This window comes from Hetaerina americana, unplaced genomic scaffold (genome assembly GCF_022747635.1).
Source record: "Hetaerina americana unplaced genomic scaffold, ioHetAmer1.1.p SCAF_2, whole genome shotgun sequence".
Classification (NCBI taxonomy): domain Eukaryota; kingdom Metazoa; phylum Arthropoda; class Insecta; order Odonata; family Calopterygidae; genus Hetaerina; species Hetaerina americana.
In genome coordinates, this window is record NW_027286763.1 from 13,540,027 (window position 1) to 13,684,205 (window position 144,179).

Here is a 144,179-nt window from a genome sequence, read left to right on the forward strand (position 1 = left end):
AGACGAGGAGAGGATTAAACAGACAAATGGCAACACATGAGGGTTGATTGCTCACTGGAGATAGAAGCTATTTATACTGGGCGCCCGCAGGGCCAGCTGGATGCTGGAAGCATTCTGGCTTACTGTGGCCCAGCAGTACAGGGTAGCGGGAGATCCCCAGGGTAGGGACATGGTGTGGTGGGGATAGGTGGCTAGTGAGGGGTAAAGAAAATGAACACACTGGTGAAGGAGGGAGGTATAGGATGGAAGAGATGCAATGCCATTTCAATGGCAAGGCCATCTTCATATCGCAAACAATGATTATCAAAATGTAGCAGTTTTATGGGAGGCAACCAACATCTGAGGTCATTTGCGCCATTAGGGATGGTGGAGGAAGGGTGGAGAGAAACCTGGCAGCGGCATTTGCCTACTCTTATTGAAAGGCGCCAAGGGGTATGCAATATTAACGTCTCCATCAGCCACTCACCTTAAGTGCTCTCCACAAAGAATAGTACCTCAAGTAGGGATCAGGATACCACTGAAAAATATGTCACATTCAGGATTTGAACCCGGGCCCTCAGGCTGGGAAGCCAGTACGCTAGCCTCTGCACCAACCCGATCCCTGATTACCAAATGACTACACTACTAATTGTGGGGGAGTAAGGTGGAATGAGAAGAGGAAAAGGGGGAGATTGGGGAGGGGGCGGGGAAACAAAGGGGTGTGTGAGGACAATCAAAAGAGGGGAGACACAACAGGGCCCAGGGCTGAAGTAATGTTGGATTTGGAGATGAAGATGTACTAGTGCGATTCAAGGAGACAAATGGAGGGGAGGGGTTTTTAACAATATGTAAATCTGCGGAAGATCAGAAGTGCATGGTTTCTATAAGATGTGGGCTACGTAAAATTGAAATAAATAAAATCCAAATTCATTTTTTCTTCTACTGTTTCCATCTATTATCGACAATATAACAATAATTCTCCAAAATTCTGTATTGCATTGATTATTTCCAGACTTTCACATTCCCAGTTTTCAAGGATACAAGGCTAGATACCTTGGTACATATATATTTAAATGCACATTATTTATAATTATGAAGAAATATCCCGTATATTTTTCAATCAATGGCGTCAAGGAACAGTATATATTTGTATTGCTATGCTCTTTCCTTGTGTCAACGAAGTCCTTTGTATTTACCTCAATAATTTATTACCATCCACTTCAGTGCCTCAAGGATGACTAAGTACATTGTTTTCAGCATAACCTTTTCGCACACTTTTGTTCACTAAAGCTTATTATGATTCAAGTGAACTCCAATATGAGGAAATATATCCATTGAATATTTCTTGAAAAACCTTTAATTACATTAGGCTTTATGGCAAAAGGTTTTTACGAGGGATACACAAGAGGCAGGAAAGATTGATACTGAGCGTTTTGATTGGTGATGGTATGCTGAAGAGACCAAGGGCGGGGAGGACGATAGCCATGCGAGGAGGGCGTAGGCAAAGATCAGGCATGTAGGACCAAATAAAGGGAGAAATTATGCGGAATTGAAGGGTTTAGTGAAGTGCCAGAGGTCAGGTTATGCTTTGTTAGTAAAGGCAAGGAACTGAATCGCCCATTGGAGACGTACATTGACCGGTAGAAACGAAAACATTTAATGTTTGATAGACGATGGCTAATTCAATATTTGTTTGTCCAACGTTTAAAGAGAAATATTATGGTACAAAATCGCAAAACGCACGAAAAGAATATCAGGGAGCTGCCCAAAATGTAGTTTGTGATTGGTTGCGGAGGGGAAATGGCAACGTTAGGATGATCACAATGATTACTTTACAGATTTAAATTCTCTGAAAATATCCAGGGTATGGCTGCTACATACTGGAATGTTATTACATACACAAAACCATAAAAAAATAAACGTACCTTCTTAAGCTAGAACTCCAGTCGACACGCGCACTGTGAAAAGATCCGCACAAAACTCCTACAGTTGCAAGAAACCTCCAAACCAACATGACGACTTCAGGATGAATTAATTTTGATGACCACAATAGTTAACCTACTTCTCTGTGGATTACGATCATACAGTATACCTTACATCTCCAGGATAAAACGTTAAAATGGAAAATTCAGCTTCTGTTGTAGTTGGTTTGCATGTGTTTGGAAGCTTGAACCCATTTATACATCGAGTGTTTCTTTCGTATTTTGGTTTCATTTCCAAAGGTATCCGCAAGAGAGCGTTGAACTTTTTGTTTGGTTGAAAACGTTGTCGTAGAATTATCCCAGTAGTAGAAAAGTAATTAATGTATATTGGAGGAGTTCAATTGCCAATGTTCAAAAGAAAAAGTTATTAAAGAAATTGTTAAAACTTAAATTTTTCAAAATTTTATTCTCATGAACTGCATTATTTACAAGTGGTCAAGGTGTATGAAATATTTCGTTGAACTATGCTATTAAAATTGAAGAGAGTAATTAACGAATGGTCAGAAGAGATTGAATAAGCGATAAAAATGCCTACCCTTCCACTTGCCGAATGAAACGACCAATACATGAGATTATCCAATCAGGATATATAGTATATCACTACCAACCATTGTACTAAAACATACCTTTGTTGAATTTGATCTACTCGTCATGCCAACACACACAGCTTCGTGTTCCTTAGGGGATCCCTTACAATTTTACAGTAATGTCTATAAAATGAAATTTCCAACGACGGAAAGCTCACTACGGCTCATTACTTTTCCCTTATGATTTATTAGTGGTATAGGGAGCTCCTCTTTGTACCTAAGGTTCGTACAGACCGCTGGATCATGCCTCGAAAGAGATTGCGACAACGGAGAACATTGGAATACACCAAGGCGTAACTTTTTCTCAATCTCAACCATGAAATAGTATTTTTTACAATATATGAACCACTTGCGGCCTGTCAAATTTCGATCAATGCCATTTACAATCTCTAGGGTAACAAAATTAGTAAATAAAATTGAGGAAGTTGGTTACATCTTTTTCTCCTGCTAATTAGGCTATACCGTACACGGCGTGTTCTGATGTTACTGGACGCAGTTCTGGTAAAAATCGTCATCCTAGTACGCCGCATGTCTTAAATCATCAGTATAAAATATGGTATGTGATGATGAAGTACTGCTTGAATACTAAGGTTAATGTGTTAGCCAATCCAATTTAATAATCACGCGTAGTTCGGTGCTTTAATGTTTCGTAGCTGATGTCACATATTTTAGTTCTTTCCTTATCTCCGCACACTTCCTTTACTACGGAAATAATTTCGGAGAGAAAATATGCTCGTTCTAGGGTTGGAGAATTCACGGTACCGGCGTCATTTCTATGTATTTTTTCTTCGAACTGTTAACAGCGGAATTGAATGTTTTGCATTTTAGTTTGGCATCAAATTCCTCCAGAGATCTTGGCGTGTAACTACTGTATTGAGCCGCTCATCTGCGGCTCCGAATACATTCTTTCGTCAACCTTGTATTGTCATCTATAACGATGGGGTGAGTTTAAGGTTATAGTTTTCTCTTGGTCTATAATTTGTTGATCCGGTTTTATCTTACTGGAAACTATTGCGTGCTTGACCTTAAACAATAAACACGGCCTTGGATTGAATATTTATTGTTTGTAGCGTGTTTATTATTTTGTTAATCATTTAAAAATTGATGCCTTTTGTTGCCCCTCAAAGAGTCCTGTGACTAGTGGAGACGACTACTGCTGTGTTTTTATTTCAGTGCCGGTCGTACTCATCTCCGGCTCGGAGGCCCAGCTTTTTCTCTCAGTTTGTGGACAATATTCGGCAGGAAATTGCCAAGAATAAGGAAATGAAAGAGAGTCTTAAAAAATTCAGAGAGGAAGCCGATAAACTTGAGAAGTCAGAAGCTCTACAAAAAGCAAGGTACTCACTGTACAAAGATTCTCGTCATTAATAGGGCGAAAATGTTTTATTGCACACACTTAAATAATGGCTAGTTTAATTCGATGACGACCTTTTGCTAATGGGGTTTATGGTCATGTTATGACCTACACATTTGTTAAGATATAACGTAGTGATGGATTCAATTACTTGAATGCTAAATTTAGACTAAGGCGCAAATTTTATCCAAAACAGTTAAATCGTGCTGTACGTAATAGCTTGTAGTGGATAATTCTTTAGAATTTCTACTTAGTAGAATGCAGTTTTATGAAGTTGTTATTAGCTGATTAATGAACCTTATAATGTTCAATCTACAAAAGAACACAGTAGTTAAGATCGTCAAAGATGAACCGATGAAGTCGGCAATTTTTAAGTGATTATGAATAAACTATCATTTGCTTGGTCTCCCAAAAGTACTGCTGTTTTGTTGTTTCAAATGATTGCATCATGCCAATGGTGATTGCACACGATCTATAAATATCGGACCCACGAGAAAACATGTAAAAAGTAAATAAATGACGAATATGCTTAATGAATGGTATTAATAGAGAAAATCCTTCAGACTAATTCGTCCAAGCATGTCATCAGTGTGAAAGTGAGATTGTTAAATAATGGTTGTTGTTGCAGAAACCTGAATTCAGACACAATACCTATAAGAGCCCTATAAAAGAAGTTTCCACTGAGGTACAGTATTTTGCTGACGCTCCTGGAAAAATAATTTGGTTGAATTGATCATATTGTACAAAAAACCCAGGCCGAACTATCATTTCAGACACCTATTTACTCTCAGAACACATTTTTGCTTATATCAATTTCCATCTGAAACCCATGATCTCTGCACTTCCTTCATTCACGACACGCATCACTTTTTAGAGAGCCTGATGTCTCCAACACCCTCTGTAGAGCAATGTAATAATGGCCACAATAGATGTAACCTCATTGTTATTCCCACATTGAAGGCCTTGCTGCACTTTGGCCCTACCTTTTTCAACATCTGACTCCCCAAATCCCCTCCATGGATGTGCTCCTCAACTTGACCCAGATTTGTTTAGGAAGAAATGTTCTCCTTCAGAGACAGTTATTCCTACAGTTAAAGAGGCATTATCATGGATAAGAGAATGGCTCCCTTGAATGCAAACCTGTTTATAGGCCTTATTGGGGAACATTTCCTCTCTTCACAGTCACTGACACCATATTTTTGGATCGGCTTCATTGATTATATATTTTTCATCTTGATCTAAGGCCCCCATTTCCCTCTCCAAATTCATTTGCCTACTCAATTCCTCTTTCTCCATCTCATTTAGCACCTCAACCTCCAGCGCCAACATCACCATCTTAGATATGGAAATCTCCCTTGCCCTCCTGTTCCTCACCTCAGTCTATATTAAAACCACCAACAGTGCCTCCATGCCTATAGGAGACATGCACACACTAAATGCGCAACCTCCTATTCACTCTCGATCTGTGACCATCGAAATTACAATAACCATTCATCGCTCATCCTTCATTAACAAAACCTCAAAGGCTCCTTCCTTGAACCTGGCTGTCCACTTTTCTTTCCTTCCTAATCATTCCTTCCTCTAGCCATGCATGCCACGCCCCAAATCCAAAACTGATAACCCTTTGAATCTAAGTTTCACCTTCTTTCCTGGAATGCATAAGGTAACTAAATTACTCAACGACCTCTTCCCCATCCTTCAGGAGGGCCACCATCTCCTCAAACATTTGTCTCACTATCTTCTATGGTCAACCCGCCCAACTTCACAACATTCTGTGCCACCTCCACCCACTACTCCCTCCTCCAAAACCCCAGGGCCTTATTCTTGACTTTGGCCATGCTGTGAAACATGCCCCTTCATCCGCTCCCTTTCCATTCTTACCAGTCCAAACAAGTTTCCGGTCCCATAACTTGCGCTCACCAAAAATATGTCATGTTATATTTGTTTTTCCTATGAAGGATGTTAAGGTACCATGAGTTCAACCAGAAATTTTAAAAAAATTTTGAAAAATGCAGCTCAATTATAAACCTCTATCAACAGTTTGGATGATATCCCCTTCTATGAAGATGGGTAGTATAAGTAGTTTTTATGGGAGGTGACCAACAGCTAAGGTCATTTGTACGATTAGGGATGGTTGGGAAAGGATGGGTGGAGAGAAACTAGACGTCAGCCTTAGCCTACTCTTGCCAAGGAGTCCCCATTTTAACTTCCGATCCGATGAACATTGTACTCACTCAAAGTGCTCTCCATAAAGCACCTCAAGTAGGGATCGGGGTACCACTGAAATATATTTGTTTTCTCCAGGATTTGACCCGGGTCCTCTAGGTGGGAAGATTGTACGTTAGCTACCTCACCATCCCGATCACCTATGAAGATGGGTTATTAGGGAAATACAACCTAGAAATTGAATCAGTGAATCACTTTAAACATATACACTGTGCTGATGAAAATGTTTTTCTTGACAGGCAAAAATACCAAACTGTTGAGTCAGAGGCATCCAGGAGTTCTGAAGTAATTAAAGAGAAACTCGGGACAATTAAGGGAAAAGTGCAAGAAGTGTTGGAAGAGGCTAGCAAATCAGATATAGCCAAAAAGGCAGGTAAGACACCTCTGATTAAGAGTCAGATGGATTTGCTGAAGCCTGCTTTGTCCAAATAAAATAATTGTGTTAACTCTGAAATGATTTCTGCAATACAAGATATAAGTCTAGGTGACTAGACTTGGGTGGTACTCGCAGAAATTTCTTTGCTTCTATCCTCATGAAACAAAACCAAACTTCATCTGTTCTGTTTTTATGTCCATTGTTAAACAAAACTAGTTAGATTGTTACATGAAAGCATTCAGTGTTTGTGTTCCAGATCAAATGATTTTGCGTTACTTTAAATTGAACTTGGAAAGCTAATGGTGCCTGTGTCACTGAATGCTGGTTAAAATTCAATGAGATAAATTCTATCAGGATTGAGGGAGTTAATCTTGTTTACTCTTTCTGTGGAACATGGCTAAAGAATCGTGACGTTTTGTGTTAAAATGGATGTAAATATACACAATTTTTTGTTCACAAACCTCAGTAAGGAGCCAGACTTTAAATTCTTAAGTTTTCAACTGTGTTTTGTAAATATTTGCGCATCTCTGTTGGTGTTTATCATTCCCCAATTGGCATTTTTTTATTAAATATGCATCTTAATGTTGTTCCAAAGTTGAGGAATAATGCATCGAATACAATTATTTGAGGTGACTTCAGCGCATACTTTAAATCCAATTTAATTCAGAAGAATCTGTTTCTTGACATGATAAGGATTTATGATTCCGCACTGGGAGAACGCAAGTCTATCAGAGTAACACATCATCTTCGACAAACATTGATAACATTTCTCTGACATCTCCCCCTCTGTTAGTTGTATTTTGGAGATGCACTTCTTGAATCACAACGCTCAGCTGATAAAATAATCATTCTAAGCCTAACCCTTTGTCAATTGTGATTAGTCAGATAGATGCTCTTTTTCTCCTTCTGAACACTCATATTCCCATAGTAAATCTGGCACCAATCCTGGAACTATGCTCTTTTTACTGTTGCATTTATTGTTAAATTTGATAACTTCGTCACATTTTTTTATTACTTTGTTATTGTCTTTCCTCTTAAATTATCGAAATCATACTTCAATGATAAGAACCTGTGAGTTACTCAAGAAATTAGGGTTTCATCTGTCAAGCTAAACCAGTTATTCTGTGAACTAAAATTCAATGGTTCCCAGTCTCTAAAAACATAGTGTAAAACTTTTAAACAAGAGCTCAAAATTTTGGTTGATGAGACAAAAAAAAGTTCAAAATGCCCATATGTCCATGATTAATACCTCCATTAACTGTAGCAAAACTGCCTGGAGTGCTGTATTCAATATGCCCTGTTCTGTACATGTAACCACATGTCCTGGAATTAATAAAAACTTATTGTTATTTATTCCCTAGAATCTAGCAATGAGTGTTCAAATTTTGAATTTGGCAAAACTAGCTGGCAAAACAATTTGGAAGGTGATAGAAAAATATAATACCAATATTAACAATGGTTATTGCGTGTTTCTGTTAATCTACATTTGTTAACCCCGTCCACTTTGATTTATTTTCTGAATATCATGCTCCTAACCTCTCTTTATTTTTTCTGTGGTTAGAATGGTTTGAGGCATCACTTTGTGGAAGTGATTCATTTCAGAAAATAAATACTTGGTTATTCCACTTATATTTTTTATTAATCATGACCTGGGTTTCAACTTACAAAGTCATCATCAGGTAAGGCACAGAAAGACACAGAGCTTTATATAGTAGACAGATAAGAGGAGGGGGAACGGTGATTGAGAGGGGGAAAGAGAAGGGAAACTGTTGTGCATGTTTGGGGGGAGGTGGAGAAGGCGGTTGGGTATGGCGTCTGGGTGGGAGAGGGCATTAAGGTAGGGCATCAGGGGGGGAGAAGGGCTGTGGAACAGAGGGAGGTCCAGAAGGGGGGAATGGGAGGAATAAGTTAGGTCATTAACTAACATACCCTTATGATGACTGTTCTTTGAAATTTCCAACCGTTCCAAGGCATCTAATCTTAAGCCTTTTTCTCTATGTATAAAATTTTAGGGACAGAGTCAATGGAGTGGTTGTTTTCTAAAAGGTGCTGGGCAAAATTGGAAGAAATATTTCTGTTTTTAAAACAGGCGTAATGTTCCTTTACACGATCACTGAATTTCCTCCCGGTTTGCCCAATGTAGAAGGCAGAGCACTCCCAGCACAATTGATAAACACAACTCCTTTCCTTTATGGGAATTTGGTCTTTGCAGTTTGATAAAAGGTTCCCTAAGTTGGCTCTATTATAGAAGGCTGGTTTAATATTGTTTTCTGCTATGCATCTGGTGACTTTACCGGATAAATTCCCCAGAAAGAGAATTCTTTTCCACTTCAAGACGTCTTTTTTGGGAGTTGATTTTAAAATTGATTTGACCACTATTTTCTCTAATTTTTTTCGACTAAGTGGGTGCAAAAGCCATTGTTTTCAGCTATCATTTTTATTATTTTAAGTTCTTTTTGGGTAATTTGTGGAGATAAAGGAATGCTAGTCAAACGGTGGACCATGGAGTTGAATGCCGCTAATTTTTATGGGAAATGATGTCTAGAAGTGGAGTGAATGATGTGATCCGTACAAGTATCTCTCCGAAAAATGGAGAAGTGCAGTTGCCAATTATTTTTAGTTATAGTTATATCTAAATATCTATATATAGGTATATCTTTTCTGTGGTTCTTTTAAAATGAAATGGTAGGTAATGAAATGATATTTTGTAGTTGGTAATCCAACGTAGAATGGTGAAATAAAAAGTAATGATTATTTCATATTGTAAGGTATCTAGTTAAATGTTTTTTTTGCCAAGGCATTTTTCTTATTTACTACAACTGTAATAATAATAATATTAAATATTAACAAAAAAGAAAATTATATGCCTGTCATTGAAAAATTTATACATAAAGTTAAAAATTGGGAAATATCCATATCTAAAGTAAGACAAAATTATTATACAATTGGATTGAATTGGAACATAGTATTATATACATATGTATAATTAATATCCTGAGAATGTATGATACTTCTCAAAACACTCTGTCAAAGGTAAATGTACCTGGCAGTGCTTACACTGCCAGGTTGTCTCACTTCTGGCATTATTTTTGGAGCATACATGGCATATTTTTGTTGGATATTGTTTCTTTGCTTTTAATGGGATATGTTCAGGAAAAGGAGCCCAATTTTTAGCTTGCAATTGGACAGGTATGTCACCATGTGAAGGTCATCCACGGACATTGTAATTTGGCAGAGTGACTTTTGCCAATAATGCCTCTGCAACATCCAAATGAAAACTAGTTATACTTTTCTTCTTTTTTTGTTTACTTTCAAGTATAATGTGTAAGAATTAAACAGTGCAATATCAAACATTTTAAAGAATATTTTTTATATCCTTTCATGAACTTTCTCATCAACGGCAAGCATGCCAGCTGCTGGTCTTGTTTGCCCACACCTCCCATTCCTCGATTATAATCAATCACACAAGCTGGTTTTGAAACACTTTCTTTGCTGCCATCTTTCCTTCTTCTCTTCTTTTCAATGCTCTTGTCGTCACTTTCACGTGCAAAACTTATAATTCTGTTATACATTGAAGAGTAGTTTTCACCACACTATATGTATAACAAACGTGGACAAAAACCAAAATGACCACCTGTAACACGCTCCGTCTAACCACATGAATGATCGCATTCAAACTAAGCTTATCGTGAAGGAACGTCGTTGGCACCACAAGAAATACTGAGATGGTGACTAATCATGCAATAGGAACACCCTTTTCGAGAAGGCGAACTGCACTAACTGTAGTAGAAACTTGATGGTCAAAACTTGCATCTCTGTAGTAGTAACTTGATACTTTTAGGTGGACACCCAATAGGAAAATGAAAGAAATAGTTCTACGGAAGGATGGCTAAACTAATAGTTTGTCAAAGATTGAAAATTGTAACTTAATTTCACAAATAATGTTACCAATAGTGAGTGTACTGATGAAAAACTATTTTTAAATTTCTGTGTTAAAATGGCATATATCCTTTGAATTCTTAATATGTATGGAAGAGAACTCAATATATTTCATGGCAATCAAGGCAGTAGTTCCTGACCAAGTGCAATTTAAAATCTGCTGCCCAAAAGTAGGATTTGAAAAAGTTGTCAAAAGAACCCTCTTCCCATAAGAATATTGAGAACACAGCTATCGTTACTTGTAGAAAATCATTTTATTACTTCCAATGCATCATATTTCATGAAATAGGAGTTCTTTATGAATATATTTATTGATATTTTAATATTATTGAATTTTCAAAATAATTATATTGTTCCCAAAAATGGTGCTAAAATTATGAAAATCTGATGACGAGTTTCACTTGTCATCAGATTTGGCGTTGGAAGTTCATGATGAGCTAGACTTGTCATTTCAGTGCAAGGGGTTAATACATGGACAAACATTTTTTCCTTGTCTTGTATTCATGATTTTCAAGCCTTGTATGTAATAAAATGAAATTATATTTTACATATATTTTGTAAACATAAATACTCCATCAGTCAAAATTTTAGATCTAATAAACAGAGATCTACAGTGGCCATGAGGTAGGTGATGACTGGTTTAATATCCTGATAGCCTTGTTTTTTTACGATAAGCAATTATTTCATGTCAGGAACATGACCCAAGGTGTCCAGGTCATAATCAAGGTGGCTATTAAAAAGAGAGCATGGTGTATGTATCTTGGATGTTCGAAAAGTATTTTGAAGGGTTTTTTTGAGATGGCCCCCAGCAATTACAGTCCTTTGTGTGGCTCTTGCATTTTAGCCATCAATCTTAAGGAAATAATAATTGAATGATTTTTGCTCTCATAATTGTCATGCTAAATGCTCAGATCTGAATGAGCTTTCTTTGAAGGCACTAATTGAGTGCTGAAAAAATATTTTGGAAATGCTTTTCCTGCCGAGCCCCATCTTTCAAGCTATCCAATATGGTGGATGACGTTGAGTTCATTAAGAGAGAAATAATGAAACCAAGGTCAGTCCAGAGTTCCAACCTACCAAAACAGGAAAAATTTGTCTCTTTTGTGGACTCAGTTGCTAAACCATAATAAGATGAACAGCATACTAATCTTCCTGCTGTGAAATCTTCACTTGTGGCAGCTGCATATGAGAAACTGTTGACTTGTAATTCAAAACACCAAGGCATGACTATATGTAGTTCAGTCTACGACTGAAAACTCGGTTACCCCCATCTTGGCCTATGCTCATAGTGCTTCCGATACCCTTTCTATAGCTGCTGGCAAGTAAGCAGTGAATAGGGATACTGGTATTGAAAGTGATGGCTTCGTCTTCGTCAGATGCAAACATAGACATCCTCATCAAACTATGGGCTTCACTGGTTAGAAGTGCTGGTTTTCTGGAGTACCACGACATTCAAATCTCCGTAATGTGCAGATCAAAGGTAAATGTTAAGTTTCAGAGCTCAGCATGGTTGATCATGGGACTACATTGCCATATCAAAAAATTATTATAGTCTGCTCTCTTAGCTGGAATCAGGTGGCAATGGTATAGTAAATGCTAAACTATTTTATTACTGTATTATTACTTTACTACTGTATTATTACTGTTTATGTATTATTACTTAATATCACCTTCTAAATGTATTATCACTAAAAAAATTAGTTTTGGTACACTCCAACACAAAAAAAGAGGAGTTGACAATAGTCAACAGAGAAAGACTGTTGTTGTAATGCTTGTGGTGATTTAATTTGGTATTTAATAATGTGCATGCATGCAGTAAATATACTGTGGTGCGTTTTTATGATTGGGAAAACCAACTGTAAGGTACCCTTCTATGGAAAGGTGAGTGCATTCTTTTTGCCAGATAGTTCATTGAAATCCATATTTCTTTTCAGGTCAAATTTCAGAAGAACTTGGGAAATCAGCCAGAGAAGCAGCTGAGTCAATATCGGAGCAAAGCCAAAAATTGGGGAGGTCTGGAGCATTTCAGACCCTGAGTCAAACTGCAGAATCTTTAAAGAAAGAGTTGGATGACAGTGGAATTAAGGCTCGGGTTTACCAGGCACCAACAAAGCTGAGGAAAAGGGTGGAGATTTTGCCAGATGCCGATGACAGGAATATATCCCCCAACACAGAAGCTATGGGTGTGGAGCTCCATAAAGACTCAAAGTAAGTCAGTTACATCCAATGTAGTTATAGATTGTTGGGTTAGGGCCAAATTTTGGGTGGCGATGGCCGCATTGCCATCATTTGGGGCATTTGAGCTAAGAAAGGGCTGATTGGCCTGAAGAGCAACCATGAAGAGCTACCTGTATTACCAGTTTTTTTAAAAATTTCAATTCCACCAAAGTCAAACAATTTTGTGTAAAGCATCATGTCTAGTCTGTTTCAATTTTCTTTTGTTCTGGTGCAGATTGGTCATCTTTTCTAGTTCTCAGTTATGATCAACTGATGGGTTTCATGCTATCAACAGTTATAATTGCTTTAAAAGCTCAATCGCCTGCAAAATAATTGTCACCTTTAAAGAAGTTAGATCAACTGTCTCTAGTGTGACCATTTTGCATTAATGAAGAACACACTTTGTACTGGATTGTACTAAGTGTTATTCATTAATATTGTAAGACCTATATGCATGTATGCTTTTGAGAAGTTTCATGCAAAACAAAAAGTTTCACATGAATGTTTGAAATTGTTTTTATTTATAAGTAAAAGATGATTGAACAAGATTTAAAAAGACATATAGTACATTGGATAATAGGGTCATGGTAGTCCAGGGGGTAGAGCTTTGGACTGCTGACCGGAGGGGCCCTGTTTAGATTACCGGACAATGCACTCTGGGCACCTGCAGCTCCACCCAAGCTATGTGATTTTTCGGATACCAGATCTTCCTTGGAAACCATAACCAGCACAGGGAAAGGAACTGGACCCCCTACCATGATGTGTGAATTTCACATGCCGTCGGGCTTGGTACTGGGTGAACTCTACAGTCACCTACCAAACGACCTTCGGGTTGATTACTGTGTTTGTGGTTTATTTGACAGTAATTTTTCATAGCATATTTTATGGAAGTGGTTATATGTATAACTACATTTATAAGGCACCGTTGCCATGAGAAGGCAAGCAAATAGATGAAAAGTAATTTCTGATAGTTTTAAATGCACAATACCTAGTCTGTTTCAAGATACGCTAAACTCTCAATTATCCGTTGCTAATGGATGCGCAATGGAGCCTAGATAATCAAACATGGATAAACAAAATGCTTCGACAATGTGGTGCTGATATAAATGGATGTGTATAGGAACTCTCCTTTTCCATCCCTTGTGCTGATTACGAGTTTTTTAGCAATGGTATGTACAATTTTTGTTTTACAACCATTTTATTGGAGTGTAATTATAGATGTAGATGAGCACAATACTATGTGAATAGCAGAATGCATTTTCCTCAGAAAGCTAAACCAATCATGTAGCCAAGAAAAGGCAAATGACTGGCAAAGGAAGAATTTTAAAAAAATATTGCTAATTCAGATTCATATTTGTTGTACGGTACAGATTAAAATAATGCAGTGAGGATAGTTAATGACTCCTTTGTTGGATAGTAACTCTTAGTAGTATTTGCTCGCCTTAAAGAAGAATATGGAATCCTCAGGACTGGTGAATGTGAGGGAAACAATAAAAAAGAAAAGTATGGATAATACAAAAACGTTAGCATTAAAACATTTATATACTATGGAAAAGGTTACTACGGTATTCCACCGGGTCAGTTCCTCCATTGATGTCATCTATTGGCATCATCAAAGGAGGAACTGATCAGGTGAAAGACCTGAGTAGGCTTTTCTACAGAGATTTGCCGGGTAAGCACAAGATCACACTTCATTTATATACCAGTGACAACTCTTGATTTGTGAAAGGATAAACTTTTTAAAAGCCAAGGTATTTCAATTTATCATTTTTGAAAAAGTATGTGTAAGTGCTGGGAAGAGAGTAACATGGAAAATCTTTATGTTCCCAAGAATAAAAAGGAGCAACCATTTTGGAATGCTGGATAACGTCAAAGAGGCCACATAGAGGTGGCTGAACAATTTTCTTGTCGATGCCTTCCAGGAAGTATACCGAGACTGGCAGAAGCACTGTCATCCGTGTGTCTGTGCACAATGGTGCTATATTGAAGAATTTTAATATTTAATGCATTGATCTGCAATGAATTTTTTCCCGACGTCTACTTATTTTAGGGACAGGCCATGTATTTGGCATGGGGTAATTTTATTTGGAACCTAGGAAATACATGACTTTGAAAACTGATAAAGGTATCTGTATCAAACTTGGGGAATGAAAAATGTTGGAGGAGTTATACCAAGTCACACCTTTGATCCAGAGCAGAGAGCGATGGAGGTGGAAATACGGCTGAAAATGAAGTTGGGACGAAATAACTGGAGAAGGATGAGTTGGGAGGTGTGCTACAGAAAAGTCTACTGTAAGATGAAAAAATACTAATCTTTGGTGAAACTTGTGGTTCTCAATTATTAATTACGCCTGTTTTACAATCCCAGGGTAGTTAGGTGAATGCCACTGTGATGTAAATGATGAGTTGGATGTGTGCTGTCACACGGAGGGACAAGATAAAGAATGACAACATTCTAGGAACATCAATGAGGTGGGATATATTTCTAAAAAGGTAGAGGGCTCAGATTGCTTGGACATGTGGTGCAGAAGAGTGGAGAATATGTTTGAGAAAGAGTGGGAAGTCAGAAGCTGTTTGGAAGAGGAAAAGTGTTAGCTAAAATGGAAGAGCAGAAGAGGGAGTGTAAAGGGAGCTCTAGATGGGGAGAAATTGAAGGGAAGGATTGAAGGTGGAAACACCATGGGATAAGGCTTGGAGAAAGTAGAAACTGTTGAAGTACAATTGGCTCTTCCCCATCATTTTTCAGTGGTAACTTTGGTACAAAATTACATTGCATTTTTTGAGAAGTTTTTTTGCGTGATAACTGAAAAATCAGTGTGTATCTTCATCAACCTGCAAGGTGATGTAACTGTGTATGTACCTGTGGCTTCAATGAATAATTCCCCCTAGGAGTTGCCTTATTTGATTCCAAATAATTTTGTTGTTTTGCAAAGTAAGATTGGTTGGGGTGTCTTGGTGAATCCTTACACTTTTTTAATCAAGAATCTACTGTATGTATGAAGGACAACATAATGTTGTACTACTTATGTCTAAGAATGGGTCTTGGATACTATGCATTGGATATTATATTGTTATACAAATGTTCAGCTTGTGAAACCAATTATAGGAGTTAAAGTTGAATATCAGTTCCGGAAACAATGTTTTCCATTTCAATTCTGGTTCTAGTCTCAAGAACCAATGGAACTAAAGAACTGAACCAACCCATCACTAGTAATGGCTCTTGAAATTATGACTTGGTTTGGAGAAAAACCACCCATTGTATTGTACAAGTTTCTATGAATGCAATGTTTATTTTAACATCTTGGTTACTGAGTTCTTTCAACTATCAGGTAACTGATTATATACCATCAAATTTTCCATTGATTTCTGTGGCATGATTAGATAGACTACTTATTTGATTATTGATTTTGAAAGTATTAATGAAGTAAAATGTTTGTTGTAGGTTTTTTCAGAGCTGGCAGAATCTCAAGGACAACAATCCATATGTAAATAAAGTGCTTGACTGGAAGATAAAATATGATGAAAGTGAGCATCCAGTGATTCGCGCATCTCGCCTGCTAACTGACAAAGTCTCTGACATCATGGGAGGGCTTTTCCAGAAAACAGAACTGTCTGAGACACTCACGGAAATATGCAAAGCAGACCCAAGTTTTGACAAAGGACAATTTGTTAAGATGTGTGAGACAGACATAATTCCTAACATTCTTGAAGCAATGGTGCAGGGCGAACTGGATATTCTCAAGGACTGGTGCCATGAAGCTCCTTATAGGGTGTTGGAAACACCAATCAAAGCTGCTAAATCACAAGGCCTGATTTTTGATTCTAAAGTATTGGATGTGGATAGTGTTGATCTTGTTATGGGGAAAATGATGGAGCAAGGGCCAGTTCTAATTATCAGTTTTGTATCACAGCAGATTATGTGTATCAGGGACAAAGTAGGGAAAATAGTTGAAGGAGACCCAGAAAAAGTACTTAGAGTAAATTACGTTTGGGTGTTGTGCAGAGACCAGTCAGAGCTCAACCCTAGGGCTGCGTGGCGTCTAATGGACTTGTCAGCTAACAGTACCGAACAGCTTCTGTGAATGCCTCTCTTGGCAGTGCATTTGTTACCAGGGAAGCTTTACAATAAGTGGAGTTTTGTAAATTATTTGTAGAAATTGTTATTACCACCAATTCTGCTAAATATTGTCTAGCTCTGAGAGTTTGAGAAAGTTATACTCATTCCCTTCAAATGTGTGATCTCATCCTTTTAGTTTTTCCAAATTATAAATTGTTTTAACAGCTGACAACAGTTCGTTTCTTGGTTTGGAGAAAATTGAGTATTTGCTCTTACTTTTTTTCATGTTATGAAGTGTACAAATATTTATATTGGATTATTGATATTATACACTAACTTCTGTTCAACTGAAGTGAGAAAGTGTTTTAATATTATGTTAAACTTTTATCCAATCAACACACCGAATTAGAATGGAAAAACACATTTGTCTGTGGATCTAATAGCTTGTTTTAAAGCTGGTTTAAATGGTTTAATAAAATTAACAGTTGATACAATCTTGATAATAGTTATTTGTCACTGAATTAGTTTATTGTGTCCCTAGAATTTTGTTCTAATTAGTTTTACATTGGGATTATGCCCGAGTATTGCTGTTGGAATGTGATGCCAACAACCCTATGAGATTAACGTATTTTCCCATCAATAACGCACACCTTATGTATAATGCGCATCCAGAACTTTGTAGTTACAATGAATTTGTATAGATACCGCACACCCAGGCTTTCATAGTTATCTTGAAATGTATCGATGCCGCACATCTGTAAATACATATATATATATATATATATGTATGTATATATGCATGTATGTATATATAATATATATGTATGTATATATGCATGTATGTATAATATATATGTATTTATATATATGTATGTATATATATTTATATAGAGATGCGCGTAAAAATAAAAAATAGTGTGTAAAACTACGTCCATATTGGATGTGTGCGTGTAAAAAATACGTCTGTTTGGATTTTTTCAATTTTCATTGCATAAGGCGCATCGCCATTTTTTCAATCATCTGAACATTTTGGTATAGTTAACGTGTGCGTTGTTGATAGGAAAATATGGTAATTTGATATTTTCTGCCTGGAATATGTTTACATGAATAGAAAAGTATGAAGAAAATGGAATTGTTAACATTAAAACATTAGCAGCTACACGTATATTGTTTATTCGTTATAGAATTCCAGAAATTCATAATTACTGGGCCAAAACACCTTTCAGCTGCATTTTTTGCTGTTCTGAAGCATAATTCACGAATTCCAGCTTTATCATAATAATGTATGACAACCTTCTCTCTTTGGTTCTCATTTAAAAATTTTATGAAACACTTTAGAATATTATCGCCGAAATTTGTATTAAAAGCAACCATTTTATCTGCCCTAACATCACCCTCATATTTCTTAAGATTAAATGCCTGTAGATTCCAAGTTTATCGTGAGAGAGAAAATGTATTTATGTACTAGCAGAGGGACAACATCCCCATTAGCACAGTGCATATGAAGCCTTGCAGCAGCACCACAAGTGAGATTAAACTAAATGCACTACCATATATACATTTAAGATTTGTGTGAGAATTATTTTAGGAAGTAGTTTCAATGAAACATTTTGTGTTGCTTACTACAGGCTCAGAGCAGTGATATGATGGAAATTTGTTATTAAAGCAATCATTTGCAATGCCGGATGTGGGGAAAAATACTTTATAGTAAGCATTTTGCCAACAAATAGGCTTATGCTTGGAGTGCCAGTGAACTCCTGGCCCATAAGATGCAGGCTGATTTGTGAGCACATTTAGGAACAAAAAAAAGTACAACTTATGCATCAAGAAATAAGGTACATTTTCAAATTGTATAGTGCAGCACCTTTGAGAGCTCTTATAGTAAATACCTAGATATTGAGCTGAGCCTCAAGTTTCTTTTTTTTAAGGATAGTGTTAATTATTTTCAGATCATTCATTCATATTTAACTTATAGTGTGTACATTACAAATTTGTATGGTCCTGCTTTCTTATTTTCTAGTCTTCGAACTTTGCCTCTTCTCCTTTCAGATAAGAACATTGATATGAAGATTATTATTAATTGACAATACAATTTTAGTAAAAAATTTTATTACTCATATTTACATAAATACAAAAGCCAATCATTAGAGATGGTGGAAAGAATAACTTTAGCAATTCTGAACAGTATAATGGTGATTTACTTAGGTCCTAACATTTGCTCAGGTTTCACCCAATTATTGAAGTCTTCCTCTGTCAAATATTTCAAATTGAGAGCAGCTTGCTTCAGCGTGGTACCTTCCTTATGGGCAGTCTTGGCAATTTTAGCAGCCTACCATGTAAAAATAATAAAGATTAATTTATGAATTGCACTTGAATTCTGTGCAAAAATATCAATTACACACCATCAGGTAGATGCGGTTCAAGCACGGGCACATACCTTATCATAGCCAATATGGGGATTCAGTGCTGTAACCAGCATAAGAGATTCATGAAGAAGTTTATTAATCCTTTCTTTGTTAGCAACAATTCCAACAACACAGTTACTGGCAAAAGCATTGCAACTGTCACCAATCAGACGGATGGACCTACAAGTGTATGAGACTTCATTAGATTTGATTTAATTTACATGTTTTCTGAGAAGCGCAAAATAAGAGGAGTCAAATTAACAGGCATTACTGTGTGGGTCATTCAATAACACCTTAAAAAATACAAGAAATGGTGCTTATTGGAAAAGGTTTGCTTTTGGCAAACCTTTCTCTTAACTAGACAGTTGTTAAAGTTTCAGCTAAATCCATCGCGTGGTTTCATTTTCATAGTCGAGTGAAGCAACAAATGTTTATTCAGAAATATGGACAAAGTGGCGGGCTGGGATTAAAGAAATTCTATTGAAAAGCTATAAAAAAAACATTTCACAAATCGTGAACATAGTTAAGGACATCCAATGGAAGTGACTTCCTCCAAAATGATTAACAAAATCACAATATGGTTTTGAATGATTAATATTCATATCACAAGGTACAAAAAATTTCATTCAAAAGAAATCTTGGCAAGATGGGGGCCACATTTGCTTTGAGTTAAGAATAAATGCAATCGTGAGGTCTTCAATAAATGCAATTCTGAGGCTGGTTTGGTGCTTTACCATCTTGATACAGAACTACACTCCATAGCCAAAGGAACAGTCTAAACACTGAGTTTATAAAGGTAATCCAGCTCCGAAAATGGTAAAAATCATCTGACAAGGTGAAGAGGACCAAGGTATTTTGGGATGAACACAGAATCATCTACATTTGATTACTTTGGAAAAAAATAAATAGCCAGTTATACTACCTTGATCAAAAATTTCCCGGAATTTATTCAGAAAATTAAAAATACAAGTTTATTCATCTAAATCTATATTGTCCCCTTCAAAGTAATCCCCATCGACTGCAACACACTTATGCCAGCGCTTGATCCAATCCTCGAAACATTTTTTATATTCGGTTTTCGGTATGTCCATCAGTGCTTCCTGCGATTTTTCCATTACTTCCTCTCGGCTGCTAAAACGCGTTCCCCGTAATGGTTTTTTAACTCGATTGAACAGAAAGAAGTCACAGGGAGCCAAATCAGGTGAATTCGGTGGCTGTTGGATGGTATTTGTTGCATTTTTCGTCAAAAAATTACGAATAATGATAGCACTGTGCGACGGTGCGTTATCATGGTGCAAAATCCACGAGTTTTCTGCCCACATTTCTGGTCTCTTTCGGCGAATTGCTTCACGCAAACGTCTCATAACGCCCAAATAATACTCTTTGTTTACTGTCTGGCCTTCTGGCAAAAATTCATGATGCACTACACCGTTGTAATCCATGAAAACCGTCAGCATTGCCTTCTTTTTTGACTGAAAACGACGTGGTTTTTTTGGTCTCGGCTCATTTGGTGAACGCCATTCACTTGCCTGATGTCTGGATTGCGTGTCGTACTCATAAACCCACGTCTCGTCTCCAGTAATGATCCTTTTGATGAATGTGGGATCGGATTCAGCCTCGCAAATCATGTCTTTTGCGACGTCAACACGGTCTCTTTTTTGCATGAAATTGAGGTCTTTTGGCATGCTACACGACGGAAACCCAAATCATTAACCACAATGTCTTGGGCGGATCCATAGGCAATGTTCAAGTCCTCCGCTATTTCTCTGATGGTTAATTTGCGGTTATTGACCAACATTTCTTTTACTTTATCAATTTTTTCACCGACTTTCGATGTCGATGGTCTGCCACTGCGTTCATCATCTTCGATTGACTCACGACCACTTCTGAACCGCTCGTGCCACTGGTAAACGACCGTTTTTTTTAGAGAATCGTTGCCGAAACACTTTTCCAACATTTCCAACGTCCGTGCGCCACTAAATCCGTTTTTTACGCAAAATTTAATACAAGTTCGTTGTTGCAGATTTAAATCCATTTCTGAAATTGTAAAAAATCGCCAACACACACAGAGATAGATGTACTCTTGGCTACGTAACTTTTGCAAATGTCAAGTTATGACACTAAGATTTAAAGGGAATATCAACAACAGATGTACCAATTTAACAAAAAAAACAGAACTCAAATCGGAACGATGGGAGCGCCACACGGTGGTTATTCCGGGAACTTTTTGATCAAGGTAGTATGTGTAGTTTTGCACAGGTTAGGCAAAGAAATCAAGAAAAACTCCTCATTCGACAAAGAAAAAAATTACCTTCCATCAAGACTACATTGGTTCACACCTGAACAGTTCTGGTGATGAAAATTATGGAATTAGTCTAAATTATTACTACATCCATTGTATGCAACAGATTTGGCCCCCAGTGACTTCTTTCTATTCACAGACTTGAAAGGATGTCTCAGTGGAAAATGAATACCTCAGAGCAAGATCATTGCCAACACATGCCTACTTTTTGGACAAGTTAAAAAGGTTGGGAGAAAAAGTGTACCCAAAAACGGTTTTCTCTACTTTTTCTAAGGACTTATTGAATGACCCACATACCATTCAAATATGACAGATACGAACCTAAGAACATTTGCAACCATCATTGGCTTGAAGACATTGAGTTCAAAGTGTCCATTACTCCCTCCAATGGTGCAGGCAACATGGTTGCCCATGACCTGTGCAGCAGCCATTGTAATTGCCTCACACTGAGTAGGATTTACTTTACCTGAAAAAAATGTTTAAAATACACATATTAGAGAAGACTTAGAGAGACATAATACTATTCTTAGAGAAAGACATAATACCCAATAAATATAATAATTAAATTCATGATAAGGTATGAAGAAATACAATCCAGTAATCTATATCAATAAAATAACAAGATCAGAACTTAATGCTTCTGTTTTTATACATAATAAAATCTATAAAAGAATAAAAATCTGTAGATATGAGCCAAGAGTTCAGTGCATATTTAAACCTAGGCAAAGTGGCTCATAGGATAAGAGAATGAAAGAGTGTCCATAGCCAATCTTGCATTCAGCTTGCTATGCTGTGCAACTGCTAATTTGCTAGAACAGCAAGTATTTCTTGCCAAACTGTTGATGGTTTCTGGCATAACTTTATGGAATCAATTCATATTGGGAGTGAAAAAATAGTAACTTAGTGATTCCACTGAAAATCTCTAAAGAAACGACCTGGGTTTCAATGTTCAGAGTAATCTTCAGGTCCTGAAGATGACGTTGAATGTCGAAACCCAGGTCGTTTTGTAATAAATTTTCAGTGGAATCACTAAGTTACTATGTTTTCATTCTTGCCATACTGCCAAGAAAAGCTGTGAAGACTCCACTGCATTGTTGACAGTGTCTACCTACTTCAGGACTCTCAACAAATGGTTAATGCCACAGATAAAGGGGGTATTACAGAACCAGGGGATTACGGGAACTATCAACAAGAATGCTGCTTTACATTTTCATCATGAAGTAGTCATACTTGAATTTTCCCTGGCTTTGGTTAGGGGTAGAAGCCTCATGAAATGGCCTCTCAGAGGTCCCCTGGTCTGTTAATTGATTTCTTTTAGTGGATGTGACAATATTCTCCCACTGCAAGAGCTGCAGGCAGAAATTGAAGCCTGAGGTAATATTTATAACTAAGTGAAGTATGGTGAGGCAGGAGATTGAATGCCACTATTATATTGAGTTACTCGAGATGTCCATATGGAACTTCAGTGACCTTTTTGGGCTAAATAAAACTTATTGCATTGATCTTTTAGATGATATGGGTTTCAAGGATTTTCATTGAAATGGCACCAAATTACTGGGCACAAAACCATAAAAAATTTACAAATACCCTGCATTTCCTTTTTTCTTGGTTTGCAGTAGCCCTAGTTTAAAAGAATAAAAGCCCTCCTTGCTTTACAAAAAATGAGTGAAGTAAGCTAAAACACAATTTTACACCTTTACCCTTTCTCTAAAATTCTAAGGGTAAGGTTTCGGAAGGAACATGATAGGAACACATGAAATAAATGCATTAATATACTCTCCAGATTCAATAAACTCCTACTAAGTCGCAATTAGTGTAATCTAGTCAGGTTGGCATAATGATAACATTATCAAGTGGCAGTTTGGTGGTACAGGTCCCAGTTATTGCAAGTATTTCATCTCATTTTCATTTGTGCTCCTTTCCTAACCACCTGCCCCTTGCATCGTCCATGTTTCTATCCCATTCCTTTTCTTTCTCTTATTATATGAGAATTCTCCAGTTCTGGCAATACATTTTTTTTAATCGACTCAGTCCTACTACTTTTGGGACAGACCTTTTATGCATATGTGGTCGAAGGGCCAAGCAGGTACATGGCCCAAAGGGTTTACTTTATGCCTCAACACCTAAACATTAAGAATAAATCAATTGAAGACATAAAGAATGCCTCTCTGATAGTATGACCTGACTCTTGTTGCAGCCAAAATAAAAACGTGTTTTATTTCAACATCATCTTGTACATAAAAAAAAACATTTGATTCCATGGAGCACAAATTGCCTATTCCAGGGCATACCTTCCTTAGGTGCAACTAGAGATTTTGGCACCAGAGGATAGGAGACCCATGGATGTAGTCAACCAAGATTCATTGTACAAACTTGTAGAATCAGAAAAACTGAAAAGGCGATAAGGACATTTGAATGACACAGGCAAGTCATTTCATTTCAATAAACAAAGTAAGGAATAACTTACTTCCAGAGCCACTGATGCAGAAGGAAGATAACCCCTTTACAGAAAGCTGCCAGAGTATTATTCCCTTGAGAACACCCCAATAAAATATTTATAGGATCCATAATAATAATCACAGGATCACAATTCTACTGAAACACCTGAAGTACTCAATTTTGAAAGAGGACTGAAACTTACTATAAAGCACGAAATTATTAATAAGAATATTAACAGAGAAAGTATAGGATGGTTGTCATATTTACACAGTGAAGTGACATCAATAGCACAAGGGGACTCTTTTTGTCTCACCTGGCATGATGCTGCTTCCTGGTTCATTTTCAGGTAAACTAAGTTCACCAAGTCCGCACCGTGGTCCAGAGCCAAGGAAACGAATGTCATTTGCAATTTTCATCAAACTGCAAGCAATGACATTTAGGGCCCCCGACACCTCCACCATTGCATCATGGCAAGCCAAGGCTTCAAATTTGTTTGGAGCTGTTGCAAAAGGCAATCCTATGGAAAACAATCACCAGCAAATTTATCAGCAACCCCAAACATTGTGCGGGTCAATCAAAGAATTTAAAAGTGATCTGAATTTTACCACATTATACAAGTAGGCCACAGTAAATTCAGGAACTGATTATCTGCTCCAGTTATTTGTAATTTTCAGGTAAGTTGGGAATTTGAAGGTAGGTACGATTTCATGGTATGGCACAAGGGTGACAATGAAGACTCGGACTACTAGCCTACTCCAAATGGAAGGCACCACAAAAAGGGAGCAATATTCCAGAATTTTGCATGTCCTCCACATTACATTCTAGTGGCAGCATTGACTATTGCTACAACTACAACTTACGGAAAGCCTGTGAGATAGCTTCTATATCACCTATCTATTAATGGATCCAAAAAATGTTATATGGACATAGGAAACATATCTGTATTGTGCATTAATTCAGAGACCCATCGACACAAGCACAAAAACATGGATAATTAATCTGAGAGATTCAAATCACAAAAAATTTGTAGATGTTAAAGAAATTAAAATAAACATGTTAAATGGACTTTAAGTGCCAAATCAAATGATTAACTTTTGAAAAATCTAACCTCATTTATTTGTACAAAATAACACCAACTAGAGAATCTTTAAATATTAGTTAGGGATGAAAATTTGGTTAATTCAGCCAATGGAATGACCGTTGAACCAACAGGTGCATGTATTATCTCAAAGTAAATTACACTGAACTCGCCAGAACAAAACCATTTGGACAAATATGTACTACTAATCCTCAATAATCAAAAGGCAAAGATATTAAGCTATGCAATAAGATGTACTTGTATGCACTGCAAAGCAGTAATTGCGGAAGCATTTCATGGTAAAACCAGATTGCAACAAACAAATATCTTAGAAAAATTATCTAATTCCTTTCCTCAATTGAAAGCAGTTTCCTAATAAGATCTTGGGCCCAAAAAATTATAGTCCTTATATTAACTGGCATAGCTGTCCAAGGGCCACGCTAGCACGTAGGTGGGATCTTTTATCCAGGCTGGGGGGTCCTGAGCAGCCTTGCCAATATTTAGCAGAGGCATTTCATTTGGATGCAAAAACCTGATAGCCCCATGGGGAGTTAATAACAAGAAATCCTGAGTACATATCCAGGAGATACCTTTGGACAACATCATTTTCACTAGATGGGTGCTTTTTCTGGTTGCAGATTATCCTAGGAAACCACAAATCGCACTGGGAATAAGGAACCTGTCTCCCATATTGCCTTGATGCACGAATTTCACATGCTATTGGCTTCAGTAGTAAGTGAGCTATATCTCTACCCATTAAATCAATCTTCATGTTGATTTTTGCATTGACAATGTAAATTACAATGAATTTATGTTGTTTTTGAATGAATTATAACTGGAGGAATTTATTGTGCAGATGTGATAAGATTCATTCGACATGAACCGTGTCTGGGCATCAGTAACTAAAATGCATACATACACAGAAGTTAATAGTATATATATTTATTATTTTTATACATTACAAATATATAATAATATATAAGACAGCTGCAGGACAGAAGATGGAGAAGAAGACCGAATTAGTTAAAATAGGAAATAAGAATGTTAGGACAATGTTGACGATAGGAAAATTAAGAGAACATAAAGCGAGAGGTGGAAAGAGGAGATAAAGATATTTTAGGTTTATGCAAGGTGAGATGGAAGGATAGCTGGGATTACTGGAGTGACAGTTATGGAAAAATATAAAGCGGAGGGGACGAGAGCCAACAAGGGGTTGCCATTATATTGAATGAAGAGGTAGGAAGAAGCATAGTCAACATAGAATATGCAATGGTTAGAATATTGCAGACTGTGGGTGGCTTAAACTCCCAGCAGCTCGTTCATGCAGAATTGGCAGCCAAAGTGGGTTATTGCACCCCTATCCAACCCGGGCATCTGAAACCCAGCTTGGAACCAGTGAGCTTACCCTTTAAAGAGACCCTTTTTCTTCCTTTAACGCATAGCATATTATGGGTATTTCAGGGGACAAGGATGGGTAGAAAATCTGTACACATGGTATTATTTAAATTAATTGACCAATAAAATGACTGAGATACTTTCATTGACTATTTGAGTAATGAATCCACAGATATTGTATATTCAACATTCCAAAGGTAGCTTATGTGGTATTTGATCATCAGAATTTAATTCTTGAAATTACGTATTGAATATTTCTTTTGTTTGTGACTTTTGAAACACTTATTGCATTCACGAACCTTTTTACAGTTTCAAATTAAATCAAAGCAACTCATACTTAAATATGCACTACATTCACAAATGCATATTGTATAATACTAAAATATTCCAAAGTAATTGTAAGTAGCATTGAAATTATACTATGTCCTAATGAATGTGGGTGATATTTTTATTCAATGAACTGACCTTGTGAACTTTTACTCGAAACACTTAATGATTTTATTTACAAATTATACCTTGCAACTCTACACGTCCCATGCCTGAATTGGACTTTTGACACTGGATACAAACACACCTGTGATTTTTGATACTTCAGCAGCAACCTTTTCTGCAAAACCAATCCTTGTATTCAAACCAGTCCCTACAGCAGTTCCTCCGGCAGCTAATAAATAAAGACGAGGCAGGGTGTCCTTCACACGATGAATCCCAAAGCTAACTTGTTGAGCATATCCACTGAACTCTTGACCTAATGTCAATGGTGTTGCATCCTGAAAAAGTTACAGCTATTATTCACTGACTGCAATGGCAGTTTATTCAAAAGTCAAGCGTTTTGCAATCCAATAATAAGCACCTGAGTGTGGGTCCGTCCAATTTTGATTATATTGGCAAATTCCTTGGCTTTGTCATCAAGTGCTTTGTGAAGACTTTGGAGGCCAGGAAGTAATGTTTTATGGATTTCAACTGCGACAGAAATGTGCATGGCAGTGGGAAATGTATCATTGGAGCTCTGAAAAAAAATATTACCAATGTCTCAATTTAATCATTCCTGTACACTTATGACGTGCCTCATGACTATTAAAAAATTGTTACTCACCTGACTTTTATTGACATGATCATTCGGATGGACAGGATCCTTACTGCCCAAAGTTCCACCAAGAATCTCAATAGCTCGATTGCTTATCACTTCATTTGTGTTCATATTGGTTTGTGTTCCAGAGCCTGTTTGCCATATGACTAATGGAAAATGTTCAGTGTACAGTTTTCCACTGATAACCTTAAAGTAAACAACAAGGCTTCTATAATTACACCTCCGTATCCACTATAATTCATATTAAATCTTTTAAACACTTCTTTGTTATACATCTCTATAAATATAATATATATATGTAGGTATATATATATATGTATATATATGTGTGTGTGTATATGAAAATATATACATACATATATGTATATATACATATATATCTACATTTATATAAATAAATATATATATATATATATATATTTATATATATATATATATATATATATATATATATATATATATATTTTTTTTTTTTGTTGTACATCTCTATACATGATATTTAAGATAATAAAGAAAAATTTCATAAAATATCTGATATACCTGAGACCAAATAGTCATTTTATCCGTTCCATGTGTATATAATATGGTGGAGAGAAAAAATTGGTTTTAGCCACACCAGTATTGGCCAATGCACATAAGTTGCCAATTTGTGTACCATGGATACAAATTACTATTATTACAACAACCACTTCTCCATTATTACGAATGAAGAAACATTTACAAATACTTTGAGGACATTAACTTACAGGGAGGCTATTGCAGGCAAAAATTCTAATCGAAAATAAAAAAAGAAATTCCATAAAGGCACTGATACTGAAAGGCATTTGACACACTAAATTACATTCAGAATAAATGCAATCTGTGTATCCTTGCATCAAACTGTAGAAACTTCAAAAATAAGCCAACAAACCTTGTGAATTAAATCCAGAGTTATTTTACTGATATTGCTATAGGCATGGAAAGTTATCTGATATGGCTATAATACAAATGATCATGATATTTCCACAGTTTTCCAATGAGATAGATGTAATAGAACCGGAGGTGGAGTTTTTGTGGCAGTAAATATGTTTCTGACATAACAGTTTCAGGTTCAACTTTGTGGAATTCCTACATGATGAGGATAAAAAAAGAAACTTTGCACTTCCACATAAAGATTTAATATTTCACGACCTGATGATGACGTGCAGAATCAAAACCATGGCTGTGAAATATTAAATCTTTACATGGAAGTGCAAAGTTTCTTTTTTTACCCTAAATATTTTTAACAGCAGATCATGCATTTTTGATTTTAACAACATTGGCAGTGTTTGGTGCACCTTATTGCCATCAAATCAAATGTTAATCGATGCTCCTTTTACAGACCTTCAGACAATTACTTTCTAAAACTTCATGCACTTGACCAACATTTACATCAATATACCCTTCAAAATAACAAAAACATCATCATAATTGGCAGTGACTTTAACCTTCCTGGTATAGTTGGGACAACAGTAGCGTTAAAACTTGAGACTGCAATTCTTTAAAAGCATTAATAAAACGAATTCAGAGAAAATCACTTCATCAAACAGTGCACATACCAGCCCATGGAAAGAATATACAGGGTTTGTCCCAAAAATAAGCAGAAAAAATCACAGTCACATGAGCAACTTTCTAATATTGCAACCGAATCTTTGGGACCACCTTGGCACACACTTTACTCATGATCAAATATTTCTTAAAAATGTGATGCACTGTGGTTTCCAGAATGCTGCACTTTCCTGCTAACATTCTTAAACTTAGGCACAGGTCAGAATGTGCACGTCTCTCAGTTTTTGGACATTTTTGTCGCACTGTTGCTGACGAATATCCAGGTCGTTCTCATCAAACTCCTCTCTATTCTTCCAAAATATCTTATGCCTGCAGGAAACCATTCCTCGGGACATTGCCTCATTTCCGTAAGTATCCTTAACCATGGTCATAGTCATCGAACCCAATTTTCAAAGCTTAACACAAAATTTTATTACGAAACATTGTTCCATGGTGCGTGGCATCGTAAATTTGTGACATGACCCTCAAATTGGTGTCCAGCATAGCAGTGATCCGCACACTGTAATGGCCTGCAGACAGTTGACGTGGGTCTCGTTGCTTTCCAAAGGTCTTGGGAAAGCAACAAGAATCCTTGGGAAAGGTTTCAAAAGACAGTATTTCTCATGATCATAAGATACTACCAAGAAATGGCACACCAGGTTTGAAAGTGTAGCACCATTATATGCGAGATACTAGTTTGTTACAAGCATTTATTCAGTACAAGCCATTGTTAACGAATAACTGAGCACCATTATTTTTCACCCGCATAACAAAAGCATCTGAGGTAAAGTGGATTCAGGCCAAATAACTTTCTGATGGAGCAATGGAATTTTGGTTTGACTCCAAAACCTCTATCTTCAAATTATCATGAAGTACAATAGATATATGTATCTCTACCTTTGCATCGATTAAGCATTGCAGCCTTAACCAACTACCTTCCATTTTTTATTTTTGAACTACCTCATATCCAATGCTGCACTATAACCTCTTACGAGACAACCCTGCTGGAACAATTTTATAGCTTCTATCCACTTCAACCTTACAAAAAACTATCCCTGGAAACTAATTCGATAAATAGGAATGTAAATTACAAGACAGTAAAAAAGCTAAATAGAGTTTGTGTGCACGAATGCTTATTAGACACAAGTGGGCAAATAGGGATTGTCCTAATAAATGCTAGTAGAATGCCACTATATCAGACAATTTCCATGACAGCTAACACGCTGGACATCCCATTTACACAACAATGATCTATCAAGTAATATTTTCTGTTCTCAAAATATGATTACAAAAAATGCCTTAAGAAGAAAGACACATTCCCTATCAGTGTACTCTTAGGTACCTCGTCAGCTGCAGTGCAGATGGCATCTGCAAGTTTAGGGTCCAGGCCAAACTCCTTGTTCACAATAGCCGAGGCCTTCTTCAAAACACCCATAGCCTTGATGACTGGAAGCTACAAGATAAAGGGTTAGCTTGATAAGATACATTATTCCATACTCCACTCATCCAGTAGCATGATATTTGTAAGGTAATTACAATTACAAATTTTAATTAATGTCAGCTGGAGTCATACAATGAATTTGAAATTTTAACGATGAGTTTCCCAATATTTAACAAATTTAGGTACACAATCTGGAAGAAGCTCTATTTGATTAGGTAGTCACAACACAAGTAACATATTGCATGAGTCTCAAATGTTTTAAGCCAACTTAACAGTTTACATTCAACATAAAGATAACAGAAAAGAAAGAGAATGCCTACTATAGGGCTCATTTTGAGATCAACTTACAGGAAGTTCATCAAGACACAAAATATAAAAAACAATCCCGCGGTTAAGAACTGCTGAAAGTATCCTTCAAACTTTCAACAATTATAATCTAAAATAAAATCAATAAACACAAAATTTTTTTTGAAAAGCATAAGTAGATTTAAAAGAAAATAAAGCAGCCCTTTGTTATTATAAAACAAATTTCCTCAGGGAAAAACTGGTTCAAATACCAGAAATTATCAGATTTATAAAATTTGAGAACCAAATTTCAATGCAACAATTTCAGCGTAAAAATCATTCACCTAGACTGGGAATCGAACCCAGATCCCTCAATATCCGGTCGAGTGCTTTAGCCAGTATCGAGGTATCTTCTTACACTCTGAAATTTTGGGGCTTTTAAAGGAACAAGATGTTGTGATGAAAAACCGTACATATAATGTCGCAGGCATTCGTAGTCGTGCGTGACGCGCCACAGTCCACGAGGTTAAAGCCAACTTTTAAACACTTAGGCTGTTTATACCTTGACAAATTCTAAAGAAACTGCGGGAGATGCCGCAGCAGTAACTTTGAACGGAGGCATCCGCTAATGTGAATTTCAATGCAAAATTTCAGAGTGTAAAAATCATTCGCCTTGTATGTACGGTATTTCGTCACAAAATCTTGTTCCTATAAAAAGCCCCCACATTTCAGAGTACGAGGACGCCTCGATAGCTTAACTGGCTAAAGCACTCGATCGGATATTGAGGGATCTGGGTCGGAACTTCGAACTTTTTGGTTTGCATTCCCCGTGGAAAACTAATTTCTCACTCGATGCACTCTGGATGACAAATTGAGTACATGATATTGCCGGTGTTCACACTGAGTAGAAAGTGTTCATCAGTGATAGATGCAATAGCAAATGTCAGTAGTTTACACCAGAAACTTATAAATAATGCCACAAAATTATATTGTTTACTCCTAGCCCAAGATAAATTTATACATGTATGAGTGTAACTACAAGGTTTTTTTACTGCTTCCACTGGGCTGTGTTAGTCTGGGTTAAGTTTCGTATCTCTTGACGCCCAACTCAAAGTTTGATGGTTTGAGTTCTGCCTTGGGCATTGGCATTTAGTGATATGACTTCAGAGGTTTGTCCCCTGGACACGATTTTTCAATACCTCAGGAGTTCCCCTACTTTATTACGGGAGCTACACATTCCTGATATTTTATCGGACACATGAGGCGCAGAGAGCATTCAAGCCATTAACGGTCAAATAAATAATTATTCGATATTAAGCTTCTGACCTTTATTTCATACTTCTACTCACTCACTACTAGGGATCAATATCGTTTCCCGAGCTTTCTTTAATTTTATTTGAAGAGGTTTTCATACATAAAAATTATAGCAGCAGTATACGTATTACTACAAATATTTCTACGGGGAGAACTAGAATTGAGGATGCATTGCTCCCTTTACCCTCTGTAATTGTGCGGGTTTACTGGATATTTTGAATGGACACTGGTCACTACTAGTTCGCAGGGACTACATAATTACTAAACACATATGGAGACAAGCAGTACTTTAAGACATAACCGGTGTTAAGAGAATCACTTACTGGCATTCTTTCTGGATCACCTCCAATTGGAAAATTCATAACAGATCGGACAGTTTGAGCACCATAGTACTTTTCATTGGGAACCTTTAATTCTCCGAACGTATCCCTCTCTGTTCTATGCCCTTCCTATCGATAAAAATGAAGTGGAGAGAAGAAAAGACATGTCTCAAAATTTTAAAATTACGGGCAATTAAGCATTTTACTCTGGAACCATAGCGAATAATATTTTGAAACAATTAAATTACTTCCACCGTCATGAATAAAAATACTTAGTTTTTTCGACCGGACATACAACTTCTTAAAATTATCCAACTAGTCGATAAAATAAAGCTAGGCAAATTACTATTATACATACTAATAACATATACGATCCAAGAGAGAGAATAAGACCCGAAAATAACATCCCTGGTACGTACCATTTTCACAGCAGTAGTACTGATAGACGCCCTTAGAATTCTACGCCGTAATTCCGTATTCTTAAGCAATTCAGTCACGCCGCTCCCGGTGCGGGGCAACCGAAGTAACAATGGCATCGCTGCTTGATTGACCTCGAATGAGTATTAAAGCAGAAACTAACAGGCTCAGCCCGTTAACCCGATACCCTCGGACTTGCGATAACCTCTCCTGAAATATCGAATTCCGCAGGGTTGAGCGATAGTCGACTTGTCAACCTATCGAGTAATTACTGAAAGATCGATCTGCTTTGTCGATTGCGGAAATTGAATCTGGAATCGGCACATTCATTGTGAAGATGGCAGCACTTACAGGATAGCAGAACAAACACAGGAAAAACAATCATTGCCTCCAAAATTGTTTGTGTCATTCTTGTTGTATTACTAAATGAGGGGGTGTGAAACAGGAATCGAGATTTCTGCAGTTCTTCAATGATTTACTTGATCCTGTAATGATGACTGTGCGTATGTTTTCTTATCTTCATGTTAATGCATACTTTTGCGTTGCATAACGACAACACATGTTATAATTAGGGTGGTGAACTTTTAATGTTCTACCGAGCAGATCGTCATATTATCATATAAACCTTTATTAGCCATGATTAAATGATTGCGAGTAAGCTATGAATGCTCTGTGAACAAGCCTCGAGCAATGTCTTGACCTAGTTGAAAATAAAAGTCATTAGAAGCAGAAGTTATCTTGGATAGCCCCGGCGATAAGAGTATTAACTCACCGTCCAGTTCTGCCAGTTCATTGAGATGAATCGGAAGGGTGAACGTTAGCTATTTGACGCGAAGGCATTTCTTTTGGCGGAACATAAATTGTAAATTCTATTGGTGCAGTAGTTATTTGTTCAAATTTTTATTAGATAATTTCATAAAAATGTGTTTCATTGTAATGCTCTAATCTAAGTTCTCTTTTTTGTGGAGGTCCTGGATGCATCATGATTATTATTCCTCTTTCATTAAATGGGGGAGAAGAAGATAGTAAGTGAAACTTTTTAAAGTAGGCACCATTTTTGGTTTTCTTCCCGTCAATAAGCGGAAAGTCCTTGAAGATGGATCCATTTGGGTAATTCCATATCGTTTTAGCGTACTTTTTTCAATGAAGTTAGGGAAATTTAATGTGATTGTCATTTTTTGTGACACTTCCAGGGTTGCGTTCATGTGCAGATGTGCGTTACGGGTACTCTTTGTCATTGTAAACAACATATACTGTATTCCTACTTACGTTGTTTGGATGATGATGTTCTTTCCTATCAAAAAGTGCCATCCTGATTTATACTGGCGAATCGAGGGTTATTTTTTTCACTGGCTCTTGGCAATGGTCAGCATGTGGAGTTGGTCCGCCGGCTACGATAGTAAGTCTTACGTTGTCCAAAAATTTACTGGATGTATATTTGTTTCTTGCTCTTTTCAAAGTATCTTATGCTTAGTCTAATTTGGTTGTTAGTTGTGATTTTCACTGTATTTTGGCAGTTGTCGAGATTGGGGATGACATTACAATTTGTCTTGAAGACAGAACTCTAGTCATTGCTAACCATCAATCTACTGCGGATGTACCTCTTTTGATGGCATCATTTAATGCCAAAAAGAACATATTGCCCAACTTGATGTGGATAATGGATAGGATATTCAAGTATACAAACTTCGGAATTGTATCAATTTTGCATCAAGATTTTTTCATTGTGTCCGTAAGTAAAAGGAAAATATTGGAAATAAAAGATTTGGCCAAGATTTTTTATGAGTTTATTGGGAAACTTGTCTTTTAAGCTTAATCATAAAGTGAAATTTGAACTTATTACTAGAAGCATGTAATATAAAAGTATGTTGATTTTTAGGGAAAAGACAAAAGGGATGCCTCCCTTAAAGCCCTAGTAAGTCATTTACAAGAAGCATACATCCCAAGATGTCGAAAATGGATGGTTCTCTTTCCTGAAGGAGGATTTCTTAGAAAGAGGAGAGAAACGAGCCAAAGGTAAATTGGAAGCGAGCATTGATAAATGCTTTTTAATTAATGAAATCTTACTTTCTTCACTTCTTTAAAATATGATAATATGATGTTTTATAATATCACCTGGTTGTGAGCACTAAATAACCAATATCCTCCTATACTTGGTCCTAGCAGTCTTTTCTCCTGGATTGTGACCATTACTCCTAATATTAGCCACTGGTTGAATAATTTTCACCTGTTCAAATATTTTACCTGGGTTGGTGTCTCTGAAAGGCATCAGTTCAGTCACAATGGTTGTGAAATGAAGAGTATCTGTATTAAAGGTGTACAGAGAATAATAATCTGCTGTAAATAAGGGAATATAAAATTTAAAGAAATAGTTTTAATATTCTAAAATATTCTTAAAGAGTATTCTCACCAATCCTTAAGAAGCAGCTGTCATTTAGTTGTGAAATATTATTCAAAGCTTACGGATGTTTCAACTAGCATCGTTTTTTGTTACTTGTATGTAGATTTTATGCCAGTTTCTTAGATTAATTTCATGATAAAATCTGAGTTGCCATGCTATGACTAGGGTTTTTATATCACTAAAAATGCTGCATGGTTGGTTTGTTAAATTAAGTGAAGAAGAACCATTAAGGTTGATTGTAATCCTTATCAGGTTATCAATTGATGACATAATATAACTAATTATGCAATTTCATGTTGAATATTCCTGATAGTTGGCAGATTTCATGTCAACATTTACATTGTCAGGTTGTGCTGCAACATATGAAAAATGTAAAAGTTTGTGGTTGTATTTTGGTTTACAAAAATATTTCTTAAACATACCAGTATTATGAAGACATTTTTGTTCATTAAGTATGTATGAATGCACACAGTCTTTTAATACACTTGCTCTTGATTTTGGGCTAATGTAATTATGTAGGCATATCCACAAGTAAAAATAAGGCATTTGAGTCGATGAAGAGCCAAGTTTTTCTCTTTTATTTAAGTGAATTGAATGCATCACTTTAAACAATGCTCACTTCTCTCGTCATATTATCTCATCTTCTGCCAGATACTCAATCTCAATAAATGAACATGTCTTCATGTTTTATGAATCTTTAATTTGTGTGCGAACAGTGTTTTGTCTGATTAGATTATTTGTCTGGGGTACTGGTTAGATTCTTGTAGGGAAGGCATGGACTGAGCATAGAAACGCTAAAGTTACAGAATACTTAATTATTATCAGCTCTGAATTTTTATAATTGAGAAGAATTTAGTCACAATTTTAAGGGTTGGTGAATTGTGAAATAGTTATCCAAGGTCACTCTACTCCTAGCCTCATGCAAAAAATGCGAGTCTGTAAAAATGTAAGAATTAGATGAAATATCATCCAAAGCTGGATGTGGTGGAAGAAATCCAGATTGTGGAATCTGAACAGCAAATGACAAACCCACTTTTCTGCTGCATAGCATGTTTTAATAAATTTGTTTGGGCCCATATAGCCTCAGTTAGAATCTCCCAATCTCAATGAACATTTATAAATGGTTCATGCTCACTGGAAAAGGATGATAGTTATTTGATTCTTCAATTTGCATTTAATTCTTATCTTCTGCATACAATTGAAGTGCAAATTATGTTGCAACCATGGATCAAAGTATGATACAGTTTCTTATTTTTACAGTCTCTTTATGCTGATGCTAGTGCACCAATTAAAATTTTAATGAAGATAAAACTAGGAAAATGGTGACCCTGTGCATCAGACCATAGTTCAAGCTTGATGAAGCCGATAGGTACATTTTTCCAAGCTGCCTTGGAAAATTCCTTTAATTTTTCATCGTCACCATCTCTCTTGCATCCCTCATCTGTGTGCTTTATTTTCTCTTTATTTTCTGATACACACATTGTGTCCCATTGTGAGTGGCACCCTACCTAGCCTACCAGTGGAGGGGTGTATAATTTAGAGAAAGGGATGAATGGTTCCCTGACTGGATACCTGACCACCATAATTTCCTCCATTTTTGTGAGCATTCACACTTGTTTCATTTGCTGTGATTGATAATATTTCCTTACCTTAGGTTTGCTCTCAAAAACAACCTGCCAGTACTACAGCATGTATCTTTGCCACGGGTGGGAGCATTAAAAACTATTATGAATATTGTTGGGCCCCTGCCAGTGGGAAGCAGTAATCCAATGAACAAAATTTATGGTAAGCCAAAGCTGTTTTTTTGTTTTTTTTTAATTATAAAGTTAAAAATATCTACATAGGTATTCCCTGTTACCTGAATTGGTTAACACTGATAGACTGCTTTTGGAAATATAACAATTATAATGTTTTGTTTGAGTTTAACATTCTAGTTGCAACTAAATGGCCATTTCTTACATTTATCTCATTTTATATCAAAGAAAAAACTGTGCAGTGCCAAATTTTATTGTGATTTTGAAGATTTAATGATAATTGCATAGTTGGTTTTTGTTATATTTCTCCAAAAATTGAGAACCTCTCTTGAATGTGTGAAAATTTGAGATGTGTAATGATTTTATTGAAGCCTCATTTAAGGAAAAACTGTAAGCGGGACAATTAGAAAATGACATTCTGAAAAATGGTTATGGGTTCCAGATGAAGAAATTAGACATCAAAACAATGACAGAATTCAATGAAGCCCGCAAGGAGTAAAAGTATTGCAGTCAGGCAGTTACTTTATTATTGTTTCTAACAAGTTTTGCGAGTTATTTATTGACTTACCCTCATGTATTATTTTGAAAAAATCACGTACAATCAATGATCTTGGTTATAATGTTACATCAGGTAATTATTTACTTACATTCAATATTAATTTTAATTAATCATTCATCATATCCATAGGTATTGTTAGGTACCTATAGTATTCGCCCCATGGGATTACAGTAAACAAGTTGCCTTTTCCTAAAGTATGCATTATTATCATCACATCTTGAATGCCAATGCTAATAAGTTAAAATAACTTATTATTGCAAAAAATGTGAAAATAATAGAATTGGCTCCTAATGATGGTGCACTGAACAATAAACACATATAAATGCTTATGCGTATGAATAAAGCATCCAATCCTAAAAAAGTGCATGTGTAATTGTTTTCACTTGGCAGACCAGAAGCAATGTTACCTTGGTCTGCAGTCAGAATGCACTTCATTCAGTGCCTGGCCGTGTTATTAAAATGCCAGTAGGTTTTCTACTTTTCTAATCATGTAGTTCGTGTGTATAAGGAAAATAAAATACCCAGGTTAAGCTCCTAAATATGATACCTAAATTTACCTCTATATTTGTGTTATGTATGTAATATGGCATGTCATTGAATCAACATTGAAGAAATTTATTTACCTGATGGTCAACACATTCCTATGTTATTCATAAATCAGTATTCTAGCTTGGTCATTGAGTTAAAGCATTGCAAATTTTTTGTTCAGCATTAGAATTGGATCCTTGGAGTGTGTTACTCAACTTAAATATATACATTCAAAGTGAATCATGGAGAGACAAAAATCCCATTCCAAGATTTGAATGAATAAGGACACATTGGCTTTTTTGTGATAGTGAGGAAATGGGCAACTCTTTTGGTATGCTCTTCAAATTTTAACAAGGGTTGGATTATTTCCTAATAAGTTCAGACCTCAATGCAAAGTAAAGTATCAGTTGTACATGGATGAGAGCATAATGGGGAAGACAGCTAAGATTTTAAGCATGCACTCCAGTAAAATTAGTGAAATAAGGACTCTAGACAAGAAGTTTGCATGAAAGTGACACTGGTTGCATCTGCAATGCGGACAAGGGATAAAAATTAAAGGAAACTATTCTCTCCATATTTTGTTCCAATCTTGGTTTGTGGCATTGTAATTGGGGGCATGCACTACAATGGCATTACCACTTTAGAAGGGAGAAGCTTAATTGAAATAAGTTAGCTTGAAACAAGAGTGTGCAGAATATTATACATCAGTGAAAGAGCCTGAAAGCAAAATCATTGGGAATGAAAAAATGGCACAGTTCCTGAAGAGGAGGTGAGATCTGCATTTTCACTGCTACTACTACACTTACTACTTCAACAAGTTTTGGTTCACTGTTTCTGTCATGGAGAGAGAAATGGAAAGCAGTTTTAGGTGTAACTTTGTGGAACTGCTTCATGATTTTAGAGAACTGGAAAACTTCTTTAAATCCACTTATAAAATTTTGGGGGTGCGGAGGTAGACCAGAGGAAGCATGTCTGCCTGTGGACCCAAAGGTTGCTGGTTTGCATTCCGTGACTGGAAAAACATTTTTCAGCTTATAAAAAATTTTTCAGTGGTTTTTCGGAACGAGGCAACCACACTTTAACAGAAAAAAAACGCAGTAATGGTATTTTGGAACCGGGCAATGAGATGAATAGACTCCGAGTAAAAAGCTACCCTGAACCCAAGGTGAAAGGCAGCAGTTTCACCATTAGGCAGTGGTGGCAGAGACCAAGTGGTAGCTGCAGTAGACTAATCCTAGGATTGAAAAAAATTTTTAATACCAGACTTTCATTATATTTTGCTTTTTTTCATTTTGTTTCATTTCATTCTGGACAACAACTTCAGGTAAGTTACGGAAAATTATCCACAAGCATATATACTCAAGTATTTGTAGGCGAGGAGGAGTGTTTAGTCGGATGAGAGGGGAGAGAAGGCCGTGGGTTACAATGATAATGTTGGGGAAAGCGTGGTGAGGGATGTTATAATGAAGGAGTAAAGGTACATTGGCAAGGATCAGTGAGGGGCTGCCTATAATTGGGGAGGGAGGAGGAGGTTTAGAGTCGCTTTAGGGTCTTAGGGAGGTTGTCTTACATACTGGGGGTAGGTGGGACAGTATACAGTTTGTGGGATAGGTATCAGGGGGGTTAGGGAGGAAAGAATGGAAACTTCATTCAATAAGTATCCTGTTAAATGCATTTCTATGAAGTTTTTGCTTTTACGGTTATTAATTTTGTCTTGCTTTCGTGCAATATAATAATTCCATAACTTACCATTTTATGTTCCGATAAAGAAGGAGAAAGTAATTTACTTTTTCATAATTTATGCACCCTAGTTATTTCATGTATTTTTGTTATTTTCATTCATCACTTATAAATAAATGAGGAAAGGTGTATTTTAAGAGATAAATAATAATCCTGCTCTTTTTCAGTTTATGTCTGTTTTTGATTTTTACCTTTACTCCAGTAAGTAAGGGTGTCAAATTTATCATTCTTTTTCTCCTGTGATTTAAATTTTTTTTGGATCCCTAGAAAAATGTAAATAAGGGGATTTATTTTTTGTGTTTAACTCAATGCATATGTCAGTGTATGACTTGATTAGTTTTTCTTTTTGTAATGTTCTTATTTGTTCAATGGGAATTCCTGATGCCTTTCCTTTCTTCGGTTTTTTCTGTCAGTGTTTCTATCTCTCTATCCAGTATTCAGTATCCTGTCTTCTTTTGCTGCTGTATTTTCCTCCTCCATTTCTCTCTTCTCCAGGTTTCTGTCCCCGTTTATACAGCTATTCTAAATATTCTTTCCATTTTCTAAATCTTCCTGTGTCTCATTTTCCATTTGTTTATCTGCTGTTTCTAGTTGACAGCTGCAGCCCATCCCCTATTCCTTAAGTGCTAATTCCCTGGCTTCCTTTCAAATTAGGCCATGTCTCCCTTCTCTTTCTAATTTCTCTATTTCATTCCAACTTTCCCTAATGCATTTGCCTTTGGCTTTTTCAGTTTCTCTTTGTCATTTTTCATACGTTTATATTCATCTACTTCTTTTTTTATCCCTTTTCACCCAGCTTTGACTTTCCAGCTCTTATTCATTCTCCTGTACTCTTTGATTCCTAAGGTCTAATCTGCTGCTTCTATTATACTATCTATCATTCATTTACTTCTGTTCTCATTAACACAATTAGTTACATCCTTGTCTTTAGTACAGTGCAACCTTGCATAAAGAGCACCTTGCATTATGAATAATTTGCATACAAGCAAAAATTCCTAAAAAATGACTTTCTAAAGGAGTGGAATTTTACATAACAAGTAATGAGGAGAGGGGAAGTCTTCAATGAGCACTCATTCTGCTAGCATCTTAGTGTTGTTAGTGATCACACATTTTTCTTAACTTGTGTTCAGGCATATTATTTATAATATTTTGTGAAAAATTTAATTACCTTAAGAAAAAGCCACAAGATGACAGCAATAAGAACATATAAATAACAGGAGAAATGAAAAGTCATATCATTGGAAAGTGAAAACAAGTTGTAGGCATGGCTGATCTATCACACGCATACAAATGGTTGGCATCAATGATTTGCACCTCAAGCACAAGATTAAGGGGATAGATGCAACAAAGGGATTGACAATAATATCATGTAATGGTTACATATTCTCAATTATGTTGAAAGGTTGCTTCTCATATGGATAAATGGGGAGAAACTGCAGTGCAACTCTATTAGCAAGAATATCGTTTGTTAGAAGGTGAAAGTTAATTTGCCAACTTTGTTATGAAGACATTACGATCATCAATGGCTAAAGAGGAAATATTTGGGGGAAGAAGTGAGGGGTTCAGGAGTATTAAATGAAGTACTGGCATTCACAGCATTGTGAGGCACATTGAAGCAGCAAGTTCTGGCACAAAGGCAGAAGTGAACTTGATCGGCAATTTCAAGAAGCTCATAGATTCTGAGAGTTAACTGCGGCAGCAGGTTTTTAATTGTAATGAAATGCCATTCTATTGTAAAGAAGCACCTAAGCAAACCTTTATAAAAGCAGAGAAGAATGCACTGCCTGGCCAGGAGCTAATAAAAGGCCATCTCACACTACTATTTAGTGCCAATGCAAGCAGTGATTTGATAGCTAAGCAACTGTTTGTTTACCATTCAGAAACTCAACTAGCCTGATGTGTGTTAAGTTCAGAAGAGCAGGCTAAATGCTGTGTTTTTCTCCAAATTGACTTCAAATTCCAGGCTAATACATTCCACGATAGAAGAACAGATGACAATGATTCATCATCCTAAACAATGTGTGTATCATTGTCTCTAAATAAACCTTATACATACACAATTTATTTTTTGGCATGGAACACATTATTGTATTTTACATTAACATATGTGGGAAAAATTTTTTAACTTAATATTTCGCATTATGAATGAGAAATAACAAAATATGCTCCTTAGACAAGGTTCCACTGTGTTTTATTGAAGGAATTTCCTGGTTCTCCTATTTTATCTCTTCCCTTAGTTTTATGTGTCACCTTCTTTCATTTTGTCATCCTCTTAAGCCTCAGATACATCTTCTTTCCTATGTCATTGTCATATTAAGTATAATCCTCCCACTGTATATCTTTCTTTTATAATTTTCAAACAGTATTACCTACTGTCATATGATTGTCTTAACAGAGTAGTAGTAGTATTTAGGGGAGGTGACCAACAGATGAGGTCATTTGCACCATTAGGGATGGACGGGAAAGAATGAAGGGTGGAGAGAACCCGGTGTCGGCATTAGCCTACTCTTTACGAAAGGCCCTAAGGGGTACGCAGCTTTACATCCCATCTGATGGATGACGTACTCATTCAAAGTACCCTCTATGAAGCACCTCAAGTAGGGATCAAGATACCACTGAAAAATATTCAACACCACCGGGATTTGAACCAACTGGGTGGGAAGACAGTATAGCTACTGCACCATCTCGATCCCCTTGTCTTAGCAGCAGTTTACCAATCTTTGCTCTCTGTCATTTCTGTCTTCTAAACCACATTTTTTAACTTGTCTTTCCATCTTCTTGTATGGCAACATTCCATTGCTCCATTATTTCTATGCAGCCATTCCTCTGCTTCTTTTTGGAGTTCTTTTCAGCAGGCATAGATAAACTTAACACCAATTTAAATAATCATCATGTCCTTATCTTTCCTGTTGAATGATATCATAATTATTCTTGTATTGATATGTTCAGTCGTTGGATATTATCCTTCAACCTCCTTCCTTTCTTTATTCCAGCTCCTTGTTCTCCATCTCTCTCCCCATCAAAGTAGTAAATCCTGTTATCCTCTCTCTTTTTTCCCATAATCACACCATATCACATCCCTTATTCCAAGTACATATAATGTTTATTTCAGTTTCTTGTTTTGCTTTTTCTAATTTTACCAATTTTTTTGTTTGATTTTTCCTTAGCATTATTCTCAATGTTTGTTTTTCTTTCTTTGTCTTTTTGTTTTAATCCTACATTCTCATCTTGAGTCCACTATCTTCTAAGCCTTATTGTATTCCCTGCTCAGGGTTCCAGTTGTGAGGGGATGTTGTACTACCGGATACTTAAAAATCAATTTGTTCAATAAGTCCTTAGATTAAAATAAGAACACATTATTTTGGGCAATTTTTTTTAGTCTTAGCCATAGTCTTCTCTTAGCTCGGTACACTTTTCCACGAATTCCTACAACTTTTGAAATCTGTTCAGAAAAAGGGATTTTGAAATCTTCTAAATAGGCATTTATGTTGATGGATCTCCTCGTTCGACATGAATCATTTTTCACCAAGCCATTTTTTTCGAGTGTGGTAATAAAAAAAAGGGTCACTTGGGGCCAAACCTGGTGAATAGAGTGGATGATGTAAAGATTTTAACTTAAAGTCCATAATCCACACCATCGAAACTGCCCAGGTGTACTGTCTTGATGGAAGAGAATTTTTTTTGCCAAATGAAGAGAATTTTTTTGTTTTTCTTTATTTCTTCACTCAATCAATGCCACAGCATCACAATAATTACCAAAAAAAACCATGGCCATCTAGTTAAATTCACCATATTTGCCCTCTTAGGAGCCAGATGGCCTTCAGAAACCCACTGTTTTTAACTCTTCCTTTGTCTCTGGAGTGTAATAATGTATCCATTCTTTGTCCACAGTTAGTTATTATTGCAGAAACTCATCAGGATTGCAATGGTAAAGCTCCAAACCATCCTCCAAATTGACTGCATAATTGGGTTTATTCTTTATTGAGAGTAAATACAGAGCTCATCTTGTCGAGATATCTTTCAAACCCATTGTTACATGCTAAACTGATTACACTGTACCTTGTGATATGCCTGTGGCCTCAGCTATTTCGTGAACTTAGATTCGTCGATCAATGAAAACCATACCATTGATTTTGTAAATCATTTTGTAGGAAGTCACGCTGGACATCCCAAACCATGTTCATCATTTACGGATGTCTGGCTACATTGACAATCATTAATACAATTGTAAAAACTCACAAACACAGGACCAGTGTGCCATAAACTTCATTCAGCTCAGATTTGATCTCTTTTGGTATTAAGCCTTTTAAATAGAAGTGTTTGATAAACATACAAAACCCATTTTTTTTTTCATTTTTCTAAATTAAAAAAAGTTTGTTGCTTCGATTGACTTTGAAAGTGAAGCCAAGTGTAATTGTAGCTGTAACTTAAAGAGCAGTCTAGTGAGAGGTGAGGCTTACTAAAAGCAAATCTTTTCATATACTAAAAGTACCATCTCTTGGATTTTAGAAAGTTACTGAACAACACGTGTGCTTACATTTCTTGGAAAGAATAGTGTGGTTGTTTTACATTCTTTTCCTCAAATACATTAGGTAGCTTTTTCAGCTTTTATCGTTGACACTATTTGCACCCATTCTATCTAAGTCAGTTTCTGGAATTTCACCATATGTGACAACCTACATTCAATTTCTTCCTCAAACTACAGATCCTATTCTCATGGTAAGTGGCACGTGGAGCCTCAATTTATAGCTGGTGACCCTGTGAGGATCAGTTGTCTTGTATCATTCAGATCAGTACTGACAATAATCATCCCTGGCAATAGGTGCTGACTATATGGTATCTCACAAGTCTCCGAAATCAATATCTAACTGAGAGCATATGTTTTACCTTCAGTAGGTAGAGTTGGGTAAGTTGTCATATGGATTCATTGTATGAGCAATCAAATGCTGAGGTGTTTGTTCAAGTGAAATGTGTGGCCAAAATTGATGAATTTAATTTATTAAAGTTAACTGCATGTGCTAATATTGAAGGAAAGTGTATGTGGTCTCTGAAATAAATGCACAAACTGGTGCAATCTGGGGGCCATGACGCGGACTATAGCCCTGCCCACCGGCGGCGCTAGTTGCCTGAGACCCAATGAGCCATCTGTGCTTGGCAGATCGTTGAGCTGTGCGTATGGTGCCATTTATGTTAGTTTCTGTTGTCCTTACTGTTTGTCGAAAAGGGAAATTTACAAAATCATGGAGCAATGAAGAAACATAGTTTTTCGTGAAGTGCGGTAAAAGTTATCTAGAAATTACATCCTGAAATGTTGGCAACTGTTTGTGGGGATAATGCTCTGAAGAAAACATCCATTTTCAAGTGGATTAAGCAGTTTAAAGGTGTCCGACAAGAGACCACGGTTGATGCGAGGCCGGGAGGACCTTTAACCACCTGTCTTGAGGACAACATTGATCATGTACAGTCCATTGTCCTTACTGATCGTCGAAAAACTGTCCAAATGATGCAACAATTTCAGAGTGTAAAAATCATTCGCCTTGACTGGCATTGAAATGCACATTAGCGGATGACTCTGTTAAAAGTTACTGTTGCGGCATCTCCCGCAGTTTCTTTGGAATTTGTCCAAATGATAGTTGATGAACCAGATTTAAGAAAATCAATGGTGGTTACTATTTTAACCACTCATGATGGATGGATCCTTCACCATGGCAATGCACCAGCACATTCAGCATTGATTGCTCGTCATTTCCTGGCAAAAAATTCAATCACCGTTCTTGATCATCCTCCTAATTCACCAGATCTCACCCGCCCCCTGCAACTTTTTCCTATTCCCAAAATGCAAAAATACGATGATGGGACATCACTGGGAAGATGTGGACACAATAAAGCAAGAAATGACGGGAAAACTAGAAAGAATAACTGCCGAGGACTTCCAAGGGTGCTTTAAACTGTGGAAAAGAAGATGGAATAAGCACATAGCAACGAATGGAGAGTACTTGAAAGGGGATTAAAACGATGTAGACTAAATTTTGCAAAATAAAGTTTTTATTGCCTCAGTTTGCGTATTTATTGGACAGGGTCGTAGTTGTGCGAGGGAATTGTGTTAAAACTCCAGCATTGGGCTCTATTTTTTCTCCTCGTCCAAGAAGATTTATTTTGATCACCATTAGTTCAGCAACTTAGGTGGAACAGCATTTTAATGTTTGAAGACAACTTCATTAATTTTGAAATAACATACTTCAAGGCTTACATGCCTCAGGTCCCATATATTTACTCTGACAGGCAAAAATATTTATCCATAGCATGTGTTATTTTCCAGGAAAACTAGAATTAATTAAAAATTTTTATTCTTGGTTGGTTAGGCACTCTGATTATGCTGTGCACCAGATGTTACAGTGAGATTACTGTTACTGGTCATTTAAACATTTACTTGTATGGTGCCTGTATGGTAGCCATTGTAAGCCCAAACTGCATTTTTTTGGGGCAATGGAGCTCCCTGGAAAACAGGAAATATTCTCTGGAAAGCTCTTTGAGTATTTCTTTAGATTTGGATAGGGGACATACTAGCATGCAACAGATTGTATTTGTTACTGGTCCACTTTGTGTTAAGGGGATAAAATACAACAATAGTTTTTCTAAATGGTAGTATGTATTGTCACTTGTATTTTTGTATTGTTTATTTTATAGCACTATCATAATACACCTGTGTTGTATTAACTGTTGCATGTACTAAGAGAAATGAGTTTATCATAGAACGATTAAATGAAGGATTATTCATAATTCACAAAACATTAGGAAATCTTTATTATTGCTATTATCCTATGCATACTAAATTGGTATTTTTGGATATTTAGGAACCCATAAAATACCGTGAGGGGCATGTGATGGTTCCCTAGATAGAGCTCCTAGGCTACTAAGTGGTGGGCATAGGTTCAATTCTAGGTAATGCCTTTGGTTAACCTCAGTTTGACCAGAGCTGTATGATTTTTTTTGGTACCATATCTTCCAAGGAAACCATAGGCAGCATAGGGAAAGAAACCCTCCACCTTTTCTGTTGCTATATGTGGATTTCACACACTGTTTAGGAATTAACCCTTTTAGTACCAGCAGGTCATTCTATAGGCTGGTTGGGTGTGTGCGAAGAATGCCATGGGCCCATCTATTGGTCAGGCGTTTTTTTGCTCGCCTTTTTACTTTTCTGTGCATCGCAATGCTTTTATAGAGAATGTTTGAGTATCTGTTATGCTTTCTTATCATTGCTGATCAATTGTCATGATGAAAATGTATTATATGTTCACATTTTGGTTATTTGAGCCTAGGATTTTTCTGAATTGTAGTCTACCTTCTTTTCCTACTTATCGGATACCGTATCAATGTAAGCTTGTATATAAACTTACATTTTATCCTGTGTCTCTGTATTACTTACAAGTTTTGTCTTTGTATTACCATAAGATTGTCTTTGTAGCAAGCCCTATTTACTTTGTCCCTCTTGTCCTAAATGGTTTTCCCAGTGACACATGATAATTCATTTAAATGGAAATGAAACATTTTATTTTCACTCTGGTATGGAATTCTCCATAGTAGCCCTCTTGGCATTGCTTTGGAAAAACTAGAAATTACTATGATTACTCAGTCATTCATTGTTGGACTGACTTTGTCAAAAAAAAAACAAAGAATATCTTCTTCCTAGAGTTCCCTGTTTGAAGATTTGAATAGAGGGGGAATAGTAGCTGATTCCTGGGAAAATATTTGGGGGAAGTATTTGAGAACAAATATAACCCTCCTAAATCCCATGGTGTGTAACAAGAGCAACCAGGACCAAAGCGTGCACCCCCTTCTACTGCAGGTCCAATCAATTAATTTTATTTATTTAAAAAAATGCTCTTTTGAAAATATCGGTCAAAGAAACAAATGGACAAATATAACTTTGTCTGAACTCAAAGGCTTCATTACTTGTATTATAAATATGGGTGTAATCAGGTGGCCAACAATAGCTTCATTTTGATTTTCTTACAAATCCCAATGTCTCTCATGATTCCTTGAAATATTTCCAAGAAACTCTTTCCAAATGATCTTAAAGAAATTTTCCCCTAGCTGATACAAAATATTTTGCTGGGCCTGAATATGACCCATGGGCCAAAATTTAACCTCTCATTGGTCATGCCAATATCTTGTTTCAATGCCATTACACTCTGCTTATGCAGTTGAGTGTTGATGAGAGCTTGGTTGGAACCGAGAACCATGCACAACTCTTGCAATATCTACCAAATAAGCACCACAGTTGGTGGAGTGTAAAATTTTGGAAGTTGTGTGACTCTGTTATTAACTATTTTTTGGCATTTCTATACACAAAGAGGAGCAAAGTTCGAAGTAGTTAAAACTGAAATCCAGAAGAATGTTTGAGGATGTAGTGTAGTGATGAAATTATTGATATTAAGGAACTACCTAAGAAATGATTATCACATTTTCAAGGATAATTATTTTTATGTCTGTTCTACTGGCAAAATACTTGCATGAGCTAGGTTGTCATGTTGCTGGTACCATTCGTAGCAGTAGGAAATTCTTACCCAAACAATTGGCTGAAAAATTAGCTGTAGGAGTGAAGATGCTATTCTGTCAAGGCCCTATTCTCACTGCTGCCATGTGCGAATAGTGGTCACGTTTTCCACCATCTTATTATGATTACATGGATGGAATCTACACATCTGACATATTGCTGCACACATATCTTGATGAGACGCGGACTGTGAAATACTTGAAAAAAATATGCTTCAACATATTTTCACGACTGATTATCAACAGCTATGTAGTATACAAAGAAAACCTCCCATCTGAGAAAAATCCTATGGCTTGTTTGCATTTTACTATTAGCATTGTGGAAGATCTTGGAAATGAATGTTTCCTAGAGAAAAATAGGAAATGTGAGGAATCGGAGGAACATGTCAGACAAGACAAAAAGCCATTAAAAATACCTGAAAAAAAAAGGATGACTGTTGCGTGTGCAGCATAGGAGTGTAATAGGGAAAGGCAAGTGAAAAACTAGTGCAGAATATTCAATAAATGTGTGAAAGGTCTTCATGTTGCATGTTATCTCGAAAATAAGTGCAATTGTTATATTATGACAATTGTATTATTTATTGTTATTTGTGACATTGTATGTACGGTATTTCGTCATAACATCTAGTTCCTTTAAAAGCCCCAAAATTTCAGAGTTTAAGAGGACGCCTCGTTAGCTTAAGTGGCTAAAGCACTCGACCGGATATTGAGGGATCTGGGTTCGAGTCCCAGTCAAGGCGAATGATTTTTACGCTCTGAAATTGTTGCATTGAAATGCACATTAGCGGATGACTCCGTTAAAAGTTACTGTTGCGGCATCTCCCGCAGTTTCTTTGGAATTTGTTATATTATGTTTTCGGGACTTGAGTAAATATTTTGGTATATTCAATGTAACTATTTTAAAAATGTAAAAAAATTTAATTGGTTTGTGTGAGCTAAATAATAGCAGTAGAAACTAATTATGAGAAAATAATTGATGTGAATTATGATAAAAATTATTAATGACAAATTTTCTAATCTGAAAGTAAAATTTTAAATTTTTAAAAACAATTTTTAAAATTATATTTTTTTCTAAATGTGTAGATGAGATAACAAGGTCATTGAATTTTTTTATTGTACCTGGAACTATTTAAAATTTAGACAAAAAATTAGCTTAAACAGTCATTTTAGGCTTTATATAAATTTCTAAGGTCAAACCTACAAATTCATCAAAACAACCGTGGTATTTTTCACGTGTACCAGGAAAAAGAGGCTGGCACTAAAAGGGTTAATATTAGATGAGTCCTACCCTCGCCTATCAAACCAACCCTCAGTTAAATAGTATGACATAGGAATTCCTGGGAAAGATGGAAATCCTGATGTCTGTGTGAAAACAGCTAATTGGAATAAAAGGAGTGTCTATGCAATTGAAATGTTTAATTTGACTTTGTTGGGTGCAGGTCCTTAATACTTATGCAAATGACTGTAAATAAGTAATTTTAGTTTAAAGAATCTAGTCTAATTTTTAATTTTACGATTATGTTATAAAAAAGAATTTATGATGATTTCTTTCAGATCTCAGTAGGCCGTATGAATTAAAATGGGTTCTGGATATAACCATAGCTTATCCCAATGGCCAGCCATTGGACTTGCCCACAATTGTAACAGGTCAGAGGGAACCCTGCAAGACATTTCTCTTCTACAGGCTCTATCCTTGCCAAGAGGTATAGTGTACTATTGTTATTTATTTATTTTTAGTGTGGGTATCTTAATATTCACCTTGTGCACGAGTTTTTAATGTGACATTTTCCAAAAATGATTATTTTTCTCATAATTTATATTAATCCAAAAGGAGAAATTTGATGTCAATATCTGGTGTTTTCTTTGCTTTCTGCATTTGTTTTCTCTCTAAACAATTGAGAGCTGTTCATTAAAGAGTAATCATGTTTTTTTAACTACATACCTCTACTCATCCTCCAATTTTTGATTCTCCTTTACGTTTTCCTCATCGGATGCAATATACTTGTCTCACCTCTTTTCTAGTCTTTGTACAGAGGGTGGAAATGTTTTCTATAGACACTTCAAAATCACTGGAGCAGCCTTCTCTCACTCGTTCTGCATCCTTCATCCTTTCTTTATTCCTTACATCATTTCCTTCTTCAGAATACCGTCAGCCTTCATGCCATCAGATAGCCCAGCCGTCATGTAATCAGATAGCCCAGTCTTCCTTTTTCTTACCTGCAATTGGAGCCTTTAGTGTCCAACCACTACTCATTATCTTCTCCAGCCACTTATTTGCTTTATTTGAATTCCACCTGAATTCTTATCTCTTCTGATCCATACATATTTAGAACTCTGTTGTTATTCTTTCTCTGTCTAACTCATTTTCTCCATCCTTCTCATTTCTAATCTACGATCATCCTCTTGACCCAGAGACTGAGTTTTACAACCCTTTCCTTCTTCCATGTGCCTGTTGTCAGAACCCTTTACTCTTTGAAAATGCCCCTTTCTTCAGTCCGTGCTTTAATGCCCATTTTACTCACAATTATTGTCCTAGTGTATATTTTAAACCTTGTTTATTGATAATCTTATTCTAATTGTTTTCTTTTGTTAATATTCACTTCACATTTTATGAATTGGTCCTTAAATGCACATAACGGCGATTACTATTCTTCGGGCATCTGGGAAACCGGTGATAGATCATCTGCAAGCCGAAATGGCTCATCGGATCCCTCTCTTACTCATTCCCAACTCCAGCCCATCTAATAATGATTCCTTAGTAAATTAGTGTATCACGTTGGGCGATAATAAAAAAATGTTGCCTATCAATGTACAACTTAATCCCTCCTATCCTTAATGTTTCATATCATTCCTATGTGCTCCTATTGAGTAACCCATTCCTTTAATCTACTCGCATATTCTGAAATATTTTAAGCAACCATTGTAATCTATCAAATACCCACTCAAAATCCACAAAGATACAAACATACAATGACCTGATTATTTATATTTTGTATTCCTTTCTGTAAATGTCCATTACTTAAATCATTTTAAATGTTCCCTTCCCTTTCAACTCAAGCTGATCTTCCTTTCTGGTCCAGACGTTTGTCCTCTCTGGTGATTTTTTAAATTTCTATTCTCAGAACTAACATTTTTGCTAATTGTGAAATTAAACTTTTGGTCCCACTTTCCTCACTAACTGCTTTTCTAATCTTTTTTTGATTTAAAAAACTCTTCAGGCAAGATTCATTTATCAAATTCTGCAAATAAATTGAAAAAAATCTTTGTGCCTATTTGTCTGTGAATTTATTTGGCCTTTTTACATAATGCCTCTTTAAACCAAGCGCTTAATATTTCTGGACTCCTGATGTATTTGCCCATATCAATATTACTTTCTATATCTAACTATCCTAATTTTTTGCCATAATGATCTCTAACATACCTTTCCATCTTCTCTGAATGTCTTTTGCTTCCAAAAATGATTTTCCTGTTTTATCTCAAATGGTCATTACAATCAAGCCTCTTTAAAACAAACCTCCAGGGAAGACAAACACTCCAAAGAAGATAAAAAAATTACAGCATCTGATTTTCTCCCATAATCTAACATTCTAGCTTCAGACTGGCTGTATTAAATAATATTTCCCTAAGCCGTGAAGAGCTTAAGGAAACTTAATCCCTTTAAGCTTAAGGAAATATAATTCAATAGTCAGTCTAAAAGGAGGCCGTAAGAAGCTCAGTCTATCCTTTCCAATGTAGCATTGTTAAATGCATTTTCATGCTATGATGAACGAATTTCCAATTAGCAAAAATGTCTGTTTAATGCATGATACATCTTCTCAAAGATGAATTTATCCTCTCTTTTATGAAAATTGAAAATGTCGATATTGCTTTTACTGATCCAGTTCTTTGATATGACTTGCAATCACATGAAAACCCCGATTTTTTTCAGTCACAAATATCTACTGATAAACTGTAAATATTCAAATATATCAAATTCTGATATTGATTTGCTAAAATTGATTGGCTAAAGCTAATGTAACTGCTTCACTGAAATAATCCTGAAATTTGAAGTCACAATATATTCAAATATACGTATTAAATTTTCTCTAAAAGAGTGAATAGGCTTTGTAGTCTTCACTTTTTTAGATTTTCAAAACCTTGTCGATAAGTCTTTGAAATACTATTTGCGATTGTATGAAAATATAGTAAGACATGCTCCAAGTGTTGAATTTTAATTATTTGTGATATCCCATCGTACAAGTTGTATCTATGCTTATATGTATCCTTTATGTCATTATCGATCACCTATTCGATTTGATGAATATTGTTTGTATGCTGACCAATTGCAATTGACTATCAGTTATCACAGATGAAAGCAGTAGAAGCACTAATACCTAAATTTGTAAAAAACCATTTTTTCAGGTATCCCAGGTAATTATTAACTGAGTAAAATTATTTGAGGTATTTTCAAGATTTATTAGAGTCATATGTATGCATTTTATCATTAATTTTGGTACCATTTCCTGTCTTTCTTCAAAACATACTCCTATAGGCATAAACTTGAACAGGTAGAACAGTTATCTGATGTAGTAAGTATTTTGAAAAAGGAATGGCAGGGTAGAGGGGCATGAAAAGAAGAATTCATCTGGTAAGGAAGTGTTTTCCAATAAGTGGGAGTTGATGATAGGCATAAACTTTGTCTTAAGTGTAGACATAAAGAAAAGGGTATCGATAATTAAATATGAAGGACTTTTTTTATGACCTAAAAGCATAGTTGTTGAGGCAAGAGGATAAGTTTAAATTGTAGGCTTTGAAGAAGAATGGAGGAAATAAAATGGACCGAAAGGAAAACCAAGAAAAAGTTGTCTGGAAAAAATTGAAAAAAGTAGGGCAAATGGAAACAGTACATTCTTATAGACAATGGAATGCTGTAGATTGTAATATAGGGCTGAATGCTAAGAAAAGGAGATGGAGGTAGGAAAAGAAGAGGCATTTAAATTGGAATTAATGGAGTTAGGAAGTAGAGCTTAATAATGTGTTAATTGTGATAGGTAGTGTATGGTTTAAGTTTTAGTTTCATTTTAGCTAGGGCTTGTGAGTAGCGTGCATTTCTATCCTAAATCAATCCTAATCAAGTAGGCTTCTTACATTGATAATTCCTGCAAAATTTCATCAGCAAAGAAACAATTCACCTTGGAGCAGAATCCAGACTATGGAATGTAGGAGTAGAAAGGGGGAATTGCTAAGGATTACTTAAGGTCCCCCATCAACCCTATGAAAATTAGAAAAGGGATCAAACTGGAAACAATGTGCAATGCCATAAATCCAGCGAGAAACTGATTATTACCGGCAAATTATGAAAAGATTGATAAAACCACATTTAAATGGCTCTTGCAAATACAAAGCCTCAGCATTCCAGTTACTGGCTCTATTACCGGCAAATTATGAAAAGATTGATAAAACCACATTTAAATGGCTCTTGCAAATACAAAGCCTCAGCATTCCAGTTACTGGCTCAGTCCTTTACCACAGTGCTAATCAGTTTGCCATTATTCTTGGAGAAAATGGATTTTCTGAGTTGCAAGGATGGCTGGAAATATTTTAAGAAAGTCCAAACATATTATGGATCTCTCTGAAGGGGATACTGGGAGAAGAAATATTCATCCCAGCAGATGCTAATGCACTCTGGCGGGGTGAAAAATTAAGAGAGATAAGTGAAGTTACCCCCCCAGAAAATATATTCAACCCACGAGTTTTTTAATACATTGACTGCTACCAGAGAGGACAATGGCCATTAAAGTGGATACAGAGGGGTAAAAAATAGAATTTTGTGGAGGGCACTTACAAGAAGAGGAGAGGGAAAATGATTGGACATATGCTGAGGCACAATATATTTTGAAGGCCATAGTTAAAGGAAACTTGGAAGGCAAAAATTGCAGCGGTAGGTCTAGGATGAACAATGTGAAGGAGATGATGGAAATTGTAGGTGCAAGGAACTATGAGGAAATTAAGAGGTTAGGAAAGGACAGGTCTATAGTTTGAAGAGTTGCTATAAGCCAATCTTCAGATTGATGCTCCATGATGATAGTGTTGAAATGATATTCCCAACCAAGAGTAGGAATACTGAGTCAGTAGCTCACTTTTATCAGTAAGCGTTCTTGGCCTAATGGATTGTATCAAACTCTTTGAGTTTCAAGGGATGTTATTTAATGTATCATTAATTTGCATAAAGATTTTGTTTTGTTGTGTGTAATGAAAGTAATGATTGGTTAAAGTTTATTTTAAATGGAGGTAGATAATATCATGTAATCAAATGAATAGTGTAATTGCAAGTTTAATAATACATTGTTATATGTAGCTTGATCAGTGTAATAAAAAAATTCTATCATAACTTAATTGACTTAGTACTACAATGAAGTCTAATGGGTAGATTCCTGTTTTTGGGGTACCTATGCATGTGATGGTGAATGAACCAGGTGTTAGGTATTGTTTAACTATCTTTTTTGCAAAACTGGATTGCTTTTCCTCCTTTTTCCTGCGCTGTACTCTCCTTCCTACCTCTCATATCTTCCCTTATCACTGCTGTATTCCTTGTCCCAAATATTAGGTGTTTCCATGTAGCATGTCCTAAGTTAATGTTTCTCATAGATGATAGAAAGAATCCACTAATTTTTCTCAGTGATTAATGGTCTGTATTCATAAATGGACTATTATTAGATTGGCTAAGTCTGCTTCTACCGCCACCAGTAGCATTCATTCACTCTCACCTGATCCTTATTCACTACATTGCTCTATTTCCTCTTAATAAACATGATTATCCTACAGTGGCTCTCCTCCCCAGTTACATACAACTTTCGATGCCATCATTCCAATAATACCTGCAGCCTCTCAATCTCATTTCATACTAATGTAAGATGTCTTAACATTTCTAACTCTCCTGTTGTCTTCATCTTCCTAAACTAGCTCCTATTCAGACTATAGCAGTCCTCTATGTGTTTCCCTTTCTAGTATTGTTGACTTGTGCAAGGATCTCAGGAAATGATTTTTGCTGTTGACTTGTATCCCACGCAGGCCAGCAAAACATCTACCCCAATAATTTAAAAGTATTGTCTTTAATTCTATTTCTCTGATGAAGCTAATTTGCTGTGAGACATCTAAAATGGATTATTTTTTTTCATTTATTAGATGCTCTAACAAGCCCTGCCTGTTATTTATTGCATTTTAATTTCAATGTTATCCTCTAAAACTTGATATATTACATGAGACAAAATGCAAGCTAAAATTTTCTAAGGATTTTTTATCTAATTTTTACTTGATAAATTTTAACTCTTTCTCGCAAAAATGTTGAAGTTATCAATCGAACCTACCATAATTCGTCTGCAGGATTAAAATATGAGAGACATTACATGTGTATGTTGCCGTTTATCCATTTTTACTCGCTCCTTGTGAGAACATTTTGCTTGGTTACATCAAGTTAGTTGATGCTTGGTATAAATTTTCAACTGTTCCACTTCACATTTACTGTTTAATCTTCTACAAATCCACATCCAAGAATCAAATGATGTCAGGATGATAACAGCTATTTATCAACCAAGTAATGTTTGTGTATCCAAAGTATAAATGAAAGCATTAGAATTCATTGCCTCAAGAGTTGACAATTCTGATTTTCTGAGGAAACTATCTAGAATATCTGAAAAGGACAGTGAGTGTGTTACTTTGTGAGCTTATTGAAACCTATTCCTTTTTTTTTTTAATTTACCTTATGGAGCCATGCATTCATTTTGTATTAATCCTGTATTGATACCTCATGATCAAAAGAGTTTGGTTGCTGCTGAATCTCTCACTCAATCACCTTTACATATTTCTGAATGCTGTGCTGCATATTTGCTAGTAACATATGGCCATCAAAAGCTGCCTCAGTCAATTTCCTAATAATTGTTCCTCCCAAAATAATTATCTTGGTAATGGAAGTATTGATTCAAAAAATTACACCATTTATTCCTTTAAATTTATGTATTATTTTTCAGGAGGAGGACAGTTTTTAGGGGGCTAAGGCTATTCCAGAGGAATGGTTGAAAGAGCTATCAATTTGTCAGCATAGTCAAATGGCTTCAGAATATATTTGGCCAAGGAAAATGTAACTTTCTAGGTATTCCAAATTAATATCATGAAATATGTGAGGTCCTCAGGTCATGCATATCTTCTTGGTAATGTCTTTATTTCAGATTTGTGTGGAACTTGGATCCTTGATATGCAGTGCTTGCATCTGCTGTAGTAGTAACAGTAATTATGTTCGTATGTTATAATAAAAATTTGGTCATAAATACTCGCAAAAACAACTGCAGTTATGATGAACAAAAGAGTTTCAATGCATAGTTGCTTACACAATGACTATTGCTAGTGTGGTGGTAATTAACCACTTATGCCATGCCAGCTTCTTGCAAGCATAGAAGGAACTATTTCCGGAAGGTTTTATTTTTTGATTATTTTAATTAAGTTATATTTTAGTAACTTAGTCTTTTGAGTCAGGTCAACAGTATGGACGGTCACAAGTTTGGCTGTAAATAACCCAAAGTAGCTTGTATGTTATTAATATATGTAATTAAATATCCATTATTGAGGATTGATGGGCAAGCTGATGATAATGGCTAATCATGACGTAATATCTCATGTGCAGTTTTAGTGTTTGACTAGGTAACCTGTGTGTATGTTGTGGAAGCTTGTTCGCTTTCATTTTAAACTGAATGCAGTAGGTTCACTTCACACTGTTGACATATTTTTGCTTATCTAAGAGGTCTTTCAAATCTTCCCCTTCTAGGTTCCGCAGGACAGTGATGCTCTAACAAAATGGCTGTACGATCGATTTGTAGAAAAGGAGCAAATGCTGGAGGTCTATTATAAAACTGGTGTTTTCCCCACAAAAGACTACTGTTCGGAGCCAATACCACCCCAAACTGTTTCACAGGACTGCCTTCGATTTCTCATCCTCCACCTATTCTTCATCACATCATCATACTTTCACTTTCACCTACTCTCATATGTTTTCTCACATTTCTGGTAATCATGTGTGCATATTAGTGATAACACTTTCCTAATTGAAACAATCCAAAGCCTTAAATGTTATGTTTATTTGAAAGAGATAAGTTGGGAAATTTTTCAACTCCTTCATAGCTTCCAAGTGTGTGTGAGTGAGCGAATGTGCATTCATCTTCATATAGTTGTTCACCACGACCATCTTGGACAACTGTCTACTTCTTCTCCATGGGTGCCAATTTAAAGAGTTTGCAGGGTGCCCCTCAAGACTGATGGCAAAATCAGGATGTGATGAACCTTCCTTGAGGAATAAATGAGTAGTTGTGGAATCTCCTCATGCACATAGTTTTTTCATGCTGTCTTTTTACCGGAATTCTTTTTACATAGTAACAAAATGGGTATGCTGTCAGCATTGGATAAATTCATCATCATGTGGAAAAATTGTCCATTCTTGATTCAAAATTCTGAAAATGGGATGGCAGAACTTTTTGCTCCATATTTCCATGTGATATGTTAAATGCTTCTATGGGTTAAGCAGCACAAGTAGAATGTTGATTTTTGTGAGTGAAGCTCCAAAATGCCATTTTAGTTAAGTCTGTGAGGTGTTCATTTGCTGAATAATGATAGCGCTGATATAAAAAGGAACCTAATTATCTGTGAAGTGGTGCTAGCCATGCAGAGACTAGTACGTAAAATGCCAGAAAAGGGCATTTTTTTCAGTCAGAATGTGCAGATGAAGTCTCTGACAAAAATATGAATGTTTTCTTTCAATTTGGTGCTGTACCTCTTTGTTTCATTGGCATACATTCCATTCACAATGTCATCAATTTCATAGTTTTTATGTGATAATTTCTTCATTAATTTGGTTTGATGATGAGATGTAGCTGTGGGAAAGTAGTTTACCTTGAAGATTATATTTCTTCAATTGGTATTTCCAATGATTTTTCTACTTTTCCCGCGGCTTTATCATTGTAAGGTATCCAGAATTCCATAATTTACCCAATTGATAAGTGCATTGCATTGAGTTATGCTGATATGGAATGGAATTAATGATGCTGCATTTCAAATCACTGGTGCCAGTGATAAGTTAGCCATCAAAATATAAACTTTAATTCTTTGCAGATATACTTGGGCTTTTAGTCTCCTTCCTCTTGGAACAAATTAGGTACTTGTAAATATTTTAAATTTTCATTATTATTTATTGAAGTGAATTTGGCTGATAATAACTTATTGGTACATTTATCACTCTTCAGCATTTTAAATCTCAGTATGGGTTTGCATAATGTATGTTTTAATGTAAAACAACATATTTGTTTACCTCTGTAACTGGAGCTTGAAGTACCTTTGGTAGTCATAACTTATAATGAATGCATGAGCATTAAACTAAGGAAATATTGTTTTGAATTTGGAATTGTCTCAGGTGTTTTAGGTAGTATATTTATTAAGTAGGCATCAATGACTTTGGAGGCTTTTGTATTTAGAACCTATTTATTATCAGTCTTTTTTGGTGCTTTGGAAATACATTTCTAAGGCCTGTGCACATGAATCCTTGTGTATCAGTAGTTACTGGTTTTATTCTGACAATCTTTGGAGTTCTTAATGATATATCATACTCTGTGTTCAGTATTTGTTATACTTGACCAAAGAACTCTAAAATTGTTTTTACCCTCGATTAGCATAATAACAACAGTTAACACTACAGTTGTCTTTGGTTGTGCATCAAAGTCAATAGTGAAGAAAATGATAACAATCCCCTTGCTTTTCCAAGTTGGATGCTAACTAAATCATTAAAGAAATTGCTTTTATGTGAATGAACTGGGGACATTATGTGCATAAGCAGCAGGCTAGATAAACACTACATTCTATCCCCTGTTATAAGGCATGTATCAATATGTTGAAATATCCATCAATTGCAGATTTGTCTGTTCTAATGTGCATTTAAAGCACTTGCTTCTTCAGTCATTGCTTTTTACGATCACTTTTGTGGCATCAATCTTTGAATGAGGTTGGCTGTTGAGAAAATGGCCTTTGACATTGAATGAGACTCAAATTATTTCAAGTGTGGATGCATGTGTGTGTGAGTGTGTGTGTTTGTTGAAGTGAAAGCAAACAAGGTTTTTTGTATATCATCTTTGTATGCTTTGTGATGCTGAAAGGCAATGATAAGAATAATAGGTATGCTGTTGCTTGTAACTTTGTTCTTTGATGCAGTTGAGTGAAATGAATTAGCTATTTTCTAGTCAAATGACTGGCTGCAGGTGTAGACTATTTCCTTGTTCATACTTATGAAAGAATTGTGTATTTGTTACTTGTAAATTAAAGCATTTGCTTCTAAGCAATTTTAAGATGGAAAGCAAAACAATGTGTGGATCCTTGGTTGACATAACTGACAGCATTTTAAGTATAATCTTACTTGTATGGTATTTTTATAATGTTTAATTGTAGTAATGAAGTGGCAGGGGGGCGTAGTGATTGCTAACAGATTTTATTCTAAGTATCAGAAATTTTCATATTTCCAAAGAAAGATACCAAGCCATTTTTGAAATGGCAATATCCATAATGCATGTATTCATTTTATGTATGATTTTCATTGAGACATACATGCATTAAACCATTAAATGATTTTCAAAATTACTCAATAAAGAAATGATTCTCTTGAAAGGAAAGTGTGAATTAACATGTAATGGAGCCTTTTCCCCTTTGTCATTTTGAAACACTTAAATGAAAAATATGTAAATTCCTTTTATTGTGTGTGCATTCATTCTGAATTCACTAATAATACTACATCTCATTGTGTACAACTGTTGAAACCAGTGCAGTCAGCACTCAGTAAAACCATTGCAGAAAAATATTTCTTTTTAATTTTATTGAAAAGCATATGTTCCAATTAATTTCTTGACTTGATTCAAAATTTAATTTATTTTTTGGATGAATGACATATATTTTGCAAAGATTCAGAAATTATTTTCTATTCATGTGTAATACTTTTGAGTGATTAGGGAGCCTGCATTTACTCTTATAAATAAGAAAGGTGAGAATCATGTTTTAAAAAAAAATGCCATGTCTATTGTTTTTAGTGTTTCATTGTGCTAAATAAACTCATACTAGTATTGGGAGCAAGTGCTGAAATTATGTATGGTCTTAATTGTAATGGAATGGTAAATTAATTCCTGAAATTATGCAAAAATAACTATGTTCATTATCCCATTCTGTAACAGTGAATTTCACAAGTTATACAAAGGTAATGGTGATTTCATTGCAGTATTACTATGCAAAGTATTCCAGACTTTGACCAATTTTAGGAGGGTACAGTTTCTAAAGGTTTTCTGTGAAGTAGATGAGTCTGTAAATTGTGTAGCTGCAATGTACCCATGTAATCAATTTTATGACATTGATGAAACTAAAATCCAAAGTTGTTATTACAATTTTGTGATTGGCTGTGAATAAAACCCTCCTTTGTTGCCAGTTTGGTTGAGTAATGGAAGTTTTCTGGTTGCATAGTTGAAACAAATTTTGAAGTCCATGTTGTAACACTTTTTCTGTAAGTGTATACAAATAAAGTTAGGAGATTTGGTGGAAAGGATGTAGTTGTTATAGTGAAAAATGAATTTTATTATTTTAGTTTTTACTGCTTTGAGGTAGTGGGGTAGACTTGTCAAAGAAAAGAAATAATGTGATTAGTCATTGAATATGATGTGTGCAAACTGTGAATCCATGTGATTTTGGTTGTTAATATATGTGTAACTTCTCTTGCATCAATGTGACCATTGGGATCTCTATATCTTTGCTGGGTGAAATTTCCTTGGGTTATCAGTGAATGTTGATTCTAAAGCAGCCCCACTGTCATAAAACCAGTGGGTGATCTTGTAGAACTGACACATTAGTTCAGTATTATTTCCTGTGTTCAGCCAGAATGATTTTGTTTTGGCGACAATAGTAAACTTCAGTTGCTATTGAAATATGCTCCATAAAAGGATTTTATGATAATTTTTGTTTTGTGTTTTTTCTGTTTAAAGGTGATGGAGCTCTCATCAGTCCTCTCTCATCATGACTAAACAAAGGTGGACACCCTTCTTTTACATTTGTCCATCATCACTGTGCATCCAATCTGCATTCTTGCATGACCACTATTCACTCATTCCTCCTCACCTTCCTCTCTCTCTCTCTCTCTCTTACATTTGCTCTCTCTCTCTATGAATTCTCTACCACTGTAAACACTCCTTTTAGGTGCCCCATACACACATGCCATGTTTAGTAAATATAAATGCTTATCATCGCAAACAGCCAAGTTTTACTTCCACACAGTATAGGGAGGAATACACTTTTATGCAGTCATTTCCATTATTGTATACACCAGTTCTTTATTTATGCACTCACTTATTTATACTTACTACCTAAAAACCTTTCTATCAGCATTTAGATATACTTTTAATGCATCCATCTTTTCTTAAAACATTTGAAATTTTTCTACCCAGAGAAACTATCATTTGCTGGTTAAATTCTTTCATTATCTATGCTCTTTATGCAATTATTCTCCCCATTCTCCTCATGAAGTAAAACTAAGTACTTCACTTTTTTATGCATTATCTTATAATTTTATCCTCTCTGTTACATTGCTCGAACTATACAGGGTCCCTTGTTAGGCTCTCAACCAGCAGTAGAATTGCATGACTAGTATAGGTGAATGGGCACACTTACTTTTACATATCCAATCATTGCACTTGCATGATGTGTGCATCCATCATTTGCTCATCCATGAAAACATTGAACAGTCATAATCATAGTATGTAACCTTTTTCACACCATGCTTTTCTATTGCTTTATATTTAATAAATAGATATGACAGATATTGATGATCATAAGAACTTTTTCATAATTATTTCTCAACTATTCATGGGTTGTCACAGAAGTACCGACCCAACAAAGAAAAAACAAACATTTTGGAAAAATATATATTTAGTTTTCAACAATATCCTTTCAGCTCTATACACTTTTCCCAGCGATGTTCAATGAGTTCGATACCCTTTTTATAATGAGAACTGTCTTGCTCCTCAAAATAGCCATTAACTGCCGGCAATACTTCTTTACGGTTGGAAAATCTTTGACCACCGAGCCATTTATTCAAGTTTGTGAACAGAAAATAACCCGAGGGGCTAAATCTGGTGAATATGGTGCATGAGGTAGCCATTCAAACTTTAATTCATGAATTTTGGTCACTGCAATAATGGATTTGTGAGCTGGTGCATTGTCTTGATGAAACAACACTTCTTCTTAGCCAAATGCGGCCGCTTTTGCATGATTTCTTTGCTAAAATGTTGCAATAAGTTTGCATAATACTCACCATTGATTGTTTTTACTTTTTCAAGATAGTCAATGTAAATTATCCCACGCGCATCCCAAAAAACTGACGCCATGACCTTGCCAACAGATAAAATGGCCTTCGCCTTCTTTGGAGGCGGTTCTCCCTTTTCAATCAATTTTTTTGATTGTTCTTTGTCGTGGATGTGAAGTAATGGACCCATGTTTTATCCGTGGTTATGAAACTGCAAAAATTCTACTTTGATGCTGTGAAACTTTGCTAAACACTCAATTGAAACATCTTCACGACACTGGTTATTGGAGTCGTCACCTCATTTGGTCGACCAATGCGATGCTCATCTTGACAGCTCGTACGGCCTCGTTTAAAGTCTGCTACCTGTTTTACTACCTGCTACCCATTGTACTGTTGAAAACGATTGAACAGGCTCACCCAGAGTAGAATCGAGTTCAGCTTTTATATTGGTTGGGCTGAGGCCTAAAATTAAGGTATTGTATCACATAATGATGACCAATTTTCTCCATTTTCACAAATTCACTGAAAATGGTAACTATTGATGGCTGCCAAACTAACACTGAACAATGTGGCGTCTTCAAACTTGAAACATATTCCTTATAGATTGCATACTTTCTAATACAGTGACATTTTTCAAAACAACTACTGCTGCTCTAGGTTAGGCTGGGTGCTTGTGGGACCACCCTCGTATAATCATCGAAGTTCATTGGCTTTTTTTTTTAATATCATGTCATTAGAAGCCCCTGAATCTATATAACACTTACGTAGGACAATCAGCATAAACAGCCAAGGGCAACATAGAGTTATTCGTTGAACCAGCCTTCCTGATTTTCTGTGAGGTTATCATTGAGTTTATTTCCACAGTTTAGCTTTAATTGTCTCCACTGTCCATAGGTCCTAAATGTCAGCTTTTTGGCTTCCTGATAATCCTCCTCTTGAATCATGCTTTCTCGTTAACAATACAGACTTTCAACCAGCATTTGTGGTTTTACACACATTTTTGATCTTTCCAAAGTATAGTTTTCATGTAGTTACTAGCGATTCCAACATTGAAGCTCTAGAAATCCTTAGTCATTGACTTGCATTCATCACTCTTGACCTTTTAACATTAGCATTTCATTGTTCATAGGTTTCCCTGTGGCACTGAGTTTCAATGTGATGCTCATGAATGCATTCACTTGCTGCTCCAATGTTTTTAAGTCTGGGAGCTTGATTGAACGAAGTGTGCATGTTAGCTTGATTTGATGATTCATAATGTCTTCAAACTCCCTTTAAGTGCCTCCATTGCATCTTCTGCGTTGAATTTTTGTCTTATCTATGGTTTCACAGCCAGCTAAACCATAAGGCAAATGAAAGGTTGAGTTTTTTCATTCCTTCCAAGCTAGCCATTCCCTTGTGGGATGCCTGTAATGCATGTCATTTTCTGAGGTTAGACCATCAAACTTAAACAACCTTTATGTTTGTGAGCTTGCTTAAATGCTTTCCTGTGAATTGTATTAGCTTTAGTGACCAGCATATACACAAAAAAATAGTAGTAGCAGGGAGGCGACTGACAGCTGAGATCATTTACACCATGAGGGATGGATGGTAAAGGAGGAAGGGGGGAGAGAAACCAGTCATTGGCATTAGCAAACTCTTGATGAAAGGTGCCATGGAGTTCTCCGTGTAATGTCCATTTTCCAGGATCAATGACAAGGAACTGGAAATAGTGAGACAAGCTTATTTCATAATGCCTTAGCATTAACTCGATTGCATGTTACAGGGAGATTTTAGGCATAAAGATGGGCAAAAAGAGTAATGAAGAATATGAGGTGTTATAAATATTCAATTGTTTCTGGCTCAACCTGCCCAACCCAAATGAGGTGTTTTTATCAAAAAAAAGAACTCAATTGGTTTATTGGGATGCAACACACACAACTGATGTAAAAGTGTAAGATGCATGCAGAGGTGTGATTTCTGTCGGATGATTGTGCCAATGGCTATAGTGTGATCAGAATTTGTAAACTTCTAAGGGAATTGTTGAATGAATTTAATAGGAGAGAGAGGGGCCTAGTGTAGGTTTTTGCAGTATTTGATTTTAAGCTGTACCTCCGGTGAAAAGTTCTGTCAATGTAGTAATTAAATTGTCAATAAGAGGTTGTATGAAAGAATATGCAGCATAGGAGAGGTGTAGGGCAAATCCATAACTTTCTGACTTAAAATAATGGCATGTCTGACAAATTGCAAGTGATGTCATGTGTTACTTTAACAGATTCATACGCTGAAATGCTGCAGAAATTTCAGTTCGGACATTGTCTTTACCATATAGATCCCCTAGAAATGTACAGTGTGTAAGAGAATGCCTCAGTATCTTGATCCATTAAAGCACATGACTGGAAATTGAGAGATCCAGGTTCAAGCCCCAGTAAAGTGAATGATTTCTAAATTCCGAAATTTCAATATTGGTGCTAGTTTAAATACGTGTAGATTTTATAATCATCTTGGGTCAAATGAGTTCCATTCTGGACCACTTTTATCTGGTTGGATTGTCAGCTTTTCCCAACAAACAAGTGTTCATCCTTGGTATCCTGTTCTTTCCCTTGCTCCGAAATAGTACCAAGAGGGGATGTTACTGCCATCAGGAATGTTTTCATGAAATTTGTATTTGGCCATCTTCTCTCATTTTTGCATTTAATGACTGCCATCTAACACAGTAATCTTCTTTGTTATTATTGAACCTTTGTTACTCTATATACCTACTCCTGGTATGTTCATCTTTATCTTCTGTCTAATGGGTGTTAGTCACCGCATTTGTATATATGAACATTTATATGCATATCCCTTGTATCATCAGAAAGAAATGTGGAGGAAAGCATTAGCTGAATTTTTATGCTCATGACATACGTACAAATGTATATATATTTGTGCCCATTAAATGACCTCTATTGTTTACCTCGTTCCACCATCCTAACCCGCTACACCAAAAGGAAATCTCCTTCGAAGCCAAAGAAGGCCTCTCACCACAGACATTTGTTCTTCATCCCCCCTAATCCCAAGACCCACTCTTATATTTGCTACCCAAAAGAACCCTGGATGCCCATTGCCTCCTTGCATCAACTATTCCTCTGAAGGAATGTCTGCTGCATTGATAGACCACTACCTTCAACCCATGGTCACTTCTCTCGCATCTTACATCAAAGATTTGTACAATTTCCTCCATCTGAATTCCTCCAAACACCAGTATTCTCATGGCCACAATAGCTGTTACCTACCAATCTAATGTCCTGAGAGTCCATATTGTCATCATTTTTAGGGTGCAGACTTCGGTAGAAGGTGTGGGGGCAGGTAAGGAATGGTTTGCAGAAACAGTGAGGAAATCATCACATTTATTATAGTGAATGAGGTAATTAGAAGGAGGGACTGCGTGATAGCTATTGATGCAGAATGGTATGGGTATGGAACATTCTACTACATGAAATGTTGTGCATTTCAAAAGATACACCATATTAAGTGTTGAGCAGATGCCAGATGTGGATAGTGTGCTTGTTTAGGTTGCGAAAGTAGGTGATGGGCGTAACAATTGGGCATGGAAGTACATATTGTTCTTTTACATTTCTATGGAGAATGGGTGTTTGGCATTGCTGTGCTTCCACGAAAAGTGCGCAAGAATCAACTACTCACAGAGATGAAGGTGGCTGGATGGCTGAAATGTATAAAATAAATTGAGTCATTTCTTTCTTTTGTGTGTCACATGAACAATTTACAGCCACACTTGGGTAAAGTGTATTTGAACATTATATACATGATATGCAATATGTGGTCTCTAATGAAAGGAATATAGAAAAAATCAGGTTGTATTTGTTATCTCCTATATTTAAAAAGCCATTCAGTCGAGCAAACAGGGTGGATTGGACGAATGTGTTATATTAGATAGGAGAGATTGATGACCTACCCAAAACCATTACATATCTCAACATTTCAATCGTATTGGGCTCAACCTTGTGAACATTCCTCTTAGGGAATTAGACAAACTTTGAAAATTTCACCAATAAAAGGGTTCTGTATTAATGAAATTTTTGTGAATTTTATGAGGTGTGTCTTCTTCATGTTTCAGCATGCTCGGGTGGAAGCGGGGGATGGAGAGACTGGATGGGCAGTGTTTAGGAGGAGGTGTAAGACTGGGGTGTACATTGTTACCCATGTTGTCCAAAAAAATATGGGGAAAATGATACCAATGGCATAGGAGGAACTGTCAATAGGAGCGCAAATTGGTGGAGAATTGATAAATCAGATTTTTGGGAGATGCATTATTTAGTCAATAGGTTACATTCATTACTATGGTTAGTGCAATAGAAAATCAGTGTGGTAGATACAGGATGGAAACAAATGTAAACAAAACAAAGGTTATGAGCTTTTTGAGGAAGAGGGGTCCAAAAGTAGAGTAAGTCAACTGTTTTCCTGTCTTGGTAATGTTTAGGATCAAAATGGTCATAGTAGGCAAAAGCTTTCACAAGGAGAGGGAGTTGAAGACTGGAATGTTGAGGGAGATTGTTGACAGAAAAAAATTGAGAATGTTTTGTATGGCAAGGAAACATGTTCATTGAAGCAAGATGATAGATAAAGCTTGGAGCTTTTGAAACATAGATGTGTAGAAGGATATGAAAAAGATAAATGGAAAATAGATGAGAAGTAGAAAGCAGATGTTTGGGAGGAGAGAGGATTGTTGATTGAAATATGAAGGTGCCAGGAGGTGGATTTGGAGCATTTTAATTGGGGATAGAAAGTTGAAGGCTGGAATGGAGAGAATAGCATTAGTCAGATGGGTTAGGGGGTGGGAAAGAATAGCCATGTTGTATGTAATGAAGGGGGGGTGGAAAGTATGTAGAATTGAAGAAAAAGTCACTCAAGTGCACCACACTACGTTCAATTGTTCTTGTAGGTAAGGGCAAAGCTCACCCAATATTAAGCCAAATGGCATGTGAATTTCATGCATTGGCAGGTAAGGTTCCTTTCACTTTTCCACTTGTTTTTTTGCAGAAATATATCATGTACCTGAAAACTAACGCAGCTTAGGTGAATCTGAAGGTGCTCAAATTTATTCCTGGGAATCAAATCCAGGCCCTCTGGTCTTTGTTTGTGTTCTGTACAGCATTTTCATCAGTTATCACCAAAAGTGTAACAGCTTACCTTGCTAAATTCATTTAAATACCTAGTTCCCTGATGTTCTCTATGACAGCTAAAGTACCTATTTTTTCAATCAGATGCATGGTATAACCTAAACACTTGTTTATTTCTTCCTCTATGCATACCATAACATTAAATGTCTTTGCTTTTCTGTTTTAACTATCATCAAATGAAGCAGCCTTTACTTTCAACACCTCAATTCCTACCTCTGTAAATGATGGTGTATGAAACATGATACCTATTTTTACTGCCTTTTATGGGTTATTTCTCTTATTCAATAAGGTTCTCTCCGAGTGAACTGCATGAAAAACTCAACCCAAGCCTTCAACTACAGTCAAATGCCGATTTCTTTTTAGTCACTCTCCACAATTTTTCCCCCAAGTATAAAATATCCATTAATTGAATAAATGAAGAATTCTTCATGGATATCACAAAATGCATTTTCAGGAACACCCGCAAGATCTTTTTACTGTATATTGATAGCTACAAAAGTATATTATTTAAAAAAGGGAGAAAATGATTTAACATTATTTTGCTCTATCCTGCAAACAATTTAATTGATGGTAAACTTTATATCAATTCATAATGTATGTAATTTAAAGGAAATTAACCTAGCACAACTTGGGTGATTCTCACCAATGTTTTTTTTATGCTCCAGTTGAACAATTCTATTCTAAAGATTTTTTTCAGTTTGATGCTTACCCCACCATTATAACCAAGTATGAACTATTAATTTTTTGTGCACGATACATTTCAAGGTGTTTGTTATTGTTGAAGTAATCATACTTTATTCATTTGGAAAAATGGTACAACCATATTAAATGTCGTTGAAATAAATATTACTTAATATATAAATATACATTCTTAAATGTGATGAAGATTGTCACGAAAGATTTCATCCAATAAGTAAAGTGGGTGAGCAAGTAACTGTGTATATACCCTATTCTTAAAACTCTGGATACAGTCCAATTTCAACTGCGTAGGCAGATAGTGGTACAGTCGTATGTTCATAGTATGAAATGATGAATAGTTGTATGTTCATATTATAAATGAATATGAATAGTTATACAGTCGTATGTTCAAATGAATTGTTCCAGGAATTTTTTTGAAAACTGTGATTGAGTTGTTAATTCTTGATGATTCCTTGGAGCATTCAATGAACAAATCTTCTCCCGGAGTATTTATGTTGATTAAACCTCTATGAAGATTATAACCATTCTTAAAATACACTCACTCATTCATTCTATGCTATGGATTGTAATGAGTTGCGTTATATGGCATTTGATTGAGCTGCTCTAGAGAACTCTGAAAGATAGTGTGTACTTTATATGTGCAAGGTGTTATCTAGCACATAAAATGAAATGGTTCAGATACCTTCCTAGGAACAATCTAGAATAATAAAATTAACATATCTGGCATAGTATAAGAAACATTTAAATTTGACGGAGATTAGTGCTTTGGCACCCCATGGGAAAAATGTGTTGCAATTTAATATTGGGTTAAACATTTTTTCACCATTGAGTTTTGTTTTTTTGCTGTTCATATAGAGCAGTTGGTAACTTCGGAAGTTTTGGCTAAATTATTTTCAATTTTATTTTATCATTGCCTATATTATCTATAGTATTGTTGTGAACTAATTATTGTAATGCTGTTACCCAACTGCATACATTATATTGACTACTTACCTCATGCTTTTTGGCAAAGAGGAATTTCTTTTTTGATTATACAAGATGAAAAATCGTGACCAATCATAATACAACCTAAGAGCACATTTATAGAAGGTTAGTAATGCTGAAATAATGAGCAATTCTATATAAAAATTGTCTTTATTTACAATACCATTGACTATCTCAATAGTGTATATTACAGCTGCATATCCTTCCCATTATGAAAACAACCCTAAATGACATATCATCAGAGCATTTTGTGAACATTCATAATCAGGAGCAAAACAGTGCTTATATCTCCTATTGTTGTTTTTCACAGGTAAAGCCACCTACAATGACCTTTTATTAACTTTTGACCAGATAGTGGGTTGTTTCTCTGTTCCCACTTAGTCCAGAGAAATTTTCATTTTCACTCACAACCAACTCCATTTTGTACCCTGTGCATGTTAGGCTAAACTTCTCACTCATTATTTGCGAAGTATCCATTGTAAAGAGTCCATTTCCATGGAAATTTTCCATAAATAATTGGTATAATGAGATATAGTACTGCAGGCATGTAGTTTATTCAAATTCCATCATTCACTGATCTTGAAGCTGCAGACTGTGATGGCATTTTATCACTATGTAAACCTCATAGAGTGCAAATTATCTCACCAAAATTCCATTAACATGCCTATCCATATAGTAGCTTAGGACCTCACCCATCAATGTTAAGCCTACTTGCTAAAATTTATCTCTGCATAAAAATATGCAAGACTGCAGTTGAGAAATATTTCATTGGTGCAAAAATTTAAGTTTTACCCAGAGCATATGGGAAGTTACATCAGACAGCACAGTAATTAATCAAGATTAGTGAAAATAAAACATTGTAAGCCTACACAACTTTGGTGCACCCAGATACATTTGACAAATTATACTCAGACTTTCTGTCAGCTCTTAAAAAGTTTCCTTCTAAATGTAAGCTGCTCACATGCTATTCACCAATACTTAGAAATAGAACTCATTGTCAGTCAGATAATTGTAATCACTCCTTATGTTCAAAGTAGGTAATCATGTGAAATAGCCTTCACTAAGGAAAATATTTGGAATGAAGTGAATACCATCTTTGAATTAAAACCTTTATAATATGACACACGATGAGCATGCTTTAGGTCTGCCATTTCACATCAGAAGTTCATAGATGAATAAGTTAATAACCATTGGTCTCATAAAATATAAAGCTAAGTGAGCATCTTGAATCAAATAAGATTTATTACATAATGCCTTTGTGAAAGTGTTATTGGCTGATTCAAGAACAACATCAAGTAGGTAATATCATTTGAGAGAGCTTAATGTATTAGCCATGCCTCTTAGTTAAGCGATGCCTTGAAAACCTAGTTCTTGCGTATGGAATGGGACCATCTTCATCAGCATCTGTAGGAGGAGGATCAATATTTCTTCGTATCCTTCTAAATGCATATTCTAAATTCCTCAGCCAGTCTTGCTTATCAGAATAACGTAGCCTATGCTGAACATCCTCTAGATAACGAGCAATCACATCTGTTGTAGCTCGCAGCAAGCCAACTCCGAGTCGTAGTTTGAATTCTGCAATCCTGTGAAGAATCCCCATCAGGGTGAAGGGATAGTCATTATATTGCCCTTCCCAGCCATAAGTTGGTGCCAAATCTTGTGTAGGATTATCAGCTTTTTGGGCTACTTCAGTCGTCATTGGCACTTGATCAGTAGCCTCAGGCAGTACAATACTTGAGTCATTTAGAATATCACTGCCAGGGGTGGATGTATCATCTGAGTTTTCTGCCAATGATGAACTCATGGTCGATTCCTTGGTGGTAGTCACCTCAGCTTGGTTTACCTGCCGCCAGTTTTGATTCTCTTCTTTGACGCTCGGATTAGCATCAATCTCATTCTCAGCCTCACTTGTCATGAATGCTTCTCTCCGCCTACGAGGCCCTCTTTCAAACTCCTTCTCTCCATTGCTGACACTGGCCATCACATTCTGGAATATGGTCTTCACTATTCCTCCGTCATCCCCATCTTGTCCACCCATCCCATCACTGTAGGAGCTGGCATACCCAGGCATGAACCCACCATTTGCAACATCACTCCTTCGCTGCAGGCTCAGTGTTGGAAGAAGAAAGTATCCTGCGAGACCAGCTGTCACAACTAACCCCAGCAACCCAACGCTCATTGAGGGCATCACCTCTCGAGCAATGAAATTGTAGATACGGGTCGACAAGGGAGAAGCGACGTTCCCTGCATTATCATCTTGGGGAGACTCTTTGACTTCCAACTCTGTTCCCAAGGAGGGAACTTGTGTGGTGGCGATTGGCTTCTTGCTGGGGCGGCGCCTCCTGTTCTTGTTTTTCTTTCTCTTGTTGCTTGGTCGACGAGGACGGGCAGTGCTTGAGGGAGCAGATGAGGTTGTACTCTCGGTTTTGAGGGTGATGCTAGGTTTACTTGCCTCCGTTGCAACTGGTCCTTTGATAGTTTCCTTCTCAATTGGCAATGGTTTTTTTGCTTGCACCATCACTGGAATTTCTTTCTTGGGTGCAGGGGTTGTTGAAGGAATCTGCGTTGTTTTGATGGATGTGGAGGTTGAAGACCGGGCAGGAGTGACCTCACTTGGCCTGGTGGTGCTTGTGATTGCTGGCTTACGGAATGTTGTGCTACCTGTGGGACGTGAGGTTGGCACAAAATTTGAATGGGATGGAAGTGCAACTGTGGAGTGTGGTGTTACCATTATGCCTGGCTGAGGGGTAGTTGTGACCCTCGTAATGGTGGATATTGGTCGACGAGAAGTGTCCATGGCTGCATATGGTTTCGTGACTCCCCCAGCATTTGGTCTCAGTTGGGAGGGTCCCGTGCTGACTGGTTTGCTCTCCTTCTTGGTGCTCTCTGTGTTGCTGCTTACTCGGGGAGAGGGAGTCGTGGTTGTTGCTATTATTGGCCGTCTGGGTGGAAAGCGAGTTGCCTGCCTGTTTGGTGGGATTGCAATCTTCCACTTGACGGATGATGAGGAAGGCGGCTGAGGGGGTGTCATGGTGATTGTGGAAGCTACAGTGGAAGGCATTGGCGTTGAGGTCCTGATTGTTGATGTCAGGTTAGGGGGAGATTTTCTATTGGTGTGGGGCGTAGATGCTGTTGGGGTCACAGGGCGCCTATCCACTTTATTGCTACCAGGTGTGGATGCTAGGGCTTGTGTAAAATTGCCTTTTGTTTGGTTTTTCTTCATTGTGGACACCATAATTTGAGTGACCACCTGGCCAGAAGTTGTCGGTGTTGGATATGTTACTGTTGCCGGCTGCCTTCGAGAAGGGAAGAAATTTTCTCCCATTGGGTCATCTTGAATTGGCACCACCTTCTTGTCATTTTCATTGCCACCTGGGGATGCAGCAGCGTTCTTCACCTGGAGCATTAGTTTGGGAGGTGTCCTTGTGTCTAGAGAAGAATGTGGCCAATGTCCTTCTTCCTTGAGCATACTGGTGGCTGACACATCTGGAACGTGGCTTTCAAGAATGTCAGATTTGCTTTGGAGGAGCTGATTGGCAACTAGAGCAATGGAATGTCCCAGGGTGGAGGTTGGTGTGTTGACTGATGATGAGGCCTCGGATGTCCCAGCACCACTAGAAACCTTGTCTTCTCCATCTTCATGGCGGAGGTTTCGTGCTGATGCTATGTGCGCGTCAATGCTGAACCCTGACGTGGCCAATGGAGAAATGCCTCTTCTGCAACCAGTGAAGAATAAAGGAGCAGAAAGAGGGATTTATTTAAGATCATTGAATATGAAAATATTCTTAGTTAGTTGAAAATATCAATTATATTTAGTATTTCTCCCATACTTGAATTCATGTGTTATTGCAATTTTAACTTTAGTTTGTAATGGAATAGGTTAAGGATTAAGCATTCCACAAAAATACTTTCTTGTTTGAAATTCCATTGTTTATTCATTGTTAGTTTCATACATAACTTACATAAGAATAGTTAATACAATTAGTTACAAAAACCATGGGTAAAAACTTGCCATGAAAACCATCATGCACCATGATGAAAATATCTTTCAAAAACTGGATCAAGCAAAAGTTAGTTACATGCAAAGTTAGTTCAAATCTTATTTTCTGTCACAAAAATTTTCCTTTTTATTATTAGTTCCATTTTGATTATGAATAGCCATACTTTAACACAAAATATACGCTTCATCACATAAAACTCTGCATTGCACCAAGTTAATATCACATAAAATTCTTAAACACTATTTCGATAACATTGGGTAATTTGGTTCAAAGAACTTTCCCCTTATAAATAACTAATTAAAGCAACTTTTGATTAAAGCAAGCACAAGCATTTGGTCATCTACTCTAAGGTATCACATTAAATTGGTATAAAAATATTTAATTGAATGCTTGTAAGCATTTGTGGGCAACCATCATTTACTCTCAGGCTCAGCCAAAATAAATATCTTGTGTATAAGGTTGCAATTTTTAAAGAGCAGCAGCAATAATATCTTTTTCCTGAATTTTAAAATTCTTTTTGGATTTATTAATATTTCAATGTGACAGGTGAAATTTGTCCAGATTACCTAGTTAATAATGCAGTCATCTGCATTAATGTTTCTGGTCATTTTACAAATATTAATTTCTTTGCACTTTTATTTCCATTGTTTTTAAACATATGGAAACAATATACATGGTGATATTAGATTAAAAATCAATTCATCTACAAACCACCCTTTCTACTGCTGAGGCGACTGCCTGAGACTACTCCATGAATATCTATTCCTGAGGATGAATTCTCTTTGGTATTAACTATATAGATTAAATAGTTTGTGTGGATTTATCACTGTATTTAATAAAGCTATGATTCAGTCTTGAGGCAGTGAATTGGTGAAGGATGTACTTTATGCAGCACCAAAACCCATGCATATTGTATTATAAGTGTGTGGGTATTCAAGTGTAAGTCAGTGTATTCTTCAGCCTATAATATTGAGTCATCCTTGGGTTAGGTGCATATAAAAAGCAAAAGTTTCTTTTATAGTTTAGGATTAAAATCAACAAAAAATCATGCAAAATTAAACACGTGATTGGACAAATATAAATGCTATAAGTCTCTGAAAATCATGAAGATTCACGAATACCTTTTGAATGTATAGACAAAATTAATGAGTTTCACTATTCAACTGCTCTCTGCCAAACAGTGGCCAGGCCTCCTTAATTTGAGATTCAAATGTTTAAAGTCAAAAGACAGGAATTTTTTTGTGCACAATAAGCAAGGACTTCTCGACTTTCACTTGAGCATGTACAGTAATATTTGAGTAATCAAATGAGACTGGTCTATTGGTGGTCTCCCTTTGTGGAGCTATCATGAGGGTAGAGTGTTTGGAGAATGGAATTAAGAATTTGGTCATCCTGCAGAAATAGTCTCTCAAGTCCAAGAGTGCTGCGTATATGACGTCTACGCCAGCCAAAGCCGTTGAAAAGGAAAGGGAAGAGGAATACGATTAATCCAAAGCCCCCTGTCATTGCAGCCACAAAGGGGGCAATGATCAACAAGATGAATGGGTTGAAGAAATACGAGATGGAATTGAGGAAGCCTCCAAAAGAGGAAGAGGAGGATGATGACACCACCCCTGTGGAGGGGTTGATGCCATCTTGCAGCGGAGGACTCACAGGATTTTCCACCGCACCACTCAGTGGGCCCACTCCATCCATCAGCCCTGGTGCCTCAGATTGTTCCTCATTCAGTGCCCCAATGGTTGAGCTAACTGGAGTTTCCTCCTGAAAACTACTCTCACCCCCTACAGGAGCCATACCTTCAGTGGTCATCTCGGATGATATCGGCTCTGGTGGTATTGGATCCAGCACATTGACCACTCCAGAGGAAATCTGTGTGTGGGACTGCAAGGTAGGAGGGGGGTTATTTCCAGCTGGGTTGATGATGATGTATGGGGGCCTTGTTGGGTTCAGGGAGGCCTGGGGGGGTCGGAGCTGCTCCCAGGGGTAGGGATCTATCGGCCAAGGGTCTTCAGTCCAAGGATCCTCATCTGATAGTGGCTTATGTGTGATATGAGGTGGGGGCTGAGATGTAAGCTGCTGCTGACCATTCGGCCAGGGTTCACCAGACTGGGGATGATCTGAATACGGGGGTCCTGAGGTCACACCTGTGGGCCTCTGCACAATTGGTTTGTGGTGCTCATGGCTGTAATGAGGCCAGTCTTGATGTAAGTGTTGCACAAGAAGAGCATCCAATGACTCGGTGTGGTTATTCGTTTCAATGAGACCATCAAATTGTGTTTGTGGTTTTATGTCATCGACATGGTAAATAACATGGTGGGATGGGACATAGTAATAGTTTGGGGGAACTGTCGTCACCTGTGGTTTCTTGTTTCCATAGTTTGAAGGCTTTAGGAATTCATGGTCATTGCCAGGAGGGTATTCATGATGACCTGGGGGCTTCTGGTGTTGGTGATTGACAGACAGGTGTTCTGAATGATGGGGATGAGGTTTAGTGTAAATGATGATATAATTTGTGTCTTTCTCAGGAGAGTGCTTGCCTTCTTCGTCCAAATAAGTACTTTGTTTCAGGTGGACATTGGGTAAATTGATTGATGAATCCTTTTTAGATGAAATGGTATAATTAAAGGGAGGTATGGGAGATTCTAAGGCTGGATTTTTGGGTTCAACAAATGTATGATACTGAGATTCTTTAACCAGATTCTCAAAATTCGAATGAAGTGACTGTGATTTGTTTGAATTTGGCTCTGACAGATGAGTTAAGGAGCTTTGCACAAACATATTCACTATATCTCTTTCAGCATTAGTGATCTGTGGTATTTGTACCTTTTTTGCTGATATTTCACCAACCTGAGTTGATGTTCTCTCTGGATAAAACTGAACTGATTTATTTATTTCAAAGTCCCTCGAACTATGTTTCAAAAACTTATTTTTAGTTCCTAATGGCTGCATTAAGACTATGTTATTCATTGCTCTCCCATTAAACTTATGAAGTGACTCTAATGATTTATTTCTCTTCTCATTCAATGATTCCCTTTTCAACTGATCTTGGTCATTAAGTCCTGATTTATGTATCTGAGAAATGTGTTTCATGCGATCGGAAGATGTAGGTGATAACAACTGAGGAATAGAGCCGCTTGTCAGAGAGCGGATGAGGGTGCTTATGAAGTCGGGCACAAATGCATTCGTTGACTTCATTCCTTCCATTTGTTTGTGGACATTCCGTGACATGTTGACGCATGGCGTGGGAGGGAAGGCCACCATTTGAAAGTCTTTGGTAGTGGTGACACACCCAGCGTTTGCTGCATCGGTGGCCCCCGGCTGGGGGGGCATGGGGAGTGGTGAGGGCGGGGCCGGGGGTGGTGAGGCCCCAGGCCCTCTGCCGCCTGCGTACCTTCCGGAGGAGGCGTCGGGGTTCCTGACGGGCCTCCAGGCACCTGGAGCGAAGTAGTCCTCAGGGTCTCCTGCACTGCGGGGAAGGGAGGCATCTGGATGCAGTGAAGGGGCCTGCGGCCAGTGCTCCGATGGGCCAGGGATGTGTTCAGCTGCAAAGAATATGATTTTTTATCTTTTCAAAGAGCACAAAAAGCTAAGAAGGGAGCTCATCCTTCAATTGCAAAGCCAAAACCAGGTTTTTGTTAACCTGTCATCCTTTACAAGGATCCATAGGATATGAACCCTCAATCCTTTTTGCTCCATTATGTTATTATATAAGTTATCAACAATATAAAATGGCATATTTACATTGAAAGACAGAAAAAAGCTCATGAAGTATGACAAAGAAGTTTTTCACTATGATCACTGAACAAAATTGTCTTCATACCAAAAAGTTAAGTGTCTTGAGAGGCAACTTGTATTTTTTAAATTTTCAATGGTATTTGAATAAATATAATGAAATGAAACAAACATTTTGTAACTTTCTTAACAGGCTGATAAGTGCATAAATAACTATGAAACAAGAGAGTTTTGGTTGTAAAACAAATTGGTGATGTTGCACAAAATATCTGCTTTTGTAATTAAGAAAAAATAAAATTCTTCCTAAAAGCATGCTTTCTTGAAATGTAAAAAACAGGCAAATATATCCTCATTGTATTATATATTTTTCTCTATTAGTGACCTCATTACTGTTATGGCATTGCCCATTCCTCTCCCCTCCCTGAACCCAAACTCAAAATCCTCCAAGTAATCAGTTGCCCTGCTCTACATCCTCTTATTCATGATATTGGGAACCACTTCAGCAGCATACAAAATCAAGCTAATTGTACTGTGGTCCTCACAAATGGCTGCCTTTCCCTTTTCTGGAATTGTCACCCACACTGATCTAAGCCTTCCTGCCTGCTATGAATAAATGCATAAAAACTCTTCCCGCCTTAGCCTTTATGTACGTAGTTCAATGAGAATATTGTCTACCCCTACCTACCCCATGGCCTTGTTTGACTTCAATTAAATTAATATCCTTTCTATCTGACCATTGAGTAAGCCTTCTTTTTATCATGCTTCCAAGCCAATGGTATGTAGTATAAGGATTGCCTTTATATTTCTAGCACATTCATGCAGATATATCAATTTCTGTACCACCAGTCTTTGATAATACACCTAAAATGGGTGAATTATACCTATATCCAGTGGTTGGAGATCACAAGCTCAATTTGCAGGAAAAATTATGACTGTACAAATCTCAAGTGTATATTCTGTGGATGAGCTGGACACTGATCATTAAACAGCAGAATTTTCCTGTTCTGAGGACTCATTTCAGCACCTAGAGCAGTACGCCGATCCTCAAATATTTTTGAGGTCATCCAGGCTTTGAAATTTTTTGTGTTAAGGGAGCAATGTTTTTATTTGTTTTAAACATGAAGGAATCTTTTATTTACCTAGTGGCTGAATCTTTTCACTTCCATTTGCATTTGTGATGAATAAGACAATAAAAGACCCTATCATCTACATTTTGAGCTATAGCCTTCAAGAAGTTTATTCAATGTACTGGTATCAAGGACGAAATACTGAGTTTTTTAGTACCTGGCCACTGGATCATTCTCTGTTATTTTCAGAGGTTGGCTATCACTTGAAGAACACCAGTGATCTTTGTGCAACACTTGCGATTTGTACCTGCAGTATTACAACTATTTTTTTGCCTCTGGATACTTTTGGCACACTTTAATTATATCAAAAATAATTTTCTCTTCAACTTTCCACCTTGCTTTCCCAAAATTCTCACCTCCACCAAAGTCCTCGGCATTTCATTGCTGCTTATAATATCCTACATCTACTTATCCTCTCTTCTTCAAAATTTTTATCAGGTGTCTTCCCCTGCCATGCCTATAACTTAATGTTATTTTCATTTCCATCCAATTAATTTAATTTATTTTTCTTCTCCCTCATATCTTAAAACCTCCAATCTACACCAATGCCTGTCTTGCCTCAATGACCAGTTTTCTGAACCACACAAAACTAGACTCTAAATTTTATAGATTTTAGTAGTCTTTTCTTTACATCTTTACACAAGATACCTTCCTACAGCTCCTACATCTTTGTAAACCATCTTTAACTAACATGATTCTTCTTTGCTGACTCCTTCTAAAATGGTGAACTTTTAAAATAATTTAGCAGTTAACATTCAGTAGGGGACCTAGAGATTATCATCCATGATGAATTCTATGCTTTAATCCACCTTAAATTTCTCTCCATTAGCATGGTTTTCTTCCTGTGCTACTGATCTCACTGTCTCAACACCGTTATGTCAGAAATTCCTTTGAACTTAACTCCCAACTTAATGTTTGTTATATAGACTTCTCTAAAGCCTTCGATTCCATTAATCACTCCCTTATTGTCCATTAGCTCTTGCAAGATTACATCATTCATGTAATTTCTTATCTACTATATCCAACTTATTTAGTTACCATAAGAAATGGGTGGTAACCCCCTCTGATTCACCTTCCATTGTCTTCTGAAGTACTAAAGGGCAGCATTCTTGGACCCCTCTGTTTTCACACTATGCTGACATAGTTGTTGAGTGTTACATCTCATATTGATATACAATTTTACTCATGCTGATGATTGCAAAATACTCAAGCAAAGTAACAACCCCTCTTAATTCGAATCCCTTCAACTCACCCTCACTTCTGCTAATGACAATGGCATATTATTATTATTATTAAAAATACACATGTGCTAATAGACATTGTCAGGTGGCACACAAGTCCCAAATAATTGCAAAAGATAATACATAAAACCAGACTTCAAAACACAAATCTCTTTAACAAAACAAGTGAATCCCCATCCCATTTACAACCATTAATCAACAAGAAAAAAAAAGATAAATTAAAAAAAATTAAGCTATTACATATAATACCATACACCATACATCAATCAAATTATTACATATATGCCTTACATCTATTCTTAAAAGTATACACTCTGTTAGGAAAGGGCTCGAATATTTTTGCAGGTAAGGTGTTCCACTCAACAATTTTTCTATTTAGAAAAGAAAATTTTTTTTATTTGTTCTCTGTGCCCGGCATTTTATCTTAAATTTGTGATCATTTCTGCCTATAAAATTTGGGTTCCCCGCCTCTTTCCTAAGATCTGCTCAAGCTTTCTCCCCCTTCAAAATTCGGAACATTCCACAAAGTCTGCTTACTTTTCTTCTAGATTCTAGAGGTTCCCAGCCCAGCGTTTCTAGCATGTCAGACACACTCTCCATCCTCCCATGCTTCCCCAGTACATATTGGGCAGCCTTTCTTTGCACCTTTTCCAGTTTTTTAATATGACCTTCTTCATGAGGGTCCCATACAAGAGAAGCGTACTCAAATATGGTCTTACTAGGGTCTGATAAGCCTTCTCCTTGGTTGCTCTAACGCTCCCTTTGAGGTTTCTCATTACCCAATGAAGAGTTTTGAAAGCTTTCTTATAGATGTACTCCACATTTAGCCCCCACCCTAAGTCCTTAGTTAAATATACACCTAAGTATTTGACAGTGTCACTTCTAGGAATGACATTTTCTGAGAATTTATATTCCCAATTGTTTCCATTTACCTTATTGCTAAAAGTGATGGATTTGCATTTGTTAACATTAATATCCATCCCATTTTTTGTCACCCAATCTGCCATTTTATTAATGTCCCTTTGAAGTTTGTCACGGTCTCTGTCATTTTCGACTTTCCTGTAGATAATACAGTCGTCTGCAAAAAGTCTTATCTGAGAATTAATATTTATTGGGAGATTATTTATATATATTAAAAACAAGTGCGGGCCAAGTACGCTTCCTTGTGGGACTCCCGATGTTACCCTTGCTTTTTCAGAATACACTACTCCTAATTTGACCCTTTGTGTTCGACCTTCCATGAAATTTCTGACCCAAGAGATTACTCTTCCATCTGTGTGTAGTGGCAATTGGCCCATCTTAAGCATTAAGCGATCGTGGTCAACTTTGTCAAAGGCTTTTGACAGGTCGACTATTATAGCATCCACCTCTATTCCCGCATCCATAGAGTCGAACATTTCTTGGCAGAACCCTAATAGCTGAGTTTCGCAAGAGTGCCCTTTTCTAAAACCGTATTGGCGTATATGCGTATACTTGTGTGTATATATATATATATATATATATATATATATATATATATATATATATATATATGTTGGTCGCGGTAGTCCAGGGGGTAGAGCGTTGGACTACTGACTGGAGGATCCTGGGTTTGATTCCCGGGCAAGGCACTCTGGGCACCTGCAGCTCCACCCAAGCTATGTGATTTTTCGGGTACCAGATCTTCCTGTATTCCACATCTTCCTGTATATATATATATATATATATATATATATATATATATATATATATATATATACATATATATATATATATATATATATATATATATATATATATATATACACACACACATATATATATATATATATATATATATATATATATAATGGGCTGACACAATATAACACAAATAGAATAGAAGAGCAACATTTAAAAGGACACTCACACGGTAAATTGTTCGAGCTTTCAGCCCTCTCAGAGGCCTTCTTCAAGTGAGACTACACAGACACACACACACACATATATATATATATATATATATATATATATATATATATGTATATATTTATTTATTCACAGAAACAAAGAGAAAGGGCACTCGCCTATCTAGTTGAGGTTTCGATGACACGGCCTTCATCCTCAGAATGTCATTCTTGGATGAATAAAGGAGAGGATATGTGTTGGAGGGTGAGGTGGAAGAGGTAAGGTGTAAGATAGGATATTGACAAGGGGATGAAAGGGGTTATGTTGGTGGCTGTTGGATAGTTTCAGTAGGCTGAGTTTAACCCAAAAAATTTAAATGACTGAAGCACCCAGATATGCGCCACCTCCCAGATTCTCACCTCTTTACTGATTGCGGTTTCATGAAGGATTTCAATCATCAAAACAGAAAAGCAGTCATTGAAAGATTGGTCGTGGCAAGTAGTGTGGCTAGGAATGGGATAATTAAGGAAGATGGGAGATTTAGTGGAGTAGCAGTGGTTATTCATACACAACAAAAGGTTGGTGGTGCATTTATCCACCTAGAAGGTAGGACAGAAGTTACAGGAGAGGCATTATATAAGGTATTCATTTTTTCCCCTTTGCAGTACCTGTGCTCGTACACTCTGCACTTCTCCTGCCCAGGCTCTTGCATTCTATCCGCCCAAAACCTTACAGTCTGATGCACACACCCACTCATACATGTATAAACTGTACAAAATCTGCTTAGGTGATGGCATGAAGGAGTTTGGATGGAGGAGAGATGGCCCATTTCTTTGAGTTTTCTTCCTTCTGTTGAGAAAGGTGGTTGTGCCACCCAAATATTCGAAAACCAAAACTGTGAGTTTCCCTTTATGTTTCTAGGTTTTGAATGTATCACCACACTTACGACTGACATTATGTTATTATATTTACTTTTTTGAACATTTTTCATAATTCATCAAAATCCTACATTGTTTAATTGCTGAGTCAACTAATCGGCAACATTATTTCCAGATCAGAAAAATGCTAAATAACCTGCCATAAGGATTTGAACCGAAGTTTTTAATGGGTAATACATTAGTTCTATTATGTAACACACATATTTTATCTTTCTTGTAAGAGAAAAATAAAGAAAATAAATTTCTGATTTTTTTCCTTTTACTTTGAACCTGAAAATTTTCAATCGTTTAATTGTGGTAACTTGAATGGAATGTTGGTACAATTTCTTGATTAGGATGTTTTGGCTCATGATTTAATCATTCATCAATTATTATATTCTTATTGAATAATTATTTTTTGGATGAAATTAGCATGCATCTGATTTAAAATGACCAGATAAATACGAATCTCATTTCAAAAAATCCCTCATGCTGTAAATGATCTCACTTGTCGGTTGCCGCCTCCCCTAATTAACTGCTGCTTGAATGAAAAGGATTAATTTGGTTGACCTTGACCCTTACCTGGGAGGTGAGGCTCCGGGCTTCGGAATATCCGTGCACCTTGGGCTGAGTTGAGCAGCAGAAGTAGCAAGGCGGGTGAAGCTGCGAGGCGCCAACCGCATGCGGACTGGCGCCTACCCCGCACCATCCCATTCCTTCCCATATTCGCCTGTAAACAAGCAAGTGTAGGTCAGTGGAGTCACTAATGCAAAGTGTGGCAGTCGTTGGAGCTTTAGTGCTTCAACGTAATAGGGTATACCAACTCAGGAAAATTCATACAAGACCAAACCCAGGGAGATACATGAAAGTGTTAATCTTAAATATTCATTTGACATATGAATGCAATCACTTGCATTGTACTGTCAAATAAAATCAAAATGAGCGGCACAGTCAAAATCTTTGCATTGAGATAGATATAAACTTCATGCAACGTAATTCTGCGCACCTTTGACCCAGTCGAAGCTCTTTCATGGAGTAATACCACTTCAGTGATAACTTTTTTAAATCTTTAATTTCAATCTTAAATTTTTTGACTGATTGTGCGTCTTTTAGGAAAGAGAGAGCTTGCTGAAAACTATTATTCCTAAAGTAGTTTCGTACTAGTCTTCTTCTGTGAAGACCGACGCGAAAATTGGAACAGTTCCTAGTCAACTCGCTATAAACCATAGTATTTAATATTCAAAAATATAGAATTCAACTAGCGATTAGTTTTCAGACTCAGCTGGGGGTCTGTATCTGGGCTGTTCTTGCGATTCCGGTCAACAGCACATCGGTCGAAGACATCTGTTATGAAGGCAGTTTGACCTCCCCACCCGACTCTGTCGTGTAGTGTTCATACCTCGGGCTTCCGTTGCATTGGTGAGCAAGACCCCTTCACGACACTGGGTCGTCCATCACGTCGAAATTCTGCGCCAACCCATCGTGGGCATAGAAGCAATCTCTCCAGTCCTATCAAGTTTTTTTTCGTTCGAAGGAATCCTAGTGTGAATGAGAAGTAATCTTTCTCTCTTTGTGGTGGGCAGTTATTTACCCGCCCACTGATTTGATGATGGCGATGCTCAGGTGGCGGAATTTAATTATCATATATGGAAATGAATGAATAATAAAATATTCTTCAATCATCAGTCCCACCCCCTAGGGAATACATAGCTATTTGAGTTTCCCACTTTCCCCAACAAATCAACTATTCTGCATCATCTCCAATGGGTGTGAATCGGGCCACGAAGTTTAAATAGCGCTTTATAATTCAAACATTCGTATATTATGTTATAGTAATCCAAGAGAGCAGTCTCCCTTCAATTGTGGTAACTATTTTCGGGTAATATTTGTCAAAATTGAACGGTTCATAACTAACCGCTCATCTCATCTGGACTCTGGCAAGCCAAAGACGCTCCAATTAAGGAAGGGAACATGTATTCCCACTGACAGAGGCGCAACTTGAAAATGCCCATGCCGAAAATAATCTTGAACCACCGTCGTTAAAATTTCAATTGCTCGTTTATTAAGTTAAGATTTTTCATTCATGGCCCCGACTAGAGGAAATCACTTTCGTGACTCGGTCGTGATATTGCTTCCGCCACACCTAGAAGGATGGTGTCATCAAGGTCCAGCGCTCTATGTCGCGTTTTTCGTATGAATAAAAATTTGAGCGTGTAAGCCAGGTTGGTTAATTTTTTGAGGGGAAATAAATGTTTGAACACAAGAAACAAACACCATTTTGTCAGGCACCGTCATATAATGATTTTTATCGTAAATTATAAAAATAAATCTGGTAAAAACCTTTTTTTCCATTCAAAGTCCTTGAATAACCCATGAAATAATTGATCACGTTAACGATTGATGGAAATGACATATGGCAAGTTGAGGAAATTTCAGTAGATTGCCCCAAAAATTCGCGGATGGAAAATCCAAGGGTTCGCAGGTTCGTCCGATAACTTGACTCTTGATAAAGCGATCAATTGCCATCATCTCTGAATTGGAATAGAATCGTGCGCCCGATAAGGAACGTGCATCACGATATATTATCTTCAGCCACTACGCTCAGTTTTTCCCGCGTGCTCAGGACCTAAACAAATATTATTCTACGTCTCTAACGAACAATCTACCCCCAATTTGGTGTTTGAATTCATTTTAATTCCATCTTTGAATAAAATAAAACTTTTAGCTTACGGAAATAAAAACGAGACATTCGCCGTTACGGAGCTAGTGCGCCTGGCAGCCAATAGTCAAGGGGCATCCTTCGCATATGCCCATGTTCTGTTGTAAGGGGTTGACGCACGATATAATTGGAGGAACTTCACTTTTTAAAATTAGGTTTCGGGAGGTCTCTAACGATTACTAAGCACTATTCATAGTTTGAATCTGCTCTACATTTTCTGTCTTCCGTTCTTCATAGTTTCTACCCGTCTCTGGATTCTCTCTTCCACCAAGCGGTTCATAATAGACAGGTAAGGAAAATCGCCGGAAAAAGAGGAGAAATTTGAAATTTTGTGAAAGGTTTTCCAAAAGAATAACGGTGTATGTGGTTTTCAGAAAAACCCTTTCCGTATCTAAGTGCTTCCGGTTCATTCATGCCGAGGAGACGGTTGCTGGCTCCATGCTTTTTGTTCCGGTTATGCGATATACCTGGTGTACCCTTTTCAAGATGTTTGTCTGTAAAGCTGTCGATTCCCAAAATGATAATTTACTGGAAAATCGAGCTTCGTATATTTGTTTTATTTAAAAGGTATTTATTGATTGAATGCTCAACGGTTTTTCTTTAGATTTTAACGGCTAAGACAATTTTGCTCGACGCGATCATTGGTGGCACAATCCAACGAGTAGTCACGGTCAGGGTAAAGAACGGACAGCAATTTTCCACTTGATATAATTTATTGTGTGCGAATTCCATCACATCACGCCTGAAACTACTCAATTTGTTTCTATGGACAGAAAATTCACTTCATCTCCACATCTTACCCCAGCACGACACGACGTGTGCTTCGAGCTGGCAGGAGGTGTTAAATCAGTATTCTATTTGAGTATTGGTGACCGATAGCATTTGGGAAGTCCATTCTACCGTGCGCTATGCTTCACTCGAACTCTGCTGCACTCGAATCACCTTCCCTCGCCTTCTGGAGTTCGGAAGCCGGTTGGCACTAGGAAAAAACACTGTCTCCACTCGTACGAAACGAATGGGCGAGGGGAAGATGACCAACATTCCCCATTTTGATCACCTTGAACTGGAATGTTTATTTCCCTAGTTCAGCGTCGCCCCATCAAATGCCCTGAAGAATATAAACAGTCGGAGGTTGACATTTATTTCGAAGAGGAAGGAGATCTTTCCAGGAATACCCTCCTCCTTGCCCTAGTTACCCAACTACAGTTGTCTATTCCACGTATTGGGTGCTCTGCCTCCGCAGCAGCATGGGGAAACAAGAGAGCTTGCGAATTCCACGACAACCATTCACAATGGATTTCCTCCTCCGAACCCTCGAGGAGGAAATCCAGCAGATTACTCCAATCTCTCGGCGTAGCCCAAAAAGGTTTACACGTGCTTTTCTTAGGAGTACGGGCTCAAAGGTAGCGTCCATATATCGCCCAAAGAGCAAACGAATGACTGTCGGAAATATTCACACGAATTGCACGTGATAATTGGCCTGCTTCATATCGCCGAATGTATATTGAGAGCATGATGGAATGCAGTCGGCGAGATGTACATCATCGTGAATTCGCAACGCCCCCCATTGGCATCCATTTCGACGATACTCATTCACAATACATGTGATGAAATGCATTCTAGCCTCTACTTATTGTGATACGTTCAGCTAATATGCTGTATAAATGTCCAATTGATAAAATGACAGAATAAATTGTCACAAAATTGTAGTGTTACTCAACAGTTATATGTCAGTTGGTAGTTAGTTGTCGTTAATCTCCAGTCTTGTGGGCTTTTACATAACCGTACGACTACACGAATAACGTTTGATTGAGTCGTAGAAACGTTCATTTCAACTTATTAATACTGCCTGAAAGTTAATTAGGTCAAATAGGTAATCTAATATAGTTGTAATACATTCTTAATCATTGAAATAAAAGTTTCAACGCCTCAGAGATTTCAATTATTGTCCGTAAAGTCTACCGTTTAAGGTAGCTCTTGGATGGATTAGGACTTAACATTCCCACATTTTTTAGTCATCCCAAAGGAAACAAAACCGGACGCCAGACACTAACACCAACTCTTCTTCAATGTCGCGTACTTCCTTCCTCCCTTCAATCTGTCCAACATGCCTATTCTGCCCTCCCTCGCTTGCCTACGGCTCTCCCCTCTATCACCGTCTCCAACATTTCATCACCAACCAATAAGTTCTGCATCCATCTTTCTTGCTCCCTTTAGGCGTCTCTCTCCCCCCCACCAAGCATAATTCTTCTTCGCTTGTTTTCCCTTCCACCCATGCTGCCTTTGCGTTTTCAGTACAATGGATTTTAGGAGGAATTATCTAAACAAAAAGTCTGAGGAGAAGGAATATGTGAGGGAATAATGAGAGAAAAAAACGAAAAAAATGCTTTTATAGTACCCTGAAAGAAAACGACTGGAAACCTTGAAAATTAACAGGTGGACGTGAGTATAGAAGGAATAAATGCTATTATCATAAATCGATTCAGATTTTGTTAGGGAACATATGGAATAGAATTGTCTTTTTATAGCGTCAAAAACTTATGGACGGCATATGCAGTAAATATTTATTTTATGACGACTGCTCAGTACTAATCGATTCCCGAAAGATAAAATTCTCCTCGGAGCACTGCCGTGAGCACAAATAAGCCTATTCTAGTTAGCCCACGTCATACGTTGCCATCGTCTTGTTGATTACTGACTGTTTGTGAAATGCAACGGAGGGTGCTTAGAACGGAAGATGGCTTCACCTCTTGCCTATTCGATACCCTAATTAAAATTTCATGAACGTATTTTTTTGTCCATTTGAATTTGCTTACGCCATGTTTCGTGTCTCGTAAGCCAATGTGGTGTGATCCCGGGGGCTCGACCTTCTACCTCGATGGAATGTCCACATGTAATATTAGGAAATATTATTGCATGTCCATGTTCATCATACTTCTGAATTTCATTTCTTATTTCTTAGCTTACCTACGAGACATGTAAGCTTCGATCGTTTTCGAGAATTCTTGAGTGTAAAAATACTCGTATGTTCTCCACGTGCCTCACGAAAGCCATGACATCCGTGGCACACCCCCGGGGGCCTTATTTGGGAATTGCCTCGAACATTGTTGCTATCCAGAAGAAACCTTCGACAACTCCAACGTTGCGACGTCACTGCCTTAGCGATTCCCGATACTTGTACATAACATTTCTAATCATCGTAGGCCTTGACGTCAAAAATTCGTCCTCGCCGAGGTGCTTCTGTTACGAACCCTTTCGGAACAGGGTTCCCTGATTCATTTTGGCCCCTTCTCGAATTTTAGATATCGGTCTGTTCTCGGGTGTATTGATACTGCTAATTAGCGTCAATTTCTATGGATATTTTACCGCTCCATAACAAATAATTACAATGAAAACGAGATAGCCGAGAACGTAAACTTGATCGACTCTAGGTTTGTAAAGGGGGAGGTAAAAACAAAGTTACAAGTAAGGAGAAAGATAGGGAACACACATTAGGTCACTTGGGTGTGTTTGGGAAACAGTGGCACACCTCAATCGCACAAAAAAAGCAAAATTAATAAAACGTAAAACAAACTTACAACCACTCGATCACTAGGGTGTGTGTTGAGGAATAACAGCCACTCTCTTGAATCGCATTCACGCACACACTCAGGGTTTGCAAGGATTCCTCCTATGCCAGGGACCCGTTGTACTCACACAGGAATAAAAAACAATAAAAATCAAAAAGGAAAGGCGCAAGTTCCCGTTCGCAATCACTCGGGTGTGTTAGATCTTTGTGAATCGCACTGACTCACTCATTCAGGGTTCACAAGGAGCCCTCCTATGCCAGTGACCAGTCAATCACACAGATGAATACAAAATTATAAGACGGATGACCGCACGCTTTCGCTCATTCACTCAATCACTCGGATGTGTCCGAAAACAGGGACATTCACAAGTACTCACTGGTTGAGGGTTTACAAGGATTCCCCCTATGTCCATCAAACGTCTCAATGCCCCTATATTGACCCGTCTAACACACAGAAATAACAAAACGAAACAGAAAGGACTTACGTAAACGCGTAATCATTCAATCACTCGGGTGTGTTAGACCTATGCGAATCGCACACACTCACTCGTTTAGGGTTTGCAAGTATTCCCCCAATGCCATGGACACGTTCCTCCGTCAATCACACAAAAAATACAAACAAAAAACAAGGAAATAAATCCCAAAGTAAATAATTTTAACTTAGATCTTTTGTCAAAAATTAGAAAAATATTAAAGTTACAAGTTGGCCTAAATTTACTCTTGGATGGCTTCTTTATATTTTCTTCATCACTAATCGACCAAATGTGAAAAAACTTGGAAAATAACTGCGAAATATATAATCGTGAGAACTCTAAGAGGCGTATTGTCTACAACAGGGCTTCCTTGCAAGTTGTATTGCTATAATTTATAAATGTTACTGTTATCATTGTTACTTGTTAAAACTATGTACAACTGCTCGGATAAATAAACACCTTTGAACTGAACTGCACTAAAGGCGATGCATTGTCATCAGAGCACGTCTCCAATTCCGTACATACCCTACAAGGGGTGGAGAGAAGAGGAGCTGAGTGGCATGGCGATTTCACAAAAGAGCACCCCGCCTCGCTTGGCGACGTTTTATCGCCCACGCGGCCATCGGGACGTGCGAAAGAATTTAACGCAGGCAATGGGACGCGCCTCATGCACCCATGCCTCCACTTCGGATCTCACCGTCACGCCTCGAGCCATTAAGTGGGAGTCCAGGCATCACTCTACCGAGACGAGAACATTGATGTGTGCTATGAATTACGCTGCAATGATAATACTTAACTTTGTAAATGACGCAGTTCGTGACATAACACTAACAGAAATGGAGTTTAGAGATGCATCTTTGTCTATTTAACCACGTGTTCAGGTAAATAGTGATAATTGTAAAGTAGACTTCCATGAGTTTTTATTATTCCATCACACCGAAAAATGATAATGCATGTCAATAGTTAACGACCATTGAAATCCCAGCTGACGTCCACTATTTCCCTCGATTGGGAATAATAACAATCCTTCCTTCAGGCGGTTTCCAGAGTGTTGCAAAAGAGCTGCTTCAGTCGGCAGTTTCCTGATTCTTGAACCGCAATAGGCAATTTACCTTAGTAAACTTTGGCGAACATTCATTTATTAGCTTTAGTTCGAATCTTTCTTTGCTGAAAAAAGATCTTCGTTCGCATGCGTGTGCAAATATGTGCGTGTTTCCATTTTTCCTCTATAGTATTCGGCTATTTCTCCTCACTCATGGTTTTCTCTACATCCTACTGATACTCCTTCCTTTCCAATCCAATTAATGCTTCCAGGTTTGATTTCTAAACCGTCTTCCTTGTTTTAAATTTCTACATTTTTTGGTATTTTTCGTACCCAGCAAGCCACGGCTAGGGTGTGGGGCAGGGGATGAATACACACCAGACTAATTTTGACCCGAATATTTTTACCCCTACCGCGGTGGATTAACATTATTCTGATTCCTCATTGTTCATGAAAAAAATGACATCTTAAATCTATCTGTTCTATACTTTGTCTCTCTAATTTTATCGAAATAATCTCTCCTACCGTAGTACAATGGGGGTAATAATACATTTTCAACATCACTGCTAAAGAGACATCTTTCCAATTTATGCAAGAGATTTAACCTGTAAATTTACCTTCGCTCCGTGAGTGATTCCCAGCCTTGCTCCTCTAATATTTTGGATACGCTAATACGTTTATCATAACAACATTTTACAAATCTAGCTTCTCTACACTAATGCAACCCGACGTTACACTTCATAACTACTAACTTGTGATACAATTCCGCATCCGCTCCCTGGAAACTGTGTGCATTCATCACGCTATTTCTAAATCTCTGCCTAATCATGATATAGTCTTGCTGATAACTTCTTGAATCCCCCGGCATTTCCATGCGTAACTCTACCAAACATATCAAAAAAGATTTATCAAAAGCCGCAAAAGAAACTATAGGAATGGCGAATAGGAAAAGGACCAGGAAACCATGGATTACGGACGAGATGATCAGGAAAATGGACGAGGACAGAAAATTGGAGAATGTACACAGGGAGTTGTGTAGAAGGGAGTATAAAGACTTCGATAATACTCTGAGGCGCGAAACAAATAGAGGAAAAGAAGCGTGGCGTAACACGCAAAGTGAAGATATGGAAAGTTTATAGAGAAAGTGTAAAATAGGTGTTCTTTGCTGGAAGGTAAAAGCACTGACAAGAAATAAAAAGTATATTAATGTTGCAAAAAATCAAAGACAAGTTAGGAAAAATGTTAGCTGAACCAGAGAAGATCTGAGGGAAATGATAGGAAATTAATTCACAAACGGTATGGTAAAAAACTTAGGCCAGCAAGGTTACGCATAGAAAGAGAGTTGTGAAGTAGATGAGGATAGATTAGGTCCAGGCTTACTCGATACCGAGATAGAAAGGGAAAAAAGGGCATTTAAATCAAATAAGGCCTTGGGGGTAGACAAATTCCTGCGGAACTACTGAAAGGTTAAGGAAAATGTGGGAGGAGGAGTTTTTATGGACTAATTCGTATCTTTATGAGGGAGGGATTTGGCCGGAAGGCTTTGATGGATCAGTTTTTCAATAGGTGAGGACCAAGGAACAATAAGTGTGATTTCGCACGCAGCTACAGTGGTTATCAGGACCATGAATGAGAGGATGAAGAGCAGGGAAAATGAATCCTGAGGGGATGATCAGTCCGGCTTTAGGAAGGGTAGATCCACGCGTAATACCATAGCAGTAATGAGGTCACAAATAGAAAGGAACATAGAATAAAATCAGGATGAGATTTTCGTGGTATTTTTCTTGGTCTGTCGGTTTCTGTTCTCGTTGGAAAATGCCCGAATCGGATTCGAAACGCTCTTGTTAATACACTTGCATTAATTTCTAGCAATGCGATTGAGCGGTGAAGCCCCAGGGAACAGGTGTATTCCAGTGAACGTGGTATTTACAGGTGATTGTCCAGTCTGATTAGTGTGGCTACTATCTTGCTCATCCGAGAACTACGCAGGATATCGATTTCGCAATACCTCGAAAGATAAGGGGATTTATTCGCTTCTGTGAAAATGCTTTGACTACTGATCAGTGGCTTACCAGGGATTATGCTAGCCAATTGTGTTTTGTTTTCTGATGACACAACCTTTATTGGCCACATGGTGTACTTAGCCTGGAGAGACGCAGGGGAAAGATGAGCGAAACCAAGCAAAAAGGTTTCTCATCTCACAAACATTATGAACTGTGAAAAAACACATTACCTTATGGGTACCTTAGGGATGCTGTGAATGTTGCGAACTCCGTTATGTGTGTTGGGTTTTGTAAAAAATTCGTAAGATGCCTTCATTTTATCATAAGACATAATAAAATAGTTTCTGTGGGGTACTCGAAATTCCTACTTCACTTTCTTCCAAAGCTATATTATTTATAGCCGAGCACATAGCTCTGGAGACCTGCAATAGGAACTATAACTGCGCTTCTCTCACAAAAAAGTAGTGCACCTAGTTACCAGCTCCATTCCACAAAAACGAATGTCGATGCGTTCATTCTTTGTTAAATAAAATATGGCAGCCTTAGTTAGCCTGTCCCTCTAATAGCACTCATTAATTTATGTGAAGCCTAATTTGAGCAAATGAACAATGAGGGCTTTTGTACGCTGTCACAATACCATGTATGGAATGTTCCAGAGATGGCCCATTGTAGACTGGCAAGAACCTCTAGACAATCAACAAGCCTTTTGGTCAAATTGTACAAGATGCCAATATATGTAGCAGTGCTAACCATCAGCATTAGGTACCAAAAAATGGTTGAGAAATGCTTATCGTCCAAATCTTTGTAATCTCTTGAAGAATATTTTGCATTGAGCTATTCAATTTTTTTGCTTTCAATTGTACCTGTATGTTAACATTTATTTATTTTCATTTTGGCTTGACGACATCTCACGTGTTTTCATTCCATTTTCATTTCCATTCATTGTCTGCATGCAAGTTGTTACGATTTGCGAAAGGTAAAGATGGCACTTGTTTTTGATTTTATTTGCACCGACTGAAAAATCGCACACCCTTGGCACAGTTACAAGAAACCGTTAGTGCGGGAGGTTCGTTCCCGACGCGGTAATCGAACGGGCGACTTCCAGGTTGCCCAGCGAGAAGCAGTCCACGGAAGTAACCGGGTCGGCGACCATGTGCGAACGTAAGGGTGCTTTTTGATGTAGGACAAAGGCTGCGCCTTCCAATGCCCCCATACTAACAGACTGACTATGTAATTTCCATTTGTAATTGGAGGTTATCTGATTGAGAAGAAGTTGTATTGATTGTTGATTATTTTTATATTCATTATATATTATTATGTGCTATTATATGTTATTTTTATATGTTACTATATATTATTATTGTTATTATTATTGTTGCATTGATAATAAATTATTGTATTTTTAATGTATTATTACTGATTGTTGTTACATGATTATTGCTATCTAAGGAGATATTATCTGATTTCATCACAAGACGTTAATGACATTTCGATCAACGTGTACCTCTCGTCTCGTTAACCTTAATAAGCCTGAATATATCCTTTAATACTTGTCATTATTCGATCTACATGCATTTTATTTATTCATTACCAAACTGAGAAATAAGTAAAACGGAAATTCCCTGTCAATTGCAATCCTAGGATTGATGACCCATGACGTAATATTGTGGATTTAGTGACTGATACTCTAGCATGGAAAAGTGGCTTAGTTGTGACATTCATCCGAACCACCAGACATTTTTTGAACGCCAGCGCAGCATCATGAATCGAAGAGGTGTTGACTCGATGCACTTTCGGACGATGACCGTAGCCTTATGGTGAGCGGAGCTGCAAAGTGAATGACTGCTAGATATAAATTGAAACAAGTTACAGTTTAGGAGCATTGGCGGTCAGTGCCGACTCATTGCAGGTATCGCTTAAGGATGGAACGATGGAACTCACTTTCGATCACTACCATCACGGCGTTCGACCCCACCTCCCACCATTGCCCTCCTGCCCCTCCCTCCTTCACACCCCCCCCCCCCGCCCTCCAAAACCAAAGTTTCCCGTCTCCCTAACGGGACAACAACATTGCGCCTCTCCTCCGTCATGTTTTTCCTCTCTTCCCTCTCGACGAAGGCGTTCTTGGTTTGGTAGGATTGGCATTCCTGAGCGCTGCGTAACTTCCCGAGCGAGGGGCCGATTCAGGTGAGGGCGGGGGACGGAAGGGAAGAGCTCCTCCGCAACTGAGTCGACGCTGAGGCATCGCGCACCGTCCCTCCAACGAGGGGAAGAAGCCGTGGAATGCCCAACGGGGGGGGGGGGCGCTGGAAGGTTCGCTCGCTCTCTGCGCCACGAAGAACGGTATGTATCATCGGAGGCCTTACATGTGCGGCGACAATCTTGTGTTATGGAACGCATTTGCGATTCGATAACCTGCGAGAAACCCTGAAGGCACTCACCGTGGAGGAAATGTGCGGCGGGCCATAGGCTGCGTGCATGCGCTCATATAAGCACATTAAAAACGTATTCACTATTCTTCTGAGACACCTGAACTATGATTTTGACAGTTTCATCATTCGGGGTGCTGTCAATATCTACGCCTCAGAACAACAATGAATTGACTTATAAGAGCAGCGAGAAATATATTAAATTAGATCTACACGGTAGCGTAAAGGCTACCGCTAGGGTGTGTGGCAGCGGGTGATTACGCCCATATTCCCCCATAGCGGGGTTGGGCAACGTTATTCTGATTCATTATCGTTTTTGGATAAAAATGACATCTTAAATTTATGTTTTGTGCACACTTAATTTTTCTAACTTTATAGACATGATCTCACCTACCATAGTGCGATAGGAGTAATGATACATTTTCAACATCATTGTTGAGATCCTTACAATTTATGCAAGATATTAAATCAGTAATTTAATCTTCGCTCCGTGAGTGATTCCCAGCCTTATTTCTCTAATATTTTGGATACTCTAATAAGCAAATCATAACAACGTTTCACAAATCTAGCTTCTCTACACTGCACGCGATCCAATGCGGCAATTAATCCAACTTCATGAGGATCCCATATACTTACAACATATTCTAAATGAGGCCTAGCCAGCAAAAGATAACATTTCTCTTTGACCTTTTACTCACACTTAATTAGCACTCTTCTAATAAATCCTAATTTTTGTTACCTTGCCCACATATTCCCCGCATATGTTCACAATTAAGAAAGTTAAAGCTTCTAGCATCAAAGAGGGCCGAAAAAACTTAAAACTTCCATATATATATATATATATATATATATATATATATATATATGTATATATATATAGCATCTAGCATCAGAGAGGGCCGAAAAAACTTAAAACTTCCATAATATATATATATATATATATATATATATATATATATATATATATATATATATAAGGAAAAGGGAGCATTAGAGCAGGTTAGAGCATCCACCCGGCAAGTGGAAAGATCCGGAGTTCAAGTCCCGTTCAGGAAATATTTTTACACTTGTGATTTGCCTGATTCCGCCTTCCCCACCTCTGCTGTGTTCGTCCTTTAATGTGTTCATTTCCCTTTTCCTTATACCCATTTCCATGGGAATGAGTATTTGTTCGCCGTTTGGCGGGATTTCGTGTTTGAATGTATGTATGTATACATATATATATATATATATATATATATATATATCTTATACGTACATGCATACATACATTCTAAGTCAGGGCACCCTCAGCTTCACCCGAGCTGAGTGATTTCTCCTGGCCAAAGCAGAACCTCCTGGGAATCAATAGTCAACACAGTGAAAGGATGTGACCCCCTACCCTGATGTGTGAATTTCAGACTCCGTTAGGCTTAGTATTGGGTTAGCTCTACCATCACCTATCAAACCGACCTTTGGGATTATACCTGTTTTTCTGGCCATTTACATATATACATATGCTTGGGAAATATGACGAATGAGGCATGGGAAGAACTGGAGATAGCTATGGAATTCGATAGGAATTTTTAAAATCAGTTAGAACTGCTGATGATGAAGCTTAAACGTGGTTTGCCAGTCAGTCAAATAGTGCAAGTGTTGATGCGAGCATTGGAAAGTCTGTTCGATGGAAATGGGAGGAGAATAAATGCAAAAAAAACAAAGGTCATGCAGGTTTCAAGAAAGAGATAAGTTAAGAAAGAAAAATATTACGTTTTATTTTATATTACGTTAAATACTTAGTTAAACATCACGCATAATACGCTCTTATGAACTAGAGCAGATGGAAAAGTTTACCAATAACAGAAGTGTTTCAGACAAAAAGGGTAAAGTACAATGGGCATTAAAATAAGAATTGAGTTACGCGAAGAAGTTCTCACAAGGAGGATGAAACTGACAACAGAAAAGTTACGTAAGGACGCTCCATATCAAAGAAAACTTTGATATTTTGCGTGGCTTTGTATGACGCAGAGACTTAGTCATTTAAGCAAGAAAATGGGCATAAAATGGAGAACTTAAAATGTGGGTTTGAATAATAATGGAAGTAGTTGAATGGACGGAAAGGAAAAACAAAGAAGGCGATACGGTGTGGTAGGAGAGGGCATTGTTGAGAGAAATGTAAAGGAGGCAGGAAAGATTGGATTGGCAATGGGAAGTTGAAAACGGTGATAGAGGGGCGGACGTTAAGCAAGCGAGGTAGGGGAGGAAAAGATAGGAATTTTGTACTGAATGAAGGGTATAGAATGTATTCGAAAACAAGGAACAGTTCAATGCAGTTTAAGGTCTAAGTTAGTGTCTTCTTTGACTAAGCTTAGAAGTGTAGCGATGATCAGTCTGAGTCTACCAAGCATCTACGTTAGCGGTATGCTACCAATAATATCAAATTCACTCTTCAAAATGCGTCTTAACTTGCGATCGGACCTCTATCGGGCGTACTGCCAATGCCAGAAAGGGTAGCAGGCTTACGAAGGCATACCCTCAATCAGCAGCCCTCCTGTCCACAGCATATTGTTTACTTTTCTTAGCCAGTTTCACCAACGATAATGGCTCGATCCTTATTTGATGACAAGTAAACGGCATTACCTTTCTTATGAGCAAATTTTCAATATAATTCTTCCTGTTTGAGGAATCGGAGCTTTATCAATGACAACGGCTCACAAATGACCACAATAGCTCACGTTTTCATTGACGATAACACCATTCTGAATTTATTTTGCCTTGAATACACTCAGGAATTTCTCAAATCTGAAATTTTGCGACAACGAAATGATGCATTGAGTATCCAAAGTATGATATATTTTTCGTCCACGCAAATTGAAGAGTGAGAAGAATAAGTGGCATATTAACACAAATGTACTATTAGAGTAATTAGTTGGTACGTATTATCAAGTAAGACAACTCGTAAACAATGCTGCATACAATTGATTAAACAGAGCAGCTGTTGGATATCTAAATGGTAAACAGTATTTTTTCATTGCTTCTAAACACTAACTTGTATGCTTTTACGAATCCAGTTTCTGCCTATCTCACATAAGACATGGTAGTTTTGATCCCTTTCCTTAGGGTAATTGCATTCCTCTTCATGTGCCCCTGCCTATGGTTCACCGAGGGAATGATTCTGGTTTCACCATTTCTCATCCAAATAAAATATTCGACCTCCCTCTTTCCCCGGCAGTTTGTTTTTATTTTGCAATGGAACGCAATTCTTCCGACATCACACCTTTCCATTCAAAACTTCCGGCCATCCACCGTGCGTTTATAACGGAGGCTGATTTCTTTCACGACCGTGCAGAGAGATGTGCTACACCCTTCGGAGTCCTTACTTTCTTTCATTCAGAGGCATTTTTGGATATTTCCCTTCTTTATAAATACAGAAAATATTTCGCCTCAATACATCGTTTGGAAATCATCAAAATCTGTTTCGTTTTTTGCCTGTAGATTCGCCATCCTGTTCAGCGATTTGAAGTAAGGTAAGCGGGTTTTAACGATCAAATTCTCCCTTTTAATGATTTTAGTTAATTTTATATCAGAGCTGCACGGAGTGAAGGAGTAATAAATAGGAGAAAACAAAGATATTATCTAATTTTCCTTATTTTCAGAACAATTCTTAGCAGTATGTAAAATAACCCCGCAAAAATATAAAAAAAAGCGTGGATAACAGGTAAACTAACCTTCACAAGCAATAACCCGGATTTTCCATCAAATATCGCTTCTTTATATTTTTTATTCAAATATATAGGGACAGCAATTGCCGAATCTTTGACATAACACCAATTCTCAATGAGTCGAAGCCACGGCCTTTGACCAAACTCGGGTATGGTTTTCATTTTAAATCCGGCCGGATATTTTTTTGCATATGTCATCTTGGGTGATGAAGTTATACATTGTTCTTAGCGAAAAACTTGGAAAATAATACAAAGCCAACCTATCTCGGAGGAGATACGAGTGTGCTTAAGGGCAACCAGCGTGCGCGCGAGGGAAAGAGAGTCTTTGATAGTCCCGCCGAACAGAGGCGGTGTGGGAGGGAGGGCCTGGAATTTAGGGCCCTTCACTTTTTCCAAGCACTTGACTCGTGTGGGTTGGTCCAGTGGTTCCGATACGCGCAGTGGTCATAATGAAACGTTTTCTATTCACTCCAAATTCTGCCGCGTAACCTGGCTACGTCCCTGCAGCTCTTTGGCGATATGAGATCACTGACACTAAAACGTCACTGAAAAATGATAACGGACTCCCTCTTGTCCAAGCGAAAGATCACACGAGAGAAAATTTCACCGACCGCTATAGTCGGAATAACTCCCAAGTACCTGAACGAGTGGAGGTGTTGGAGGAAATGTGAGAGTGAAGTCCCAAGTAAATATCGTCTTGACAAAAATCAAAGCACCGCAGGCGTGTATATTACAGCTGTAATTGTAGCCGTAGCCTTTGCCTCCATTTCAAACTCCATACGATGGCAAACTGCCAAACTAAATTCCTGGGAATCGTCTTTTAGTATTTATATTCTCTTTATAATAAATGATTGTTGTAAATCTTGCTGTGAAATATCAGTTATATATTATATAAACTAATGCCTGGGAAAAATACTACATCATTTTTTGAAACCACAGAGGCGCCAGAAATAGGATATACAAGTAATATCCGCTAGCTATCGGGAGTGGTTAAATTTCCCCAATGATTAAGAGAGGCAGGATAGACGACAAAAGCCCACACTCTGTCTCTCTGATTATTATTCGCCAACTTTCTGCCCTAATGATCGATCTTCCCCGAACAAGTAAGTGCCTCCTTTCGCCCAAAATATTTTTAATTTCTCCGTTAGTCTTAATCTCTGTTCACTACTTTTTTTCTCCAATCTTCTCCCTTCCCCCATCTCAATCCACACTCACACTCTGCCATTAGAATAGGCGTTGTTCCAATAGTTCTCTTAGAATAAGGTTCAACTCACACCTCACACTCTTCCCTTAGAATAGGCGTGACGAGCACAAACACTCCAATGGTCCACTTAGAAGCACTTAGTGATATTTTCAAAGAACTGTGGGTGATGCCACGACAGTAACTTTAACGGTGTCACCTGCTAATGTGCATCAAAATGCAACTATTACAAAGTGTAAGAAGCTACTCGCCTTGAACGAGATTCGAACCCGGATCCCTCTATATCCGGCTGAGAGCTAACGAGGTGTCCTCTTCGGAGTTTCAAGTGTCAGAGGATATCTCGATCGCTTAATTGCCTAAATCACTCAGCCGGATATCGAGGGAACTGGGTTTGAATCCTGGTCAAAGTTGATGACTTTTTACACTTTGACATTGATATATATGTTTTTGGTAATTTCTTTACACTTTTAATTCCCACTGTAATTTTACCTATTTGGAAATCCTTTTCTGTTCTTTCATCTTTATAAATGCTCCTTTAACACAATTATTCTCATACTGTCTTATTTAGGAGTTTAGGAGAAGACTTTTTCTATTTTACTCCAAATTACGGCTGAAATTGCAATTGTTTAAAGTCCACTCAGCAATGACCACTCATGGTAGACTGAATAACTGAAGCTTCATCATCCGTAACTCTTAACTTAATCATGTTCTCGTCTGCTCTATTTTCTAACAATTTCCATGCCTTTCTTACCATTTATGGCCCACTTACCCGCGGGTATAAGTTCGTACAGTCTTCTTTTACTTTGAAATGAGATGAAATAATTTACTTTGTAATTCCAAACACTTTAATTAAAAAAATACGACCCAGGTTTCGAAGTTGAACGTCATCATCAGGTGGCCCTATGGAAGCAAAACCTGGGTCGTGTTTTTTTCAAATAAAGTGTGTGGAATTACAAAGTAAATCATTTCATTTCAATAAGTGATGCAAATTCCATAAAGTTACGCCTGAGACAACAAATTTTCTTTTACATTCTTGCATAACAATGCATCCCGACATTCTCTCCTCTTCAAATGCAGACATATATATTATATTGCATCAATTCAAAAGCGTTCAAATCATTCCCCTTGATTGGTATGATTAACTAGCGAATGATTTTTACATTTTTAAATTGATGCATTTATATGCTAATTAGCGTTTAAATTCGGAAAAGTTACTTTCGCAGCATCTCCCGCAGCTCTTAGAATTTTATATTTTATCTCCTATTCCCCCGCGTACTCCAATATTCCGGTAAACTCCCATTTACTTCCACATGACTGGGTTCACACAGATTAAAACACATAATTAAGTCTTCTCGCTAAACTTCTTCCACATGAATGCTGCTAGTAAGACCGAAAAAATATTTCTTCAGTTTTTCTATCAGTTCTTTGGTAATTTTCTCTTGATTTATTAGATTCAAATAGCCAACTTTGGATCATTCACTTTTACTGCATTGCTTTTTTCCCCTTTTTGATCCTCATCTCTATCCGCCCGCGGGAATCAGTGCGAATAAATGACTACGTACCTGAATCACTGTTTGAACAAGATACCGCATAATCGATAAATTAATATTATATATCATTTTCAACGTTTGAACGTTTAAACTCTTCTCATGGTTTTAAATAGGAATTTTTTGTCATGAAACCAACTGACATCCAAAACTCAGTTATCTCATCCCGGTCAGTTCTTGTCATGTCTCTAATCTGCATTATCTTACCTCATTCCCATCTCTGCCTACCTTTAAGAGTACAATCCACATCATTATTAGGTACTTCATTCCAGGAATGTTCCCATATTAATAACCGCTTTTATTGATTATATAAACTTCTTACTCCTTTCTCTTGGTGAATGCATGCCGGTAAATGCACCTAGACTACATTATAACTTAATTTACTGGATCTGCATTCAGCCAGTTACATTCTGCCAATCACTTCCTCTATAATGATAAACTTCACCTCACTTTTCTCTCCAGATAAAACAATTAAACCATTTTGAATCTCCTCCCATCCTGCTAAAAATTACTTCAAAACTATCGCTCAGATAATCCAACTCACTTCGCACAACCCCAGCATATCTGTATTTTCTCTCTCCAACTACCGTTTGATGTTTTCTTATTTCCCTGTCAACAACATCATTCTGATAATCCTTGTTCCCATTGTGACAATGGTGGTCATCATAGTATTATTTTTCACTGCCTTTGACTCATCGCGCAATGATTTCGTGTGATAATGGCCACGGAGCCTTTGCCTTCTCGTTGCCCCACTGTACTGGACTCGTTGCTAACGTTCGATAATCACATATTTCCCTCAACTTCACTTGCCTTGCGAGGTTAAACCCCTGAACATATTTTCCCTCGTGGTGATTTCAAGAAGTCTATTCCTTACTTAATGTATTAATTTCAAATTGGTACATTAAACATATAAGTGTTAAATATAAACCATCATGGATCATTGGAAAAGCAGACCAGAGACTTTAATGCCCGGCGTCGATGCAGAAACTCCCGTGGATGGGACAAATGAGATACGAGAAACCTTGCGAAATAGTGGAGATCATCTTAGAACACCAGAAAGACAGGCATTGCATACACTAAGAGAAATTTGTGACGCAATGGATTCGTCACAAATTCGAAAGAAATTTAGAAACTGAAATTTTAAAAAACGGAAAATACTTGAGAAGGAGCCACTGAACACACACATATGTACTCGTAAGAACGTGGACCAAAGGATGATGGAGGGCATAAAAGAAGAGCTACGTACATCTATAGTATCACTATTGAATAGGGGAGTAAATGAGACTGCAGCTCTCTCCTACCTACGGAATGAAAGACTTGCGATGATCGAGGAGGTGAAATTTTAATATTTACGAAAAAAGCCGCCGGTGTGACGTACAACGAAAACCTTATGAAAATATTTCATTTTCTTCGAATAAGAAGAATCACACATAAAAAGTGCAAATACCTGTAATTTTACTTCAACTGAGTTATTTGAAAGGGTAAAAAAGGAAGAGGCTGCCTGGTAGCGACAAATCACACACGAACGGCATTGCGTTGACTTCCACACTCCCAACATTCCAAGAAATACAGCGCCACCAGAAGGAGCCTCGCATAAAAAAATGATACCCATCTGAAATCCTTACTCAATGGCGCGTGAAGTGATCAGAAAAAAATCCTGCCCTTTTTAAAAATAAATTCGCTTTGTCGTCTCATTTTCGCTTGGGTGGTTTGACATATTCACTCATAAGCGAGGTTTAGGATTGACGGCCATGCTATTGCGTCAACACCTATTAATTTGAATTCGAATATCTGCATATCTTCACCAATATATGTAGTGTTGATTGCGTCACAGTCAAACTGTTGTTTTCTCGAAGGAAGACCTAATTATTTTCACGTGGAGACTCCAACCGTGTCCCTTCATCTCATCTTTGCATGTGACGCGTGTAAACGCGCTCAACTGACATCCAGCGCGGTCCCGTTAGGAAAGGTGCCACCCATGGATCATTCATTCTCCTCAGCGCCACCTGCTATCGTACTGTATACGTCACATAACTGTTTCATACTCGCCGAATGCGACGCCCGGTGCTCGGCATGCCACCTTTGCAGCACCTCCGACGCCGTCGCTGATTCGATGAGCTCATCGGACGCTTCGCGAATTTTATAATCTATCTTCGGCGAAGGCACCACTGCGCCCCTGGATGACGACCAAGTGCCGCGTGCTACGGGATCTCTGCCCGGGGGTTGACGAGATTCAGACACGCATCGAGTGTATCGGAGGGCGGTGATTTTTAAAGCCTCGAACTTATTTACTTATAATATGGCCGTGATTCTCCATGGAAAGAGAGATTCATCATTATACTTCGGTCTGCAACATTTAGACTTCGATAGCTGTTCGTTGGAATTTTACCTTCTTAATCGATCGCCCAACAAGTATTCTTGGGAGCGGTTCCCCCGAAAGAATTAATGAAATTATCTGTAAAAAAATAATAAACACTTACTTGCTCCAGTACAAATAACTCAACCTATTGTTTTGATACTTCCAGCCTTGGCTGCACCGGCTATTGAAGTGGTCAATGAATCATGAATTACTTAAAATTTTATATAGATTGGCATATAGTTAGATATAATTATATTCATTGTTTTAGGCTGTAAATGCTAAGACTTTTCTGGAAAAATTGAAGGGAAAATACATTTTTAAAATTCCGCAGTGTACTCCAGTGGTACATTATTTGATCGTTTATATCGGATGAAATTCCGTAGCCGATATTGGACATACTTGTGGTTCTCATTCTAAGGTTTTCTCTCTTTGAAAGTGATTAAAGAAATATTTCAATTATTCCATCTTCACGTCTGACGCCTGATTCCCTTGGGGGCATACGTATTCAGCCGTAAAGGCTAAATCAGTAAGACGGAAGCGGAAAATAAAGATCCTCTCGCACAATGTTTCCGAATAACTCAGCATTTGAATTGGCTCAAATAATGTGCACCTTTTTAAGGACCCCTCCCATTAATTGGGGGGCAGTTGAAAAGGATCAATGCCAGGTTATTCTAAAAGGAAAATTACAACACTCCATACATTCTGGTCACGAGAAAATTGCCTTGCTAAATGGACCATTGAGAACTGCCCAGGATGTCGGCAGGTGATCGACTTCTCGAGGATGAGTGGAAATGAATCCCTCAAGGAAGCGGCAATCACGAGAAAGCCCTCTCCCGATATCCGCCCGGGTCGATTTCTGACGCGGCCCGACACCTCCTTTTTTCCGGGTTGAACATCCCGGCGGAGACCGTTATGAAGGCGCCGAAGCCCAATCATCGGATGACCCTCCTTCCTGGGCATTGGTGGTAACCCTTACCCTATGCCTCTTTCCCCCCACTCCAATTCGTCTATTAATTTTCCTCAAGCATTAAGTTCTTCTTCAAAAAGTTATCAAGGTGCTCAGCGAGCAAATTGTAGACAATAACAATACTTGATCGATGCATGATTAACAATGAAGCAGAACGCCGTTATTTTCTTAGCGCCTCATAGTAGCACTGTGTCACTTTGGATTGGTAAGTTATTGTCCAGTCCCTGGCAGAGCATATTCGATGAGCAAAGAGTTTGGGAAGACAGACTAGGATTATTCAGAGGTGTGGATAAAGAAATCGCGCGGGGTGCGCCTGAACTAAAAATGAATAAAGTTTTGAACTAAGAATGGATAACGGGAGATTTGAATGAACTACGAATAAGCAAACAGACGGTTGTGAACAACAGGAGAAGGAACAGAGGCGAAAAATTTAATAATTTCGCCCCAGAAAACGCTAATAGTGCGCAGTTAGTGCCAAGGGCCGCTCTGGCGACGTGCATGTATTTAGGGGGGTGGAAGCAGAAGCGGGCGGGGGGAGGAAAGGAAGAGGTGGCGGCTTGATCGGAGGAATGGCTCCGTCGTCCGAAAAGGCGTCCTTTGCGGTCGCCCGGACATCGGCTGGGGGGGCGGCCAGCTGATCACCGGCGGGGTGGTGGTGGGTGCGGCGGCAAAGGAAGGGGTGACGAGCGGATTTCACCGTTAACCGGGCCGACAGCCTCCGTGGGTGAGGGAGCGAGCGGCGGAACCGGCGTGCGACGACCCAGCCATAGGGGCGACAGGGAGGCCAGCACCACCCATGGGGGTGCGTGGAGAGGGAGAGAGGGAGGAGAGCGCCGATGGGTTTCACATTGGAGAGGTGACGGCCAATTTCACCCTCCACCGTGCACAATTTCATGCTGACCGACGTGGTGACAGCGGCTAACTGTACTAGTATGACATACGAAGCATAGAAATATTTTTTATACCGGCGAGTATACTAGGTGAGCAGGATGAGGTAATGACATAATATGTATGAACTAGGTTGCAAGGAATCCACTCCGGATAGTTCAGAGACGGGGAAGACGTTTTACGGCTTCGGATGAAGTGATCGCTTCCCTGTCGACGCCCTTTTTTTAAATTAATAAGTTCGTATAATTAAGTCGCGTCGTCGAAGGGAAAAAAATTAAAAATATTAGATTCTCGTTCGTGAAAAGTAAAACGGAATAGCTTTTGGAAATATAAATCAATCTCATCTGCCTACACTCAATAGCCACTACAGCACTGTTTTGGATAATTAAAAAAATGTATTTTTAGCGAGGATATATAACCATACATCAGCAGTGTGATCTCTCGTTTCCAGATAAATGAATCAGTGAGCATATTTCAATCGTTCGGATAGACGGACGGCATTGGGGAGAAAGAGGGGATCTTTGAATGTCACTAGCATCTGGGAAACCGCGCGGCAAACGCCCCCACTGGCGTCAGTCACCATGTGCAACGCAATCTCTCCCCTTTAGCCTATCAAGCCACCTTTCTTGTTTAAGGAGATGGCATGCTGAGTTTGGATCAAAACACAATGAAGTTTGTCCAAACAATCCTTGAAAATATTTATGAAATCTCACATTTAACAAAGAAACACTAAATATTACTATCCTGGACCGATGGAATAGCAGACTAGACAATTCGATGCCTGACGTTGGTGACGGGTGCAGAAACTCCAAGGGATGTGTAAAATGAGATCCAAATATGTGTGCGGATATGAGGAAGGGTTGAAGCACTTTGTGACACTATGGATACATAGACGACACATGGAGAGAAGGGGTGAGAATCTCTCGCTAAGAACCCTAGGGGCAAATAGCAGAGGTAGAGGGAATGCGAGGAAGGAGAGCCATCAAGGGATGAGAGAATGATTGCTGGGAGGAGAATGTATGGGTGCATTCAAAAAACCTCCTGATGAAATGACTAATGAATAATTGACATACCGTCTACCGAAATAATGATACAATAGCAAAAGATATATTTTGGTTATCAGTTAGAATCCTTTCACACTTTCAAGGGCTTAATTCACTCGCTCAAGAGAAGATTAGCGGGTGTACGACATTTGACACTGTTGTACGCGTGAAAAGGCTCCCGAGCAATCGGCGTATTTCATACCATAAGTACGACGTGCAAGTGCGGGCCGTGTGGTCTCTTTCAGCTCGCGGACCCTATGGCCCTTCCGACGAGGAAGTTCAAGCAAGGGAGGGAGCCCTACACTCGTACAGTGGACATCGATCAACAGACACACTCACTCACTCTCTCTCGGCGTCTCTTCCTTTTGCTCCGATGAGGGTCGCCGACGGACAGGGGGGGTGGGAGGGGTCGGGGGCCTTGCGCGGCGATGAATGCTCCAGGCAAACGTCCTCTCGTATCTTCTCTCTCGCACCGCTGCTGCTCCCTGCGTCGTCGCTGGCGACTGATCGGACACTAAGGAAGGCATCTTTCGGCGGCGGAGCCATCCGCATCCGAGATGGGGGAAGAGGAGGATGGTGGGAAGAGGGGGGGGGCGGGGTGAGCCGCCCGGAAGGAGCGTCGGCGGCGGCGGGGAGTGGGGGGTGGACGGGTGGGAGGTGGGGTAAGAGAGGGACGGAGGGGGATGGGGGGTTGGGCGGGGCGGGGTCGGTATGGAAGCGGAAGCGAGAGGGTGGAAGAAAGGGTTCCCAAGGGAACGCGAGAGAACCATCTCGCGCTGGGATAGTTTTGCGAGATAACGTGTCAAATGATGAACGGAGAGACTCGGAGAATGGTCACGATTTTGTGGATGTGGCCAATGGAGTTCCTACAACGGTTCTGCTGATGGCCTTGCTCGCAACGACGTGGGGTTGAAGGCCTCTTCGTTTCTTCATATCCGACGACGCGGCACTTACAGTAAAGTTTTCGGATAGGAGCAGGTTCCTGTCGCTATTAAATATTTGCGATTGCGCCGACCCCGGTGGCGGCGGGGTAACGTCCTCGTCTGCCATTCCAAGGGTCGCGGGTTCGATTCCCGCCGGGGTGAGTTTTTCTCCACCTAGGGCTTGGGTGTTTGTACGAGGGTCATCCGGAAAGTAGTACCCGTTCGTGAAATAAAAAGACAAAAGTAAATATTAACAAACATAAAAAAATTTTATTTGAAAGAGGATACTTTAAACTACTTCTCAACATAATCTCCAAGCAAATTAAGGCATTTGTCATAACGTGTGACAAGTTTCTGTATTCATGCTGCATAGTCCTTCGCCGCCAGCTCATTGAGATACGCGAGGGACCCATCTTGCACAAATTTTTGCATAATGCAGATGGTGTTTAACAATTTCATGAACAATTGTTCGAGAAACATTGGGAAAATGCTCACAGATGTCATCAATTGTGACGCGCCGATCGTTCCTCACGAATTCGTCAACTGAGCTCACCAGTTGGTCTGTAATGACAGACGGTCTCTCCGAACGCTCATCGTCGTGTGTGTTCCCCCTCCCCATGTTGAAGTTGCGACACCACCGCCGAACAGACGACTCGTCCATTACATTGTCTCCATACACCTCCTTTAATTGGCGATGAATATCACATGGGCGAACGTTTCTTGCATTGAGGAATTTAATCACTGCCCTCACTTCACAACTGGCGGCGTTCTCAATTTTTTTAAACATTGTAAACAATCACAGAAACAACACAGGCAATGCTAGCGTCACGCAACTTGGCTCAGAGAAGGCAGACAAGCCACTGAAGCTATCTGACCTCGTCCAGCGGCTACTCGCGTCGTCAGCACTTCATGCGGCACGAACGGGTACTACTTTCCGGATGACCCTCGTAAATGTGATCATTGTTATCGTTGTTAATAGTTCGATATAAAGGCCAGAATGCGCTGTTTTCGGACTTATACTGAATAAATAAATAAAATAAATAAAATAAATTTGGAACACAGGGACTCGCCTTCACGACCCCTCATTGGTCTTTGGTTGAACACAAATTGATACAATAAATAAAATATAAGGGAATACAAAATTTATCCTAATTATCCTCCTTTCCATCACTAATTTGACCCCGTTAATTATATTATTATTATTGATAATCTGCCGGTTAAAGTAGGTTTTGAATGGACATAAGCTGTCAAACGATTTGGCGATAATTCTATTATTTATCTTAACAAAATAAAAGATGGCATCCAATGTTAAAATAAACCCATCATCAATTCCGAATAATAAATGAAAAAGAAAAACTTTGTTCCAATCCAACACTTTATTTCAGGTACGACTAGTTTCGACGCTACGGCGTCATCCTCAGGTACATTTATTAAAATGAACTTCCACAAATTTGAGGCTGAAACTATTGAGATAATCAATTCCGAATACTTCCTTGTCAATTGCATTCCGTTCATCATCCCTATCCAAATCCTGCCCCTTCCTCGTTTGCCTAACATTCTCCCCTCTATCACAGTCTTCAACATCTCATTGACAATTAAAATGCTTTGCATCCATCTTTTCTGCCTCATTAGGATTTCTCCCAACAAACCCTTCTCCTCACCCACCATACCAAGTACTTCCTCGTTTGTTTTCCTTTCGGTCCATTTCACCTTCTCCATCCTTCTCCACACCCACATTTCAAAATCATCCAATTTATGTCTATCATCTTGCTTCAAAGACCATGTTTCCGTTCTGTACAACACCACGCCCCAAATTAACGTTTTGACGAGCCTTTTCTTAACATCCTTACTCAACATCCCCGTCATCAATCTTGTGGAACCTTCTTTACCTTGCGCGATTCGTCTTCTTATGTCCCCACTACTTCTAACATTTTTGCCCAAGGTAAACTGTTCCACCTGTTCCAGTAAATGGGCTTCTATTTTAATATTTCACTGAGCCTTTCTCTTACTCGAAAACCGCATAACCTTATTTTTTGTTTGCATGCACTCTAATCCGACGACGCGTGTACGCTTGCTACGTACCGAAATATTAAATCCAAAACCCTGCCATTCTCTCTTCCTCTCTCTGCCTTATTTGCTCAACCGTCCCCTATCAATTGCAATCTTCAGTATCGCACTACCTCTGGGCATTTCCTCTATCCACTTGCCATAGCTGCTTCAAATTTCTCATAACAGCCTTCTCTCTTCCCATATCATGACATCGTTTATTTCCTTTTCGTTTTCTCCAATCTTCTCCACACCCACATCTAAAAATCCTCCAACATAAACCTATTCTGTTGTCTCAATAATAAGTTTCCCAGGTATATAAAACTAAGTTACATACTCAAGTCTTTTATTAACATCTTTGAAATGGGCCCGTGTCATCAACCCCCTCCTCTACAGGAATAATACAAAAAGTTAATTGGATATTAAAGAATAAACTAAGAATCTGCAGTGATTCGAGTGAAGTTGGTATACTTTAATCTGGTTATATCACCGTGGGTAGGGTAATGTTAATTGACAATGCGATCCACGGATAGTCGAAGTCTGTTTTTGATGAGGGCCCTTTCTGCCGGCCCTTGAATCCGTGGGCTCCATGGACAGGGTGAGGCCCGCTCGTTCCCCGTGCTCACGTGAGCCGAATGACCGCGAGATCGGCAATTTCGTGATTTCCGTGGAGGTAGACGGGGAGGATGAGGGTATCGGGGGGTGAGGGGCGTGGGTAACGCTGGGAGGCAGCGTTACCCACGCCCACCTCCGCTGTCTCCACGTCTCACCCAGGAACTCGTCTCGAGTTCTAGATTTACGGGGAGATTTTGTGTCCAAAACGATGCCAAAAACCATGTTGACATTTTTTTCGCGAAATCCTTTGATAGAAATACAGGTTTCGAGCTCCGTCATAAGGGCCTGAGTTCGAGGAAAAAATATAACCTCGAGAGGAATTTTGAGCCTAAAATACCTCTGCAGGTTAACATTTTTCAGCAACTGATTTTGAAATATCCGTGTAACGGAAAATAAAGAAATTTTATATTCAATTAAGTAAGATTAGGAGGATGCGCAGAACACTAATTACAACATTAGAAACGAGATCAAAATTTTGACGGTTATGAGCCCCGAAATACTGATTACGGTTCCGGCTACGCGACACATGGACCAATCGACAACAGCCACTCGGAGAAGACGTACGAAAGTAATATTGAACATGTCGTCCGAAATACTGTTTTTTTTCTTTCGACTGCATATGCATGCAATGAGAAGGAAGTTTTAATCTCATCTTTCGTGTAAGACGTTTTTGATTTGCACCGATTCACATTCCCATACAGAAATACTCCGGCACATTACACGCAGCCTAGAGAAAAGGTGGATACCTGGAAAAATAACTTAAAAATTCAATCTCCGAGTACACTCATAAGTCCCAGGACGATTCGCAACGCAACCATCTCCTAATTGCCCAGTGCGTACAAAATCCTAAATATTATTACAGAATTACACGCCTGTCTTAGCAATCAAGATTCGTCTTCCCCCTACTTCACATAACGCCCCTCAGGCTCCTTCAAACGACCCCGAAACTTCCTGAGGCGATATGTTGAAGTCAACAAAGCCCTCCACAACACCCCTCCTCTCCGTTAAACCGCCCTAGTGTCGAATACTGCCTTCTTCTTCGCCCCACAGGCACTCATTCCGCACCCAACAGTCCTTCCGAGGTCATTCGCGCGACTAAATCGTAGTTTGCCAATTGACATGTCGCCTCTTCCTTCGATATCGGCGGACGAATCTCCGCCCCAATGAACAACCGCCGTCACTCCTCCAAATCCGCGCCTTCGCCACCAGCTAGGCCATCGTTCCAATGCACACCGCCCTCCATAGCCATTCTTTCGACGGTTGTTTTCTCATCAAATACTAGAAGTATCCTCCACGAGTCTGCGAATTCCACTCCTTCCGATCACACTACTCCCCCTCCCCCAAGCCTCTAACCCTTCTCCCGCCCTCCCTCGGATCTCCTCCCTCATTCTCCACCCCTTCTTTTCTGCCCCTCCTCATTTCCGTTCCCACCATCCCCCCACGCTCGACCCACCCCATTCAGAAAACGAGAGGTCCCTCACGGAAATCACTCCTCTCCATGTGTTAAATGCTACATAATCGCCGACACGTTAATCAAATCTCAAATTAGGTGTTTTGAGCATAAATATTTTTATGCCGTTATGTGCATGAGTGTGCCAATAAATCATAAAAACCATAAACACAGTAATCAACCCGAAGGTCTGTTTGGTGGGTGATGATAGAGTTCACTCAGAACTAAGCCCAAATGAAAGTGAATTTCGTAAGTATGGCCAAAGGAGTGAGAATGGAATGTAACTAAAATATAATACAACTTTGCTGTTTGGGTAATTCATATGAAATGGATCGCGTCGCAACAACTAAAGAAAGCTATAAAAAATTATGGATGCTAGAGTGAAGAGGGGACTCAACGTAGACCCGGGCAACTACCTCGCGGAAGTTAAGAAAAAAATCAGCCGAGCAAACCTATACCGAGATTGAGGAGAGATGCAAGAATTTGCACAAAACTTCCCACAGAAAATTTTTAAAAAATCAGCGAGAAAATAAATGGTTAGAAAAAGGAAACCTGGGAGGAAGTAGGAAACTCAATAAAGGAGGCAGTAAGGGAGCTGGGACAACCACCGAGAAGGCGGAAACACAGGTAGTGGGACGAGATGTGTGACAAAGCGACAGACAAGATGCTAACAGAGTGGAAAAGGTGGGTCACTTGTTAGAAAAGAGAAGGTTGGGAGAGTTTCACAGAAGAAAGAAAGAAACAAAAAATTGTTAAAACTGAGAAAAGGAAATACAATAACAAAAGATTGAGATAAATAGATTTTACAGGTTTTAACAAGATTAGTACTCGGGACTATTTTGTGTCAACTGCTAGCAGAATATTTTGAGGAACTATGAAGAAGCACAGAGAGGTTATATTTCTAAGAACCACAGCAAACAACCACAAATAGAACCACCAACTCAAGAAGAAAGAGACACCATCATATGTATATACTCAAAAGGACAAAAAGTTACCAGGGGAGGATGGAATGGAAGCGGAAATGTGGAAATTAGGGGGAAAATTGGCAAGGAAGAAAGCAAATGGAATCATCAGAGACATTTGCTTGACAGGAAATATACCAGACGATTGGAAACAATCACTAATCCATCCGATCCACAAAAAAGGGTATCAATTGACGCAAATAATTATTGAGGTATTTCCCTTGTATAATAACAACGTTTTCCACTTCCACTGCCCACCCTTACGTCCGATTCTGCATTTGTACTAAAAATTGCTCTACCTTGAGAGACAATATCTATGCTACTTGGTTTAGTAGAATTAAAATAAATATCAGTGAAATGGGAAAATTATTTCATAGTCTTCCAATAGGTTATATAATTCCTATACGACATTGGTGTATACATGTACAATGTCTTGTTTTGTGAATAAGCATAATTTCAATTATAATTTCAGAAAAAACTAGGCTTAATTTAGGATATGCTGCTAGTATGTGGGATCCTCATGAAGTTGGATTGATTGCCCTATTGGATCGCGTGCAGCGTAGAGGAGCTAGAATTGTGAAACGATGTTATGATAAACTTAGTAGGGAGTTCAAAATATTAGCAGACCCAGGCGGGGAATCACTCACGGATCGAAGGTTACATTACAGATTAAATCTCTCGCATGAATTGGAGGAGTGTCTCTTTAGCATTGATGTTGAAAATGTATTATTAGCTCCAACCTACTATAGTAGGGGAGATCATTTCAGTAAAATTAGAGAGATTAAGAGTAGAACAGATAGATTTAAGGTTTAATTTGTTCCTCGAACGATGAGGGATCAGAATAACCTTGTCCGAGTGCAGTAAAGGTAAATATATTCGGGTCAATTAGTCTGGTGTGTTTTCTCCCCCTGCTACACACCCTAGCGGTGGCTTGCATGGTATTAAAAATACTAAATGCTGAAATGGCTAACACGCCATCCGTCCTGAGTCACGCCGATTCCACTTACCGTAAGGAAAGGAAATTAATTGCCATCCCCTGCCCCACCCCCAAAGCCTCATCCAATGTAAGGGGGAGCCCCGCGGCTGGCGGTGAATCAGTAGCGGCGGGCGCCAGTTGTGTACTCGGCGTCAGCGACTCCAAGTGAAACTGGGGCGCCGCGGCGAGATGGCGCCTGGATCAGGCTCGCGGCAACTCCCGGGGCAAAGGGAAAATTGGGAAGGTCCTCTCCGACCCTTCCCTTCAAGGCGTGCTCATCATATGAAGAATACAGAAGAATAAATTTGATTTCCCACGCAGCTAAAGTGGTACTCAGAAACATTAGCAAAAAGATGGAGAGCAGGGCAGATGATTATTTTGGGGATGATCAGTTCGGGTTTAGGAAAGGGAGAGGCACCTGTAATTTGCACATTGCTGTAATGGAAACACTAATAGAGAGCAATATAGTATGTAATCAGGACATATTTGCCTGTTTCGTAGATTTCGCAGAGGCGTTTGATAGAATGAATTCAGAAAAACTAATGAAAATATTGCAGAAAAAATAAAGAGCTTGGAGGGACAGGAGGCTAATCCGCAGCCTGTACATGTCTCAGACTTCTCAGGTGTGAGTGGGGGACGAAGAGTCCGAATTGGCAGTGTTAGTAAGAGGTGTAAGGTAGAATTGTTTGCCATCACCTGCACTGTACAAGATATATGTAGAGGAAATGCTAAAAAGGCATGGGAACAGCTGGAGATAGGAATCAAAGTCGGAGGGGAATTCATAAAATCAATAAGGATTGCTGATGGTTTTCAATTTATGGTTTTTCATTTATATATGCACTCCATGCTACGGCCAGGGTGAGTGGCAGGGGGTGAATATACACCAGATTAATTTTTACCCGCACATAACCCTACTGCAGTCGTACAATAATATTTTGATACCTTATCGTTCGTGGAAAAAATGACATCTAAAATCTATCTGTTCTGCACTTAATCTCTCTAATTTTATTGGTATGATCTCTCCTACCATAGTGCGATGGGGGTAATAATACATTTTCAAAATCACTGCAAAAGAGACCTCCTTCCAATTTATGCAAAAGATTCAATCAAGAATGTAACCTTCGCTCCCTGAGTGATTCCCAGCCTAGCTGCTATTATATTTTGGATACGCTACTAACTTAATAATAACAACGTTTTACAAATTTAGCTCCTCTACGCAGCATGCGATCCAATTTGGCAATAGATCCCACTTCATGAGGATCCCACATACCTGCAGCATATTCTAAAGGAGGCCTAACCAATGGGAGATAACATTTATCTTTGGCCTTGTCATCACCTTTACCACGTACTCTTCAGATAAATCCTAATTTTTGTTCATCCTGTACTTATATCCTCCGTACGTGTTTCACCCACAAGAGATTGTGAGTGAGGGTAACACCTCGTAGGTATTTAATTGAGTCTACACATTCAATTTCGGTGTTCCCAATGCAGTAGCCGTTCGGGTGGGAATTGCTCTTTTTCCAAAAATTTATGACTACGCACTTTTTTAAGTTTACTTCTAAATGCCTAGTGTCGAACCAGCGTTGTATAGCATTATGGTCGTCTGGTAAAGCAATCTGGTAAACCAATGTATCGTCGGCAAATAAATGTATCTTACTATTGAATACAGAGTCAATGTCGTTAACGTAAAGTAGGAATAAAAGAGATCTGATGACACTTCCCTGGGGAACAGCTGAAGCTACTTCTACTGAATTTGAGCTAACTCCATCTATCACTACTCTTTGAACCCGACCATTCAAAAAGTCTTTAATCCAACCCCGAATATTTTTGTCTATGCCATATGCTTCTAGTTTTAGGAGTAGTTCACTATGAGTTATTTTGTCCAAGGCTTTCTTAAAATCTAGAAAAATCGAGTCCCCTGGAACATTGCTCTCTCCCGAAATAAGAATATCATGAACAAAAAGCGCAAGTTGTGCCTCGCAGGATCTACGCTTTCGGAAACCGTGCTGATATTTCATTAATAACTTCTGACTATCGACGTGTATTACGATCAAACTAGCAACTATATGTTCCATAACCTTGCACGAAATGGATGAGAGGGAAATAGATCTGTAATTACTCTATTCCTACTTTGTTCCGTTTTTAAATAGTTGTGTTCCGCTAACCGTTTTCCCAATCTCTGGGAACAATGTGACCTACCAGCGACTTCTTAAATATTATTTCTAGATGCGATGCGATTTCCGAAGCTAGATCCTTAAATGTACGAGTGGGTATTTCATTGGGCCCGGAGGATTTATTAGGCTTAATATCTCCCCTCAGTATTCCTTCGCTTCCTTACTTTCCCGTCAGTAACTTATTGTACCCTGATGAATGTGGCTGGGACCACAATAATTTTATTGTTTTACTACAGTTAAATTCAAGTGTGCTACAAGACGCCATATAGGTGATACCTATTAAATACATACACACCTTATTTCACATCAATTTAATATAACTCTGCGTCAGTAATTGCTTAAAACGCTTAGTGCTTCAGTGTATGTAAATCGGAAAGGGTAATAGAAAAGAAACAGAACATGGGTGACGGGGTTGAGGAGAGGGACGCGGATGATGAGGGATGGGACAAAATGTATCGTATTTGAGTAGGTCGCGTTTGCGGGAGGAGCTAAAGGGAACGGTTGGATCTACGTTCCCTTGGCATATTCAGGCTTAAAGTGCATATGGCGCCTATTGCTCGAAGCCTCGAGTGTTTTAGGCCCAACAGGTATGTATGTGGTAGGGGGGGGGGGCGTTTACGATTATTGAAACGGAATGAAACCAGCCGTCTGTCTCTCTGACTACGTCCCCCTCACCACTGTAACAACCCCTCCCCCATTGTTCCCCACCCCGCTGCAGTCCGATCCCGGATCTTAGTGAAAACACCGCCGCATTGGATGTATGTGTGTGTATATATGTGTGTGTGTGTGTGGGCCGCGGTAATCCAGGGGGTAGATCGCTGGACTACTGACCGAGGGTCTAGGTTCAAATCCCGGGCAAGCCTCTCTGGGCACTTGCAGCTCCACCTAAGCTATGTGATTTTTCGGGTACCAGATATTCCTGGGAAACCATAACCGGCATTGAAAGGAACTGGCCCCCCTACCTTGAAGTGTGAATTTCACACGCCGTCGGGCTTAGTACTGGGTGATCTCTACCCTCACCTACTAAACCGACCATCGGGTTGATTACTGTGTGTTTGTATACACACACACACACACACACACACACACACACACACACACACACACACATATATATATATATATATATATATATATATATATATATATATATATATATATGTGTGTATATTCGGTACTGGTAGATCCGTCATTTGCGTCCGCGCGGCATCCAAAAATTCTCTCTGCCGATTGCGCACGAAGCGGCCTAATAAAAATATTTGGAGCGCATGTGGGATCCCTTTTTAAGAGATCCCTTATATCATCAAATAAACAATTTTACGTCTAACAAGAGTCAGCTTTCGCACGCAACATCCCAAGAGTCACTCGTTGAATTGTGGTCATTAAAGCCGGCTTAAGCAATTTGTTCCTGGGAATCCAACTTGTTTAATTGCGTTGCTGGTTTTCTTTCTTTTTTTCTCTCTTCGGGTTTTATTGCTAACCCCCGTTCCGGCAACTTTATTCCCTCTCTTTCTTTCTCTATCTGTTCCGTGGAAGGATTACGGCCATAACTGTAAATTTTGTTTGGGAACTTTCCCAAACGATTGTTGAGGTTCCCGATGACTCATGGCTAACCGCTATCTCGTCTTTCCTCAAGGAAACTTCAGCAAAAATCGCGTAAGTCATGTTTGGGAAGACGATTAGAAAACCGTAACACCCTTTAGGGTCGGGCTTTATGCTCCCAGAGCGAAGGATGGCGTGTCGGAATAGTTCACTTACCTTGAATCACTTTCGGCCGAGGTTGACATAGTGGTGGAGCCTATTTTCGGAGCTGCTTTTGCTCAACTTTGTTTTGATCAAGAATCGTCCTGAAGTAACTAGGAAAATAAGAGTCGGAAAAGTGAATGACTGGAAAATAGCAATTTTAATTACGAATACTTTCCATCGAATAGATTGCGATATGAGTGAGTATTTATCGCTGGAGACTTGAAGGTCCTACGAGAGGGAGAACGTCGGGTGCACTAATGCGCTATAAATGTGGCCAGAGACCAAAGGAGCCGATTGCCACCTTGCCCTACGTACCGGGACGAGGACGAACACCTTGACCTTCTCGTTGAAGTGACCATATTGTATTATGCTATTGAAGTGAAGGTAGGCCGGGAGCATCTCTTGTCTCATCTTTTCATAGCTCGTAAATACGTAGAATCTATTGTCGATATTTATCCGCTGCGCGAACACTAAGACGTGTTCCGAGAGACCCGCCGCAGTCTTTTGATCTAAATGTTTGATCCTCATAAGAGAAAGGCGGGAACGAGTACCTCCTTTGGATTACCTCGGAAGTGTGATCATCTGCAAAAGGAATTACACTTTAAAAAAAGAAGGGGAAAGTTGCATGGGAAAGTTGTTTCGGTGACTTAAAGCAACTAATAACAACCAAGAGAATTAATATAGAACTGAGGAAAAGATTAGCTAAGTATTGGATTTTATGCATTGTAATTTAAGATTAACAAATGATGAGGAAATATATTCAAAAGGCTTTGAAATGAGGCGAAAACTGGCAAATATTACGTCGAAGTAAATCATAAAAAATCAGCTGAAGATGTTTATCAAAGAGGAAATTTTATGTGACCCATAAAAAAACAGAAATCTGGTGGCACTATTTAATGGAGGGCTCTCTGCGTAAGAGGATAATAGGAGGGAATGTTGGATTGATAACACAGCCAACAGTTCATGTGCCGCTTCGTTCACTCTGTAGAAACGGGCGATATGGAGAGAGAAGAGAATGTTTCTTTCTTTTGGGCCGAAAAATAGATACTTATGAAAATAATTGCCCCAAAGTTTTAAGAAGCATCAACTTTTAGAGGATTAGAACTGGATGAAAAATGGCATTTTCAGAGAAATATATAGAATCAGACGCAGGAATATGAAAAATATTTTGAAAAGTTCTGTCGTTAAAAGTTCGAGCTTGGATTACGTTCAGCTTTCATTCGCCTCTATCTGTAGCATTCACCTTTCCTACACCGGCGATTTAGGATCCCTTCGAATATTTTGTACATTTAACGCATTCAAAGACGGGCAAATTTTTGTGCCACTTACCATGGGAAAGGTACATCATATGCTGAAGGACGAGTGGCCAGGAGTGATAAAGTAAACCTTGGACTAATTTTACGATTCCATCTAATGAAACGGAATATCCAAGGTGACCATCCAATTGCATATCCAGCAAATTCAACCTGGAAGTTTCTCAAAGGAAATACTATATATCAGATGTTCAAGCAAAGCTTAGCAGAATACATTTACAAGTTTTTACGAATTGCAAGTTACACATTTTTAAAAAGGAATTTTCCCAACCAGGTTGTCATAAACCTTTATAACCAACCCGAAGCAAGATTTTTATATGCGAGGGTAGGGCCGCCTAATAATAGCTTCACGGATCGTGAAATTCACATGATAAGAGGGTAATAATGGGGGTCAGGTCCTCCTCATATCTCTGACACCATTTGCTTTCCCACGAAAGTCAAGGCACCGTAAAATCGTATACTATTTACTTCTCGATGGGATCACGCAACGGAATCACCCGGGGTTCGAACCTGGGATCCTAAATATAATACCCAAAAGACTATAATTTTGTGATTATGATCCTTTTTATTTGATTGAGAGGCAAAAGGAAAATAGAAGCTAAAACGAAGAAGGGTTTTAAGTTAAGTGTCCAACAAGTGAATCATTAGTATGGTTTAAAATACACTTGGAAGGAATATAGAGGGAAAGGAAATATACTTGAAGCGATCTCAAGGAATCAGAATAAAGACTTTAAGGTGAGTGTAGAAATATTAACAAGATCCGTTTAACTGGTTACTTCACAAATGTGGGAGAGTTACAGGCATTCTTCAGCGAAGTAGCTCAAGTACGAAGGGGGTGTAACATGTAAATCAAAAGGATTGAAATTAAAATCATAGAATATTGAAGGCAAGCTGAAGACGGGCTTGAACGATGCCGAATTGGATCGCGTGGAAAATAGAGGAGCTAGATTTGTAAAACGTTATTATGATAAACTTAGTAGCGTTTTCAAAATTATAAGAGGAACTAGCCTGGAAGTCCCTCACGGCGCGAAGGTTGAATTACAGATTAAATCTCTTGCATAAATTGGGAGGACATCTCTTGAGCAGTGATGTTGAAAATGTATTATTACCCCCATCGTACTGCGGTAGGCGTGATCATGTCAATTAAATTAGAGATATTCATCGTAGAACAAATAGATTTAAGATGTCGATTTTTCCGCGAACAATAAAAGATCAGGATAACATTGTCCAACCGCAGTAGGGGTCAAATAAATTAAGCCAAAAAGGTTTAATGATAGAGAGGTGACCGTTTAGGTAAAAGAGAATACGGTTAAACACAATGGCCTAGTGCGTGAAACAATTTCTGTGGTAAGTCACAAAATTAGAGGTACAAAGCGTAAGAAAAATGGACGCGACGAGATTGGGAGACTTCGAAACCTGGCACTACCGTATTGAAAACGACTGAAGATCGCCTGGACGGATGAAATGGGAGCGGAGGAAGTAAGCTTAGGTGGGTTTTCTACATCCAGCACAAGGGTGCTTGTGATTATTATTATGATTACCATTGTTTAAAGTCCGATGTAAAGGCCAAAGTGCTGTTTTCGGATTAAAGTGGAGTATAAAGAATGAATATAAAAGACGGCTGTGCGAGAGGGAGAGGAGCAGACGGCGGAAGAGGAGAGCACGACGAGCTGACCGTATCTTGGCACACGATTAATATATTCGGAGGGAATGTGAACTAAACGATCCCACGGGAATAACAGGTGGGCCAAATCAGCAAGGGATGCAGCGGGGAGGGAACCCTCAGAGAGCGATGAAATTAGCATTGGATCGGGGAGAATCGCTGGCTGCCTTCAACGAATCCTCGATTTGGATTAGAAGACCTAAGAGTGAATGTGGTAGGGACGATATGTGCCTGGGATTATACTTTACGGACAGCATTCACATTCGTAAAATCCAATTCAGATCCGCGTTTCAAAAGCAAAAAGTCAAAACAATTCCAAATGTTCATCAGAGGGAGGGTGGCGCTTGGATAAACCTTTCCCCCGGGGGAAAGATGACTCAGACCCTCTTGGGACGGCCGATGCACGCACTCGATTCGACGAAGAGAGTGTTACATCTTAAGCTCCGAACAGCGTCTTAAACGGCCAGGGTGAAGCTGCTGGTGAATGTGTGTTAAATGAACGGTTAAAAACCGTGATAATATTTGGTGAACGCTGAGAGCGGTTGCTGCGCCTTTGAGCTCTTCCGTGACCTTTGGCCCCCTCCTGACTCCACTGACCCAACTCCACCGCTTCCTCCCCCTTCCGCAGTCTCACCCTTCCCATCGCCCCATTCCGGTCCATCCCTGGCGCACGGACTCGAAATGGCCTCCGCCGTGAAAATTGACACGACAGCGGGAAATAAATAGGGATTATTATTATTAAGAGTATTTCACGGGTCAGGGCAGATCGTGAGTGCCCTCGCTGCACCCCAGTAGGCGATCGACCTTCAAATGTCCACTTGTCTTCGCAGCGCACTCACTTCTCTTCCGAAATGTGAAATATCGCAAACGTGTGTTGTAATTTAGAGGTAAGGCTTTAGAAGTAAGGAGTAAATTAGGATCTGGAAGATTATAATGGGGCAATCAAAAGAATTGTTCTTTTCTTAGACGAGATAAAATGTCTTATCCAAGCTCTGCGCGGTCGAGCATACTCCGTGCTTTGGGAAACGGACAAACAAAAGGGTTGCGCAGAATTTAAAACCACGACAGCAATTAAATGACTCGGGAAACGGCGGCTCGAAATCAACCTCGTGTTTTATATGCAAAAATATTAAGAACAAGTCCTCATGGATTGCCCCCCAAGGTGCAAAAAATCGCATGCATCCAGGTTATCCAAACAAAAAACTTTTAGACAAACAGTTATTTCATGTTCATTGAATGATTAAATGGCAAAGTTGAGCCTGGAACAATTGAATACAGTTATTTCATTACTGAAAGTAATGCTAAACTTCATGGACAAAGAGATAGAGAATGCATAGAGTCAAGTTTATTTCAAATTGCAATTGCCAGAACAATGCTCTAACGATTTAACTATCGAGGATCAACCCTACGAACTATTTAAAATCTCCGCTTTCCCATGCGGTCACGAAAAAGGACTTCTAAAACGGGGATTACAGATTGCTATGTTGTTATAGAGTCTTATACCTCTCCTAAGGGTTACATATACGTGGAATATGAGGAAAAGCTAAGAAAAAATTAGGATTTATTAGAATAGAACTGGATAAATATGATGGAAAGGTTAAAGAAAAGAAATATTACATTTCTCTGGTTCGGCCTCATTTGGAATATGCTGCTAATATATGGGATCCTGACAAAGTTGGATCGTTTGCCGACCGATGGCGTGCAGCGTAGAAGAGCTAGATTTGTAAAACGTTGTTATGATAAACTTAGTAGCGTATCCAAAATATTATTAGAGCTAGGCAGGGAATCACTAAGGGAGCGAAGGTTAATTGCAGTTTTAATCTCTCTTGCATAAATTGGAAGGATGTTTCTTTAGCAATGATGTTGAAAATGTATTATTACCCCCCTCGTACTACGGTAGGCGAGATTATGCCAATAAAATGATAAAGATTATTTGTAGAACAGGTAGATTTAAGATGTCATTATTTTCACGAATGATAATGGATCAGAATAACGTTGTCCGAGCGCAGTAGGGGTAAAAATATTCGGGTCAAAATTAGTCTAGCGTGTATTCACCCCCTGCCACACACCCTAACGGTGGCTTTCAGGGTTCTAAGAATACTAAAATAGTGTTGTATAGTTATGCATTCTTATTTATTTTATGCATTTATGCTATCTAGGTACAAAAATATTTTTAGAAAAGAATCAATAAAACAGAAATTAACTCAATATTTCGGTGGCCCCAGCCATCTTCATCAGAGTATGAGTAGCTACGATTTTTTTCGTAATTACGAATGAAACTGTTAACTCAACATTCAGATCACTGAGTAGCATAAATACGTCCTTAAATTTTACGGTCGATGACCAGTGGGGAAGGGGAAGAGGGGGTGGTGCATAATAGAGTTTAGGAGACCCCGACGGCGAACTTGACCGGCAAGAGGGGCGTCGAAATGTCACGCATCACACCTCGTCTCCGGTGGCGGATCTCTCCCTCTTCCCTCCCCCCCTCCACTTCACTCGTGGTTTCCCCCCTGCTCCTCCAGCCGCCTGGACACGCTCTTCTCCGCGATGAGCATCAAAATGTCTCGCGTACAGCACACACGCAACGCCCACTTGAACGTGAGTCGCCCAACATTCTGCAGCTAGAGAATAAGGATGGGGGAAAAAATGAAGTAATGCAATCAACCCATCTTCTTATTCGTGGATAACGAATGCGTCCCATTTTCTCGATGTAAATGGAGAAATTAAAAAATTCTACAGGGTACTTCCATTACTTTTTCCGTTAATGTATTCATAGCTCAAGAAGTAATCTGTTCATAGGTCACTTTCGGAAAGATTCCTAAAGGAGGATTTTAGGAAGGAATTTAGAGAAAAGAAAAAAACAGATGTATTTCTTCAACTAATCTGGGCGCTGAGGGAAAATGGGTAAATTGTCAAAGTACTTTTGGAATGCCTCAACCCAAACAAACCTCTTTTTATAAAATTCATAATTTCCAGGTCAATCCAACTGCCAAGTTGCAAATGATGGCTTTTGAGGAAATCTATATCAAACGTCGTTCCGTTGTGTATTGCATGACAGGAAAAGCAAGTGAGGTGAGATTATGTAGGTATACTCCAGGAAATCAACGGCTCGAGCTTTCTGACAGGGAAATGTGTTGAGGATTCTAATATTAAAGGTTTCTATGCTGCACTTTATACTGGAGATTGCACACTTATATGCCTGTGCGTAACCACTGCAAAACTGGGCGTATTTATATTTAGCAAAAAAACCAGCATGAATAATATTGAGCGCTGGTTTTACAGACGAGAGGATATATCTCGACAGGTACTAAGCCTTCATGCGCACAATTCACACATTAATAGGGTATTAATTACGTGTGCCAGTTTCCTGTTCCCCGTAAGCCCCCAGCCGTTTCCTGGAATATATGGTACCCGCAATGTAAGGTGAAGGTGAAGGTGAAGAAGCTTGATGTCTAATGAGCATCGACAGGATTCCAACCCGGGCCTTCCGGTCAATAACCGAATGCCCTTGACCGCCATGTAAATCTGAGGGTAATCATATCAACAGTGTCGTAGCATCAATAACCCAATAGAGATGAAGAATATAGTTGTGATATCGATTCAGCGTCGGTGTAGTGATAGCTCCGGAGTATTTCCTCACACATTATTGCTTATGGACTGACTGTATTTAAGTGCGATCAAATAGCAATATGATTTTGTTACGGAATAGGTTTTAGTATAGAATTTAGCAATTTGTTTAAATGCGGAATAATATGTATGATAAGGAAAAGGCGATCTCTGCTCGTAAATTAGCATTTAAATTTTCAGCTGTCAAAACAATAAAGTCCTGGTTGTTCGATAACCGACTGTTTGGCTACTGACGCATGCTCCTGACTGAAAAGCGATTCGATACAAAGCCATAAAGCCCAGTTTATATTACAGCCATGGAATCAGATCTCCATGCCATTATAGGCCAAAATAAGAACTCCAATGGTCTTAACGATTTGGTACACCCAAATACGCTCAAATGAGTTGTAACTTGGGCCTTCGAGAATTACCCATTGGGAGTTTCCTCCGACTCAGGGAATTCAGCACTTAAGAAGAACACACACTCACGCATGGACACATGACATAATATCAGCGTGATCTTTGCGGGTAATTAACCAGATATAAACGCACGAAGCCAAACACATCATCATAAATAAAGTGCCAAAGTTTTCTCCGGTAAACAATCACAAGGCTATTGTGAAATATTATATTTTTGCATGCGCGCTGATCCATGGTGACAATTAATTCCTCGCGAAATTACCTCTTTGATTTGCCATATTTCTCTTGTGTGAAGCTAGAGTTTTTTGTTCCTAACGCATAGAATTTTGGGCGAGACACCACGTGGGTTAATCTTGGTGTAGATATCAGATACAACTGATTTAAAACGCGCTAGGGTATCCCGGATTGAAAATAGCTGTTAAATTAGAAATGAAACTATCCACACAACGCTACTTCGTCAAAAGAAGACCCTGAAAGCCAAAAATGGCGCGGCAAAATACTGGAGACAGCGGCGGAGAGAGAGAGAGAGGGAGGGGGGGAGAGAGCGGTGAATATTTCGGGTGTAGGGCGTGCGAGGTAACTCACTGAGAACTCGTCCTTCGAAGGAATCTAATGCTGACTGGCATGCGATATTGAAGCCGTGCCGGTGGGCCGAGCGGAGGAGTGGGATTCGGCCACACTTGCGAGGGAGACAACGACCTCCGCGGCCCCACCCGCCACCCTCCCGGAAGCTCTGTAATTGGCGGAGTGGGGGTTGGGGTGCCGGAGGAGCTTGCCGGCGTTTCCTGTCCTCCCCCGCCGGAGACTCTCCCGCTCGCACTGGCAGGTTAACGGGAGATCATTGGATAGAACGGAGAACAATTTCCAGCTAAATTGGGTTTTGAATGCATAATATGGTGAGTGACCTTCTTAGCATGGAGCACTCACTAGCTGAGGTTGAAGGGTGGGAGGGAGGGAGAGGGGAGATTGGTGCATGCGGGAAAAACGCGAGTAACTGTAAACACGGCTAGCATTTGAAGGGAGAAAAATAAAAATAAGTAAAACTTGGGGGGGAAGGGAGGGGTAAGTGACGTGAATCATAAGGCGCGAAACGGTCAAGCGTGCTTCCTCGCTCAGAGGGCACCTAATGCAATCGACCCCCACGCACCACAGGGGTGGACCCACCCCCAACGGTGCCCCCCGTGACCTCCTTAAAGGAACTCTTCGATGGGAAAATTTCCATGATTTTCGCATTCCCCACCCGGGGTCCTCGAAGATCCATTCCTTGGGGTGCAGATCAACGCCCGCGGGAGAGAAATGCGACGGAAATGGACTCCACTCCACTCAACAGCCATCGAACAAAGATTTCCGTAATATGATCGGGGGAGTGCGTTTAGGTGAGGGGTAGGCGACAGAGGGGGGTCTGGGAGGAATTCCAACGACAACCTCCGCTGGTATCGGTCGTCCTGAAACATCCTGAATCTGCAAACCACTCGTCTTATTGGGTTAGAGAACGTCACTGATTAGAGGATGTTTCCGGAGACTGATGCAGTGCTGATCCCACTAGCCCTTGATTGTTTGCCATGTGGCCGTACATCAACGCCCCCGGCGTCATCGGTGTGGTTAACCCATAAAAGTTATGATAAACCGACTGGCGCATCAAAAGTATTAGGAGAGGGAGGCTGGGAATCACTCACGGAGTGAGGGTTAAATTACAGATTTAATCTTTTGCATAAATTGGAACGATGTTTCTTTAGTAGTGATTTTGAAAATGCATTATTATCTCCATCGTTGTGCAGTATTCGTGATCATGTCAACAAAATTAGAGAGATCAAGTGTAGAACAGATAGATTTAAAATGTAATTTTTTCGATGCTCGACGATAAGTGATCATAATGACATTGTCCGACCGAGATAGGGTCATGTTCAGGGAAAAATTATTATTAGCTAAAGTATGGGATTCTCACGAAGTTGGATTGATTGCCGACTTGGATCGCGTGCAGAGTAGAAGAGCTAGATTTGTGAAACGTTGTTATGATAAACTTAGTAGCGTATCCAAAATATTATTAGAGCTAGGCGGGGAGTCACTGAGGGAGCGAAGGTTTATTGCAGATTTAATCCCTCTGGCAAAAATTGGAAGGATGTCTCTTTAGCAGTGATGTTGATAATGTATTATTGCCCCCCTCGTACTACGGTAGGCGAGATCATGTCAATAAAATGATAGATAAATAGTCTTGTGTGTATTCACCCCCTGCCACACACCCTAGAAATGGCTTGCAGGATACGTATAAAAACCCTTGAAAATGCTTATGAAACTAACACTTCCGTTTGAATTAATAATAAATGAAATTGCTCCATAAAAGTATTCATATGTCACAAATGTCAACGCAGACCTCAATCCTACATGTAAGAAATTTGAGGTTTAAGTAAAGTGAAATTCTGATCACTCTCCATCGCCGTATCTAATAATTTTGTTCTAAGTATTTCAGTACTATTGAAACGTGTGCGGAGTACAATTTTCTTTCAGAAACAACCCACTGTCATATTTTCCAAAGAAACGGTGGAAGACTACCCTTGCAGTACCTACACCAAATAAGCCAATCGTAAACTCGATAAGATCTGAAAGGTCTTCCCCAAAATAAGTAGAATAAATCTGGGGGAAAAATTATTGCAGATCAAAGTACATATTACTGAAATTTTTCATAAAAGCACACCAATTCCAATGCCTCCACCAGTTGTGGTATGCTTCTAGTAAAGCATCAACAGGACCCTCGTTCAGGCACCTCGTCACGGGATCTTAGGAATGATCCATCGGTCCAAAATGGTACTCAAATGGGTTGTTTTTGGGTCATACTCAAAGATCCATATCTCGTCACCAGTAACCACCTGTTCTAAAACATTACTCTAAAGTCACTCTCACTGTGGTCCAAGGAGTCCAAGACAAGACTGTCACACAAGCAGCATTCTGACAGTACCGTTGGTACCATCTTGGCACACCTTTCTCATGGCTAACTCTTCTGTAAGAATACAATGCTCTTAGGTTTTCTGAATATTGCCCTCTTCTGCTAACATACTGTCACTTGGGGGTCAATCATGATCGAGCATGCGGGTGCGGGGGCTAACGTACTGGCTTCCCACCCTGAGGGCGAGGGTTCAAATCCCGGCGGTGTTGAATATTTTTCAGAGGTATCTCGATCCCTACTTGAGGTGCTTTGTGGAGGGCACTTTGAGTGAGTACGCCGTCCGTCGGATGGGACGTTAAACTGTGGACCCCTTGGCGCCTTTCGTAAAGAGTAGGCTAATGCCGACGCCGGGTTTCTCTCCACCCTTCATCCTTTCCTATCCATCCCCTATGGCGCAAATGACCTTAGCTGTCGGTCGCCTCCCCTCAAAACTACTACTACTCGAGCATGCGTCTCACTTTTTGCACATTTTCATCACACAGTGTTGTTGATGGATGTCCAAGGCATTCCTCATCATCAACGTCCTCGTTACCCTCTCGGGACATCCTGTGCAGAAGCAGAAAACCATCAATTTGGACATTTCTCCATCTTCATAGGTATCCTCAACCATGGCCATGGTATCCGAACGCAATTTTCCGAGTTTAATTCACAATTTTATCGCATATTATTGCTCCATGGAAAGTGGCATCGTGAATTCGTGACGTGGCCGTCGAAAAGGGGTCCAGTCTAGCGGAAAACCGCACACAGTAAATTCCCACAGTTAACTGACGTGGATCACGTTGCTTTCCTAAGATTTCCCATCACCTTACACGTCACCCCACTCCAGCCATCTGCATTGGCGGTAAATAATCATTCTACTTATTTTTGGGACAGGCCCTGTTTGTAATAATATTTATACTTTACTGCTAATGTTAGGTTATGGTGGTCTCCAGAGGCCAACTCGCGATGCCAAGAGCAATGGCTTTTTTTTTATCAACTACTGTAATCTCATATTAATGCGATAGAATTCCCCTTTTGTGAAAAAAATGTTTCCTACTGCCGTGGTAGATCACACCAGGTGACTAAAATAGCAAATAATGATCGGTTTTTGACTCGTAAAACACAAATCAGTGGTAACACGGTGAACTGAGATTTATTATCAATCTACGTTATCGGAAACCGAAACATTTATGCCTCGGGATTTGCGAGGTTGGATTTGTCATCAGAAGTAGATTACTGCTGAACGATACACAAAGATTTATGCGATAAGATCAAAAAAAGACTGCTGCTGTAAGCTGTGGCAATTTGATTGAATACTGCTTCTAGCACAGATGAAGAGCGTCCTAATCAAATGCGGGGTATCGAAATTTCTTTGAATAATGCACTTTTTCTGTTTTCAATTGCATCTACATGATGCCCCATTTTATCCTTTTTTATGTTTTACATTGGAGTAAAATAATGGAATGTCTCAACATCCTCGGCTAACGATCCTTTAATTGGTCGTCACGGGTAGTTGAAAGGAATATCTGTAGAGTCTAGACTCGAATGATCTTCCCCCTTTACGGGAGATCGTTTTGAAAATGATTAAAGAAACTCTTTCTAAAATGTTTACCAATGTCACATCTTAAGCCAACAACATATTTTTCTGGCTATTACCGTATCTCCCTTTTTCATTCAAGCACCATGCATATCACTAGAATTGAGATGGCTGGGAATATTCTTTGATCAAGTTTTTTGGGGTGTTATTGTGCTGTTGCAATTTCCTGTTTTGAGCCGGGGAAGACCGGAGGCGTTTGAGATGTGGGTGTGGAGAAGAATGATGAATATACAATGAACAGACGGGATGAGGAATGTAAAAGTGTTGAGGAGAGCGGGAGAAAGGAGAAGATAAAACAATCTAAAAAAGGAAAAGAGATTGGCTTGGACTCTTGCTACGAAAGGACTGCCTCTTGAAGGCACAGTGGATGATCCAGGCAAGGTAGGGGGGGTCAAAATGACGGACCCTGTGGAAGAGTGGGATAGATATGAGGAAATGAAGAGATGGGTAGAGGTAAGGAAAGCAGGCGGAGAAGAAGACTCCATTGACCTGCCAACCACAACAGATGACCCATGATGATGAAGAGATCTTATTTGTGAAAATAGGCCATTAATAGTTAGTAGTAAAGTGAGAACCTACATGTATAGAAGTAATCAGACCAGTGATTGCTTATGCTGCGAAAGCCGGAGTAGACAGAACGAGAACAAATTACTTATTAAATACAAATGAAATGAAAATACTAAAAATTATTCAAATGGACAGGTTTATGGCCTTAAACGAAAGAATTAGAACCGAAGTAAAATAAACTAGAGCGAAATACCAAACATTAATGAAATTATGAGTGATCTACACAATGGCTGGTAAAAACAAATGAACAGAATTAAACCTCACCGGCTAGGAAACAGGCAAACCAACAGGCAAATGAAAACTGTACACGAACGGATAAAGAGGAAGAGCACATCTAAACGAGGAATGGAAATCTGATCACCATCACTAGGAAATCTGATAAATTCAGGTTATAAAGTCACCAGCTAAGAAAAAGAAGGCCATTGGCATCTAAATTGCAGTAGAGTTTAATATCGCGTTGCGAAATGGATCATGTTCTATCGTACCACAAGATAACGTCATCAATACATATTTTAACAGAATTTACGACGTTATTTCGCAGTACGGCAGAACTTGATACATTTAGCGACTCGATGTAAATTTTACTACAATTAGGATGCCAATAGCTTGTTTTACTTATTTTGCACTGGGTAGGATTAAGTCATTTGTTACACCATCGTTATATGTCTATATTTTTCTCCTATACCATGCTATCCTTTACTCTAGGATTATAAATTTTACCTCGCATATTCATCAATATTACTTAACTGCAAATCAGTGACGCACCGATGGACGACCAACTCACGCTTGCTACGCGTGACAGAGAGACACTGCCCGTGCGACGAGGGCGATACAGTCTTCAGCGCCTGCTCCACCTCGAAAATGAGTTTTTAAAGGCGTTTGAAATAAAATCGAGGATGTTTCCCTCGTTTTCTTAGTTCTCCGGTTTGCCGAAGCGTTGGTGAATAATTCTGCATAAAAAGTGGGTAATTCATTAGTAACCCTGGAAATAGTTGGGGTCTCTCCTCTTTAACAGTTAATACTGATTAGTTCCGGCTCAGACACTCAGCGTGTGGAATTAAAATACGATGAGACGAACAATGGAGATGGAATCTTGGATCTTTTTTTTGAGATATTTTATACAGTTCTTAAACATTCTCGTTTTGATGCTTTAATATTCCCAAAATTAATTATTTCTTCATAATATCCGTCTAGGTTTAAACTAAAAAAAAGAACACAAGTGTTTTTTTAAGGGCTTGCATTGTTTCTAGTGAGACGTCATAAACTAGAGCAAATTGGCAGTCAAGTGATCTCAGATCCGTCCATTTAAATTGTTTTGGTTTTGTTCAGTACCTTCCCTCTCCCGAAAGCATTCGTGGGAACGATTCCCGCGTAAGATCTTGAATCTGAATTTCCTTCGAGCACACGAGCAAATTCCTTCGCTTTTGATAAACTTGAATCGGTGATAAATATAAACCTAATTATTTCATAGATTATTTCCATGGCTCTAGCAGTCGCCGTCGTCTGCGTGAATGCATGCCGCGCTTGAGAGTTCGCGGTAATCAATCCTCCTCCACGCCCAGCAAGCGATAGGGAGCCTCGGGATGGATCGAGACGTCGACACTCCGCACAACTTCCGATGAAATCGAAATCTACGGCCAAACCGTCGATTTTCGGACTACGAGAAGAAAAGCAGCAAGCCACGTTTTCAGGAAAAGTTTTTGTGCACCGAGTAACGGAATATTAATGAGAAAAATGGAAAACAGTCTTTATAACGGTTCCTTGAGCCTTAAATCGAAGCGTTAGAACTGGTTGCATTCGAATTTTTCCCGACGCCCGAAAAAGATTTGAACAACCCGTTAAATAAATGTCTTCGGGTTGCCAAGGAATGTCCCGGGGACCAGCAATAGATGGGCACATAGATGGAGCCGAGAGAGGAAGAGGAATGGCAAGTTATCAGTTGGGCAAAATTGTTTCCACCAGGATAAACACGAGGATGAGTGAAGGACGTGGAGGATTCCCGGATCCGCAAAGGCACGTGATGATCCGAGCAACAGTCATATTGCTATTAAAGTTACACTTACCGACCGTTGTTTATGGGGCAAGGCGGCCATGATGTCGATGATTTTGCTGTGGAGAAGAGATCATACCTCCGTTATTCCGCGCAGTCTAGTGATATAATTAAGATGGGCATGAGAAAATACCCTTCGCGGATGAGTTGCTGGGGAAGTCAAGGTAACACCTACGTGAAAACAACCACTACTGCTCTAAATCACTAAGGTGCAATCCCTTCTGAACGTTGCAACATGCTTGCTTTGAGGATTTACTCCACTTGCTATAACATTTACCCAACAATTTTTCATCCTTAGTATTTTAGGAAAATTTATTTTTCATATTTAGAAATTTCCGTTTTCTGAATTTGTGTTTACGTTTTCCATTAGCTCTTTCCATAAGATCTTGCAGGAAATCGATGTTAAACACATCGGTCTGTGAATACTTAGTGGGGTCCTTGCTATCGCCCCTTTTGGAGTGTGGGATTACCTGAAGTAGCTTCCAGTCGTGGGGCACTGAACTTTCTACTATCGACTTGTAAAAAGAAGGTGCTATATCTTCAGCAAGTTCCTTCAGCGTTCTAGGAGGGATTTATTCCGGAAGTGTGGCTTTGATTGTTTTTATACTCGTATATCGAAGCTGCTTTCCTATTTTTTCCCGGGACAACCTTGTGTCGTTCATAAGCTTTTCATGTACATTTGCGGGAAAATTAGTTTTTGATCTAATATTTTTCTTTCTAATTAATTCATTACAGACGCTCTCATATGAATCACATGTACCACATACGACTAGCATATTACCAGTTCAGTTATCATCACGGCATTAACATGGCAGTGATCTTGTGAAGGAAATGAGACAGTCATTATTTTTGAGATCTCACAAATGACACAATGACCTTCGCTATGGTGGAAGGCCAACCAAAATGGCATTCACAGATATTGGTGTTTCATGGAGAGAGGTCACTTTTTATGACAAATCAGAAGGAAAAAGTGAGCCCGAGAGTTTGCACATCGCGTGTGATTGCAAATTTTGGCTGGATATGACAGTCAGGTTACAGGAAAAATGGAAGAGGACCGAGTATGATGGAGGGCATCCAGAGATGCCAATCATTTGGCAATAAATCAACCAATCTTTCGTGGATGCATACGAATACGGGAGTCAGCATTTAGTATTTATCCTTTCTCGGCTTGCCAGTGGCAGGGAATGCGTGAACATTTTAATAATAATCCCTATATCGTAAGCATTCAGAATAAATTCAGGTAATTTTGCCTCAGTCATGGGCATATTAGTATTTTTCAGTGTTATATCAAATTTTATGGCTATAAAAACGTTTTCTATTATTTTCGGCAAAACTTTCAGGATTACATCCTTCAGTCCAGGTTATTCATGTAAGGATTCACACGGCATAAATGGCGAGAACCTGGTTCTTCGTGGAAAGATATCTTATCTCCCTTTGTCTTCTGCTTCACAACTTTAAGGCTTATCTTAGCCTTCCTATTTCTTGAGAATCTTAGTGTCTTCGTTTTTATTCTAAGTATCTTCCCATTCCAACTGTACTTATTCTGTACGCTATGTAATGCTTATGCTGTATTCTATACGCTAAGTAATGATTGTAACTCTTCGACTGACTGGATAACTAACGCTTAATCATCCGCATGTCTAACTGATTTTAAGATTTCTGTACCTACACGTACTTCCGTTCCTATCTCAAGTTCTTCTCACACCGCTTTTACAATTTCTGTCTGCAATCCGAGACATATACAATATACAAATAAGTCTGCTTTCCCGCCAGCCTCTCCCTATCTTCTGCCAAATGTCCATTACTGTGCCCAGTTAACTTTTCTCTTATGAAACGCCTTCTCAAAATCAACGAAAAATATAAATACACTATGATTTTATTCTATATTATATCAGTGACCTCCATGCTGTTATAACATCACGCGCACTCATTTGAACCATGACTGATGTAGGCAGTTATAGAAGAAAAAATGAATTTTATAGCGCCCTGGTCTCAGAACCGGAAAATTCCACGGATTGATGTGAGTAGCAGAGTTTTGGACAAAACATAATATATACTCCCTAAGTACTTAACTTGAGGCTGATGCAATTTTCATGGAGATAAATATAGTTTTCTATTGCATTATGTAGGCGTAATTGTAATTTTGCACGTTTGTAAGGAGTCCTTGCTCAAGACGTATGAGCCGCCAACACCACTCCTTATTTAGCCTGAATTTTCTCAAAATGTAATGCTATCGATGCAAGGTTGGACAATAACTGAACATCAGGTACCATGAACTAAACACAAATGAGACTCAGAGGATTGGCCATTTTAAAAATCACACTTAAGTAGAAGAACATTTTTGTATGCATCAGAACGTGCATGATAACCCAAACGGTGTGGTGGAGCGCTGGGCTACTGATTTAAGTCCCTATCCTCGATTACCGGGGACGCCTCTGGTGAGCACCCTCAGCATCAACCAGCCTGTGTGATTTGTCGGTTACCAGATCTTTGTGGGAAACCACAGGCGGCACAGGGAAAGGAATCGCCTCCCCTACCCCTTGATGTGCGAATTTCACACACAAAGGCGCTCTGATGACCTCAGTACTACAAAGGCGAGCCCTATTCACACCTAACAAAACAACCTTACGGTTGATAACAATAGTTATTTTGGTTTTTTTCGCAATTTTGTGTTAAGGGATGGAAAACGGAAATATTTTTTTTGGTATTATACTGTTTAAGGAAGGTATTGGATGGAAACAGGCTGTGCAACGATTACTCCTCTCACTATCCTATAAAAACACAACCTGACATCCCCTCCCCAATTGTCCTTAAAGCCTTCTCAATCCTAAACCCATCTTATTTACGCATACTTCCTTCCTTCCTTTTGCCGTCCATCATACCTGCTATCCTGCTTCTTAACATCCCTCGCTTTCCTAAAAGTTTCCCCTCTATTACAATGTTCAACATCCCATCACCGACCAAAACGCTCGGCATCCATATTTTTAGCCTCCTTTGGATTTTTCCCTATCAAAGTTAAAACGAGTCTTTTCCTTACACCCTGACTCAACGACTCGGTCATACATTCCCTCCTCCTTGTGAAAGCTTCTTTGCCTGAGTCAATTCTTCTTCTGTTGTACCCACTACTTTGGTCATTTTGATCCAGGACACTTCCGACATAGGTAAACTGTTCCAACTGCTCAAGTTTATTAACTCCTGTTTTAATACTGTATAAGCGTAGCTCTCTCTCGAAAACCGACTGACCTTTCTTTTGTGTTCATTGATTCTCATGCCATATCTGTCGCACTGTCTTTCCAATGGACTCAGAAATGCTTGCAACCCCTTGGCTGACTAACTAGCTAAAGCTTGATCATCTGCAAACTAACTTATTTAATAGTACTAACGTATTCCCCTCCGGCTGTAATTCGTATATCCTGACCTTATTATACCCATTTGACCATTTTGTCCTCATATACTAATTTGAAAAGCACAGGTGATAATGGACACCTCTGCCTTTCCCCTCTTCTTATAACTGCCCATCCGGATTCTCCATTCGCCACTCGTACTTGAGCAGTCTAAGACAAGAGTACACTTTGCGGATAAGCCCCCTACCTCTCCAATATACTCCAATTTCTGATAATACATTCATTAATTCTTTCTAGTTTAATCCATGAAATGCTTTTTCGAAATCTACAAAACAGACAAATGCGTCCTGATTGTATCCTAGGTTCTTCTCTTTAAGTGGCCCCATTACTTCTATGACATCACGCGTGTCTCTCTCCTTCATGAACCCAAATTGATCATCCCCTAGGTATTCATTTGCCCCGCTCTCCACCCTTTTAATGATGATTCTGAGAACCAATTTAGCTGCGTGCGAAATGAAACTTATTCATCTATAGGCCTCACATATCACTGCCTTTCCTTTTTTTGGAATAGGAACTAACACTGATCTGACGAAGTCATCCGGCCAAATTTCTCACCCATAATTGCTGCGCAATAGTCCATAAGAACTTTTTCTCCCATCTTTTCCTAAACCTTTAGGTACATATAGTTTCGCGTTAGTGTTGCAGCCTCTCTCGACCAATTTTCTTAATCCTCTTTCAAACTAGCCATCAAGTATGCCTGGACCTAAACCAAAATTAAAGTTATATATTCTGTAGGTTCGGTAAAATTGTTTGCCTATCGAAAAAATGATCGAAAATGTGATTAATGTCTTGCACATATAGCCGGTGCGATTGGAAACTTTAAGATCCTCATCCCTCTGCATTCCCGGGAGGCATCGAAAGTACGACGCCGACCAGAAGACGTGAATTCGGGTACGTCGACGTGTCCTCCCCACACGATCTCGTGGTACGTTCGACAATGCGCGACTCGCGTTTCTTCTCCGCCATCGTCCCAGTGTGGCGCGAGGCGGGGCAGCCCGGGCGGATGTGCGAGGCGTCAAACGGGGGATGGCGGAAGGACGACAGACACACCGGAGGCGCACGGGGGAGCCCTCAATGAGGGGAGGAAGGAAGCGCACCTCGGGGCACGCGGGAGTCGCCAACTCGCCCTCGTGTGCTGGCCTGGCTTCGGTTGAGTTCAGTCCTTGTCCGTTAACAAGATGAAGAGCTACATTAATTATATGCTTCTATATGATCTCTCACCTATAAATTTCAGAAATGAAATACCCCCACGGCTCGGTCTGTTTAAAGCAGGTCAGCAACGAATTTATAACCATTGGAAAAATCTATTAAAGCACTCTCCACGTCTTGATCCTTCTCAGGGATTACCGTGGAACCTTGTACAACGAGCATAATTCGTTCCGTGATATTTATCGTAAAGCGAAACACTCGTTTAGTGAGACAACTCATCGCATATAAATAAATGCAAAATACGATAGTTTGTTCCTTGCAAAAAAAAATAAATTATGTACAAGGTCTATTCGAAAAAATTATTTTCACATTATATAGGATCACGGATCATGTTTATCTTTTCTTCCATTGCGGAATGAAGCAACCGGGAAAGTGAACTCGATTTGTAAAAAAAAAGAATCGAAATATTTCTTTTCTTATTTATGATACGTGCCTAATTCCTCTTTACTAGAAAGCTGTCTAGAGACATTTGTTTTTGCCGACGCCTCAAACTGTTTTACAAACGCGACTCATTTATATCATTGATTAAATTTTTGGCAAATGGAATAATTTCCCCTCTCTCCGTCAGTCGTTATGCGAAAAGTCGCTCGTTAAGCCAGTCATTTCCGGGAACAATCTTTTTACTCGTTATGCGAATCACAAGGTGCTCGTTAAGCGAGGTTCCACTGTGTTTCCGAATGGAATGAAAGTTATTCGAAGATTTCTAGAGATAAATGTCGTCGAATCGAGTCCCAGAAGAGTCTTTTATTAAGGTACCTTTCATCAACTTTTAGACCTGTGTGTTTTGAGTGAATCTGAGCACAGATCACAACGAATTGATACGAGTCGGGCCCAATTTAAAAAGAGGAGTGTCCCCCTCCGCTCTTTCCGTGCGCCGAGTACGTGACCGCGAGATCTTACGAATTGGACCCTCGACCACTAGGCGGAATGGCGGGCCGGTCACGGTCTCCCCCCTTCCCCGGACAAAACGGATTTGCTGTTGCTTTCGAAGGCTTTCCACCAAGAGAGAGCGAATCGAGAGAGTGATGGCTCCAGGCTTTGATCTCTTTCTTTCCCTCTCTCTTCTTACTCCCGTTCACTCGACTGAGCCGGGGGGGGGGGGAGAGGGGTTCGGAAGGGGTTCCTTTGTGGGGGGGGGTTCATCCTCGACCTTGCAGTCCACCCAAGGGCGGCGTCTGTCGCTCCGGCCAGCGCCGTGACATGCGCACCGGCCGCCGGGGGTTCTTACGGGAAACGGCGGCCCAAGGAAAAAGGGGGAGTTGCGCGCAATGGAGACGGGAGGAGACCGCCGAAAAAACCGGCCGCGCCGCCGCCAACTCCCGGCCCTTCGTGCTGGAACCGCTAGACCATTTCGCCACCCCCCCCTCCCATTTGCTCTCTCCGACCGGTCAATGTTCACGGACGTTCTTCCCGGACCCGCTCGAGTAAATTGCCGAACAATTCGGTGGCGGCCAAAACCGTGACACTGAAAATCTCGTTTAAGGTCAGCAAGATGATTCATGTTTCAAAGGAATTGCCTCAATGGGATTCAGAGTGAACGACTTTTGGGCAAAGGGAAAGGGGGTGTGCGTATTCACCCCCTGCCATACGACCTAGCAGGGTACTAAAATATCTAAGAACAATTCATTCCACACAAATAACAAAAAAGCATCATGTTTTAAAATCAATCTGCTGCCAGTTTTTGGGACCATGCTTTGAATGACATCGTAATGCTGAAAGAATCAAGGGCGAGAGAATAAAACGAGCAGGTGTGCGGCAGGGGGTGAATACACACCAGACTAATTTTGACACGAATATTTATACCCCTACTGCAGTCGGACAACGTTATTCTGATCCATTATTATTCGTAGAATAGAGGACATCTTAAATCTATCTGTTCTACAATTAATCTCTCTAATTTTTTTAGCATGATCTCTCCTACCGTAGTACGATAGGGGTAATAATACATTTTCAACATCACTGCTAAAGAGACATCCTTCCAATTTATGTAAGAGCTTCAACCTGTAATTTAACCTTTGCTCCGTGAGAGATTCCCAGCCTAGCCGCTCTAATATTTTGGATACGCTACTAACTTTATAATAACAACGTTTTACAAATCTAGCTCCTTTACGCTGCATGCGATCCAATTTGGCAATAAATCCCACTTCATGAGGATCCCACATACTTGCAGCATATCCTAAATGAGGCCTCACCGGCGAATGATAATATTTCCCTTTGACCTCTTACTTACATTTACTCAGTACTGTTCTAATAAATTCTAATTTTTTGTTATCTTGTCCGCATATTCCCCATATATGTTTCAATTATATTTAAGAAGTCGTTGGTAGATCACAAGGTTCCCAGAGATTGGAAAACGGCTAACGTAACACCAATATTTAAAAACGGAGACAAGGAGGAACCGAGCTATTACAGACCTATTTCCCTCACTTCCATTTTTTGCATGGTTATGGAGCATATGGTTGCTAGTTTGTGAGACACCGCGATAATTAGGAGTTATTGATGAACAATCAGCACGATTTCCGAAAGGGTAGATCCTGCGAGACAGAAAGCGTAGTTAGAAGTACTACCCTTGGGACCTCACACAGTAATTCCAGCGACTCTTTTACTTTTCAAAATTATCACCAGAGTCCTTTTTCAGGATGGTCATCAGCTGCCTGATCGTATTCTCCTTTATCTTCTTAACTGACTCTAGGGAAAACTGGGCTTTTGTTTCAGGGTCAAACCCATAAACGCAAGACTCATCTCCAGGTATGACCTTATTTAGAAAACCTGGGTCATCGTTTGCCACTTCGAGCGAGTCCTCTGAACCTGCAGCTCGGAATTCTTGACGTTGATGAGATAAATAAGAATGCGACGGGGTAGCTGATGACCATTCAAAAAACGACTTTGCCGATTGCTTTGAAAAGTTGGAGAGACGCACTTCGAAAGGAAGTCTTGGGCCTTCCTCAGGTAGCCTCAAACTCAGAGTCTGACCTGAAGAAGACCCAAGAGAAAGGCCGAAAGCTCGAACTATCTGCATTGTGAGTGTCCTTTAACGAGTTTTCATTACGTTTATGCAAAAAAGACTGTAGACATCTTCGCGAATTGTTGGAGTTTTACCAAACCACTCAAATAAAATTAGATCATGACGTGACGCATCGTGTAGTATATGCGACACGAGGAAAACACCCGAAGATGACAGCATCTATATTAGTATAAATAAATTGCATTTTTTATTAAATGCCTTAAAATGTCTTATTTAAATTGTGATAACAAACTTTGTCTAGATGTTTATGTTCAATAATGTTCCATAAAAAACGTGCTGATTTTTCGGCGCCTCTATAAAATTCTAAGTACCCTTAGGCTCGGTCGGGGCCATTAACCTAAAGATTTTTAACCTCCGGTGCAAGGCAAAACCCATTTTTAGAATTGCTGGTAAAACCCAAACCGACCGTTAAAGTGCTCGTTATTCTAAAAACGGAATTACTATGGCAGGCATGTTCACATTTACTAAAGAGACGCGTAAATCGTTCATTAAAACAGTCCTGTCGTTACTTCCACGCTAAGTATAAATGGGATTGGACAAAACGATATAATAGAACCGGATGCTAATTAGCGTGTGAAGCCGGCCCTGCTTTTATTCCGCTAATGATAATTTGCCTCGACGCTTGAAAGCCTTCGGGCGAGTTTCGAAGGAACGGTTGTTGGTGTGGAGGGCAGGAGGAACCTGTCACTGGTGCGGGGTCATTGTTTGACGAACGACGCTGCATGAATCCCTACGGCGCCTTATCACACCCGGGGCGCCGCTAGGTGGCCGCGACACCCCGGGTTGCCGCAACCCGCGAGGGGATGTTGGTCGGTCGGAGGCCTTCTATTATTATTACATTGATTTATTTGGATGAGGATTATTATAGGATCTTGTTTTACCTTCCACCCAAAGGACTTGCATCGGCTCGCCTGAATGCAACGTGCGGCAGAATGCTCAAGAAGCCGTCAGGGTCGGTATTTGGATGAGGAAAGGAACCAATCTTTCGGGAACCAGAAGATTAGAAGGCTGTCTGAGGCAGTGACGGTGGGAAGCTAACGCTGCGGCGAGGGATGAGGAATGCGAAGGCAAACCTCATCCCCGTCTCCAACAGATATCAGGTGCTAACAGAGGATAGCCCTGTGGTATCTACAGCCCCTGCCTCCGCCTCTGTGATAGCACAACCCAGAAGGAACCGTCAGAGTAGGGATTCCTAGTTAACGTAAACGAAATTGACTCCGTAGTCACTAGTAAGCTACGTTTATTTGACGATGATGCGGTGGTTTACCGTGATATCCGTGATCCTGAGGACACAGCAGCTTTGTCAGATGATCTTAATGCAATACATCGTTGGTGCGACACTTGTCAATTAGAATTAAACTTAAAAAGTGCGTAGTAATAAATTTTTGGAAAAAGAGCAATTCCCACTTGAACGCCTAATGAATCGGGAACACCGAAATGAAATGTGTGGACTCAATTAAATACCTACGAGGTGTTACCCTCACTCGCGATCCCTCGTGGGTGAAACATACGGGGAATGTGGGGAAAAACTAACAACAAAATAGGATTTATTAGAAGAGTACTTGGTAAATGTGATGAAAGGGTCAAAGAGAAATGTTATCTGTCGTTGGTTAGGCCTCATTTAGAATACGCTGGTAGTATATGGGATCCTTATGAAGTTAGATTGATTGCCGAATTGGATCGCGCGCAGCGTAGAGGAGCTAGACTTGTAAAAAACGTTGTTATTATATAGTTAGTAGCGTATCCAAAATATTAGAGCATCTAGGCTGGGAATCACTCATGGAGTGAAGGTTAAATTACAGATTAAATCTCTTGTATAAATTGGAAGGAGGTCTCTTTCGCAGTGATGTAGAAAATGTATTATTACCCCCATCTTACTAAGGTAGGAGAAATTATGGCAATAAAATTAGAGAGAGTAGTTGTATAATAAATAGATTTAAGATGTCATTTTTTCTACGAACGATAAAGAATCAGGACAACACTGTCTGACCAAGGTAGGCGTAAAACATTCGGGTCAAAATTAGTCTGGCGTGTATTCAACCCCTGCCACACACCTTAGCGGTGGCTTGCAGGATATATATATATATATATATATATATATACTACTATACTACTATATATACTATATATACTACTTATATATATACATATATATATATATATATATATATATATATATATATATATATATATATATATATAAGTAGATAAAAATAAATAAATAAATTTTTCGCTAACCTTTTCCTTTTGAATTTGCTTAACGCTTTCCGAAATTCATGCTTGGCATCCGCCCTAGACATTTTATTATCATAAGTGATCTCATTCTTTTTGTCGCTAAGGATGCCATCCCTAAAATTTTTCATTTTTGCATCCCTTATCGTTTGTGGAAAAAACTATGACGTAATTATATCTGTTCTGCACTTAATATTTCGAATGTCATTGACATAATCTGTCCTACCATAATATGATGGGACTAATTATACATTTTCTACATCTTAGCTAAAGAGACATCCTTTCAATTTATGTAAGAGATTTTATCTGTAATTTAACTTGAGTGATCCTAAATCTAGCTCCGTGAGTGATCCTCAATCTAGCTCCTCTAATAATTTTTATACCCTTCTTAATTTGTAGTAACAGATTTTCGTAAATCTAGCTCCTATACGCCGCACGCGATTTAAATGGACAATCAATCCAACTTCGTGAAGATTCCGTACATTTGCAGCATATTACAAATGACGAATTACCAGCGAAAGATGACATGTCTTCTTTACTTTTTCATCACATTTACCCAACATACTTCTAATAAATTCTTATTTTTTGTTAGCTTGTACACATATTCCCTGTGTATGTTTCACCCAGGAGAGGTCGTGAGTGAGGGTAACGCCCAAGTATTTAATCCAAATCAAGCAGTAGGATCAGCTTAGAATTGCATTGCCCTTGTACTTACATCCGACTTTTCCACTTCCCTCTCACCTCTTCGCTTCTAGGCCTCTGCCCATGTACAGAGTAGTGTGCACATTCCCTGCGATAGAAATGTCATAGTGGAAATCATCTTCAATGTTAGTTTTTGTTATTTTTATTTACATCTGCATACATATACGTACATTTAGTGTGCGTGTATGCATGCGAGATAGAAAATCAGTAAGTTACTGGGCATGTACTATATTGCAGAGGCATGCGATGTTATTCACGAAGAAACGCCTTGAAGGGAAGGGTCGGAGAGGACCTTCCCAATTTTCCCTTTGCCTGTGGAGTTGCCGCGAGCCTGGGCCAGGCGCCACCTCACCGCGGCGCCCCAGTTTCACTTGGAGTCGATGACGCCGAGTACACAACTGGCGCCCGCCGCTACTGATTCACCGCCAGCCCCGGGGCTGCCCCTTATAATGGATGAGGCTTTAGGGGGTAGGGCAATGGAGGATGATGGCAATTAATTTCCTTTCCTCGCGGTAAGTGGGGTCGGCGGGGCTCAGGACGGATGACGTGTTAGCCATTTTAGCATTTTTAATACCATGTAAGCTACCGCTAGGGTGTGTGGCAAGGGTTGCAAACACACCAGACTAATTTTGACCCGAACATTTTTACCTCTACTGCGCTCGGACAACGTTATTATGATCCCCTATCGTTCGTGGAAAAAATGAAATTCTAAATCTATCCGTTCTACACTTAATCTCTCAAACTTTACTGGCATGATCTCTCCTACCGTATTACGATGGGGTTTATAATACATTTTCCACCTCACTGCTAAAGAGACGTCCTAATTAAGCAAGAGATTTAATCTGTAATTTAACCTTCGCTCCGTGAGTGATTCCAAGCCTAGCTCTTCTAATACTCTGGATACGCTACTAAGTTTATCATAAGAACGTTTCACAAATCTAGCTCCTCTACGCTGCACGCGATCCAACTCGGCAATCGTTCCAACTTCATGTGGATCCTGTTTACTAGCGGCATACTCTAAATGACGCTTAATTTGCCATGAAATGATAATTGGAATTATGCATATTCACAGAACAAGGCATTAGACATGTACACACCAATGTCGTTTAGGAATTATATAACCTATTGGAAGACAATAAAATAATTGTCCCATTTTTCTCATATTTATTCCTGTACTACTAAAAAAATAGCATAGATTTCGTTCCTAAAGATGAAGTAATTCTCGAGAAGACGGGATAAGTCAGAATAGGAACTTGGAGTGTTAGAACAATGATAAGGACAGGGAAATAAGAGAATATAAAGCGAGAAATTTAAAGAGGAAATAGAGACATTTTAGGTAATTTTGGAATGACAGTCGGCGCGGAATTCATAAAATTAGTATTAGGTTTGCTGATAACCAATCTCTAGTTTGTCAGTCATCCCAGGGGTAACAAGTATTTCTGAGCGCATTGGAAATTCAGGCAAAAGATATGGAACGTGAATCAATATCAATAAAACAAAGGTTATGCGATTTTACAGAAAGAGAGAGGCTAAGCTTAACATTAAAATAGAAGGGCAAAAGCTAGAGCAGGTAAACAAATTGACGTATCTAGGGAGTATTTTGGACCAACATGGTCAAAGTAATAGGGAGGCAAGGAAAAGAGTTGCACTAGGCAAAGAAGCCTTCACAAGGAGGGAGTTGATGACAGGGATGCTGGGTGAGGCTGGTAATAAAAGGCTTATTAAAACTTTAATATGGCGCGTAATTATGTACAGCGCGGACAGCGCGGTGGTCACTAAAGTAAGAGGGTAGATTGGAGGCTTTTGAAATGTGGTTGTGGAGAAGAATGGAGAAGGTGAAATGGACCGAAAGGAAAACAAATGAGGAAGTACTAGGTATCATGGAAAATGAGAGGGGATTGTTGGAAGAAATCCTAAGGAGGCAGGAAAATGGATACTGGGCCTATTGATCGGCAGTGGGATGCTGAAAACTGTAATAGGGGGGAGAAAATTAGGCAAACGAGGAAAGGGCAGGAAGAGGGTAGGGATGTTGGACGGGATGAAGGGAGGAAGGAAGAGCACATAGATCGAGAGGGAGTTGTAGAATAGGATGTGGGGTTGTATTTTGTTAAAAGAGGCAAAACATTTATTTGGTGAGTGTATCCTTCCATAACATACCTTACCGGTAGTTTACCTAATTAAAAAAATAAATACATTTTATTTTAAAAATGATTATTAAGTGCAACAAACTGACGCTTCAGTCTTTTACCATGTTTAAATTTTGTTCAT

At 38.8% G+C, this 144,179-nt stretch overlaps 4 protein-coding genes across 6 annotated transcripts; 2 read left to right on the top strand and 2 right to left on the bottom strand.

The window, feature by feature from the left end:
• The first annotated feature begins 2,863 nt into the window (after positions 1–2,863).
• On the top strand, positions 2,864–17,211 carry LOC139687941 (mitochondrial import inner membrane translocase subunit TIM44). Its single transcript, XM_071585306.1, has 6 exons — positions 2,864–3,104; positions 3,377–3,490; positions 3,722–3,885; positions 6,368–6,501; positions 12,378–12,651; positions 16,103–17,211. Exons 1-6 carry the CDS (start codon positions 3,102–3,104, stop codon positions 16,740–16,742), a joined length of 1,329 nt encoding a protein of 442 aa, XP_071441407.1. The 5' UTR covers positions 2,864–3,101; the 3' UTR covers positions 16,743–17,211.
• Positions 17,212–18,806: 1,595 nt separating this feature from the next.
• On the bottom strand, positions 18,807–32,982 carry LOC139688298 (fumarate hydratase, mitochondrial-like). Its single transcript, XM_071585787.1, has 10 exons — positions 32,769–32,982; positions 32,353–32,478; positions 30,332–30,442; positions 27,430–27,609; positions 27,187–27,342; positions 26,911–27,103; positions 24,177–24,380; positions 21,746–21,890; positions 19,155–19,302; positions 18,807–19,046 (listed from the first exon to the last, which is right to left on the bottom strand). Exons 1-10 carry the CDS (start codon positions 32,883–32,885, stop codon positions 18,915–18,917), a joined length of 1,512 nt encoding a protein of 503 aa, XP_071441888.1. The 5' UTR covers positions 32,886–32,982; the 3' UTR covers positions 18,807–18,914.
• Positions 32,983–33,115: 133 nt separating this feature from the next.
• On the top strand, positions 33,116–61,538 carry LOC139688299 (acyl-CoA:lysophosphatidylglycerol acyltransferase 1-like). 3 transcript variants are annotated; one of them, XM_071585789.1, is made up of 8 exons: positions 33,116–33,269; positions 33,735–33,876; positions 33,960–34,165; positions 34,284–34,498; positions 34,646–34,782; positions 36,822–36,952; positions 49,859–50,007; positions 57,102–61,538. In XM_071585789.1, the coding sequence occupies exons 2-8, from the start codon at positions 33,863–33,865 to the stop codon at positions 57,342–57,344; spliced, it is 1,095 nt and encodes a 364-aa protein (XP_071441890.1). In that variant the 5' UTR covers positions 33,116–33,269; positions 33,735–33,862; the 3' UTR covers positions 57,345–61,538. The 3 variants fall into 3 exon arrangements, with proteins under 3 accessions (XP_071441890.1, XP_071441889.1, XP_071441891.1); XM_071585788.1 differs by having other exon boundaries at positions 33,116–33,265; XM_071585790.1 differs by lacking the exon at positions 33,116–33,269 and adding an exon at positions 33,319–33,628.
• A 9,276-nt stretch (positions 61,539–70,814) lies between these two features.
• On the bottom strand, positions 70,815–83,095 carry LOC139687563 (mucin-2-like). The gene is made up of 3 exons (XM_071584775.1): positions 82,954–83,095; positions 76,880–77,030; positions 70,815–73,203 (listed from the first exon to the last, which is right to left on the bottom strand). Exons 1-3 carry the CDS (start codon positions 83,093–83,095, stop codon positions 70,815–70,817), a joined length of 2,682 nt encoding a protein of 893 aa, XP_071440876.1.
• Between the last annotated feature and the right edge of the window lie 61,084 nt (positions 83,096–144,179).

Coding starts and splice junctions, on each gene's coding strand:
- LOC139687941 (XM_071585306.1), top strand. Junction 6,502..12,377: donor AGATATAGCCAAAAAGGCAG/GTAAGACACCTC, acceptor ATTTCTTTTCAG/GTCAAATTTCAGAAGAACTT. Junction 12,652..16,102: donor GAGCTCCATAAAGACTCAAA/GTAAGTCAGTTA, acceptor TGTTTGTTGTAG/GTTTTTTCAGAGCTGGCAGA.
- LOC139688298 (XM_071585787.1), bottom strand. CDS start 32,885: ATGCCATTGTTACTTCGGTTGCCCCGCACCGGGAGCGGCGTGACTGAA. Junction 27,104..27,186: donor TTGGACGGACCCACACTCAG/GTGCTTATTATT, acceptor TAACTTTTTCAG/GATGCAACACCATTGACATT. Junction 24,381..26,910: donor TGAAGTATCAAAAATCACAG/GTGTGTTTGTAT, acceptor TGTTTTCCATAG/GATTGCCTTTTGCAACAGCT.
- LOC139688299 (XM_071585789.1), top strand. Junction 34,499..34,645: donor AAGATTTTTTCATTGTGTCC/GTAAGTAAAAGG, acceptor GTTGATTTTTAG/GGAAAAGACAAAAGGGATGC. Junction 34,783..36,821: donor AGGAGAGAAACGAGCCAAAG/GTAAATTGGAAG, acceptor TCCTTACCTTAG/GTTTGCTCTCAAAAACAACC.
- LOC139687563 (XM_071584775.1), bottom strand. CDS start 83,095: ATGGGAAGGAATGGGATGGTGCGGGGTAGGCGCCAGTCCGCATGCGGT. Junction 77,031..82,953: donor CCCGGAGCCTCACCTCCCAG/GTAAGGGTCAAG, acceptor TATTCTTTGCAG/CTGAACACATCCCTGGCCCA. Junction 73,204..76,879: donor CCCGACGCCTCCTCCGGAAG/GTACGCAGGCGG, acceptor CACTGGTTGCAG/AAGAGGCATTTCTCCATTGG.